Raw genomic sequence first — 144,179 nt, forward strand, 5'->3', positions numbered from 1 at the left:
TGAGGATGGCACAGGACTAGGCAGTGCTTCATTCTGTTGTACATAGGGCCACTGTGTGTTGGAACTGACTTGACGGCATCTAACAACAACAACAAACTTAAGTAGCTATGGGAAGCCTGGTTTTATTACAGAAACATTATTTAAGTAAGCAAATATGGTACTGAACCCTTTAAAAAACAAAGGACATGTATGAATCTAGCCCAGTCAGAGCATTTGTTTTTTCCCATAGGAGCCTGAGAATTATGGCTCAGCTGCTGCTAGGGTCACCTTCTTTAACACAGGGATGCACCTGGACAAGCTCATGGATAGGTACTGTAATGTATCCTTTAGACAGATTCTCTTAAGAAATGAGATTTCTTCCGATTTATTTTTCAAATATATGTAACATCGACTCTTGTAGCAGTCCCTGGATTGTGCGAACCTTTAACATCCTTTGCTGCTAACTGAAAGTTTGGAGGTTTAAGTCTACCCAGAGGCACTTTGGAAGAAAGGCCTGGTGATCTAATTGCAAAAAATCAGCTGTTGAAAACCCTGTGGAGCACAGTTCTACTCTGACACACCCGGAGTCACCATGAGTCAGAGTTGACTTGATGGCAACTGGTTGGTTTTACTCTTGTAACTTAATCAAGCCCTTTGCTGGTTCCAGACTGCAGTATATTTAGATTCCCAGACAGGGACCTTTGGAATCCAAGGCTGAGTGTGAACCAAGGAATGCTGCCCAAGAACACTGAACACAATAATAATAATAAAAAAATCTAACTGACAGGTTGGAATTTGAGGGCAGTAAAATTCTCCCATTTAAAAGATAGTTTAGAATAAAATTTATGTCTACTCTGAAGATGTCAGAGCTGTAGAATTAATCAAGTAAATAATTTGACAAGTGCTCAAACCTACCAATTAGGATACATACTAAATTCTTTAGGTGGCAAGACACCTTTTATGGGTACTTTTACGATGTTAAAAAATTGATTGCAACTACACCAACTACACTTACTGAGACTGAACTGATAAGATCCCTGGAATTCCTAACCCATAGGCCATATGATTAATAATGGTAGGTAATATTTACTGTGGATTTACTAAGTGACAGAAGTATTGCTAAGTGATTTACACAGATAATCTCTCTGTTGTTATATAACATGTTGACTCTTACCTCCCACTCCAGGAGCTGCTGCTCCAGAAATGTGATTTATCTGTCACCAGTTCTGCTCACAAGGACAAGCCATATTTAGTCCTGTATTCCATAAATATTTATTGAATACTTAGTATATGCCAGGCACTGTTCTAAGTGTCAAGGATGAATCAGAGTCCCTACTTACAGGAAAAATGAACAGTTTCATCCAGAATATTCTGCATGCTTATGCCTAACATCTGCAGGACCTGGGACAGGAGTACAAATGGAGGTCCACCCACTGTTGTCTGAAATTTACATATTATAAGTCAAGCTCACCATCTGTTAGATAAAATATCTTCTGATCTCCTACTGTGGCAAATATTCTTTCATAATACCCTGCAAGGAGAGGATTCTAGCTCCATGTATTAGTCTTCTAGAGCTGCTATAACAAAGAACCACAAGTTTGGGGGCTTATCAGAACAGAAATTTTATTATCTCACAGTTCTGGAGGCAAGGAGTCGGAAATCAGGGTATCAGCCGTGTTGATTCCTTCTGAGAATTCTGAAGGAGAATCTGTTCCTTGCTTCTCTCATAGCTTCTAGTGATGGCTGGTAATTCTTGGTGTTCTTAGCTTGTAGGTCATTCCAATCTCTGCTTATGTCTGAGGCTGTCTTCCCCCTATATGTCTCTTCTCTTTTATAAGGACACTACTTATATTGGATTAAACCAAAAAAACCAAACTGGTTGCTGTTGAGTTGACTCAAACTCATGGTGACCCCATGTGTTTCAGCATAGAACTGTACTCCATAGGGTTTTCAATGGCTTTGTTTTTTCAAAAGTAGATTGCCAGAGCTTTCTTCCAAAGTGCCTCTAGGTGGATCCTAATCACTAACGTTTTGATTAGTAGTTGAGTACATCACCATTTGTGTCACCTAGGGAAACCTCATAGTAGATTAAGACCCACCCTATTCCAGTATGACCTCACAGCATGCTGAGTAACTGCTTACATCTTCAAAGACCCTATTTACAAACAAGTTTACATTCACAGGTACTGGAAGTTAGGAATTCAACATATTTTTGAGGGCATACAATTCAATCCATAACACTGGGGTACCCTTCTCTTCCTATCCCTGGTCCCATCCCACATTGAGAGATGACTTACATGCATGCATGTCTAGTCTCTGTCCATCCACTTACACACAGCCATCTTTTGACTATGCCTCAAGCATAAAGGTGATCACACATGTAGTGCAGTTCATCCTTAGGAGCACAGACCCAGGAAGAGGCTCTATGAGCCCTGGGTGCAGGCTTAGGGCCATTTGGGCAGGGAATTTTGGTATCCTAGGTATCTGAGCACGATCTAGAAGGAGAGGTGGTTGGGTTTCAGATGGGCCTGTTCTATTAAAAAAAAGCCCCATAAAATTCTACTCTAGGAGTAGGGAATAGCCAAAGAAGGACCAAAGAAGGGACCTCTGTAGAGTGATGGGGAAAAGAGAGACAGGTGGTGAGGACTCCTGTTATCTGGGTGTACTACATATAAACAGAGCCTTAGTACTTTCCTTCACATTCCATGTTGGCTACCTACCCTTAGCTCACTCCTTGGCGTCACCTATAATGACCTCCTACAAGAACACCGAAGAATAACTGGAATTTTCTGAAGTGTGCAAAAAAGACCCCTCCAGACTCATAGTCTTCAGACCTCTGTTAACTGCTGAGAAAACGCTAGGCTTCCTCTACACAATCTAGCCCTAACCCCCTAACAAAAAAAGACCTAATATTCAAATCCAGAGGAGTTATATCTCTCCTTTATTGTGAGCTAACATTTCTTCCCTCTGTGTCTTAGTTTCCTAAATTCTGTCTTTGTTTCCAAGTATTGCTATAACGGAAGTGCCACTAGTGGGTGGCTTTAAAGAACAGAAATTTATTTTCTCACGTGTCAGGGGGCTAGAAGTATGAATCCAGGCTGTGGCTCTCAGTGGAGGCCCTTCTTGTCTGTTCCAGCTTCCAGTAGCTCGCAATCCTTGGAGTTCTTGGCTTGTAGATTCATCTGCCTCACTCATTGGATAATGCCAGTTTTCCCCATAACTACATGCATGTCTCTGTGTCTATCCTGCTCTTCATATAACTCGGAGGTTATTAGGTTTAGGATTTACCCCACACTGGTATGACTTCAACTGTTTGATTACATCACATTAGATTACATTTCAGAAAGTCTTCATTACATTACAGTACATCCACAGGTATAGGGGTTAGGATTCCAGCACATATTTTGAGGGAATGCAATTCAATTCATAACATCTTATATCATTCAGTCTTCTCCTATTAATTTATTTTTAAATATTCCCAACACTGCTAAAGCAAAAATGTTTTCATATTTTCCAAGATAACTTTCTGAAGTGGCAAAGTTGTTCAGGAAACTGTTCTCAATTGATTCTTGGTACTTAAAATGTTCTGAAGAATAGGGTGTCTCCTAGTCATTACGTGTGACTGTTTTCTCATTCTTCTGTACGCTCTAAAATTTTCTTTTGGCACCATAAATTTTGAATCTAAATTGCAGAGGGAAAACTCAAAAAGCACATGGATATTTACATCTTGAAGACCTTGCTGATTTTCTACATCACTTAACTTCTTTATTTTCGTTAAAAAAAGAATATTGAGAAGTGAAGTTCCATTTTAGAGATGGATTAACTTCTTGTTGTTAGGTGCCGTACAGTTGGTTCTGACTCATAGCAACTCTATGCACAACAGAACGAAACAATGCCCGGTCCTGCGCCATCCTCACAATTGTTGCTATGCTTGAGCTCACTATTGCAGCCACTGTATCATTCCATCTCATTGAAGGTTTTCCTCTTTTTCGATAACCCTCTACTTTACTAAGCATGATGTCCTTCTCCAGGGACTGATCCCTCCTGATAACATGTCCCAAAATATGTGAGACATAGTCTCGCCATCCTTGCTTCTAAAGAACATTCTGGTTGTACTTCTTCCAAGACAGATTTGTTCGTTCGTTTGGAGTCCACGGTATATTCAATATTCTTCACCAACACCACAATTCAAAGGCATCAACTCTTTTTCAGTCTTCCTTATTCATTGTCCAACTTTCACATGCATATGAGGCCATTGAAAACACCATGGCTTGGGTCAAGCACACCTTAGTCCTCAAGCAGATATCTTTGCTTTTCAACACTTTAAAGAGGTCTTTTGCAGCCAATTCACCCCATGAAATGGGTCTTTTGATTTCTTGACTGCTGCTTCCATGGGAGTTGACTGTGGATCCAAGTAAAATGAAATCTTGACAACCTCAATCTTTTCTCCGTTTATCATGATGTTGCTTATTGGTCCAGTTGTGAGGGTTTTTGTTTTCCTTATGTTGAGGTGTTATCCATACTGAAGGCTGTGGTCTTTGAGCTTCATCAATAAGCACTTCAAGTCCCCTTCACTTTCAGCAAGCAAGGTTGTGTCATCTGCATAACACAGATTATAAATGAGTCTTCCTCCAATCCTGAAGCCTCATTCTTCTTATATAGTCAGCTTCTCAGATTATTTGCTCAGCATACAGATTGAATAAGTATGGTAAAAGAATACAACCTGACTCACACCTTTCCTGATTTTAAACCATGGAGTATCCCATTATTCTGTTTGAATGACTGGCTCTTGATCCATGTACAGATTCCTTATGAGCACAACTAAGTGTTCCGGAATTCCATTCTCCACAATGTTATCCATAATTTGTTATGATCCACACAGTTGAATGCCTTAGCACAGTCAATAAAACACAGGTAAACATCTTTCCGGTATTCTGTGCTTTCAGCCAGGAACCATCTGACATAAACAATGATATCCCTGGCTCCACATCCTCTTCTGAATCCAGCTTAAATTTCTGGCAGTTCTCTACCTACCACTATAGTCTGCAGTTGCTTTTGAAAGATCTTCAGGAAAATTTGACTTGTGTGTGATATCAATGATATTGTTTGGTAATTTCCCCATTCGGTTGGATCACCTTTCTTGGGAACAGGCATAAATATGGATTTCTTCATCTCTTCCAGTTAGTTGGCCAGGTAGCTGTCTTCCAAATTTCTTGGCAAAGATGCGTGAGTACTTCCAGCGCTGCATCTGTTTTTTGAAACATCTCAATTGGTATTCCCTTAATTTCTGGAGCCTTGTTTTTCGCCAATGCCTTCAGTGCAGCTTGGACTTCTTCCTTCAGTATCATTGGTTCCTGCTCATATGGTACCTCCTGAAATGGTTGAACATCAATCAATTCTTTTTGGTATAGTGACTCTGTGTATTCCTTCCATCTTCTTTTGATGCTTCTTGCATCGTTTAATATTTTCCCCATAGAACCCTTCAATATTGCAACTTGAAGACTGAATTTTTGTTCAGTCCTTTCAGCTTGAGAAATGCAAAGCATGTTCTTCCTTTTAGTTTTCAATCTCCAGTCTTTGCCCATGTCATTAGAATACTTTGTGTTCTCAAGCTGCCCTTTGAAATTTTGTGTTCAGCTCTTTTCATCATTTTTTCCTTTTGCTTTAGCTACTCAACATTCAAAAGCAAGTTTCACAGTCTCTTCTGACATCCACTTTGGTCTTTTCTTTCTCTCTCATCTTTTTAATGACCTCTTGCTTTCTTCATGTGGACTTTTTCTAATTTCCTTCAGTTTCAACTTGAACTTGCATATGAGTAATTTATGGTCTGATTTGAAGTAGCCCCTGGCCTTGTTCTGACTGATGGTATTGAACTTTTCCATTATCCCTTTCCACAGATGTAGTCGATTTGATTCCTGTGTATTCCACCTGGTGAGGTCTATGTGTATAGTTGCCATTTACTTTGGTGACAAAAAGGTATTTGCAATGAAGAAGTCATTGGTCTTGCAAAATTCAGTCATGTGATCTCCAGCATCATTTCCATCATCAAGGCCAAATTTTCCATCTAGGGATCCTTCTTCTTTGTTCCCAACTTTTACATCCCAATCACCAGTAATTATCAAGATATCCTGATTACACATTTGATCAATTTCGGACTGTGGAACTTGGTAAAAATCTTTAATTTCTTCATCTTTGGCTTTAGTGGTTGGTGCATAAATTTGAATAATAGTAGTATTAACTGGTCTTCCTTGTAGATGTATGGATATTATCCTGTAACAGGTAGCGTTGTACTCCAGGATAGATCTTGAAATATTCTTTTTGACAATGAATGTAAAGCCATTCCTCTTCAAGTTGTCATTCTCAGCATAGTAGATCCTATGATTTCCTATTGAAAATGGCCAGTACCAGTCCATTTCACCTCACTAATGCCTAGGATATCAATCTTTATGCATTCCATTTCATTTTTGACGATTCCCAATTTTCCTAGATTCATACTTCGTACATTCCAGGTTTCAATTATTAATAGATGTTTGCAGCTGTTTCTTCTCATTTTGAGTCATGCCACATCAGCAAACGAAGGTCCCAAAAGCTTGACTCCATCCATGTCATTAAGTCTGACTCTACTTTGAGGAGGCAACTCTTCCCCAGTTGTATTTTGAGTGCCTTCCAACCAGAGGGGCTCATCTTCAGGCACTATATCAGACAATGTTCTGGTTCTATTCATAAGGTTTTCATTGGCTGATTCTTTTCAGAAGTAGACTGCTGGGTCCTTCTTTCTAGATTGTCTTAGTCTGGAAGCTCAGCTAAAACCTGTCTGCCATGGGTGACCCTGCTTGTATTTGAATACTGGTGGCATAGCTTCCAGCATCATAGTAACACATAAGCCCCCACAGTATGACAAATGGACAGATGAGTGTTGGGTCACATCCAATGTAAAGGCAAGGAGCCCTCGTGGTGAAAACAATTAAGTGCTTGGCTGCTAACTGAAAGGTTGGAAGTTGGAAACCACTCAACAGCTCCAGTGAAGAAAGGCCTGGTAATCTGTTTCCCTAAAGATTACAGCCAATAAAACTCTATGGGGGAGTTCTACTCTGTCACGTGGGGTTATGATGAGTAGGAATTGACTTTATAGCACCTAACATCAACAATCTAAAGGCAGGAAAAGTAAAAAAAAAAAAGATCATTTAAATATTGTCCCTTCATCACTATTTCTTCAAAAATTTTATAAAATTAACACCATCTAATTTGTTCACCCTCTCCACCCATCTGTCAGTTTGTTGTACTGTGCCAGCTTGAGTGTTGCTGTGATGCTGAAAGATATGCCACTGGTATTTCAAACACCAGCAGGGTCACCCATGGTGAACAGGTTTCAGCTGAGCTTCCAGATTAAGACAGACTACAAAGAAGGACCTGGTGGGCTACTTCTGAAAAAATTAGCCAGTGAAAGCCATATGAATATTATTATCAAACATTATCATTATTAGTGCATGCAAGCAAAATTTTGCTGAAGATCATTTAAAAGCAGTTGTAGCAGTACATCAACAGGGAACTGTTGTGAATTCAAGCTGTACTCAGAAGAGGATGTGGAATGAGAGATATCATTGCTGATGTCAGATGGATCTTGACTGAGACCAGAGAATACCAGGAAGATCTTTACCTGTGCTTTGTTGACTATACAAACGCATTTGACTGTGTGGATCATAACAAATTATGGGTAACATTACAAAGAATGGGAATTCCAGAACACTTAATTGTGCTCATGAGGAACCTGTACAGTCATTTGAACAGAATGAGGGGATTTAAAATCAGGAAAGGTGTGTATAAGGATTGTATCCTTTTACCATACTTATTTAATCTCTCTGCTTAGCAAATAATCCAAGAAGCTGGACTACATGGAGAAGACCTTGGCATCAAGATTAGAGGATTTGAAGCACTTATTGATGAAGATCAAAGACTACAGCCTTCACTGTGGATTACACCTTAACATAAAGGAAACAAAAACCTTCACATCTAGACCAATAAGTAACATCATGATAAATGGAGAAAAGATTGACGTTGTCAAGGATTTCATTTTACTTGGATCCACAATCAATGCCTATAGAATCAGCAGTCAAGAAATCAAACTACGGATTGCATTTGGCAAACCTGCTGCAAAAGATCTGTTTAAAGTGTTAAAAGGCAAAGATGTCACTTTGAGGGCTAATGTGTACCTGACCCAAGCCATGTGTTTTCAATCGCCTCATGTGCGTTCAAAAGGTGGACAATGAATAAAGACTGAAGAAGAATAGATACCTTTGAATTATGGTGTTGGCAAAGAATATCAAATATAGCATAGATTCCCAGAAGGATGAATAAATCTATCTTGGAAGAAGTATAGCCAGAATGTTCCTTAGAAGCAAGGATGGCAAGACTTTGTCTTACATTCTCTGGGCTTGTTATTAGGAGGAACTGTCCCTAGAGAAGGGCATCATGTTTGGTAAAGTAGAGGGTCAGTGAAAAAGAGGAAAATCTTCAACAAGATGGATTGACACAGTGGCTGCAACAACGAACTCAAGTGTAACAAGGGTTGTGAGGACAGTGCAGGACAGGACCGTGTTTCTTTCTGCTGTTCACAGGGTCGATATGAGGCAGAACCAACTCGATGGCCCCTAATGACAACAACGACATTTAAGCTTCTGAGTTTTGGGTCCTGTCCTTTGCACTGTCTTTTCCTCAGCCTCTTTTAAAATAAGTATGATACAATATTTAAAAGAGAAAGATTATTAACTTCTAATGTGTAAAGGATTCTATGAAAGCTGGGCAAGAACCGACATTTAGGCTACATGAGGCAGAAGAGTTCAGGGATCAGTGGGATAATTTTAGGAGGTGATGCTTTTTTTCTTGGGAAATATTGAAGGGGGCATCATTTCAATAAATGAAATTTCATAAAGGACCCTACCTCAGAGCCACCCCGCTTCCACATTTTTTGTTAGGGGGCCTTGCCTCTGATACCTTAAAAACCAGTTGCTATCAAGTCGATTCCAACTAATGGCTACCCCGTGCACGTCAGGGTAAAACTGTGTTCCAGAAAGATTTAATGGCTAAGTTTTTTGGAGGGGGGGAGGGAGAGGAGTAGATCACCAGGCCTTTCTTCCAAGGTTCCTCTGAGTGGACTTGAACCTCTAACTTTTTGGTGAGCTGCCAAACATGTTAACCATTTGCATCATCCAGGGACTTCTTCTGATACCTTAGAAGAGATATATTGAGTGACCAAATGAAACCCACCGCCATGGAGTTGATTCCAACTGATAGTGACTCCATAGGGTTTCTAAGGCTGTAAATCTCTACGGAAGCAGACTGCCACATCATTCTCCTACAGAGCTGCTGGTGGTTTCGAACCAATGACCTTTCAGTTAGCAGTCAATTGCTTTAACCACTGTGCCATCAGGGCTCCTTATATTGAGTGACAGTGAGAGTTAAATTTGTCAACAGTATTGTAAAAGTCAAGAATCAAAAACGATATGCCCCAACTGAAATGGCATTTTCCTTCAGAATTAGACACAACTAGTCATTCCTGGTGGCACAGTGGTTGAGAGCTTGACTGCTAACCAAAAGATTAGCAATTCAAATCCACCAATTGCTCCTTGGAAATTTTATGAGGAAGTTCTACTCTGTCCTATAGGGTTGTTATGAGTCATAATCGACTCAATGTCAATGAGTTTTCAAGTCATTCCATTCAGCTTCTTAACCTGACTGACTAAGCCAATGCTTAGAATGTGGACCCAGATAGATGATTCAGGAATGGCTTCAAGTTAGTTCACACTGAATAGTGTTTGGAAGTCGTGGTGCCCTTCATGAAATACTGACATACAGTCCATCCTCATTATTTGTGTATTTCCTACTTGTGAAATCTACAAATTTATTTGTGACCAAAAAGTTAATACTTGTGGCACGTTTGTGGCCATTCACAGAAATGCACAGAGTGGAGAAAAATTTGAGTCCCTCAATGCACATGTTCCCAGCCGAAGTCAGACACGGTGACTCTCTGTTCTCATACTGTAAACAAGTGCCCTTTCTCAGTCTATTTGGTGCCACTTTTTTCACATATTTGTGCTTTTCATTGGTAATTTTGCTGTTTAAAATAACCCTCAAGCATAGTGCTGAAGTGCTGTCTAGTGCTCCTAACCTCAAAAAGGCTGTGATGTGTCTTACAGAGAAAACACGTGCATTAGGTAAGCTTCCTTCAGGCAGGAGTTACAGAGCTGTTGAGTGCAAGTTCAATGTTAATGAATCAACAATATGGTACATGCAGAGCAAGGGAGAGGGAATTTGTGAACTTGTATAAGGTTGCTCTGGAAAATGCTAAAGTGGTATCTACAGTGCATGATGAAGCTATGAAAAAGATGAAGAAAATGGCTAAATCTGTGAACTCCTAGGATGATGACTGATAAAAAAGCATAGTGGACAGTGTTGCTGTGAGGCTGAAAGCTAAAGAAATTTATAGCCACATTATCAAGGATCAAGAAAATGTTAAGTCTTTCTTGGCTAATGTTTTATTATTAAAAAAAATTGCATATAATTATTTCTAAGATATATATATTAAAAAGGTGTTTTAAACACAAACACATACCAAACAAGGTTATGTATTGATCGGTAGATGAAAATGTTGGAACCAGTAGCTTGCAGGAACCTAACCTGATATTTCCCCTAAGTGTAATGGCCCAGTATTTGCTTATTCGGCATTCACAATGACTTTATAGGTCATAAGTACTGTGAATAATAAGAATCAACTGTATTTTAATTATATTATGTAAGCTCAGAATAATTTTACAATTAATATTTCATGTAGCCAAATCTCCAGATTGCAAAAAAAATTAAAATGTGTGGAATAATTGCAAGGAAACATAATTTTGAGTAATTTCTATTAACACTCATTTTGGTAACTCATTTAACTCTATTGGTACTTGTTAGCTAACAATGGCAACAAGTGAGCAAGGTTTATGCATAAAATATGAAAGTTTTAAATTGAGGCATTTCTGCTCTTTAAACATTTTCCTGTGTATCAGAAAACAATTGTTATTATTCAACATTGATATGGAATAATAAGTTTCCGTGGGCATACTTTTAAAATAATTAATTTTTTTTTGCAAATTTTTTGTGAGAATTTTATATTGTTGTCATTAGTTGCTGTTGATTTCAACTCATGGCAACCCCGTGAGTGCAGAGTAGAACTACTCCACAGTTTTCAAGGTTGTGACTTTTGGAAGCAAATTGCCAGGACTGTATTCCAAGCAACCTCTGGGTGGGTCCGAACCACCAATATAATATATAATAGACTTATATATGTCTATATATATATACACACATATATACATATATATATAAAGAAACTAGTCTAATATCTGTCAAATCCTAGTAAATGGTTACTATTACTATTTATCAATATTATTTGAACTCTTCAGTGAGACATAATAGAAAACTTCAGTCAGATAAAAATTTCATCCCAATATTCCAATAAACCACAGGCTTTCAAGCTTAAGTAGTAAATAATCTTTTGCACTCATTTTATAATTGACATTAATTCAAAAATAATTCTACTCTTAGATTATGCTTATGCTACTTAATTCTATTCTGCGCCCAGCTTTTGTCCTTGTGGTGCTCCATAAATCAGTCCTTTTGGATCATGAATTAGCAGGCCTCCAAAATAAAGTGACAGGTTAATTAAATTATGTAAGGGAAATGGTTTTCAATTCTATACTCCAACAGAGTAGACAGGGACATGGGAAATTTATGATTACATCAAGTCTACTATGTACTCTCTGCATTTTCTATCTTTGCCTAATAATAACTCCAGGACCAATGACAGAGCAATCATTCTAAACTTTTAAGGATATGAATATCATCAAATTTGACCTGGTTAAGTCATACAAGCTCCATCAATGAAAATGTTACTAGCAAAACTTTCCAATAAAAACTCTAAGGTCAGGGAATATTTGCACAAGAATTTATCTCAATACACAGGTCTTTTTTTTTTTTTTTTAATTTGCACCACACAACATATCCTATGAGGGGAATCTTGGCAATTGAGTAGTCATATATTAACTACCCATTTGAGGCAGGTTCTTTGGGAACAAACTATATTTGTAAATAGTGATTTCTTAGTATTTTCTCCTTTCTCTCTCTTTTGTTGTTAAGAATACCATGTTCTTTGTGGGTAAAACAAAGGTAGTTGAATCATGGCAACAGATGTTATAATCTTCTTATTCGAACATATGGTAGTATGCATTTCAGATTCCTGACAGTATTATTTGAAAATCAAGGCAAAATACAGGAAGGAATAATGTAATTATTTAAATAATGACTGGCTCACAATCCCCAAATCCTAAAGGAACCATTTAATAAAGCAACCCTATTCAATAAAACCCAGGAGTTGATGGCACTGGGTTTTATTGAATAGGGTCGCTATGAGTTGAAACAGACTCAATGGCAGTGGGTTTGGTATTTTTTCATAATGAGAATCAGGGGCCGTGGCGGTTCAGTGATAGAATTCTCACCCTCCATGCGGAAGACCCAAGGTACAATTCCCAACCAATATATATCACGTGCAACCACCACCTTCTGTCAGTGGAGGCTTGGGTGTTGCTTCGATACTAAACAGGTTTTAGTGGAGCCTTCTGACAAAGATGGACTATGACGAAAGGTCTGGTGATTTACTTCTGAAAAACAGCCAATAAAAACTTTGTGAATCACAGAAGTCCAATCTGCAACCGATAATGGGATGGCACAGGACTGGACAGTTTCCTGTCTGTTGTGCATGGGGTTGCCATGAGTTGGGACAACTCAAAGGCAACTAAAAGCAACAAAAGAGAATGCACGTGCTGAGAGAAGGTTTAATGCACTTAGCCTTTTTTTCCTTTTTTTCTTTTTCACATGGGATCTATATTCATGCGATCACTGTGTAATACATTCTTGGGTGAAGTAGTGAATTAGAGCGGCTTTTTCTCAGGCATCTCCAAAACATTTCCTTTCCATGGTATTTCCCCTCCCTTATGAATGCATCCCTTTGTTCCTCCTCACTTTGAGCACATACACAGTGTCTCAGTCTGTTATAAACAAAAGCATTTAATCTTCCAGGCATATTTGCAGACTCTAAATAGTCCATGGGGCAAGCAATGTTTTCACTAAAAGAAAACCTTCATAAATGTAGAATTTCAGACCTTATGGTAAGCAGGTAGGTGAGCAATTCTGGGGGAATGCTGGCTTTCCGGGAGCCAACTTAGGAATTTGAGAGGGAGGGAGCAGCCAAGGCTCAGAGAGGATGTATGAGGTACCAGGCTCATGTCTGCCTTTTCAGTACTGTGCCCCATCAACTTGTACAGCACCTGCACACTCAGTCAAAACTTGCTGTATGAATGAAAATAAGGTGGACAAGTTCATCAATCCAGGAAGTGTTATTGTTCAGGAGTTCCATCCATCTCTGGTTGTGTTCTCCTCAGTCATGGATGCAAAGGTTCAGTACAGAGAAGTAGCCTGTGATTCAAGCCAGGGGCACATTCAGAAAATGTTGGAGTCTTGTTTCCACTGCTGCTGTCTCATTCCCTGACTTCTGAGCTAGTAGCCCATGGGGCACTGGGGTAGGTAAAAGTCATTCCAATAATTCTTTGGCCACCCAAAAATGACCTTTGCTTTACTTTCTTTTCTTCTCCTTTCTCCTGTTCTAGGAAGGAGGGTCCCAATGCTATCTTTCTTAAGTCCTAAGAATGAAAAATACTTCAGTTCCCAAACCGGGCAAAGAAGAGTCAACCTTATAAAATATTGCTTATCTTAATCACTTCTTATTGGTTAACTTATTCATTTTCATTAGTAGCTTGATATATATTTTAAAGATATTTCATTACAGCCACTTTGAAATTATGCTCCAATATAGACTGATAGCCTGTGATGCTTACTCAAGTAATAATCTTTTATTTTTGTATTTCTTTAAATTCATAGTGAAATTCCTTACTGGTAGAAATAGGTGAAAGTTTTTAATGTCTTATTATGGTTGGAGAAGTTTCCAAGTATATTGTTAATGAAAGACTTGTTAACATGTGAACTGCCTCTAGGCTTTTCCTCAGGATAATTAAGTTGATTCTCCCAAAATTTTAGAGCAAATTTCTCACCTTATATGGATACAGTATTCTACAGTAACTTTCTTCAGCCTAAAAAAGAGTCCTGGAACAGTGTTTTTCAGTATAGACTATTTTATAAGTATAGTTGACTTTGGGGAAAAAGAGTAAGTTCTAGAATTATTTCATGTGAATGGGAAGAAAATCTTGGAAGACAGAGAATTGTGCCTAATTCATCTTTGCCTCTTAGTCAAGACCAGTCCAATTCTAGCACACCACAGACTCTCAATATGGAATTAAATTGAATATTTAGAAGCTTACATATTCATATCCATCAGAATGGCTTAAATTTCAAAAGTCCAGTGATACTACATGTTGACAAGAACGTAGGCAACTGGAACTGTTGGTGAAAATGTAAACTGATAGAATCATTTTGAAAAAGTTGTTATCATGAGAAATCATTTTAATTCTCCTGGAATCCAGATTTCTGGGTTTCATGGATTTGGGGTGACCCACTCAGACCATTTTCCCTTAGGTGTCCTTTTGAGCCTTGAGCCTTTAAGAAAATGGTTTTATGAAAGTCACTTTCAAGTCAAACAATAGCCTAGTAAGCAGCTCAACGGAGACATTTTTGCCATAGGCATTGGGCTGTTTTGGAGAATTATCTATGTCCAGTCAGTTTTGAGAAACAGGAACTCCAGAGTCAACTGGAAGCTGCATTTTAGGATATATGGCATGTCCTTAATGACTCTGTTTTTACAACTGACCTATCCTGAAACACTGCATGTGCTCTGGCTATACCTCCTGAGAAACCAATATGAAAGGAATTTACAATGACCTTCAGGATACTATCCTGCCTGGACCTGCCTATAAAACCTGTTTTCACGATCTCCTCTTCCAAGCACCTTCCTGGTAATTTCGACTTGACGCTGCCCGATTCGAATCATATCTACTCACGATAAATATATTCTATTAAACTACTGTCTGGTGTTCCTCTGCTCATTTAGGTTTTAACAATCAGCATACTAATGTTAAACATATCTGTGCTATGAACCAGCAATTCCTTCCACTCTTAAGTGTATACACAACAGATATGAGTACAGGTATGTAATAAAATTTGTGCACAAAAATGACAGTAGCACTAGTCATAACAGCTACCAACTGGAAGCAACCCAGATATTCAGAAAGTGGGCACTATTTACCAAGGAAAATGGACAAAATGCTGCTGTATGCACAACATGGCTGGATCTCAGAAACACATACAAACATACTGTTGAGTGAAGTTCAAATATAAATATAAAGTTCAAAAGCAAGCAAAAATAGCTTATGCTGTTAGAAATCAGTAGAACGGTTGGTTACCTTTGGGGACACATGAGAAGACTTTTCAGATGCTGGTAAAATTCTATTTCCGGGGCTGGATTGAAGGTTGCATGGGTTTGTTCCCTTTGTGATAATTCATCAATCTGCAAATTTATGAATTTTGATTTGTGCACTTGTCTGTATGTGTAATTCAATATCACCTTTTTAAAAAAAAAATCCTCAATATTATTTGAGTACTGTGCAAAGCCTAGTAATTCTAGTTGAATCTAGGAATTCAATCATTTTTATCCTGTACCCAGAAGCAGTTAGCCTTAGTAGAATGACAGGAATGATGATAGAAGACTTAGTTATGGTGCCAGCTTGTAGATAATGTCTTATGCAATTGTGATGCTGAACTGCAGAATATGATCCAAACTTGTTAGCATGATATATAATCCCTTTTGTGACCTGATCTTGGTTTCATCCTATTTTTGGCCATTCCTCATATATACACTATTTTCCAGACATGTTGGATCTCTTGTGGTTTATAACACACGATGCTTTCTCTCACCTCCGTGACTTTGCATACAATGTTTTCTATGATTAATCCAGTGTCCTCCACGTGAACAGATCTTACTTGTATAATAAAGCTTAACTATCATGTATTCTGGCAAGATTTCTTATGACTATATGGGTGTGTGTATGAGTAAATAAAATTGACATATGTATAGAAAAATCTGTAAGGAAACTTTTAGTTCATATTTGAGGCAACTCAACAAGCAAAATAAATTAAATTCTGTCTATAAAGGACACTGTTTTACCTAACTACTGTTAATTTTCAAAATTAAATTTTTACAACTTTTCAAATCATTCAGATTAGTTTATTAGTCTGCCTGACCTAAGTTGACATTTGTGTTACTACTTATATTTTAAAAATTAAGCTGACAGAGTAATTTTGAATGACCTTGATCATCCTGCATTTGGATGAGGTCCAGATGGTTACCCATATTTCATGGAATGTAATATATACAGAAATTCAGTTTTCAGACTAAATAATGAGAAGATTCATCTCAATTATGAAAGTCAGAATCATCTAATATTTCAAATGAAATAACTTTCTTTTACTTTAGGGTATATCAAATAAACTCAAATTATGCTCACTGAAGATTTAATTCCCAAGATCCCATTTAGAAAATATGAGAATAATTAACTGGGCACTGGGTTTTGATCAAATATTTACTTCTATATTAATGGACATGTTTAGGAAACCCTGGTGGCATAGGGATTAAGTGCTATGGCTGCAAACCAAAGGATTGGCAGTTCAGATTCACCAGGTGCTCCTTGGAAACTCTATGGGGCAGATCTACTCTGTCCTATAGGGTCGCTATGAGTTGGAATGCACTCGATGGCACTGGGTTCTGTTTTTTTGTTTTGGACATGTTTAAATTATTGAGAGTACTTAAAAAGTTTAGTTTTAAATATAAATATTTGCCTTCAATTTTGTAACAAGCCAGACTACTTTCCAATTTATGAACCTGTCCAGTGCTTACCAGCTACATGTAATATTGTTCTTTTCTTTCCATTGAGAGTTTATTTACCCCATCCTACCTAATTCCTCAAGTATCAAAAGAAGGTGGAAGGAATACACAGAATCATTATACCAAAAAGAATTGGTCAACGTTCAACCATTTTAGGAGGCAGCATGTGATCAAAAACTGATGGTACTAAAGGAAGAAGTACAGCCTCCGCTGAAGGATTGGCAAAAACAAGGCTCCAGGAATTGACAGAATACCAATTGAGATGTTTCAACAAATGGACACAACACTGGAAGCTCTCACTTACCTATGCTAAGAAATTTGGAAGGCAGCTACCTGGTAAGCTGACTGGAAGAACTTCATATGTGTGCCCATTCCAAAGAAAGGTTATCCAATAGAATGCAGAAATTATCAAACAGTATAACTGATATCAGACACAAGTAAAATTTTGCTGAAGTCCGTTCAAAAATGGTTGAAACAGAACATAGAAGGAAATGGCCATAAATTCCAGCCTGATTCAGAAGAGGACATGGAACCAGGGATATCATTGCTGATGTCAGATGGATCCTGGCTGAAAGCAGAGAATACCAGAAAGATGCTTACCTGTGTTTTATTGACTATGCAAAGGCATTCAGCTGTGTGGATCATAAAAAATTATGGATAACATTGAGAAGAAGGGGAATTCCAAAACACTTAATTGTGCTCATGAGGAACCTGTATATAGATCAAGAGGCAATCTTTTGAATAGAACAAGGGGATGCTGAATGGTTTAAAATCAGAAAAAGTGCAAGTCAGGTTTGTGTCCTTTTACCATACTTATTCAATCTGTATGCTGAGCAAATAATCTGAGACACCAGATTATATAAAGAAGAATGCTGCATCAGGATTTGGAGGGAGACTCATTAACAACCCGCATTATGCAGATGACAAAACCTTCCTTGCTGAAAGTGAAGAGCACTTGAAGCACTTACCGATGAAGACCAAAGACCACAGCCTTCAGTATGGATTATACCTCAACATAAAGAAAACAAAAGTCCTCTCCAGACCAATAAGCAACATAATAAGTGGAGAAAAGACTGATGTTGTCAAGGATATCATTTTACTTGGCTCCACAATCAACACCCATGGAAGCAGCAATAAAAAAATCAAACACCATTTGACATTGGGCATATCTGCTGCAAAAGATCTCTTTAAAGTGTTAAAAAGCAAAGGTGTCACTTTGCAGACTAAGGTGTGCCTGATCCAAGCCATGGTATTTTCAATTGCTTCATAAGCATATGAAAGCTGGACAATGATTAAGGAAGACTGAAGAATTGATGCCTTTAAATTAAAGTGCTAAATATTGAATATACCATGGACTGCCAGAAGAGCAAACAAGTCTGTCTTGGAAGAAGTATAGCCAAAATGCTCCTTAGAAGTGAGGATAGCGAGAGTATGTCTCACAATCTTTGGACATGTTATCAGGAGGGACCAGTCTCTGGAGAAGGACATCATGCTTTCAAAGCAGAGGGTCAGCAAAAAGAGGAAGACCCTAAATGAGATGGAGTGATGCAATGACTGCAACATTGGGCTCAAGCATAGCAACAGTTGTGAGGACTGGGCAGTATTTTGCCCTGTTTTATAGTGTGTTGCTACAAGTTGGAACCAACTTGATTGCACCTAACAACAACAACATCTTTAAATCCTTGCCATCCAGTTTAATGTCCATATAGCAATATGTTGACATTGTAATTGTGTGGTATTCAAGCCACCTTTGTATTAGAAGGGAATCCCTCTTGATATGAATCTTGATGGGAAGCCATGTTCTTCTTCCTATTATGATCCCAGAGTGAGTCAATGGTTTTATCTTGTACTCAGAAACAACTGGCCTTAGAAAAATGAAAGGATGACTGATGACTTACATGCCAGCTTGGAGAAAATGCCTTGTGAGACTGTGGTGCAGAACTGCAAAGTGTGGTAGATGCTCTGAATCAGTGAGCCATATATGAAGTGGTTACTTTCATATGTCAGAATATTCACATTCAGAAAAAATGATCCACTCACAAAATGTTTACTTCCCATAACTGCAACTTTTGGTTTCTGTGGTTTTGAGATTTAGAAGTTAAGATGGTGAGACTTTGGTTTGCTTACTTTTGATGCACAATCAGCAAAGACCAATGCCTAGAAAAGAACATTATGGTTGGTAAAGTAGAGGGTTGGTAAAAATGACAGAAACCCTCCATGAGATAGAACGACACAATAACAACAACCACGGACTCAAACATATCGAAGATCATGAAGATGGTACAGGACTGAAAAAAAAAAACCCAGTGCCGTCGAGTCGACCTTATGTGTAACAGTACTAAACATTGACTAGTACAGGACTAGTCAATGTTTAGTACTGTTACACATAAGATCTCCCTTGGTTGGACCTGACTCGATGGCAACTAATGACAACAACAACAAATCCACCAATGGATACACTGATTATTTCCACAGGAAAACAGACTCTCAGATGAAGATTAGCATGGAGAAGGTTTATTAGGAAATGCTCTTTGGAACTACACCTGTGAAAGAGAAGTGATAGAAGCAGGATGTGACAGAGTGAAGTCAAGCTGTGTTACAGTCTCACAAGAGATCTCAGCTGATGACACAGAGAGTAAAGATAGGTTGGTCCTTTAGAACTGTCTGTCCTAAGTTGGGTGAGGAGACCAGGCCTTTACACCCCTGCACTGATCAGTCATTGAATCTGGGCAACCTCTGAGAGGGGGTGTGGATTTCAGTTAGATGGCTCTCTTTAAGCAGAGGCAACCCCCAAAATGGGATGACAACTGAGAGCTGTTGCTGGCTGCCATCCTAGCAGCAGGAATATTAGATGCTTCATTCCAGAAAGGGGATAGGGTGATGATTCACAATGACCACTAAAGACTGCTGACTGGTCATTATAAAGCCTAATACTACAGGGAAAATAGTAGGAAGCAAAAGTTGTAATATTGACAGGATAAGAAAAAAAATCCTAAATATTAAGGGGGACAAGAACTGCTATTTCACAGAGAAGGGAGTATTGATGGAACTGAGGAAACACCTGGGGTCAATTCCTTGTATTACTATATCCAGTGGTAAAGCTAGTAAAAGACTACTGTTGTTGTTGTTGTTTTTACGTGCCCTCCAGTCAGTTCCGATTCATAGTGACCCCTACGTACAACAGAACAAAAAACCGCCTGGCAGTGTGCCATCCTCACAATCACTATGCTTGAGCCAATTGTTGGAGCCACTGTGTGAATCCATCTTATTGAGGGTTGTCCTCTCCTTCACTGACCCTCTACTTTACCAAGCATGATGTCCTTCTCCAAGTACTGATCCCTCCTGATAATATGTCTAAAGCACGTAAGATGTAGTCTCGCCATCCTTGCTTTTAAGAAGCACTCTGATTGTATTTCTTCCAAGACAGACTTTTTCCTTCTTTTGGCAGTCGGTGGTATGTTCAATATTCTTCACCAACACCACAACTCAAAGGTGTCATTTCTTTTCCAGACTTCTCATTCATATGAGGTGATTGAAAACATGGCTTGGGTCAGGCACACATGAGTCTCCAAGGTGACATCTTTTCTTTTCAACACTTTAAAGAGGTCTTTTGCAGCAGATTTGCCGAGCGCAATTCATCTTTTGATTTCTTGACTGCTGTTTCCATGGGTGTTAATTGTGGTTCCAAGTAAAATGACATTCTTGACAACCTCAGTCTTTTTTCCATTTATCATGATGTTGCTTATTGGTCCAGTTATGAGGACTTTTGTTTTCTTTATGTTGAGGTGTAATCCATACTGAAGGCTGTGGTCTTTGGTCTTCATCAGTAAATGCTTTAAGTTCTCTTCACTTCCAGCAAGCAAGGTTGTGTCATCTGCACAATGCAGGTTAACAAGCCTTCCTCCAATCCTGATGGCCCGATCTTCTCCATTTAGTTCAGCTTCTCGGATTATTTGCTCAGCATACAGATTGAATAAGTATGGTGAAAGGATACAACCCTGGCACACACCTTTCTTAACACAGCATCCTCTTGTTCTGTTCAAACAACTGCCTTGATCTATGTACAGGTTCCTCATGAGCACAATTAAATGTTCTGAAATTCCCATTCTTCTCAATGTTATCCATTATCCATTCTTCTCAATGTTATCCGTATTCTCAATGTTATGATCCACACAGTCGAATGCCTTTGCATAGTCAATAAAACACAGGTAAACAGCTTTCTGGTATTCTCTGCTTTCAGCCAGGATCCATCTGACATCAGCAATGATATCCCTGGTTCCATGTTCTCTTCTGAATCCAGCTTGAATTTATGGCAGTTCCCTGTCAATACACTACTGAAGCCACTTTTGAATGATCTTCAGCAAAATTTTACTTGAGTGTGATATTGATAATATTTATAGATAATTTATGCATTCCCTGGATCACCTTTCTTTGGAATAGGCATAAATATGGATCTCTTCCAGTTGGTTGGACAGGGAGCTGTCTTCCAAATTTCTTAGCATAGACAAGTGAACAATTCCAGTGCTACATCAGTTTGTTGAAACATCTCAATTGGTATTCTGTCAATTCCTGGAGCATTGTTTTTCACCAATACCTTCAGTTAAACTTGGATTTATTATTCAGTACCATTGGTTCTTGATCATATGCTACCTCCTGAAATGGGTGAATGTCTACTAATTCTGTTTGATATAGTGGCTCTGTGTATTCCTTCCATCTTCTTTTGATGCTTTCTGCATTGTTTAATATTTTCCCTATAAAATCCTTCAATATTGCAACTCGAAGATTGAATTTTTTCTTCATTTCTTTCAGATTGAGAAATGCCGAAGGTGTTCTTCCCTTTTGGTTTTCTATCTTCAGGTTTTTGTACATGTCATTATAATACTTTACTTTGTCTTCTCCAGACACCCTTCTTCTGTTAGCTCTTTTACTACATCATTTCTTCCTTTTGCTTTACCTACTTGATGTTCAAGAGCAAGTTTCAGAATCTCTTCTGACATTCATTTTGGTCTTTTCTTTCTTTCCTGTCTTTTTAATGACCTCTTGCTTTCTTCATGCAACTCGTCTGGTCTTCAGTCATTAGTGTTCAAAGCATCAAATCTATCCTTGAGATGGTCTCTAAATTCAGATGGGGTATACTCAAGGTTGTACTTTGGCCCCCATGGGACTTGTTCTAATTTCCTTCAGTTTCAACTTGAACTTGTACAGGAGCAATTGATGCTCTATTCCGCAGTCAGCCCCGGGCCTTGTTTTGACTGAGGACATCGAGCTTTTCCATTGTCTCTTTCCATAGATGTAGTCTATTTGATTTCTGTGTATTCCGTCTGGTGAGGTCTATGTGTACAGTCACCATTTATGCTGAAAAAGGTATTTTGCAATGAGGAAGTCATTGATCTTGCAAAATTCTATCATGCAATCCCCAGCATCATTTCCATCACCAAGGTCATATTTTCCACCTAAGGATCCTTCTTCTTTGTTTCCAACTTTCACATTCTAATCCCTAGTAATTATCAGTGCATCCTGATTGCATATTCGATCAATTTCAGACTGCAGAGATTGGCAAAAATCTTCTAATTCTTCATATTTGGCCTTAGTAGTTGGTTGGTAAATTTGAATAATAGTCGTATTAACTGGTCTTCCTTGTAGGCATATGGACATCATCCTATCACTGGTAGCACTGTACTTCAGGATAGATCTTGAAATATTCTTTTTGATGATAAATGCTGGCCATTCCTCTTCAAGCTGTCATTCCTGGCATAGTAGACTATATGATTGTCTGATTCAAAATGATGAATACCAGTCCATTTTACCTCACTAAATTTTTTTAATGCCTAGGATATCAATGTTTATGTGTTCCATTTCATTTTTGATGATTTCCAATTTTCCTGGATTGATAATTCCTACATTCCAGATTCTGATTATTAATGGATGCTTGCTTGTAAAGCTGTTTTTCTCATTTTGAGTCATCCTACATCAGCAAATGAAGGTTCCTAAAGCTTGACTCCACCCACATCATTAAGGCCAACTCTACTTTGAGGAGGCAACTCTTCCCCAGTCCTATTTTGAGTGTCTTCCAACCTCAGGGGCTCATCTTCTGGAAATATGTCAATGTTCTGCTGCCAATCATAAGGTTTCCACTGGCTAATTCTTTTCAGAAGTAGACTGCTGGTTCCTTCTTTCTAGATTGTCTTAGTGAATCTCAGCTGAAACCTGTTCCCCACAGGTGATCCTGATCATATTTGAATACTGGTGGCATAGCTTCCAACATCACAGTAACATGCAAGCCCCCACAGTGTCACAAACTGACAGACACGTGGAAGACTACTAGATACACAGAACTGTCAGGATGAAAAGTTTCATACCTTCATAAAAGAATTTTGGGTCATCAAAACATGTACAGATCTCTGTGCAGTAGAGGTGCTGGCTCAAAACAAAGGCAATATAAAATATATAGGGTTATCAATGCAAGCTACTGCCTTGTAACCAATTTCAGAAAACAGAACTAAATCTTCTACCTAAATTTCTACCTTGTTGAGTTAGTTATGTATGTACTTGTATATTTAAATTAAGTCATTATATCTTTTCTCTTCTTTCCCCCCACTATTGTGTGTCAACAGGAATTAAGGTTACAGTCCTGCACTTTCCACTAACTAAAAAAAATGTGGCTAATTAAATTTAACAAATTAGAATTAAATAAAATTAAAAATTCAAGTCCTCAGCTATACAAACATGTTCAATAGCCACAATAGCCATTGTATTAGACAACACAGATACAGGTAGTCCCCAACAACGTATTCAAGTTACGAGGAACCACATTTATGACTGTCCCCTTGTTTTTGTACATTGTATCATCAGTAATATGTACTGCATGCAATGTTGCAGCACATAACTGTAAATTTATATGTAATCTTTCCAACCCCCAAAGACAAATAAAGATCAGATGTATAAACCAAAATCTGCTGCCATCAAGTTGATTCCAACTCATAGCAACCCTGTAAGGACAGAGTAGAACCGCCCCATAGGGTTTCCAAGGAGCAGCTGGTGGACTGTAACTGCCGACCTCTTGGTTAGCCGCCTAAGCCACTGTGCCACCAGGGCTCCAGATTTGTAAAGATCCTGGTAATAAAATGCAGTAACAAAACTTTTTTAAAAATGAGGTATTCAACTTCTGTCAGAGCCGGAGTCACTAGAACTGAGGCCCATCGTAATTTGGGGCATACCTACAGGCTATTTTCTGCATCATAGAAAGTTATATAGACCAATGGTCCTCAATTTTGTTAAAATTCAAATTGCTAGGCCTTATTCCCAAAATTTCTGACTCAGTAGGTGTGGGTGAAGGCCCAGCCATCTGTACTTCTAACCAGTTCCCAGGTGATGATAATGCTGCTGGACAAGGGATAACCAGTGGTATAAACTCTAAATTGGAGAATATTGAAGTGGGATTGTGACAGAACTAGAGATAGAAGGAAAATCATCCAGGGATTCAGGACTTGGAGTTGGAACAATCAGTTTTTGACAGTTTAAATAGTAGTTGCATGAGGCAAGTGTTTTTTATTTTTAAATTCAGGTGTGAGAATAAAAGTGTAAGTGAATGTCGAGTAGCCAAAAAGGATGAAGTATACCGAATATTCATCATCTTTACTCCAAGCCTCTTTCCTATTTCAGGGGAATCCCCATTGTGTGAGTGTTAGAAGGTAAGACTTTATCTCAGTATGAAAACCCAAGGAAACTGCTTTTTCTCTGGCCCTGGGACCTGGAAATGCAATGGTATCTTGGCTTGACCAATTCAATGCACCTGCCTGGGACTTTAATTTGTGGAAGTGATTCAAAGGGAACAAGACAGTCGGAATTTGTTTGAAGTGGGGTGGTCTATGAGTGGCTCTGCCAGGCTTGGGTTCAGCCATGGAGACAGGGTCCAGCAGCAATTGGCAAACAGAGAAGTGTTGACAGTGGTGACATCTTGACCAGATTTTTGCTGCTGATTATTCTTAGGCACCACCTTCATTCCTGCCTATGTTTCAGGACAGTTCCTCCATTTCTGAGAGCTCTTTAATGCCCACCTAATAATTACCCATTTTGATTAAGCCAGCCTGAGTTAGATTCTATAGATTGTAACCAAGAGCCTTGATTGTTATAGTCATCCTTGTCCCAAAAGTCTTCTTTAACATGGAGCTAGCCAGTCATTCTCTCAGTTTTCATAGAGATTAATTCCAGCTGGACATATGTCAAAGAGGTATTTCTGAATGAGTTTATAAAACTTTATTAAATTGTCTTGCACTTTTGTTGTATCCTGTTTCTCCTCTTAGATCTTAAATTTCTTGCCGATCAGGACAGTCATGCTCGTCTTTGTATTCTTTCCCATTATACTGCCTAAGTTTTGATTATGTATTACTTCTGGAGAGAAAGTGGCATCTTTCTGTCTTTGCAGAATCAGCATAAATGTCACCTCTTTAGAGAGTTCTTTACTCAACATCTGTTGCCAGCCCCAACCCCAGTCAACTGTGTCATTACCCTGGTTTATTTATTTTCTTTATAACTCTTATCGCTCTATTAAATTATATTGTTTATATAGTTGTTCTTTCTCTTGTTCTCTATCCCCTCTTGAATATAAGCTCAATGAGAGCAGTGACCTACCTCATTTGTCTAACATACTGCTATATTCCCAGAGACTAGAACAATGCCAGGCATTTAGCCAGTGATTTAGAACCATTTTTGAAATCTTAGTTCTTATTCAAATGTGGCTTTTTCTTCTCCTCTCTACGTATTAGAATGTAACCATATTTTAAAATCTACTTCAATTCCCTCTTCTACAGCCTGGCTTGATCCTCCCAGCCTGAGCCATCCCTCTTTTCCTCAAACTCCCTCAGCACTTATGAACCACATTGTTCATTGATAGTCATTTATTTGCTTTGTGATTCCTAGTGTTTCTCTGATTTTAATAATATATTGTACTGTTATTTAGTAATTTGAGTGTTTGTGTAACACTGGGGTCAGCTGATGCCTTTCTAACCCTTAGAAATCTAAGTTGTACTGCCTTGAATTTACTGGGTTCCATGAACCACTAAAATTCAAACTCTTCTGGAAATTTTTGTTAACTCCTTGAGCTTAAAGCCTCCCGGCTATCTCTCCCTCTGGCACCGTATGTGTTAGTTTTGCCTTTGTTTTCCCATTGATCAACCTATACCAAAAAATCAAACATCTCTCTGGTTTGAATTATAGTCTACCCACACAAAGTATTTCGAGTTTGGCTGAAATTATCAAACATATGAGTGTCATAGGGAAATGTCACTTTATTCAAAACATAGCCATCTACATTCTCACTGGCTGCAATCTCTTGTTTTCATTTCCTCTCTTTCCTCTTTCCCAGGAGTATAACAAAGTCCTCTCTTTGTCTAATGTACAACATTAGGAAATCATCATTTGAAGGTTGAGCCAAACTTCAAAATCTCATCCTTCATCTTCATCTATCTATCAAAGTGTTTTTTCGGTAAGAGCAACCCTAAAAGGAATTGAATAAAATTCTCCCTACCTTTTTCATTGCCTAAAATCAGTCTTTACTGTCTAACATCTAGATTGTAAGCTTGTGTGTTACTTCTGTCACAAATCCTGAACTTGTGAAGTCAAAATGTGTGCATATACACACATCTTAGGATTCCCTGAGTGGCACAAATGTTTGTGTTCAGCTACTAACTGCAAGATTGTTAGTTCAAATTCATGCAGAGGCACCTTGGAAGAAAGGTTTAATGATCTACTTCTGAAAGATCACAAGCATTGAAAACTCCGTGGACCACAGTTCTACTCTGAAATACATGGGATCGTCATGAGTTGGAAGTGACTTGATGGGAACTGTTTTTTCTGGTGGTGAACTTTAGGAAGTGATCTTTCTAACTGCTTAGCCTCTCCCCATGTAGACATGTCACTGAGCACATAAGTCTAATCCTGACTGCATCACTGACCAATAAACAAAGCACCAGGAATCTGCAACTTACATTTTCTTGTATATAAATTGTTCATGCATCCAGACTGGCATATGCATAGACTGAAGGGCGATAGATGGCTTTTGTCTTTATTTAATAAAAGGCAACTCACAGTTAAAAAAGAAAAAAAAACTATTAGTTTTAACTCTTTGCAAACAAAAGAACTTATAGTGAGATGTAGGCTTAGCTACTTGTCTTCAGCCATGCCTGCCTTGGGTGACACCCTGATTATGGTCAATAAATCTGACAGACATGATAACTGGAAGATTAGCACAGAGTTAGATAGAAACAGAAAAAATTCTAAAAGACTGCATTTCAACATGGTTGATAAGTTGTCATTTTACAGAACACACAAGTGCCTCCCTCCTTTAGGGGAAGGTATCTGAGACTGTGAGCTTGGTAGTAATTTAGAACCAGAGAGAAGTAAAAATGAAGCAGCTCTGTGGCTAGAGTATAGCAATGCCCTGTCCTCCAGAAATAGAAAGACACATGCCTCACACCATACACAAAAACTAATTCAAAATGGATTAAAAACCTAAATAGAAACCTGAAAACTATAAAGATCATAGAAGAAAAAAAATAGGGTCAATGTTAGAGGCCCTAATACACAGCATAAATAGGATACAAACTATAACTAACAGTACACAAACACCAGAAGATAAGCTAGATACCTGGGACCTTCTAAAAATTAAATACTTATTCTCATCAAAAAACTTCACCGAAAGAATAAAAAGAGAATCAACAGACTGGGAAAAAAAAATTTGGCTATGATGTATCTGACAAAGGTGTCATCTCTAAAATCGATAGGAAAATCCAATGCAAACATGGGCAAAGGATGTGAACAGACACTTCACCAAAGAAGATATTCAGGTGGCTAACAGACACATGCAGAAATGCTCATGATTACTAGCATTAGTGAGATGCAAATCAAAACCACAATGAGATACCATCTCACCCCAACATTACTGGCATGAATCAAGCAACAGAAAATAACAAATGCTGGAGAAGCTGAAGGGAGGTTAGAACTCTTATGTACTGCTAATGGGAATGCAAAATGGTACAACCATTTTGGAAAAGGACGTGGTGCTTTCTCAAAAAGCTAGAAACAGAAATTCCATTTGATCCAACAATCCCACTCCTTGGAATATATCCTAGAGAAATAAGCGCCATGACAGGATTAAACATGTACACTCATGTTCATTGCAGCATTATTCACAATAGCAAAAAGATGGAAACAACTTAAGTGGCCATCAACAAATGAATAGATAAACAAACCATGGTACATACACACAATGGAGTACACAACAATAAGGAACAATGATGAATCTATGAAGCACCTCACGACATGGATGAATCTGGAGGGCATTATGTTGAGTGAAATAAGCCAATCACAAAAGGACAAATACTGTATAGGTCACTATTATAAAAACTCATGAAAACGTTTACCCACAGAAAGAAACAATCTTTGATTGTTACAAGGGAGGGGAGGGGCGGGGGACTGAAAAACACTAACTGGACAATAGATAAGTGGTAACTTTGGTGAAGGGTAAAACAGTACACACCACTGAGGAAGTCAGCACAGCTTGACCAAGGCAAAGTCATAGAAGCTTCATAGACACATCCAGACTCCCTGAGGGAGTGAATACCGGGCTGAGGGCTGGGGACCATGATCTCGGGGGACACCTAGCTCAATTGGCATAACATAATTTATAAAGAAAATGTTCTATGCCTTACTTTGGTGAGTAGCTTCTAGGGTCTTAAAAGCTTGTAAGTGGCCATCTTAGATACTCCACTGGTCCCACCCTGGCTGGAGCAAGGGAGAATGAAGAAAACCAAAGACACAAGGGAAATACTAGTCCAAAGGACTAGTGGACCACACCTAATAGCCTCCACCAGACTGTATCCAACAAAACTAGGTGGTGCCTGGCTACCACCCACTGACAGCTCTGCCAGGAATCACAATAGAGGGTCCCAGACAGAGCTTCAGAAAAATGTAGAACAAAGTTTTAACTCACAAAGAAATAACAGACTTGCTGGTCTGACAGAGACTGGAGAAACCCCAAGAGTATGGCCCCAGGACACCCTTTTAACTCAGTACTGAAGTCATTCCTGAGGTTCACCCTTCAACCAAATATTAGGGAGCCCCATAAAACAAACAATAATACATGTAACTAAACAATGTATACGAGACTAATTGGGCACACCAGCCCAGCGGCAAGTATAAGAAGGCAGGATGGAACAGGAAAGCTGGACGAATAGAAACGAGAAATCTAAGGTCAAGAAGGAAACCCTGCTGGCATAGTGGTTAAGTGGTACGGCTGCTAACCAAAAGCCGGCAGTGCAAATCCACCAGGCATGAGAAGGGGAGAGTGTTGACATGTCACGGGGTTGGCAACCAATGTCACAAAACAATATGTGTATTAATTGTTCAATGAGAAACTAATTTGCTCTGTAAACTTTCACCTAAAGCACAATTTAAAAAGAAAAAAAAAAAAGAATGCATATCTGGCACACCTCATAGCTAGTGGGAAGGCAAGAATGGGAAAGATCAAAGAGGTTGAAGAGATAAACAGATGATAGGTACACAGATAGATAGATAGATAGACAGATAGATGATAGATAGACAGACAGACAGACAGGTAGATGATAGATAAAGTCAATGCTAGGAGTGAAATCAAATTTGTTGTTCTTTTTTACTCCAACTCTCTAACACATTTCTACCGTTCATTCTTGTCTTCTTTTTCAACCATCCGTCAGCCATCTCCCCATCCCTCATTTTAACAAATACTCCCAGCAACTCCTAAAGCTGGTAAATTTTCAATGTCCTTATTAAGATAGGAGCCCTGGGGGCACAGTGGTTAAGAGCTCAGCTGCTAATCAAAAGTCCTGCAGTTTGAATCCACCAGCTCTCCTTGGAAACCCCATGAGGCAGTTCTACTCTGTTCTATAGAGTCGCTATGAGTCAGAATTGACTGGACAGCAGTTTTTTTTTTTTTTTTTTCTTGTTGAAGGGCTGACATCTGACATCACTCCACCTGGATTGAGCTTCCAATATCAGCATGGCGTCCAAGGTATACCTGCCCACGCTCTCTTTCACTGTTAGTTTTAGTCGAACACAAACTCTTACTTTAGATCTTGTTTGCTTACGCCATTTCCAATAAATTCCACCTCTCGCTCCTCTGACCTCCCTTCCTTAACAGACCCACCATCCCACTTCCACCAAAACATCCACACATCCGCCCAAAAAAGCACAGTTAGAAAAGGCAAAGCCTGTTTTATGGACTGTTGACTGAGCAGGAACAGGAATGATGTGAAACACACACACGCATACACACACACTCATATGCATGCACACACACATCACACAGTCATCTGTGTTACATGGCGAGCGTCCATGCTAAGCCTCATGGTGGATGACACATTTATATTACATGCAAACAGAAGTAAAAAGCATTTTATGGTGCACAGACTGAATGAAGAATGTAAATTAGACCTGGATCTGGGCCTAAAGAAGCTTCCAGTCAATTAGCAAGTATTGTGTAAGTAAAAAATTGCCAGGGGCCATTTTGGTGTTTTATTTACATATTGACCTCAGGGGGCACTGGTCCTTTTAAGGACTATCCTGGAGGCACCATCTACTTAAGACTTTCAGTCTTTTATGGAAAGTTTTACAAAAAGGACTTGGCCAAATTTTGTCCTGTAAAAACAGGCAAAACAACAGCCAGGCAGGTGTATAACCCAGTGCCCTCAAGTTGATTCCGAGGTGTGTATATACCTACATAACCCACACCCCATGCACATATACCCCTGCACCTGACATATATGTGCATGCACCACTGAACCCCACACACATGTGCATACACACCTGTACCCCATGCCCATGCACATGCACCCCTGTACTCACACATATGTACACCTGTACCCCACACCCATGCACATGCACCCCTGTACCCACACATACACTCACGTACACCTATACCCTACACCCATACACACGCACCCCAGTAACACGTGCATGTGCATACACACCTACATCCCATGCTCATGCACACGCACCCCTGTAACCACACACATGGGCATACTCATGTGCATCCCACACCCATGCACATGCACCCCTGTACCCACACATATACTCTTGTACACTTGCACCCCACATCCATGCACACGCACCCCAGCACCACACACATGTGCATACACACCTGCACCCCATGCCCATGCACTTGTACCCCTACACATATACTCATGTACATCTGCACCCCACACCCATGCACCTACACCCCTGTATCACACCCATGCATATGTACCCTGTATCCCACATCTAAACACATGTGCCAGTCCAGCACAATAAAAACATCCTCAGAGGATTAAAATTTTACCACATTGGGACTATTGGGTATGATGCCCTAGAAGAAGCAGTACCTGAACAATAGTTAGAGGAAAGCCAGCTCCACCTCAGACCAGCAGAGCTTCACAGAGAAGGACTACAGGAGGGACGCTCAGTTGTGCTTCACAGAACGATCTTCCAGCGTCATGCACTGAGGTGAGATGAAGATCCTCAGCATGTATGTGTGTGGCCTAGTGCTTAAGAAATGAACATTTGAAGTCAAGCGAATCTATCTAGTTCAAAGTCTGGCTTTTCATTTATAGGATGAGTGGCTTTGGTCAATTGACATCATCTCCTTAAGCCTTAGTTTCCTTATCTATCTTAGTTATCTAGTGCTGCTATAACAGAAATACCACAAATGGATGGTTTTAACAAATACAGGTTTATTCTCTCACAGTTTAGGAGGCGAGAAATCTGAATTCAGGGCACCAAACCCAGAGGAGGGCTTCCTCTCTCTGTCAGTTCTGGGGTAAGGTCCTTGTCATCAATCTTCCCCTGCTAGGAGTTTCTCAGCACGGGGACCCCAGGTCCAAAGAGCTTGCTCTCCTCCTGGTTTTTCATTCTTAATGGCATGAGGTCCCTCTTCTCTCAGTTGGATTTCCTCTTTTATGTCTCAAAAGAGATTGACTCAAGGCACCACCTAATCCTGTAGATTGAGTCCTGCCTCATTAACATAACTGCCTTTAATCCTGCCTCATTAATATCATAGAGGTAGGATTTACAACACTTAGAATAATCACATCAGATCACAAATTAGTGTACAACTACACAATACTGGAAATCATGGCCTAGCCAAGTTGACACACATTTTTGGAGGACACAATTCAATCCATAACGTCATCTATAAAATGGAGATAAAAATAATAATAATTCATACCACACGGAGTCATTGTAAGGCTCCAGCAACATGTGACTGAAGCTTCTGGTGCAAAATCAGAGGCAGAGAAAGAATGGCGATGTGAGGACAGTGTGGCCTGTGGTCAAGCAGTGGTCTGCAGTCTGGAGCAGATGTGGGGCAGAAGCAGGACTGAGGGGCAGCTGAGGGAAACAGTCAATGTTGAATTGGGTGTAAAGCTAGAGTGGAGGCAGGCCCAGGTCCAGTGGCAAGTGGAGACAGAAGAAAGCACACAAAAATGATTTGATGGTAAGTTGGATCACTACAGGAGTTTGGAACCATTGCCTAGACTCTGATAGTAAAGAAGAAACTTGAATATATTTTTATTTCCAGTGCTTTATATGCTTGGTGTGAAACTGGAAAAAGTCCCCTAGAAGGATCTAGAAAACTTTCAGGCTGAGTTGATAAAACCTGAGTTGCGATACACATCCTTAATTTCTTGGAGGCAGGAATGGCCAGGAAGCACGGGATTGGTTATACATTAAGAGACTTTAGAAAACAAACAACCTCTTGGGTGAAAGTAACAAGCATCTTGGTTCTTGCCATGGTTTGATAGGACAATTGATGATTCTGTGCTTCATGTTTGCCATGTGGAAAATGGGAATTAATTATGTCTGCATCTGCCAACTCCATGACAAGGAAGTGTAGGTAAAGGTGATACATGAGGAATTTAGCACCTGGAATAAATTGTGCAGTAGAAACTCTAGGTTGCATTTATTAATACATGATTGATTCTACAGAGGATGAGCCCATTTATTTTATTTTTGCTAAAAAGAAAGATGCTATTTTCCCCATTGCTCTCAAAAAGAAAACAGTAACTAAAAAAAACAACCTTTTGATATTGTTTGGAAACTAACAAAGAAAACTAAAGAGCGAATTTTTATTCAGACTTGTTATTCCTGCGGACATTGGTCAGTCTAGAAATCAAGGTCTGATTACACTAGTGTTAATGGTGGGAGAGGGACCATTTCACTTAGATCTTCAAAAGCGATTAATACACTGTTTCTTTTTTTTTTAAGACTCTCAAAACCATGTTTCATTACATAACTATGCAAACATCATTTCTTGGACCAAAAGATTAAAAGAAACAGCATCAAGGTTACTAAATAATTCACAATAAAGATATAGATTGCCTTCAGGAAAAGAGCATGAAACCTAGAATATATAAATCTTACACAAAATAAACCCCTGAGAATGTTTCAGCATCGAGTAGCAAGGCAAGAAGAATCAGAATCACACTGCAGGATAGTGATTAAAGGAAGACAACATTTTTCATATCCATACACTCTGTGTTTATTTTTAATGTAGCTATAGATTTTTTAATCTTAAAATTTCATTTCTGATCAATTCCAAATCATTGTAAATCATCCCATTATTCTAACAAATATGGTTATTTTAGACATGGAATTTATGGTTGACAAACTGGATTGAATATTTTTAATTGGCAGAATTCTGAAAAGTCTTCTCCCACTAAAAAAAAGTAAATAACTAGAAAAGGGTATAATAAAGTTTTTGGTATGTTTTGGCTTCTTAAAAAATAAAGGGAATTTTTTGAGCATTTCCTCCCTCTCCCTGAAAAAAAAAAGTGAGCTGAATCTAGAGCTCTAAACAGTGACATGGAAAAATTGGGAAGACTGAGTTATTCTCAGACAAATGGTGATAACATCACTGTGATTCAGGAACACTAATGTATCTTAAGTAGAATGAACCAAAAGAAATTTCTGCCAAGACACATCATATTGAAATTTTAGCATACCAAAGATAAAGAGGAGATATCAAAAGGCAGCCAAAGTGAAAACTGAAATAACCTACGAAGGATCTGAACAGATTTCTTGACCGAAATAAAGGAAGCTTAAAGAAAATGTAATCATATTTTTTCTTTGATCACCTTGAATCCCACAGCAAAGTTTGCTGGCTCCAATACACTGATAAACTCATACTGACTAGATCTTATTAGTTGTCCTGTTAAGACACACTGGCAGCTGTGGGCAGGCAAATCAGATCATCAGGGGTAGTTTCTAGGTCTTTTTGAGGAGTATCTGTTGTGGAAAAACAACTGAGATTATACTTGCTAAATGGAGATAACTCAGAACATTAGTAGTGATGTCCCTTTGGGATTTCACCTGGGAATCACTTTGATGAGGAAGGCAGCTGGAATCATTGAATGAGTCTTCCTTGTGATTCAGTACTTCTATATTTCCTTAATCTCCTGACATTTGTCTCCCCCATCCTTCCAATGGTTGCGTGAACCTCTAATACTCTAAGTCTTTCTATAATGGAAATGCCTAGAGTGGCTTTTATTTTTTCTGATCAAACTATGACTGACACAATCACCTATTAAAAAGATTTTCAGGTTGGAGGAAAAAAAGAAACCTCAACTCTATGCTCCTAATAAGAAACACATGAGATAAAGAAGTTCAGAAGTATACAAAATTAAAAAATAAGATAATGCTGAAGAATATTAATAGCAGAAAAGATGATATTTAGGCCAAAAAGCATTAAATTCAACAAAAAAGGGGGCATAATGATATTAACATTTCAGTTCCAAATAAAGAGCTAACACTTTTAAATACCTATACATAGTAAAGTAACAGCAAGATCCATAAATAAAAATGCCAGGAGATAGAAGGAGAAATAGTTAGGAAAGTCTAATTGTATTAAACTTTAATTGACCTCGCTTGGTTTATGATTAATCAAGTGAACTAAATAACAAGGAGTAGAAGGCCAATAATGTATTTAATAAGTCATATCAGATTAGTAAATACTGAACTGTAAACCCAGAAAATTGGGAATATATGCATCTATTTAAGTGCCCATGAAACAATCACAAAATTTCATAGTGTAATAGACCACACAGGAAGCCTTGATAAATTCTAAAAAGTAAAAATAGACAGATATCATTCTCTGTCTAGAACTTAATAACAAAACTAAGAAATAAAACGCTATACCAATTGGTATTCAAAAAGATTTTTTTAAACAATCTTTTGAGTCAAAGAGGAAGCACCAAGCAATATCACAGTTTTATTAAGCCTTAAAAACTGAAGTCCGTTACCTATGTATTACAGCTAAAGCAGCTCTCCAGGGGAAAATTAATAATTTTAAATAAATGTCCACATTCAAAAATAATTAAAAATTTAATAAAACAAAATAAGAATCTTAATAAAATTAAGGCTAAAACAAATTGAAAAGAAAATAAAGACAAAAGCAGAAATTAATTAATCATAAAAGGGAAAAACAAAACAAATAAATTAAAAGCTTTTTGAAAAGCTAATAAAATAATCCTCAGAATAAGCTAACCGAGAATAAAAAGAGAGCCTGGACAACAACAGAAAGACAAATAATTTAATTAAAAAATGTGCAAAAGATATGGACAGACACTTCACCAAAGAAGACATTCAGGTGGCTAACAGACACATGAGGAAATGCTCGAAATCATTAGCCATTAGATAAATGCAAATCAAAGCTACAGTGACATTACTGCCATTAATCAAAGAAACAGATAATAAGTGTGGGAGAAGTTATGGGAAGATTGGAACTCTTATGCTCGTGGGAATGTAAAATGGTACAACCTCTATGGAAAACAACATAGCGCCTCCTTAAAAAGCTAGAAATAGAAATACCATACTATCCAGCTATCCTACTCCTAGAAATATATCCTAGAGAAATAAGAGCTGTCTCACAAATAGGCATATGCACACTCGTATTCATTGCAGCATTATTCACAACAGCAAAAAGTTGGAGACAACCTAGGTGACCATCAACGATGAATGGATAGGCAAATCATGGTACACAACAGATAAAGAATAATGATGAATCTTTGAAACATCTCACAACACGGATGAATCTGGAGGGCATTATGCTGAGTGAAATAAGTCAATTACAAGGGACAAGTATTGTATGAGACCACCACTATAAAAACCCAAGACGAGAGTTACACACATGCACACACAAAAAGCAATCTTTGAAGGTTATGAGGGAGGGGAAGGGAAATCACTAACCAGACAGTAGACAAGCTAACTTTAGTGAAGGGAAAGACAACAGCCAGTATAGAGGAAGACAACAGAACTTGACCAAGACAAAGTCACAGAAGCTTCCTAGACACATCCAAACAACTTGAGGAACCAAGTTACTGGGACTGAGGCCTGGGGATCGTGGTCGCAAGGGACATCTAGGTCAATTGGCATAACATAGCTCCTGAAGAAAATGTTCTAAATCCTACTTTGGCCAACAGTGTCTGGGGTCATAAAAGCTTGACGTTCAGAGCAGAGGAGAATCAAGAAAACCAAAGACACAGGGGAAATATTAGTCCAAAGGACTAAAAGGACCACATGAACCATAGCCTCCACTAGCCTCAGCCCAGAAGAACTCGGTGGTGCCCAGCTACCACGACTGACTGCTCTGACAAGGATCACAACAGAGAGTACCAGACAGAGCTGAAGAAAAATGTAGAATAAAATTCAAATTCACAAAAAAAGACCAGACTTACTGGTCTGACAGAGACTAGAGTAATACCCAAGACTATGGTCCCTGGACACCCTCCTAACTCAGAACTGAAGGCACCCCTGAAGTCCACCTTTCAGCCAAAGATTAGACGGGCCTATAAAACAAACAATAACAGACATGAAGAATGTGCTTTTCAGTTCAGTCAAGTCTATGGGACCAAATGGGCGACACCTGCCCAAAAGCAAAGACAAGAAGGCAGGAAAGGACAGGAAAACTGGATGAACAGACACAGAGAACTCAGGTGGAAAGGGAAAGGAAAAGACTGTTAACACATTGTGGGGATTATACCCAATGTCACAGAACAATTTATGCATAAGTTTTCAATGAAAAAAAAAACTTTATGGGCTATGTGAAAGTATGCAAAAAGATTTTCTTTCCCTCATTCTTTTAAACTCAAAATAAACTTGCCTTAAAATAAAAAAAAAGAATGAAAGGAGAGGTGGAGAAAATACAAATATGAAAATATAAGAAAAGAAGAACCATAGAAATAAAGGATAATAAGAGAATGTTAAAAGGACTTCTTTGCTCAATTCTATAAAAATCATTTTAAAAACCATTATTAGAGGTTTTTAAAATACAGTTTAACAACACGGATGAAAAAGTAGAAAATCCAACAAACAAATTTCCAGAGGATCAATATAAAAACTGATAAAATAAATGTTGCCAGGAAAAAGAGGCTAGCCCAAATGATTTTGCAGGGAAGCTTTAATGAATATATGTTGTTGTTAGGTGCCATCGAGTCAGTTCCAACTCATGGTGACCCCATGTACAGTAGAACAAAACACTGCCTGGTCCTGCACCATCCTCATGATTGTTGTTATCTTTGAACGCTTTGTTGCAGCCACTATGTCAGCCTGTCTCATTGAGGGAGAAGGGCATTGACGTCCTTCTCCAGGCACTGGTCCCTCCTGATAACATGTCCAAAGTATGCAAGACGAAATCTTGCCATCCTTGCTTCTAAGGAGCATTCTGGCTATACTTCTTTCGAGACAGATTTGTTTGCTCTTTTGGCAGTCCATGGTATATTCAATATTTTTCGACACCACAGTTCAAAGACGTCAACTCTTCTTTGGGCTTCCTTATTCATTGTCCAGCTTTTGCAAGCATATGAGGTGACTGAAAACACATGGCTTGAGTCAGGTGCACCTTAGTTCTCAAAGTGACACCTTTGTTTTTTAACACTTTGAAGAGGTCTTTTGCAGTAGATTTGCCCAATGCAATGCATCGTTTGATTTCTTAACTGCTGCTTCCATGGGCTTTGATAGTGAGTCCAAGTAAAATGAAATCCTTGACAACTTCAATCTTTTCTCCATTTATCATGATATTGCTTATTGGTTCAATCGTGAAGATTTTTGTTTTCTTTACGTTGAGGCGTAATCCATACTGAAGGCTGTGGTCTTTGATCTTCATCAGTAAGTGCTTCAAGTCCTCTTCACTTTCAGCAAGCAAAGTTGTGTCATCTGCATAATGCAGGTTGTTAATGAGTCTTCCTCCAATCCTGATAAGTTTTTCTTCATACAGTCCAGCTTCTCCGATTATTTTCTCAATATACAGACTGGATAAATACGGTGAAAGAATACTACCCAGGCACACGCATTTCCTGACTTTAAACCATGCCGTATCCCCTTGTTCTGTCTGAACAACTGTCTCTTGATCTATGTACAGGTTCCTCACGAGCACAATGAAGTGTTCTGGAATTCCCATTCTTCCCAATGTTATCCATAATTTGTTATGATTCTTGCGCTTAGCATAGTCAATGAAACACTGGTAAACATCTATCTAGCGCTCTCTGCTTTTAGCCAGTATCCATCTGTCATCAGCAATGACATCCCTCATTCCACATCCTCTTCTGAATTTGGCTTGAATTCCTGGCAGTTCTCTTGTCAATGTACTGCTGCAACTATTTTTGAATGATCTCCAGCAAAATATATAGTTGATATTTACAAAGCTTTTATTTACATCTGAACATGTACTAGAGGAGAAAAATTCCAACTGCTTTAAATAATGTGATTATAATATTGAATTCAAAACCTGAAAATATACCAACAGAGAAGTACGAATATAGATATAAAAATCCAAAATAAGATATTAGCAAACAGATTTATCATGATATTGAGAGAATATAATAGGAAGGCAAGGATGGTTCAACATCAGTAAATTTATTAATACAAATTATAAACATTAATACAAATTTATCATATCAATGATTCTAAGAAAAAAGAACCTTGTAATCTTTTCTATAGATACTGAAATATTATTTTACAAACTTCTTCAATTCTTAATAAGAATATCAATAAAAGAAAAGATTGACGCTTTCTCAACATAATGAAGCATATCTGATTCCACAAGTCATCGTTTTCATTGTGGAAACATAAGACCCACTCAAGTCAGAAACAAAATAAGGATGCCTACTTTTATTACTATTAAAAACCCATTGCCGTTGAGTCAGTTCTGACTCATAGCCATTGCAATCAGATATAAAAGAAGAAATTAAATGTACGAAAAATTGGAAAGTAGAAGACAAAAATCGTTACTATTATGTTAGTTGTAAACACCGAAGAAATCAATGAGGAAAACTCATACAAATAAGAAAATCCAGTAAGATTGCAAGGTAAAAAATAATATATTGAAATTAATAGTTTTGTTACGTCCCCCAAAATATATATACAATGGGAAAAAGACCCTACTTACAATAACCAAAAACACCTCTAAATCATAGAGGTCCTATAGGACAGAGTAGAACTGCCCTGTAGGGTTTCCAAAGACCGGCTGGTGGATTTGAAGTACCAATCTTTTGGTTAGCAGCCATAGCAAAAAAAAAAAAAAAAAAAAATCCCAGAAATAAGCTTAACGAGAAATATACAATTTCCATACAAGGAAAACTTTACACAACTCCTGAAAGACACCAATGATGTCTTGAACAAATAGAAAAACTTACTGTGTTCTTAGCAGCAAAACTAAGCATTATAAACATGTCACTTCTCCCTGAGTTATTAATTTAGTATTATCTTCCAATATTTTAGCATATTGGGGAGTGCTTTAGGAATACATAGTTGACCCTAATGTTTATATAGAAAGAGATCCATATACACATAACCAGAAAAATAATAATGTAAAATCAATGAAGGGAGACAGATGGATACACATACTACATATTATAATGCCTCAGTAATTAAACAGTGTGACCTTGCTGCATGAAACACAAATTCATAGTACAGAATATAAAGTTCAGAAACAGACCTAAACACCTGTAAGAATTTAGTATGTGATAAAAGCCTCATTTCAAAATATTGGGGAAATTAGGAATCTTTCAATTTCTGATGTTGAAACAACTTTATAGTCATCTAAGAATAATATAATAAATATCTATTCATACATCATGCTGCTTACCAGAAAAAATATCCAAATAGTTTGAAGATGTGTGTGTGTGTGTGTGTGTGTGTGTGTGTAGAGCCCCTGGGTGGTACAAACAGTTCATGTGCTCCACTGCTGACCAAAAGGTTGATGATTTGAGTCCACCAGAGGCACCTCAGAAGAAAGGCCTGGTGATCCACTTCTGAAACATCAGTCATTGAAAACCCCATGGAGCACAGTCCTGCTCTGACACACATGGAGTCGCCATGAGTTGGAACCGACTCTGTGACAATTTATATAATATATAATTTATACATATATATAAAGCCATAAAAGTACTAAAAGAAAAAGAGAGAATTCCTCTACAAACTTAGAATGAATTATGATTCAAAATATAAAAATTATTTTTTTAAGTTGATATATTTGACCACATGAAATAAAAAATTTCTGCATGGCAAAAAAAAAACCAAAAAACATAGAAACAGTGTCAAAATAAATGACACATTGGGAAGAACTATTTGCAACTCCTAGATAAAAAAGCTGATCTCTCTAACATAAATTACTTTTTATTTGTATTGCACTGAACAACTCTGCTGCAAAAGATCTCTTTCAAGTGTTAAAAAGCAAAGGTGTCATTTTGAGGACAAAGGTGCGCCTGACCCAAGCCACCTATTTTCAGTCACCTCATATGTATGTGAAAGCTGGGCAATGAATAGGTAAGGCTGAGTAAGAATTGATGCTTTTGAATTATGGTGTTGGTGAAGAATATTGAATATACCATGGACTGCCAGAATAAGGAACAAATCTGTCTTGGAAGAAGTACAGCCAGAATGCTCCTTAGAAGGGAGGATGGCGAGGCATACTTTGGGCATGTTGTCAGGAGGGATCTGTCCCTGCAGAAAGACGTGGTGCTTAGTAAAGTAGAGGGTCAGAGAAAAAAAGTAAGACCCTCACTGAGATGGAGTGACACAGTGCCTACAACAATGGTTTCAAACACAGCAATTATTGTGAGGATTTTGCAGGACCTGGCAGTGTTTTGTTTTGTTATGCATGGTATCATTATGAGTCAGAACCGACTCAATATCACCTAACAACAACAAAATTAAACCGTTGCTGTTAAGTAGATTCTGACTCATGCCAACCCTATATATATTAAAGTAGAAGTATACTCCATAGGATTTTCAATGGCTCAATTTTTTGAGCCAAATTGCCAAACCTTTCTTCTGAGGCATCTCTGGGTGGACTTGAACCACCAACCTTTAGTTAGCAGCTGAGTGCATTAACCATTTGTGCCACCCAGGGACTCCAGAATTAGGCACACAGTATCTGAGCTCTGTGAGTTCTGCTGCCTCCATCAAGCTACTTACCTTTCCTGAGTCTGTTTCCTCATCTCTAAATGAGACTGATCGTAGGGATGGTGTCTTGGTCATCTAGTGGTGCTATAACAGAAATACCACAAGTGGATGGCCGTAACAAAGACAAATTTATTTTCTCACAGTCTAGTAGGTTACAAGTCCAAATTCAGGACGTCAGCTCCAGGGGAAGGCTTTTTCTCTCTGTTGGCTCTGGAGAAAGGTTCTTGTTCTCAATCTTCCCCTGGTCAAGGAGCTTCTCAGGCGCAGGGACCCTGTGTCCAAAGGATGCGCTCTGCTCATGTGCTGCTTTCTTGGTGGTATGAGGTCCCCCACTCTTTGCTTGCTTCCCTTTCCTTTTATCTCTTGAGAGATAAAAGGTGGTGCAGACCACACCCCAGGGAAACTCCCTTTACCTTGGATCAGGGAGGTGACCTGAGTAAGGGCGGTGTTACAATCCCACCCTAATCCTCTTAACATAAAATTACAATCACAAAATGGAGGACAACCACACATGGCCTAACCAAGTTGACACATATTTTTGGGGGGAACACAGTTCAATCTATGACAGGTGGGATGCTAAAATGCAAGTGAAGTTCTTAGCAGCATGCATATTAAATATTAGCTATTAATATTTGGGAAGTATTTTAAGCATAAGGAAGTGTTGAGTATTGCTAAGAGGTCCGATGGGGTTAAGCCTAAAGGTTTCCAAAGAAATTAACATGAAAGTCGCAGTAATCTCTGGAAGAACAATTTAGGCTCAGTGATAGGAAGAAAATCCAGAATTTATTCTCAGCTCTGTTCTACATAAATTTAGATCTCCAGAAAACTACAAAATTGGGCTGAGTAACTTTACTGTCTGGTAGAAAGCCCTTCATATAACTTTAACTTGATGTTAGGTCCTCATTTTCATTAAGAACTAAAAAAATGAAATATAGGATCAACAAAAAAGAGGAAGACCCTCAACGAGATGGATTGACACAGTGGCTGCAACAATGGGCTCAAGCATGACAATAATTGTGGGCGTGGCGCAGGACCGGGCAGTGTTTCGCTCTGTTGTACATGGGGTCACTGTGAGTCGGAACTGACTCGATGGCACCTAACAACAGCAACAATAAAATAAATGACTACAAAAAGGGCATTTAACATTGTGCCCTCAGTTTTCAACAAGGACCATTTTTTTTTTTTTAATGGTTAAATGTGTAAGACCTGAGCATTTTTTTTTGTAAAGCTTTTTCTATTAAAACATCATTATCAGGCTGTATAATGACTCCTTACTTTTTTTTTCTTTCTTAGAGCTCAGAGCCAGGACGTTTTCTCTTACAAAATACCATACCAAGAGCTGGGAGTCTGTAAAGGCCAATGTAGACATTAGCTTTTTGTTGTTGTTTTAAAAAACATAGATAACACAATTTCCAATTCAACATTTTCACCTGTACAAATTCTGCAACGCCAATTACATCAATCACGTTTTGCAACCATCGTTAGCATTTCATCTCAACCCTTCAAACAGACCACCAAGCCTGCTCCCTGTCTCCTCCTTCTTCTTCCCTTTTAGCAGATCCTGGGTTTAGGTTTCATTCTTCCTCCTGCTCTTTTCTTCAGAGTTGCCATTTGTGATTTCCTCTGGCTTCTGAGGCCACTGAGGCAAGGACATGGGCGTCAGTTCCCTTTGCACCCTATCCATTCTGGGCATCTGACATACCCAACCCTCTTGTTTCTCCCAGACTGCAACATTGATCAAGCCAAGAAACATGCTAGAGATAGCCATTTACCAAGGTGCAGATGACTGACAAAAAGGAAATAACTAAAAACGAAGCAAAACAAAAGCAAAAACCTAGTTTTGACACATTGAAAAGACATTTAAAATGGCAAGTGCTTCTGATACATACAAATATGTGTATGTAGCAGTATTATATGAAAAGCGACTCAATTTAACACATAAACACTGATTATTAATACATAGAATGGAGTTTACATACATTGATAAAATAGGAAGGTAATTTTGAAAGACATAACAGTTAGAGCTTGATTTTTGTCAGACTTTCTTACTCTGCAAAAATGGCCTAAGTGAAAAGAAATCGGGCTGGAAAGTGCTTCTCTGGTTTATGTTAAAATAATGGTCCTAATGCTGTCTTACAAATGAAAGCAATTTATCCAACAAATCTTTCCCCAAAAGTTCAATTTCTTTTTAAAGTATGCAATAAATAATCATTAGTTTTATCTCTTAAATCAGTTTCCCACTTCCAAATACATGGCATTTTTTTATTTCTGCTGTTCGTTAATCATAGTCAGGAAAATCAAACCTCCTCAGGTCGAAAGTAAACTTTTATTCGGGAATTCAAAGCGAGGTCCTCCATCTCAGTGAAACACAAGAGCTGACTACCGTATAAAATTAGACATTTGCCTTGGAAAATAAATTTTATAGGAATTTCCTGAAAACCACTTTGCATTTGCTATGGATGCTTATACACAATAAAAAGGCAAATAAATGGATCTTAATTATCATTTTCTATTGATCTAAAAATTAACATAATGACTTGCCTTGAAAATTCAAACGCATAGTCAGTTGAACTCGCTCTTAAAAACCATAATGCTCTAATAGTATTTGCTATGCACAAATGAATCCAAACCAACTGGTCGGCCTTGGTACTTGCATCTCACCTGTTAGTGTGATCGTGGGCATTACTGCTCACACCCTGTACAAGAAGCCAGACTTGATGTATAAGCTCCTTGAAGTCTGGCTATAGTTTTACACTCTATACTCATTCCAGAACACGCTCACTCTATCTTCTGAGGTTATGACAGACCTTTACCCAGACACCTAGTTTTTGCCCTTTGCCTGTGCCCTTTGAATTGGATGAGTCTTTTGGACTGCTTACTCAGTTCCTTATCCCTGCTATGTCCCTGGATGGTGTGTTTCGTCTTCTCTGTGCTCTTTCCTGGGAACCAAAGGCTAGCCTCACCACCCTCCTGTGCCTGCCATCAAGTCTGGGCATTAGAATGCACAGAATGTAAAGCCGTCTGCTCACCCAGGTGGGGAATTTGGTATATAGCAAAAATATCCTAGAATAGCACGTTCTAGAAATCCAGCTTCCTTTCCAATACTTATCCACCCACCTTCCCCACTAACACTTGATTTCTAACACTTAAACCTTTAGGCTCTTACTCCATCAATTAGTTTTTCTCTCGTCTATTTTCAATATTTTCTCCCTTACAGCCTCGTTTTTCAATTACCACTACCATATTATTGTCACTAGTACCACCTATGTGATGTAAATCTTTTTTCTTTTAATTTTTATTGTGCTTTAAGTGAAAGTTCACAAATCAAGTTAGTCTCTCATACAAAAATTTGTATACACCTCGCTATATACTCGTGCGGAAACCCTGGTGGCATAGTGGTTAAGTGCTACGGATGCTAACCAAAAGGTCGGCAGTTCAAATCCGCCAGGTGCTCCTTGGAAACTCTATGAGGCAGTTCTACCCTGTCCTATAGGGTCGCTACGAGTCGGAATTGACTTGATGGCAGTGGGTTTATATACTCGTAGTTGCTCTCCCCTTAATGAGACAGCACACTCCTTCTCTCTACCCTCTATTATCGTGTCCATTCAGCCAGCTTCTGACCCCCTCTGCCTTCTCATCTCCCCTGAAACAGGAGCTGCACACATAGTTTCATGTGCCTACTTGATCCAAGAAAGTCACTCCTCACCAGCATCATTTTCTATCCTACAGTCCAGTCCAATCCCTGTCTGAAGAGTTGGCTTTAGGAATGGTTCCTGTCATGGGCTAACAGAAGGTCTGGGGACCATGAGCTCCAGGGTCCTTCTAGTCTCAGTCAGACTATTTAGTCTGGTCTTTTTACGAGAATTTGGGGTCTGCATCCCATTGCTCTCCTGCTCCCTCAGGGGTTCTTTTTTGTGTTCCCTGTCAGGGCAGTCATTGGTTGTAGCCGGGCACCATCTAGCTCTTCTGGTCTCAGGATGATGTAGTCTCTGGTTCATGTGGCTGTTTCTGTCTCTTGGGCTCATAATTACCTTGTGTCTTTGGTATTCTTCATTCTCCTTTGCTCCAGGTGGGTGGAGACCAATTGATGCATCTTAGATGGCCGCTTGATAGCGTTTAAGACCCAGACGCCACTCTCCAAAGTGGGATGCAGAATGTTTTCTTAATAGATTTATTGTGCCAATTGACTTAGATATCCCCTGAAATCATGGTCCCCAAGCCCCCGCCCTTGCTACTCTGGCCTTTGAAGCATTCAGTTTATTCAGGAAACTTCTTTGCTTTTGGTTTAGTCCAGTTGTGCTGACTTCTCCTGTATTGTGTGTTGTCTTTCCCTTCATCTAAAATAGTTCTTATCTACTACCTAATTAGTGAATACCCCTCTCTCTCCCTCCCTTCCCCCTCTTGTAACCATCAAAGAATATTTTCTTCTCTGTTTAAACTATTTCTTGATCTCTTATAATAGTGGTCTCATACAATATTTGTCCTTCTGCAACTACTGATTTCACTCAGCATAATGCCTTCCAGATTCCTCCATGTTATGAAATGTTTCACAAATTCATCATTGTTCTTTAGTGGTGGGTAGTATTCCATTGTGTGAATATACCATAATTTATTTATCCATTCATCTTTTGATGTGCACCTTGGCTGCTTCCATCTTTTTGCTATTGTAAACAGTGCTGCAATGAACATGGGTGTGCATATATCTGTTCGTGTAAAGCTCATATTTCTCTAGGATATATTCCAAGGATTGGGATTGCTGGATTGTATGGTAGTTCTATTTCTAGCTTTTTAAGGAAGTGCCAAATTGATCTCCAAAGTAGCTGTACCATTTTACATTCCCACCAGCAGTGTATAAGTGTTCCAGTCTCTCCACAACCTCACCAACATTTATTAATGCCAGCCTTGTTGGACTGAGATGGAATCTTATTGTAGTTTTGATTTGCATTTCTCTAATGGCTAATGACCATGAGCATTTCCTCATGTATCTGTTAGCTACCTGAATGTCATCTTTAGTGAAGTGTCTGTTCATATCCTTCGCCATTTTTTTATTGGGTTATTTTTTTGTTGCTGAGGTTTTGCAGTATCATGTAGATTTTAGAGATCAGATGCTGATCAGAAATGCCACAGCTAAAAACTTTTTCCCAGTTTGTAGGTAATCTTTTTACTCTTTTGGTGAAGTCTTTGGATGAGCATAGGTGTTTGATTTTTAGGAGCTCCCAGTTATCCAGTTTCTCTTCTGGCGTTTGTGCGTTGTTAGTAATGTTTTGTATGCTGTTTATGCCATGTATTAGGTCTCCTAGCATTGTCCCTATTTTTTCTTCCATGATCTTTATCATTTTAGAGTTTATATTTAGGTCTTTGATCCATTTTGAGTTCGTTTTTGTGCATGGTGTGAGGTATGGGTCTTGTTTCTTTTTTTGCATATGGATATCCAGTTATGCCAGCACCATTTGTTAAAGAGGCTGTCTTTTTCCCATTTAACTGCCTTTGAGCCTTTGACAAATATCAGCTGCTCATACGTGAGTGGATTTATGTCTAGGTTCTCAATTCTTTTCCATTGGTCTATGTGTGTTGTTGTACCAGTACCAGGCTGTTTTGACTACTGTGGTAGTATAATAGGTTCTAAAATCAGGTAGTGTGAGGCCTCCTATTTTGTTCTTCTTTTTCCGTAATCCTTTACTTATCTGGGGCCTCTTTTCCTTCCATATGAAGTTGGTGATTTGTTTCTCAATCTCATTAAAAAATGTCGGAATTGCATTGTATCTATAGATCACTTTTGGTAGAATAGACATTTTTACAATGTTAAGCCTTCCTATCCATGAGTAAGGAATTTTTTTTTTTCTACTTATGTAGGTCTCTTTTGGTTTCTTGCAGTAGTGTCTTGTAGTTTTCTTCGTATAGGTCTTTTACATCTCTGGTAAGATTTATTCCTAAATATTTATCTTCTTGGGGACTACTGTAAATGGTATACCTGATCTGAATCTTAATATCATCTTTAATTTCTCCCTCTCAGGTCATTCCTTACACCTGATTAGTTGCAAATTCAAGACAATGGGATAGATTCATAGGGAATTGTCTCCCAAAAGATGGAGGCTGGGGTTGGCCAACTAGATCAGTAGGTCTGTTTCATTCAGGAAGTTAAGTATTAAGAAGACCCTGTGGCCATGCTTCATAGCTACATTTTTAGTTGTATCAGAAGTTACCACGTATCTGTCAGTTTGTCACGTTGCGATCACTTACATGTTGCTATGATGCTGGAAATTATGTCATCAGTATTTCAAATACCAACAGGGTCAACCATGGGGGTCAGGTTTCAGCACAGCTTAAAGACTAAAATAGATTAGGAGGAAAAGCCTGGTGATACATTTCTAAAAAGTTGTCAGTTAGAAGTCTATGGATCACAGCAGAATAATATCCAATATACTGCTTGAAGAAGAGTACCCTATGTTGGAATGCACTCAAAATACGCATTGGGCACAACGATGGACTCAAGTCAAACAATGATCACAAAGATGGTGCACGATCAAGCAATATTTTGTACTGTTATGCATGGATTAGTCATGAGTTGGAACCAGTTCAACAGCAGCTAACAACAACAACAAGCTGATAAAAAAAATGGCTGTCATTTATTGACCAGAAAAGAAAAAAATTTTTTTTTTTCTTTTATGTCTATACCTCCATTGTTTCTGAGCTTAGTAGATTTTAGAGGGCTGGGTACTACCTGTTGACATTTTCTAAAACTCTAAAACGTATTTATAACACTGTATGGAGTGCCTCTTATGCCCATAGTCCCTTTGGAGGAAAGATGACTATGTGAATTTAGCACTCTGGCCGTAGCTGTTTAGATCAGGAATTGGTCCATTGTTTGTCTCAATGGCAGCCAGTCAACAGGCTGACGAAGGTCTTATGTGACGAACTATTGTGAAAATTCTCTCCACAGGGATACCTCCACTACAGGGCGACTAGCTAAATCAATCAGATGTTTTACATTATGAAGTTTGCAAGATACATATAAACATGAAAGCAGCTGGCAATAGGTGTAGAAACTTAAAGACACATTAAAGAGAAAGCAGTAAATAAAAGCCACGTACAAGCAAAAATAATGAGATCATATGGGGATAGAAAGAAGTTTGTAGCAGCAGAAGTAGTAGAAGAAGAGAATAAGACAGTGAATGAGAAAGAGTATAAGGATAGTCTGTAAAATATGAAGCAACGGATACATACGCCAATGTGTCAATGACCAAAGTTCTTGTTGAGTCTCTTCTAAGAGCTTCTGAAAGGCTGTTGGAGCTACTGCTGGGTCCTTAACAATGTTGTAGGTACTGTCTAAGGAGGCCTGGTGGTACAATGGTTAAGCACTTGGCTGCTAACCGTAAAGATTGGTGGTTTGAACACATCCAGTGGCTCTTCTGTAGAAAGACCTGGTGATCTGCTTTAGTAAAGATTTAAAAAAAAAAAAAAAAAACCATTGCTGTCGAGGCGATTCCAACTTATAGTAACCCTGTAAGAGTAGAACTGCCCCATAAGGTTTCCAAGGAGCACCTAGTGGATTCGAACTGCCAACCTTTTTGTTAGCAGCCATGGCTCTTAACCACTGCCCCACCAGGGCTCACAGCCAAGAAAACCTTACGGGGCCGTTCTATTCTGTCACATGGGGTGACTATGAATTGGAATTGACTCCATGGCACTCAACAACAACAGTTACTGTCTGTATGTTTGTTTCTACAATTGCATAGGGCCTAGCCCAGAGGCTATTCTTATTTTTCTTATTTCTCCCTGATACTTCCAATAAACCCCTATCACGTGAGGTAATTTGAGCACCCCTTTCACCTTGCAATTTCAAATAATATAATACAACCACCAACATGATTTATTGTTCTTTGTATGCACCAGTCTTTCCTGTCCATTTCAGTCAACTTCTTAGCATCATCAATGCTTCAATTTAACAGGTCTTTTTTCCATGAACCTAAAATACCATTTCCTGGGGAAAAAAAAAATCTGTGAAATCAATTAGTCAAACTAGAAATTTTCTGTTTTTTTTGTTTAACACATTCAAAACGGGTGTTCCTTTGAAGTATTGTGAAAGCACAGCTTAACTCTATAAAGGTCCAAGTACAGCACAAATTACAAAACTATGAGCACTCGCTGACTCAAAAACCAAAAAACCAAACCCATTTGCCATCGAGTCGAGAACTGCCCCACAGGGTTTCCAAAGACCAGATGGTGGATTCAAGGGGCTTCCCTTTTGGTTAGCAGCCATAGCTTTTAAGCACTGAGCAACCAGAGCCCCACTCACTGACTCAGTAGCAAAAAATTAGTCTTCATCAGAGTGTCCCCAGGTATTTCTAAGAATTTCCCAGAATCCTATTTTGTGCACGCTCAAACAAATAGCTTGATTTCTCCCTTCACTCTCTCGCCTTGTTATCACTTTGCTAGCAATATAGTTGGTGATCTTGGTGAGATGGCTACTCTGCTGAACACAGCTGGCCCTTAGACAGACACTGCAACAGGGGAATGCACCACTCTCCATTATTCTCCTTCACCCCCTGTTTAGACTGACTTAGGAGTTAAAATTGGAACCATTTTTCCCTGTGCTTGAGAAAAAAGAATGTGACCCAGCTGGAGCAATAAGGGCTCACAAAGACACATCACCTGGGCCCTGAGGTATAAAAACAATAGCTAGGACGATCTTGGAAAACATGTTTTAGGAAACTTATTAGATAAGCAAATATTTAGAGCACAGAAGACCCACATGTTTTCCACTCTTATCTGTTTCTATTAGCATTTAGACTGTTGTAAAAAAAAAAATTTTTTTTTTTTTACTGAAATTTTTACCAAAGATTACTAAGAAAGACAATACAAAATGTAAAATCATGGTGATTTAGCGGTTTTTAGCCAATCTGTCCCCGAAGTGTCTGTCAGTTTGTCATACTGTGGGGGCTTGCGTGTTGCTGTGATGCTGGAAACTATGCCACTGGTGTTCAAATACCAGAAGAGTCATCCATGGCAGGCAGGTTTCAGCTGAGCTTCCAGACTAAGACAGACCAGGAAGAAGGACCCGGCGGTCTACTTCTGAAAAGCATTAGCCAGTGAAACCCTTGTGAATAGCAGCAGAACATTGATATAGTGCTGGAAAATGAGCCCCTCCAGTTGGAAGGCACTCAAAATGAGACTGGGGAAGAGCTGCCTCCTCAAAGTAGAGTCGACCTTAATGATGTGGACAGAGTCAAGCTTTCAGGAACTTCATTTGCTGATGTGGCAAGACTCAAAATGAGAAGAAACAGCTGCAAACATCCATTAATAATCAGAACGTAGAATTTACGAAGTATGAATCTAGGAAAATTGGAAGTTCTCAAAAATAAAATGGAACACATAAACATTGGTATCCAAGGCATTAGTGAGCTGAAATAGACTGGTATTGGCCATTTTAAATCAGACAAACATATGGTCTACTATGTCAAGAATGATAACTCGAAGAGAAATAGCATTTCATTCCTCCTCAGAAAGAACATTTCAAGATCTATCATGAAGTACAACACTGTACCAGGAAGACCAGTTAATATGACAATTATTCAAATTTACACACAAACTACTAAGGCCAAAGATGAAGAATTTGAAGATTTTTACCAAATTTTGCAGTCTGAAATTGATTGAAACATGCAATTGAGATGCATTGATAATTACTGGTGATTGAAATGTGAAAGTCGGAAACAAAGAAGGATTGGTAGTTGGAAAATATGGCCTTGGTGATAGAAACAGTGCTGGAGATAGCATGATAGAATTTTGGAGGACCAACATCCTCATAATTGCAAATACCTTTTTTCAACAACGTAAACAATGACTACACAAGTGAACCTCACCAGATGGAATACACAAGAATTAAATCTACTATATCTGTGGAAAGAGACAATGGAAAAGCTCAATATCATCAGTCAGAAAAAGGCCAGGGGCCAATTGCAGAACAGACCATCAATTGCTCATATTAAAGTTCAAGTCGAAGCTGAAGAAAATTAGACCAAGTTCACAAGAGACAAAGTATGACCTTGAGTACATCTCACCTGAATTCGAAAGCCATCTCAAGAATAGATTTGATGCATTGAACACTAATGACTGAAGATCAGAAAAGTTGTGAAATGACATTAAAGACATCATACATGAAAAAAGCAAGAGGACATTAAAAAGACAGGAAAGAAAGAAAAGAACAAAATGAATGTCAGAAGAGACTCTGAATCTTGCTCTTGAATGTTGAGTAGCTAAGACAAAAGGAAGAAAAGATGTAGTAAAAGAGCTGAACAGAAGATTTCAAAGGGAAGCTAGAGAAGACAAAGTAAGGTATTATAACGACATGTGCAAAAACCCAGAGATAGAAAACCAAAAGAGAAGAACACACTTGGCATTTCTCAAGCTGAAAGAAATGAAGAAAAAATTCAAGCCTCAAGTTGCAATATTGAAGAATTCTATGGGGAAAATATTAAACAATGTGGGAAGCATCAAAAGAAGATACAAAGAATACATAGAATCAATACTGAAAAGAACTGGTGGATGTTCAGCCATTTCGGAAACAATGGTACTGATGTCCAAGCTGTACTCAAGGCATTCGTGAAAAACAAGGCTCCAGGAATTGGCAGAATATCAATTTAGATGTTTCAACAAACAAATGCAACACTGGAAGTGCTCACTTCTCTATGCCAAGAAATTTGGAAGACAGTTACCTGGCCAACCAACTGGAAAAGATCCATATTCATACCTATTCCCAAGAAAGGTTATCCAAAAGAATGCAGAAATTCTCAAACAATATCATTAATATCACACACAAGTAAAATTTTGCTGGAGATCATTCAAAAGTGGCTATAGAAGTATATCAAGAAGGAACTTCCAGAAATTCAAGCCAGATTCAGAAGAAAATGTGGAACCAGGGATATCATAGCTGATGTCAAATGGATCCTGGCTGAAAGCAGAGAATACCAGAAAGATGTTTACCTTCACTTTATTGACTATGCAAAGGCATTGGACTGTGTGGATCATAACAGATTATGGATAACATTTCAAAAAATGCAAATTCCAGAACACTTAATTGTACTCATGAGGAACGTGTACCTAGGTCAAGAGGCAGTCCTTCAAACAGAACAAGGGGACACTGTGTGATTTAAAGTCAGGAAAGGTGTGCATCAGGGTTGCATCCTTTCACTACACTTTTGCAATCTGTATGCTAAGCAAATAATCTGAGAAACTGGACTGTATGAAGAAGAATGGGGCATCAGGATTGGAAGACTTATTAACAACCTGCATTATGCAGATGACACAACCTTGCTTGCTGAAAGTGAAGAGGATTTGAAACATTTACTGATGAAGATCAAAGATCACAGCCTTCAGTATGGATTACACCTCAACATAAAGAAAACAAAAATCCTCACAACTGGACCAATAAGCAACATCATGATAAATGAAGAAAAGGTTGAAGTTGTTGATTTCATTTTACTTGGATCCACAATCAATACCCATGGAAGCAGCAGTCCAGAAATCAAAAGATGCCATGGGAATACAGAGTGGAGAGAAATAGTGGGCTGTCTCATTAGGGGAAGAGCAGCTAGGAGTACATAGCAAGGTGTATGTAAGTTTTTATATGAGAGACTGACTTGATTTATAAACTTTCACTTAAAGCACAATAAACAAAAATGTAAAAGTTGGAAGTCAGGACAACTGGACCAAAACAAAAGCAAAGAAGTTTCCTAGACACATCCAAACACTTTGAGGGACAAAGCTGGGGGCTGGGGCCTGGGGACCATAATTTCAGGGGACATGTAGGTCAATTGGCATAACATAGTTTATAAAGAGAATGTCCTATAGCCCACTTTGATGAGTAGCATCTAGGGTCTTAAAAGCCTGCGAGCAGCCATCTAAAATACATCTATCGGTCCCACTCCACTTGGAGCAAAGGAGAATGAAGACAACAAAAGACACAAGGAAAATACTAGCCCAAAGGAATAAAGGACCAAATGAACCACAGACTCCACCAGCCAGGGACCAGAAGAACTAGTTGGTGCCCCACTATCACCAACGATCACCCTGACAGGAAACACAACAGAGAGTCCGGGTCAGAGCAGGAGAAAAACGTAGAACAGAATATAAATTCACATAGAAAGACAAAGACCAGACTTAATGATCTGACAGAGACTGGAGAAACTCCCAAAACTATGGCCTCTGGATGCTCTGTTAACCTAGAACTGAAACCATTCCTGAAGCCCATTCTTCAAAGATTAAACAGGACTATAAAACAAAAAATAATACAGGTGAGGAATGTGCTTCTTAGTTCAATCAAATATATAAGAGCAAATAGGCAACTCTTGTCCAGAAACAGGATGAGAAGGCAGGAAAGGACAAGAACTGGTCGAATGAAAAAAATAAAAATAAAGTATAAAATTTGGTGATTCAACATATGTACACACCCATGAAATTATCACCACACTCAAGATAATGAATATATCCACTATCTCCAAAAGTTCCCTTGTATCCCTTTGTAGCCCCTCCCTATTATTTCAATCCCTGCTTTACCCTCTTCCCTTAAAGGCCGCTGATTGGCTTTGTGTCATTATAGATTACTTCCACTTTTTAGAATTTTAAAAGAGATGAATCATATTGCAAAAGAAAAAAAAATTCAAAAGATGAATTGCATTGGGCAAATCTGCTGCTGCTGCAAGAAAGACCTCTTTAAAGTGTCGAAAAGCAAGGATGTCACCTTGAGGACTAAAGTGTTCCTGACACAAGCTATGGTGTTTTCAATCGTTTCATATGCATGTGAAAGCTGGACGATGAATAAGGAGGACCGAAAGAAGAATTGATGCCTTTGAATAAGGAGGACCGAAAGAAGAATTGATGCCTTTGAATTGTGGTGTTGGTGAAGAATATTGAATATACCATGGACTGCCAAAAGAACAAATACATCTGTCTTGGAAGAAATACAGCCAGAATGCTCCTTAGAAGCAAGGATGGTGAGACATATTTGGGTATGTTATCAGGAGTGATCAGTCCCTGGAAAATGCTTGGTAAATTAAAGGATAATAGAAGAAGAGGAAGACCCTCTATGGGATGGACTGATGCAGTGGCTGCAACAATGGGCTCAAGTATGAGGACAGTTGTGAGGATAGTACAGCACTGGGCGGTGTTTCGTTCTGTTGTACACAGAGTTGCTATGAGTTGAAACTGATTCAAGGCAGCTAACAACAACAAAGGCAATCTGTGAAAAGCTGACACTTTTAATGATTTTACCCATTTATAAAGTCAGTGTATACTGATGATTCTGTAACATTCCTCAGACTTGAGCAGACATGAGTCTGGCAAATTCTTGTCCATTTCTCATTTTTGCCTCTTTGAACATATGCCAAGTAAAATCTTTCTTCTTGCTTTACAATAGCTTTGTGTGGTTTTACCCTAGGACAAGGCCCAAGCCCTTTCTTTTGTGAAGGAGCTTTTAAAATATCTAGGTGGTTGGCGTAAAGAAAGGCTTCTGTCAAAACTACAGGTTGGACTCCACTTTGTTGTTTATCACTTATTCTGAGCTAACTTTCAAAAGTCAACTAGCTAGAATGGCTCAGGAAGCCTGCAGGTTCCCCTCCTCCCTTCCTCTCACAACATGCTCCCAAAAGAACATTCACTCAGGCTGGAAATATCCATAGATTAAGTTGTTAAATGACTCAGACTTTATGATTAGCAAAACGTTTACGGGATCATGCAAGTGTCTTGTGTCTGTTAAAGTATGATTTGTAAATGTCAACCAATCAGAATTTTTCCTTGTAAATTCCTGGATTTTCTCTATTTAAAAAAAAAAAAAAAAACTAAACTCGGTGAAAAACTCCTCTTGCTGGAGCACTTTGGTGAATCCTCACAAAGTGCTGCCCTCTCTGGATCTCTTTGTTTCTTCAATAAACTCTTAGCTTTCATTTTAACAGAAGGTCCAGTTTGCCTTTTGACACTTTTTCCTTCTGCAGAGCTGAGATGAGGCTGTGACTTTTGTGAGGCTTCAGTGAGAGGTCAGAATAATGGGAACAGGGTCTTTTCACCCACTGGTCACTCTGGGAGGAGCACAGTGCTTTAAGGACCACTGGGCATCTTTTTAAGGTGTGAAAACTACAGTAATATCTGACTCTACGATCACAAGACAATCTAAAAATATTTCCTAACACTGATTACTTGACCATAGCCAAGCTCACCCAGTTTTTTTTGTTTGCTTAATTTTAAATCTTCTTAGTGTCACTGAATACACCAGACTTCTTCTAGGGACTACTGTTTCAGCACTCAGACAGACAGAAGGCCTATTGTCATCAAGCTGCTTTCTAAAGAGAGGTCAAAGATGATACACAACTAAACAACCTTATCAATGGAGTGGGAAAAACCCCACAAACTTTGTGAGCACAGTGTAAAGCCATACTTAGGCAGAGAAATGGAGGTGTTAAAGAGAGAAGCTGAGAATCAGAGAAATTGGTAGATGCCTCTGCGTGCATAGGACAACTCACATAGCTCAATGGCTGTTGTGGGATATACTCAAAACAGACAAAAAGAAATAATGTGAAAACACAATGAGCATGAAGTCACATAGATTCCCCTTTGTGACAAAGACGTCTGTTAAATGTAACTAGCTCAGAGTTTATCTTATGCAAAGAATTTAGGTAATTGCCCTTGATTGCTGAGAGCTAATTCTGTTGTTGTTAGGTGCCATCCAGTTGGTTCCAACTCATAGCCACCCCATGTACAACAGAACGAAACACTGCCTGGTTCTGCACCATCCTCAAAATTGTTGAGCTATGTTTGAGCCCGTTGTTGCAGCCACTGTGTCAATCCATCTTGTTCAGGGTCTCCCTCTTTTTCACTGACCCTCTACTTTACCAAGCATGATGGCCTTCTCCAGGGACTGGTCTCTCCAGATAACACGTCTAAAGTATATAAAACGAACTCTCCTTATCCTTGCTTCTAAGGAGCATTCTGGCTGTACTACTTCTAAGACAGATTTGTTTGTTCTTTTGGCAGTCCACGGTATATTCGATATTCTTCACCAATACCACAACTCAAAGGCATCAACTCTGCTTCGGTTGTCCATATTCCAGTTTTCCCATGCATATGAGGGAACTGAAAATACCATGACTTGGACCAAGTGCACCTTAGTCCTTAAAGTGACCTGTTTACTTTTTAACACTTTAAAGAGGTCTTTTAAAGCAGATTTGCCCAATGCAATGACTGCTGCTTCCATGAGTGTTGATTGTGGATCCAAATAAAATGAAATCCTTAACAATGTCAATCTTTTCTCCATTTATCATGATGTGGCTTATTGGTCCAGTTATGAGGACTTTTGTTTTCTTCATGTTGAGGTGTAATCCATACTGAAGGCTGTGGTCTTTGATCTTCATCGGTAAGTGCTTCTTGTCCTCTTCACTTCCAGCAACCAAAGTTGTATCATCTGCTTAATGCAGGTTGTTAAGGAGTCTTCCTGCAATTCTGATGCCTCCTTCTTCATATAGTCCAGTTTCTCAGATTATTTTCTCAAAATACAGATTGAATAAATATGGTGAAAGGATACAACCCTGATGCACACCTTTCCTGACATTAAACCACACAGTACCCCCTTGTTCTGTTCAAACCACTGCCTCTTGATCTAGAACTAATTTTAGAACTTTAGAATTTCTTGAGTAGTTGAGGTGCCTTTATTATTTTAAAACCTCCAGGCTACACCTGGGGATTTGTACAAATAAAAGGGGGTCTAACCAGACCAGAGAGACCCCCTGGTAATCTGATCTCAGCTGGTCTCAGGAAGGGAGCATGATTGAATTTGTAACTGAACACGGGGTCTTGTCCTGTCCTATTAGCCGATCGAAATAAGATGACACCACACCAGGGGAAACACAAAGTGGCAATTTACTGTTTGTGAAAACAAGGAGCACTGTGGGAAGTAGCAGCAGAAAGACCTTGCACTTCCCCTCTGAGGAGGCTGGGGAGCTTTTTATCTCCAGTGGCATCTGGCAGGTTGGGTTTGGTCCCGGAACTCTCCGTTCTTAGCCCTCCCACGTTCACATTTGGAGGTCTGGATGTTAAACCATGTCAGTGATCTTCAGGTCCAAGGACAGACTGAGGACACAGCTCTTCAGGTCTGGCGCATGTGCCAAAATTCTGGTTCCTGCATGGCGGGGATTCTGGCACCAAATTCATACTGAGATTAGGGCCGCTCCCTGGATAGGCCAAATGGAAGTTAGAAGCTGCGTCTTGGAGGGCTGCAAGGGGTGACGGACAGAAAAGTGGAGGGAGCGTCCGAAGAAGCTTAACAATAAATCATGTTAAGATTAGCCAATGGTTAATTTTCTACTCTATTTCCTCCTTAAAAACTCATTGTAACCGGCCGAAGATGAACCTTCCTGTTTTTCTGAACAGAAAGGTCTCCCTGTCTTCTTGCAGATTAACTGCCCAAATAAACCCTATATGCTTTAATTCTTTCTGTGGTTCCATTATTGTAACAGAGGTTCTATTTCTACTTTTACAGACATGATCTAAAAGAGAGAGTGCTACATTAACCCTTTGAAAGTTGGAAGCTGATTCACATTTAAAGGGTCATTAGATCGTAGGGTTTTGTTTTTTATCACTGTAGGAAAGGCTTTAGAATTTTCCAAGGGGAAAAAGTCCACTAACATTGTTATCACATTAATTAAAAAAAAAAAAAAAAAACTCTCAAACGAAAGCCTTTAGCAATTCCCTTCACTAATGCCCTTACCCGATGAACATGTAACATTACATTTCATTACTGTTGTGCCCATAGGCCTGTCTAAGGGAAACATCAAAAAATTCAGCGCTGTTATATTGCCTCCCAGACTCTTGTACTTAGTTAATGAAGGATAAGAATGACTCATGTGATTTTTAGCATTAGAACAACTCAGGAAGTTGGACTAATCTCTCCCAGTGTTGCTAGTAATTTCCACACATTATTTAATGAAAACTGCCTTAAAGAATGACCCACATGAACATCCCGAGGCAGTTTTCTTTTGTCAAGTCCTGAAGTTTTTATAGAAATGGAGATTCAGACCAAACTGCATGAGGTCAGATGTATACTGTAGGGGTTCCTCAATAGAGCAGGCCTGAGCCTTTCCAGAGAGAAAAATAACAGGATCAGGAAATGCCGAAGGAAAAATACTACCTTGTCAAGCCTCATTGACACCACAGGAAGGAGTCACATTTTTAGAGTTTGCCTCTATAATTGAAGCCCTTGTCTTTCAAATAAAGATGAGATATTTCAGGTTATGGTAATTCTAACAGTCTGTAGAACAGCCTTTTTACTCTAAAATAAGTGTCTTTCAACTCTTACCAAGTACTTCCATTGCAAAGTTTGATTTGGATACTAGGGATTGAAAAATTGGTATTTTAATATAGCTATACAGAAAGTCAAAGCCACACTGTAACCCTCTCCCTAATATTTTTCTTTTCCTAAAACTGTTATTATTTCATTAACTGTTTTATATATTCATTCCAGAAAACAATAATGATTAGAAACAAGGGAAAAACAACAACAAAAAAAAACACATATAGAAACACTACCCTGTTATAATGGCTAATATTTTCATTATAATATTTTGCTGTATAACATATTAGTACAAAAAACTCTAATCCTTGTTTATATATCGTTGTTGTTGTTGTTAGGTGCCATCGAGTTGGTTCTGACTCATACCAATTCTATATACAACAGAATGAAACACTGTCCAGGCCCACACCATCAACACAATCGCTGTTATGCTTGAGCTCATTGTTGCAGACACTGTGTCAATCCATCTCATTGAGGGTCTTCTTCTCTTTTGCTGAGCCTCTACTTTACCAATCATGAGGTCCTTCTCCAGAGACTAGTCCCTCCTGATAATGTGTCCAAAGTATGTAAAACGGAGTCTCACCATCCTTGCCTCTAAGGAGCATTCTGGCTGTACTTCTTCCAAGACAGATTTGTTGATTCTCTTGGCAGCACATCATATATTCAATATTCTTTGCCAAGGCCACAATTCAAAGGCATCAATTCTTCTTTGGTCTTCCTCATTCATTGTCCAGCTTTTACATACATAGGAGGCGATTGAAAACACCATGGTTTAGGTCAGGCACAACTTAGCCCTTAGAGTAACATCTTTGTTTTGAACACTTTAAAGAGGTCTTTTGCAGCAGATTTGTACAATGCAGAGCATTGCTTGTGGATGCAAGTAAAATGAAATCTTTGACAACTTCAGTCTTTTCTCCATTTATCATGATGTTCCTTACTGGTCCACTTGTGAGGATTTTTATTTTCTTTATGTTGAGGTGTAATCCATACTGAAGGCTGTAGTCCTTGATCTTCATCAGTAAGTGCTTCGAGTCCTCTTCACATTCACCAAGCACGCTTGTGTCATCTGTACAACGCAGGTCATTAATAAGTCTTCCTCTAATCCTGAAGCCCCTTCTTCTTCACATAGTCCAGTTTCTCGGGTTATTTGATCAGCATATAGATTAAATACCCCCACCTACCTATCAGTTTGTCGTCCTGTCGGGGCTTGCGTGTTGCTGTGATGCTGGAAGCTATGCCACCGGTATTCAGATACCAGCAGGGCCATCCATGGAGGACAGGTTTCAGCTGAGCTTCCAGACTAAGACTATGAAGAAGGACCCCACAGTCTACTTCTGAAAAGCATTAGTCAGTGAAAACCTTATGAATAGAAGCAGAATATTGTCTGATATAGTGCCGGAAGATGAGCCCCCCAGGTTGGAAGGCACTCAAAAGATGACTGGGGAAGAGATGCCTCCTCAAAGTAGAGTCGAGCTTAATGACGTGGATGGAGTAAAGCTTTTGAGACCTTCATTTGCTGATGTGGCACAACTCAAAATGAGAAGAAACAGCTGCAAACATCCATTAACAATTGGAACCCGAAATGTACGAAGTATGAATCTAGGAAAATTGGAAAGTGTCAAAAATGAAATGGAACTCATGAACATCGTTATCCTAGGCATTAGTGAGCTGAAATGGACCGGTATCAGCCATCTGGAATCAGACAATCATATAGTCTACTATGCTGGAAGTGACAACTTGAAGAGGAATGGTGTTGCATTCATTGTCAAAAAGAACATTTCAAGATCTATCCTAAAGTACAATGCTGTCAGTGATAGGATAATATCCATACGTCTACAAGGAAGACCAGTTAATACGATTATTATCCAAATACATGCACCAAACTCTAGGGCCAAAGATGAAGAAATAGATTTTTATCAGCTGCTGCAGTCTGAAATTGATTAAATATGCAACCAAGATGCATTGATAATTACTGGTGATTGGAATGTGAAAGTTGGAAACAAAGAAGAAGAATCAGTAGCCGGAAAATATGGCCTTGGAAACAATGCTGGAGATCGAATGATAGAATTTTGCAAGAACAATGACTTCTTCATTGCAAATACCTTCTTTCACCAATATAAACGGCAACTATACACATGGACCTTGCCAGATGGAACACACAGAAATCAAATTGACTACATCCGTGGAAAGAGACAATGGAAAAGCTCAATATCATTAGTCAGAATAAGGCCAGGGGCTGACTGTGGGACAGACCATCAATTGCTTATATGCATGTTCAGGTTGAAAATGAAGAAAATCAGAGCAGGTCCACGAAAGCCAAAATATGACCTTGAGTATATCCCACCTGAATTTAGAGACCATCTCAAGAATAGATTTGATGCATAGAACACTGGTGACTGAAGACCAGACGAGTTGTGGAATGACATCAAGGACATCATCCATGAAGAAAGCAAGAGGTCATTAAAAAGACAAGAAAGGAAAAGACCAAGATGGATGTCAGAGGAGACTGAAACTTGCTCTCGAACATTGAGCAGCTAAAGCAAAAGGAAGAATTGATGAAGTAAAAGAACTGAACAGAAGATTTCAAAGGGCGCCTCAAGAAGGCAAAGAAAAGTGTTAAAATGACATGTGCAAAGAGCTGGAGATGGAAAACCAAAAGGGAAGAACATGCTTGGCATTTCTCAAGCTGAAAGAACTGAAGAAAAAACTCAAGCCTCGAGTTGCAATAGTGAAGGATTCTATGGGAAAAATATTAAATGACACAGGAAGCATCAAAAGAAGATGGAAGGAATACACAGAGTCATTATACCAAAAAGAATTAGTCGATGTTCAACCATTTCAAGAGGTAGCATAGGATCAGGAACCGATGGTACTGAAGGAAGAAGTCCAAGCTGCTCTGAAGGCATTCGCAAAAAACAAAGCTTCAGGAATTGATGGAGTATCAATTGAGATGTTTCAACAAACAGATGCATCGCTGGAGGTGCTCACTCATCTATGCCAAGAAATATGGAAGACAGCTTCCTGGCCAACTGACTGGAAGAGATACATATTTATGCCTATTCCCAAGAAAGGTGATCCAACTGAATGTGGAAATTATAAAACAATATCATTAACATCACCTGAAAGCAAAATTTTGCTGATGATCTCAAAAACGGCTACAGCAGTATATCAACAGGGAACGGCCAGAAATTCAGGCCGGTTTCAGAAGCGGACATGGGACCAGGGATATCATTGCTGATGTCAGATGGATCCTAGCTGAAAGCAGAGAATACCCGAAGGATGTTTACCTGTGTTTTATTGACTATGCAAAGGCATTTGACTTTGTGGATCATAACGAATTATGGATAACATTGCAAAGAATGGGAATTCCAGAACACTTAATTGTGCTCATGAGGAATCTTTACATAGATCAAGAAGCAGTTGTTTGGACAGAACAAGGGGATACTGATTGATTTAAAGTCAGGAAAGGTGTGTGCCAGGGTTGTATTCTTTCACCACACCTATTTAATCTATATGCTGAGCAAATAATTCGAGAAACTGGACTATATGAAGAAGAACAGGGCATCAGGATTGGAGGAAGACTCATTAACAACCTGCGTGACGCAAATGACACAACATTGCTTGCTGAAAGTGAAGAGGACTTGAAGCACTTACTAGTGAAGATCAAAGACCACAGCCTTCAGTATGGATTGCACCTCAACATAAAGAAACAAAAATCCTCACAACTGGACCAATGAGCAACATCATGATAAATGGAGAAAAGACTGAAGTTGTCAAGGATTTCATTTTACTTGGATCCACAATCAACAGCCATGGAAGCAGCAGTCAAGAAATCAAAAGACTCATTGCATTGGGTAATCTGCTGCAAAGGACCTCTTTAAAATGTTGAAGAGCAAAGATGTCACCTTGAAGACTAAGGTGCGCCTGACCTAAGCCATGGTATTTTCAATCCTATCATATGCATATGAAAGCTGGACAATGAATAACGAAGACAGAAGAATTGACGCCTTTGAATTGTGGTGTTGGTGAAGAATATTGAATATACCATGGACTGCCAAAAGAATGAACAAATCTGTCTCAGAAGAAGTACAACCAGAATACTCCTTAGAAGCAAGGATGGCAAGACTGTGTCTTACATACTTTGGACACGCTGTCAAGAGCGATCAGTCCCTGGAGAAGGACATCATGCTTGGCAGAGTACAGGGTCAGCGGAAAAGAGGAAGACCCTCAGCGAGGTGGATTGACACAGTGGCTGCAACAATGAGTTCAAGCATAATAACGATTGTAAGGATGGCACAAGACCAGGCAGCGTTTCTTTCTGTTGTGCATAGGGTTGCTGTGAGTGGGAACTGACTCAACGGCACCTAACAACAAGAACAACATAGATTAAATAAGTATGGTGAAAGGATACAACCCTGAGGCACACCTTTCCTGACTTTAAACCATGCAGTACCCCCTTGTTCTGTCTGAATGACTGCCTCTTTGTCTGAGTACAGGTTCCTCGTAAACACAATTAAGTGTTCTGGAATTCCCATTCTTCTCAATGTTATCCTTAATTTGTTACAATCCATACAATCAAATGCCTTCACAGAGTTAATGAAACACACATAAACATCTTTCTGGTATTCTCTGCTTTCAGCCAGGACCCGTCTGACATCAGCAATGATATCCCTGGTTCCACATACTCTTCTGAATCTGGTTTGAATTCTGGCAGTTCCCTGTCAATATGCTGCTGCAGCAGCTTGTGAATGATCTTCAGCAACATTTTACTTGCATTTTATATTAATGATATTGTTTCATAATTTCTGTGTTTTGTTGGATCACCTTTCTTGGGAATAGGCATAAATATAGATCTCTTCCTGTTGGTTGACCAGGTAGTTGTCTTCCAAATTTCTTAGCATAGACGAGTGAGCATTTCCAGCCCTGCATTTGTTTGTTGAAACATCTCAGTTGGTATTCCATCAATTCCTGGAGCCTTGTTTCTCCCCAAGGCCTTCAGTGAAGCTCGGGCTTTTTCCTTCAGTACCATTGGTTCTTGATCATGTGCTACCTTCTGAAATGGTTGAACATCGGCCAATTCTTTTTGGTATAGTGACTGTGTATTCCTTCTTTCTTCCTTTGGTGCTTCCTGTGTCGTTGCGTATTTTGCTCATAGAATCCTTCAATATTGCAACTTGGGGCTTAAATTTTTTCTTCAGTTTTTCAGCTTGAGTAATGCTGAGTGTGTTCTTCTTGATTTTCTAACTCTAGGTCTCTGCACATGTCATTATAATACTTTGTCTTCTTGAGCCGCCCTTTGAAATCTTTCGATCAGCTCTTTTACTTCATCATTTCTTCTGTTCGGTTTAGCTACTCGACACTCAAGAGCGAGTTTCAGAGTCTCTTCTGACATATATGGATCTAAATTTGCATTATTTTAATATAAGACTATATGTATATGCATGTGTGTATAACAACTACAACAAAAAAAAAAAACCCATTGTCATCGAGTCAATTCCAACCCATAAGCAACCCTGTTGGACATAGTAGAATTGCCCCACAGGGTTTGCAAGGAAGGATTGGTGGATTCAAACTGTCAACGTTTTGGTTAGCAGCCATAGCTCACCGTAGCTCTTAACCACTGTGTCACCAGGGCTATCTGTCTATATATGTATATATATGTGTGTGTATGTGGAGCCCTGGTGGCAAAGTGTTAAGAGCTTAGTCTGCTAACCAAAAGGTCAGCAATTCGAATCCTCCAGCTGCTCCTTGAAAACCCTGTGGGGCAGTTCTACTCTGTCCTGTAGGATCACTGTGAGTTGGAATGAGTATTTGATATATGAATATATATATACACACACATTCTTAGAGAGAGCGGTAGCAAGTGAGCCAGTGAGCCCTGGTATCACAATGGTGAAATACCAAAAGATTGGCAGTTCAAAGGCACCCAGTATCTCTGTGGGAGAAAGACGTGGTGATTTGCTTACATAAAGATTAACCAAAAACCAAGCCAAACCCATTGCTGTCAAGTTGATTCCACCTCATATTGACCCTATAGGACAGAGAGCTGCCACATAGGGTTTCCAATGCTGCAAACTTTTCAGAAGCATACTACCACATCTTTCTCCTGTGGAACGACTGGCAGATTGGAACTGCCAAGCTGTGGTTAATCATCCAAGTGCTTAACCACAGCTCCATCAGGGCTTACAGCCAAGAAAACCCTGTAAGGGCAGTTCTACTGTCTCTGTTATCTTGGGGTTGCTATGAATGGGAATAGACTTGACAGCACACACCAACAACATATGTATGTATATATAAATATAAGCCCCCCAAAAAAACAGTCATTGATTCTGACTCACAGCAATCCCATGGGGCTTCCAAGGCTGTAAATCTCTAGGGAGACAGGCTGCCACATCTTTCCTGAGATGCTGCTAGTGGTTTCAAACCTCAGACCTCGCTGTTAGCACTCAAGCCCTTTAACCACTGCACCACCAAGGCTTAACCTTTACAAGGAGCCCTGGTGGCACAGTGGTTAAGTGCTTAGCTGACAACCAAAATGTTGGCAGTTCGAACCCATCAGTGGCTCCAGGGGAGACAGGTGTGGCAATTGGCTTCCATAAAGATGGCAGCCTTGGAAACCCTATGGGGCGGTTCTATTCTGTCCTATCAGGTCCCTGTGAGTCAGAATCGACTTGACAACACACAACAACAATCTTTATGGAAGCAGTCTTGTCACATTTTTCTCCCACTGAACAACGGGTGGGTTTGAACCACAGACCTTTCAGTTAGCAGTTGAGGGCTTAACCACTATACCACCAGGACTTCTCCTCCTATCTCTAGTTCCTGTTAAAATTCTTTTCCCAATAAAATTAGATTCCCTCCTTGTTCCTACTATTTTAGAAATTATTAGCACTAGAGAAAATTACTTAATTCATAAATCACAGCCTGGGCTTTGTTTCATGAGTATTAAATCAGCTCTCAAACTCTTGGTGCATAATTTCCAACTTTTTTACTGCATTCAATTATAGCAATAAAAATACTCTTCCTTTAAGGTTTTAAATTCAGTGTATTTTCCTTCCTCTTGAAAAATTCTATTTTCAGAGGCAGAACTATAAAAAATTAATAATATTTATTAAAAAGCCTTAAATTAATCTACTTTAGTCTGAAAGATGTTATGTTTACTTAAATAGCTAAACTTATAACTTCATATATATATATATATTTTTTTTTTCCTTTTTTTCTGAGCATTCCAAGACAGCTGACTTCTGTTTGTTGAGTTTATTAAGACTTTTTGGTCTTCTCTTCTGTCCTAAGTAAATTTGTATAGATAATTTTAATTTTTTTTTCATGTGCTATGAAATGTTTTTACTTTTTATCTTCAAATTTTCCCAAGCAGAATTTTAGGAATTTTTACTCATATTGTTAAGTCTCTATCTTCCATAAAGATTGTTGTTGTGTGTTGTCAAGTCGATTCTGACTCACAGAATCTAAAGGAAAATTTATATAGGAAAGTTAAAATTTGGGCCTTTCTCCCCATTCATATTTTTAAATATATTCATTTCTAAAAATTTTAATTATGTATCTGTGTGTGTGTAAAGGATGGCGCAGGACTGGGCAGTGTTTCGTTCTGTTGTACATAAGGTCGCTATGAGTTGGGACTGACTCGGTGGCACCTAACAACAACATGTGTGTATATATATGTATACATATATGTAATTTATTTTTATTGATTATAAATAATAAGTATGGGCTCATTAAAGAAAATTTGTAGAGTACAAAAATATTTTAAAAGGAAAGAACAAAAATATTAGCCATAACACTGTTACATAAAAATGCAATTAAAATTTGGCATACATTTTCTAGTAATTTGTTTGATAAAACTTGTTTTAATTTACTTGAGAGCACACCATTGATACACAGGTTGTATTATTCATTCTTCAGTTACAGTTATTTTCCCTTATTATAAAAAAATTTATAAATATTACTTTAATTGTTGTTAGGTTGTTAAGTGCCGTCAAGTAGGTTTCAACTCATAATGACCCTATGTACAACAGAACGAAACACTGTCCAGTCCTGTGCCATCCTCATAATGGTTGTTATGCTTGAATCCAATTATTTTAGTGGTAGTATAATATTCCATTATATGGCTTCAACATTTTAAATTTCACTAATATTGGGTACTTAGGGTATTTTTAGATTTAAACTATTTAAGTATTTTTCTTAAAATTAATACGTTTATTCATATATCTTTGGACATCTTTTTGATTTCTTGTGAAAGAGACTTAAATATGTTAATCAGAGAGCATTTTTAAAGCTCCTGATGTTTATCTACAAATTGTTTTCAAAAAAGATTACACTAATAGATGTAGGAGAGTACTTATTTCACTCTACTGGGATAGCAATGAATACTTTTTGTTATATTATGCAAATGAGTGGGCAAACAATGAAATAAATGGTTTAAATTTTGCATTTATTTGATTACTAATGAGATTACTCAATTGTCATATTCTTTAAGAAATTGTATTTAATCTTTTGTGAATTATTACTATATCCTTTGCTCATTAGCAATGGAACACTAAGATCCTAGTGTTTTCCTTTTAGTTTTGTGTGAGTGCTTTACATCTGAATAATGCTAATCATGTGTCATAACTGTGACAACTATATTTTCCTAGATCGTCAATTTTTTTTATTTTTAAAAAACTTTTCTTATAATAAAATATGTACAAAAAAGTTTGCCATTTTAACCATTTAAAAATGTAGGATTCAGTGACATTAATTACATTCACCATGTTGTGCTTCCATCACCACTTTTCATTTCTGAAAGTTTTACATCACCCCAAACAGAAACTCAGTACCCCCCTGAGCAATAACTCCCATCTCCTTCTCCCCCAACCTGTGGTAACCACTAGTAAACTTTTGTCTCTATGCACTTGCCTATACTAGATATTTAATTTAAGTGAGATCATACATTATTTGTCCTTTCCTGTCTGACTTATTTCACCTAGCACAATATTTTCAAGAATTGTCCATATTGTACCGTGTATCAGAGCTTCATTTCCTTTTGTGGCTGAATAATATTCTTTTGTATGGATACAGTATGTTTTGTTTACCCATTCATCTGTTGATGGACACTTGGGCTGTTTCCAACTTTTGACTATTGTGGATAATGCTGCAATGAACATTGGTGTATACATGTATCTGTTTGAGCTCCTACTTTCAATTCTTAGGGTATATACCTAGGAGTGAAATTGTTGGGTCAAGGTAATTTTATGTTTAACTCTTTGAGGATCTACCAGACTGTGTTCCATAGTGGCAGCACCATTATACATTCTCACCAGCAATGGATGAGGGTTCTAATATCTCTACATCCTCCTCAACACCTATCATCTTCTGTTTTATTTATCACAGCCATTCCAGTGACAATGAAGTGGTATCTCCACAGGTCCTATAGATATTAAAAGGATACTAAGAGAATAATGCAGCAGTCAAGAAATCAAATGATGTATTTCATTGGGAAAATCTGCTGCAGAAGACCTCTTTCAAGTGTTAAAAAGCAAAGATGTCACTTTGAGAACTAAGGTGCACCTGACCAAAGCCATGGTATTTTCAATCACTTCATATGCGTGCAAAAGCTGGACAATGAATAAGGAAGACCAAAGAAGAATTGATGCCTTCGAATTATGATGCTGGTGAAGGATACTGAATATACCATGGATGGCCAGAAGAACCAACAAATCTTTCTTGGAGGAAGTACAGCCAGAATGCTCCTTAGAAGCAAGGATGGGGAGACTTCTTGTCACAAACTTTGGACATGTTATCAGGAGGGACCAGTCCCTGGAGAAGGACATTGTGCTTGGTAAAATAGAGGGTCAGCGAAAAAGAGGAAGACCCTCAACAAGATGGCTGCAACAATAGGCTGAGACCTAACAACAATTGTGAGGATGGTTCAGGACCAGGCAGTGTTTTGTTCTGTTGTACATAGGGTCACTGTGAGTCGGAACAAACTTGACAGCACCTAACAATAACAATGGGAAGAGAATAATGTAAACCTTACGATAATCCAACAAAATAGATGAAATGGAAAAATTCCTTGAAAAACACAAATTTCTAACACAGATAAAGGAAGATATAGAAGTATGAAAATGCCCAGATGATTTTAAATTCTATCAAACTTTTAAGGAAGCCATAATATCAACACCGCATAAACTCTTTCGGAAAACAAAGGAAAAGAGAATATTTTAATTTAATTAATATTTAAATTAATTTAATATTAATTAATATTTTAATTTATTTACCAAGGCCATGATACCAAAACTTGTCTAAGAGATTACAAGAAAAGAAAATCCTTCATGAACATGGGGTTAACAAATATTAGTCAACCAAATCCAGCAGTATTTAAAAGGGTAATGAACCATGACCAAGTGGGGTTTATGCCAAGATTGCAAGGTTGGGTTCACATTTGAAAATCAGTTGATGTTTATCAGAATAAAGGAGAAAAAAAGATATTATCATCTTTATAGATGCAAAAAAGTGATTTAGGCAAAAACCAACACCTATTTCAATACTCATGTCATGTTAAAAAAGAAGAAAAAAAAAAAAAAAAAAACCTCCCAGACAGCAAGGCAAAGAAGGGAGCTTCTCCAACCTGATAAACGGCATAAACAAAAAAACTGAAGCTAACAGCATACTTTTGGTAAAAACATTAGATCTTTTTTCCTAAGGCTGTAGTTAAGAAAAGAATGTCCACACTCACCACTTGTATGCAACATTTACCAGAATTAAGGGTCATATATCTAACTGTAAAATCAAGAAGCGTATACCTCAATGTAAAATAAAGAAACTGGGAGAAAATCTTTGGATTCTTTGGAGAGCCGTATTTCTTGAACAGAGCACAAAAGGCAGTAATTATAAAAGAAAAAAATAAATAAATGGGACTTAACCAAAACTTCTGCTCAATAAAAGATATCATTGAGAAAAATGAATGGTAAGCATTAGACTGAGAAAAAGAATTTGTATCCATTACATATATATGTAGATATATATAAACAACATTTTCAAATCTAGACAAGAAAAACAGTAAAAAAAAAAAAAATGGGCAGACTAATGGACAAAAGAAGATATATGAAAGGCTAATAAATACATGAAAACATGTTCAACATAATTATTCACCAAGAAAATGAAAATTAAAACCAGAATGGGTACCATTTTACACACATTACAACGGCTAATAATATGTTTCTCAAGCTGAAAGAACTGAAGAAAAAATTCAAGCCCCGAGTTGCAATAGTGAAGGATTCTATGGGGAAAATATTAAATGACGCAGGACGCATCAAAAGAAGATGGAAGGAATACACAGAGTCATTATACCAAAAAGAATTAGTCAATATCCAGCCATTTCAAGAGGTGGCATATGATCAGGAACCAATGGTATTGAAGGAAGAAGTCCAAGCGGCTCTGAAGGCATTGGCGAAAAACAAAGCTCCATGAATTGATGAAATATCAATTGAGATGTTTCGACAAACAGATGCATCGCTGGAGTGCTCACTCATCTATGCCAAGAAATATGGAAGACAGCTTTCTGGACAACTGACTGGAGGAGATCCATATTTATGCCTATTCCCACGAAAGGTGATCCAACTGAATGTGAAAATTACAGAATATCATTAATATCACCTGAAAGCAAAATTTTGCTGATGATCTCAAAAACGGCTGCAGCAGTATATCGATAGGGAATGGCCAGAAATTCAGGCTGGTTTCAGAAGAGAACATGGAACCAGGGATATCATTGCTGATGTCAGATGGATCCTGGCTGAAAGCAGCGAATACCAGAAAGCTGTTTACCTGTGTTTTATTGACTATGCAAAAGCATTCGACTTTGTGGATCATAACAAACTATGGGTAACATTGCAAAGAATGGGAATTCCATGACACTTAATTGTGCTCATGAGGAATCTTTACATAGATCAAGAGGCAGTTGTTTGGACAGAACAAGGGGATGCTGATTGGTTTAAAGTCAGGAAAGGTGTGTGTCAGGGTTGTATTCTTTCACCACACCTATTTAATCTGTATGCTGAGCAAATAATCCAAGAAGCTGGACTATATGAAAAAGAATGGGGCATCAGGATTAGAGGAAGACTCATTAACAACCTGCGTTATGCAGATGACACAACCTTGCTTGCTGAAAGTAAAAAGGCCTTGAAGCACTTACCAATGAAGATCAAAGACCACAGCCTTCAGTATGGATTGCACCTCAACATAAAGAAAAGAAAAATCCTCACAACTCGACCAATGAACAACATCATGATAAACGGAGAAAAGATTGAAGTTGTCAAGGATTTAATTTTACTTGGATCCACAATCAACAGCCATGGAAGCAGCAGTCAAGAAATCAAAAGACTCATTGCATTGGGTAAATCTGCTGCAAAGGAACTCAAAGTGTTGAAGAGCAAAGATGTCACCTTGAAGACTAAGGTGCACCTGACCCAAGCCATGGTATTTTCAATCGCGTCATATGCATGTGAAAGCTGGACAATGAATAAGGAAAACCGAAGAAGAACTGACGCCTTTGAATTGTGGTGTTGGCGAAGAATATTGAATATACCACGGACTGCCAAAAGAATGAACAAATCTGTCTTCGAAGAAGTGCAGCCAGGATGCTCCTTAGAGGCAAGGATGGCGAGACTGCATCTTACAGACTTTGGACATGTTGTCAGGATGGATCAGTCCCTGGAGAAGGACATCATGCTTGGCAGAGTACAGGGTCGGTAGAAAAGAGGAAGACCCTCAACGAGGTGGATTGACACAGTGGCTGCAACAATGAGCTCAAGCATAACAACGATTGTAAGGATGGCGCAGGACTGGGCCGTGTTTCTTTCTGTTGTGCACAGGATTGCTATGAGTCGGAACTGACTCGATAGCACATAACAACAACAAAAACGGCTAAAATAAAAAGATTGACAGTACCAAATGTTGATAAGGATATGGAACAAATGAGACTATTGCACATTGTTGGTAAATATAATGTAAAGTAATGTAACTTATTTAGAGAACTTTTTGGGAGTTTCTTAAAAATTTAAACATACATCTACTTGATGGCTCTACAATTCCACTTCCAGGTGCTTACCAAGAGAAATAAAAAGCATATGTCCACAAAAAGACTTGTACATGAATGTTCACACTAGGTTTATTCACAACAGCCAAAAACACTCAAGTCCATTCTAACTCATGGCAGAAATGGCATAAATAAATTGTGGTACATTCATACAATGCAATACTACTCAACATGAAAGGAATGAACTACTGTTATACACAGCAACATGGATGAATCTCAAAAATATTATTTTGAGCAAAAAAGGCAGACACGGAGGTGGAGCCAACATGACACCACAGACAGACATACCATGTTGTCCTTCTGCAGCAAAGACGTGAAAAACGAAGTAAAACAAATACAAATGTCAGTCCTGGAGCCCCAAACATCAAATAGAAGGATAAAGAACTATATCAAACACCAAATGGAGGAAAAAACTGAAGGAAAACAGTGAACAAGGAAAGATATCGAGTGGGGGGGGCGTCTGCTGCCAACAAACACAGCACAACATCGTCATCTTGGAGCATAGCCAGCAACAACCCTGGACAGGGTGTACAGGAAGGCAACTTCACAGAACTCCCAACAGGAGACAGAGCATCCAGTAACCAGAGAAACACACTTTCCCACTCCACATCCTTCTGCCGCATATGCCACCCCCATACCTTCCCACCAGACCACACCATGCCACATTGGCTAGGGTGCCACAGGCTTGCCACCAGCCCAGATCTGCCCTGCCCGAACCCACCAGCTCCTGCTGCCCAATTTTTTTCTCTTGACTTTCTTTTTTTCTCCCTCCCCTCTGGCCCCATATGCCACCTCCAGCCCTTTCTGCCAGGCCATGCTGCACCACCTTGGCTAGAGTGCCCTTACCCATTTGCTCCCACGTTGGCTCTGGCCTCACCATTTTGTTTTTTCCTTTTCTTTTTTTCCCCTTTCTTCCTTTCACTCTCCCACTTAGCCTCAAATGATATCGTTCTTCCTTCCCATCAGGCCACTTTGCACCACCGTGGATAAAGAGCCACTGGCCTACCACCACCCTGGGTCCATACCACCCCTACCCGCCAGCTCCTGCTGTGCCACTTTTTTCCCTTTCTTCCTGTTCTTTCTCTCTTCCACCTAGCACTGTATGCCGTCTCTCTCCCTTACCACCAGGCATGCCAAATCACCTCAGCTAGAGAACAACTGACCCGCCATTACCACAGATCCACCCCATCCCCACCTGCCAGCTCCCACCACACCATTTTTTAATGTATCTTTTTACCTTTTTCCCTTTCTTCTTCTTCTTTCTCCCTCTAACCTAGCCCTGTACATTACCTACATGCCTTCCCACCAGCCCCCACAGCACTGCTGTGTTTAGAGAGCCCCTGGTCAGCCACTGAACAAATTCTGCCCTGCCCACAACTGCCATCTCCTACCATGCAGCCATTTTTCTTTCTTTTCTTTCTTCCTCCCACCTATCCCTATACACCACCTCCCCAGCTTCCTGCTAGACCCTGCCATGCTGTTGTGGCTAGAGAGCCACCAGCAAGCACTTCAGCCTACCACTGCCCCAGGTCGGCTCCACCCCACTGACATTTCTTTCTCCTTCTCCCTCTCACCTATTCCAGTATGTCATGTCACCTCCCTTTCCACCAGCCCTGGGTACAGGCCACCCTCACTCTCTGGCCCCAGATGTGCCATTTTTTTTCTTTTTTCCTTTCTTACTTTTCTTTCTCCCTCTCACCTACCCCATATGTCACCTCCCCTGACTTCCCATCAGCCCCAGCCATGACACTGTGTATAGAGTGCCATTGGCACATCAGGCTGCCATCAACTACTGGCCCTCAATGCACTGCCATTTATTTTATCTATTTTTTTCTACTTCCCACCTAGCCCCATGCACCATCTCCCCCCACTTCCTGCTAGGCCCCGTCTCATCTCCACCTGTTGGTTATGCTTTTTTTTCCTTCTCACTTTCGTTTCTCCCCTCCCCCAGCTACCCTCTGCACACTAATCCCCCTTCCCACCAGCCCTCACCATGCTGCCACAGCTAGAGCATTCCTGGTACTCAGGCACACTGCTGCACCAGGTCTACATTGCCCCTCCCCCCACCACTCAACCAGCTGCTGAATGGAGGAAAGTGAGCCAGCCACTCCCCATTCAACACCCACGCCTTTCTGACAAGGGGCTGTGAATGCTCCCACACTGCTGAACCAACAAGAGGAAGACAGCTCCCACCAAATCTGCCCTCAGTCACCTCACCAAACCAGTGTAGAATGAAATGGGCTCACCCTACCTGTTGGTGCCCTGCCCACCCAGGCAAGGTGGTGAGAGCTATCAAGTCCACAGATGAGCAAGCAGTAAAGCACACCTGGCCCACCTGCCCTGACATATCAATACAAAAAAAGAAGCAGGATGAAACAAACAAAATATGGTCAATAAGTAAAATTATACTTCAATGTCTTGGAGACAGAAGACAATATCAAAATACATAAAAAATCAGGACAAGATAGCTCCAGCAAGTGATCAAAATAATCAGATGACTTTCCAGTGGAAGAAAAGGAAGTGGAACTACCTGATGTGGAATTCAAAAGACTAATATTTAGGGCTCTCCAAGAGATTAGGAAAAAGATAAATGAAAACACAGTCAAAACCAAGGAAAAAATAGACAAAATCAAGGCAAACACGGAAAAAAACTGACAAAAACATAGCCAAAATCAAGGAAAACACAGACAAAGCAATAGTAGAATTCAGGAAAATAATACAACTAAAAAAAGCCAACATAGATGAACAAGCAGAAATTATACAAAAACAGCAACTAGAAAGTCAAAAGACAAACAACAAAACTTCAGAAATGGACAACTCAATAAAAGGTTTTAGAAGCAAATTTGAAACAATGGAAGACAGAATCAGTGAGATTGAAGAAAAATCCATGTGCCACTTTGAGGAAAAATCAAAGAAAAGAATGAAGAAAATCTAAGAATTATGTGGGACGCAATCGAGAGCAAAAATTTGCGTGTGATTGAAGTCACAGAACACGGGGAGAAAATGGAAAATATAGAGAAGCTTGTTGAATATTTGCTGGCAGAAACCTTAAATATCATGAAAGATGAAAAGCTTGAAAAATCCCATATAAAATAGATGCCCCCCAAAAAGTCACCGAGACTTATCATAATCACACTTGTCAAAACCAAAGACAAAGAAAGAATCCTGATAGCAACTTGAGAAAAATGAAAAGTTACTTACAAAGGGGAACCAATAAGACTAAGCTCTGATTATTAGGCATAAACTATTCAGACAAGAAGGCAATGGGATGACATACATAAAACCTTGAAAGAAAAAAAATACAGCCAGTCAAGAATGATATATACTGCCAAGCTCTCTCTCAAAAAGGGATAAAGAGATCAGGATATTTCCAGATAATCAGAAATTATGGAAATTCATAAAAACCAAGCCAAACTTACAAGAAATATTAAAGGGAGTCCTTTGTTTAGAGAATTGACAACATCAGACAACAACCTGAGTCTAGGGTGCAGGACAGCATCAGCCAGATAACAACCTAGGTAAAGAGCTCTCAATAATAAAACAAAGCTTAAAGACTTAAAACAGGGGAACAGGCATCAATCTGTAAATGATGGCAATGTCAAAACAATAAATGAGGGAAAAAAATGGCATAGCTATAGAACTTTCAAATAAGAGAAAGTCAATGGGATATCAAGCAGTAAAAGAATGGTTCAAATTTAGGAAGATAAGGGTAAACCTCAAGGTAACCAAAAGGAAAGTTAGCAAACCTACTTATCAAAATAAAAAAGAAGAAAAATATAAAGTCTCGGTACACACAGAATGTACAATAATGAAAGAAAAGAAAATCCACAAGCAAAGGAACTCATCACAGGAATGTAAGAGGAACTAAGAAATCATCAATACCAGAAAAAAAAAAAAAAAAGAAGCACAGCAATAAACTTATACCTACTGATAATCACACTGAATGTAAATGACTTAAATGTACCTGTAAAGAGACAGAGAGTGACAGAGTGGATAAAAAGCACAACTCATCAATATGCTGTCTACAAGAGACATACACTAGACACAAAAACATAAATATATTAAAAATCAAGGGATAAAAAATATATCTAGCAAACAGTAACCAAAAAAGGACAGAATTGGCAATACTAATCTCAGATAAAATAAGCTTTAAGGCAAAATTAACCATAAAAGACAAGGAAAGACATTATATAATAATTGAAGGGACAATTCACCAAGAAGACATAACCATAATAAGTATCCATGCACCCAACGACAGGGCTCCAAAATACATAAAAGAAACTCTAACAACACTGAAAAGAGAAATAAACAGTTCACAACAATAGTAAACTTCAACACACTACTCTTGGTAAAGGACAGAACATCTAGAAAGAAACGCAGAAGATTTAAATACCCAAATCAACCAACTTGACCACATAAACATATATAGAACGAACCACCACCCAAAAGCAGCAAAGTATACATTCTTTTCCAATGCACGTGGAACATTCTCTGAATAGACGATATCTTAGGCCACAAAGCAACCCTCAATAAAATCCAAAACACTGAAATAATACAAAGCATTTCTACTGATCACAATGCCATAAAAGTAGAAATAAATAACAGAAAAAGCAAGGGAAAAAAATTATGAAAACTGAATAACATCTTGCTTTAAAACTACTGGGTAATTAGAACAAATCAAAAAGGGAATAAAAAAAAATTTAGAATCAAATGATAATGAAAACACATCATACCAAAACCTTTGGCATGCAGCAAAGGGAGTATTCAGAGGTCAATTTATAGCAATTAACACACACATCAAAAAAGAGGAATGGGCCAAAATCAAAACGTTAGCCCTACGACTGAGCAAACAGAAAGTGAACAGCAAAAGAAGCCCACCACCACCAGAAGAAAGGAAATAATAAACAGTAGAGCAGAAATAAATGAAATAGAGAACAGAAAAATGATAGAATCAATAAGACCAAAAGATGGTTCTTTGAAAAGATAACTAACCACTGGCCAAACTGTCAAAAGAAAAACAGGAGAGGAAGCAAATAACCCAAATAAGAAATGAGATGGGGGGACAATATGACAGAACCAACTGAAATAAAAAGGATCATAACAGAATACCATGAAAAGTTTCACTCCAACAAATTTGAGAACCTAGAGGAAATGGGCAAATTCCTAGAAACACACTACCTCTCTAAACTAACACAAGCTGAAATAAAAAATCTGATCAGATCCATAACAAGAGAAGAGATTGAAGAGGTAAAAAAAAAAAAAAAAACAAAGCCCTGGCCTGGACAGCTTCACTGGAGAATTCTATGAAATATTCAGTGACGAGCTCACACCTGTACTACTCAAACTATTTCAGAGCATAGAAAAGGAAGGAATATTCCCAAATTCATTCTATGAAGCCGACATAACCCTGATACCAAAGCCAGGCAATGATACCACAAAAAAAAAAAAATTATAGACCCAAAAATTCTCAACAAAATTCTAGCAATTAGAATTCAGCATCATACCAAAATAAATAAATAATACACCAAGACAAAGTGGGATTCATACCAGGTATGCAAGAATGGTTCAACGTTTGAAAATCAATGAACATAGCCTACCACATAAATAGAACAGAAGAATTACATGATCATCTCAATACAGAAAAGGCATTTGATAAAGTACAACACCAGTTCCTGATAAAAACATCTCAATAAGAAGGAAAAACAAGAGGTATTTATACAAAACCATCAGCCAACATCATTCTCAATGGAGAGAGGCTGAAAACATTCTCTCTGAAATCTTGAACAAGACAAGGATGCCCTTTATCACCACTCCTATTTAACATTGTGCTGGAAGTCCTAGCCCAGAGCAATAAGGAAAGAAAAAGAAAGAGAATCCAAATTGGGGTGGGCAGGGGGAACCATTAGTGTTGAGTCAATTCTAACTCATAGTGAATACTATGAGTAGAAATGCCCCAAAGGGTTTCCAAGGAGCTACTGGTGAGTTTGAACTGCCAGCCTTTTGGTTAGCAGTCGTAGCTCTGAACCACCGTGCCACCAGGGCTCCCCAAATTGGAAAGGAGGAAGTAAAATTATCCCTATTCGCAGATGATATGGTCCTGTACATAGAGAATCTTAAAGATTCCACAAGAGAACTACTAAAACTAGCAGAAAAATTCAGCAGAGTAGCAGGATATAAGATCAACATGCGAAAATCAGTTGGATTCATATACACCAAAGAAGAGAACTTCAGAAAAGAAATTGGGAGTCCTCATGCTGTCTAATCTCAGAACCTACTATACAGCTATGGTAGTCAAAACAGCCTGGTGCTGGTATAACGACAGACACATAGACCAATGGAACAGAATGTAAATTAAATCCATCCATCTGTGGTCAACTGATCTTTGACAAAGGACCAAGTCCATTAAATGGGTAAAAAGATAGTCTTTTTAACCAGTGGTGCTGGCAAAACTGGATGTTCACCTGTAAAACAATGAAATAGGACCCATATCTCCTACCATACACCAACAACTATCTCAAAATGGATTAAAGACCTAAATATAAAACCTAAAATGATAAACATCATGGAAGAAAAAATAGGGAGATTGCTAGGGGCCCTGTTGTTGTTACTGTTAGGTGCCGTTGAGTCAGTTCTGACTCATAGAGACGCTATAGGACAGATGAGAACTGCCCCACAGTGTTTCTAAAGAGTGGCTGGTGGATTTGAACTGCCAACTTTTTGGTTAGCATCTGAGCTTTTAACCACTGCACAACCAGGGCTCCAGGGGCCTTAATACATGGCATAAAGACAATACAAACCATAACTAACAATGCACAAACTCCAGAAGATAAACTAGATAACTGGGAACTCCTAAAAATTAAACACTTACGCTCATCAAAGTCTTCACCAAAAGAGTAAAAAAAAGAACCTTCAGACTGGGAAAAAAACTTTTGGCTATGACGTATTCAACAAGGGTCTAATCTCTAAATCTACAGAATACTTCAATATAACAAATAACAAAAATAAAATAATCCAATTGAAAAATGGACAAAGGATATGAATAAACACTTCACCAAAGAAGACATTGAAGTGGCTAACAGACATGTTAAGAAATTCTCATGATCATTAGTCATTAGAGAAATGCAAATCAGAACTACAATGAGATACCATCTCACCCCAATATTACTGGCTCTAATCAAAAAATAAAAATAACAAATGTTGGAGAGGATGAGGGGATATTGGAACTCTTACGCACTGCTGGTAAGAATGTAAAATGGTACAACCACTATGGAAAATGATATGTTGCTGTTGTTGTTAGGTGCTGACTCACAGCGACCTTATCCACAACAAAACAAAACACCGCCTGATCCTGTGCCGTTCTCACAACTTTTGTTATGCTTGAGTCCATTGTTGAAGCCACTGTGTCAATCCATTTCGTAGAGGGTCTTCCTCTTTTTCACCGACCCTCTACTTTATCAAGCATGATGTCGTTCTGCAGAAACTGGTCCCTCTGGATAATACGCCCAACGTGTGTGAGATGTAGTCTCACCATCTCTGCTTCTAAACAGCATTCTGGCTGTACTCTTCCAAGACAGATCTGTTCATTCCTTTCGCAGTCACTGTGTCAGTCCATTTCATTGAGGGAGAAGGATATGGATGTCCTTCTCCAGGGACTGGTACCTCCTGATAACATGTCCAAAGCGTGTGAGAGGAAGTCTCTCCACCCTTGCTTCTAAGGAGAATTCTGGCTGTACTTCTCCAAGACAGATTTGTTCCTTCTTTTGGCAGTCCATGGTATATTCAATATTCTTTGCCATCACCACAATCAAAGTCATCATTTCTTTGGTTTTCCTTGTTCATTGTCCAGCTTTCACATACATATGAGGCAATTGAAAACACCATAGCTTTGGATTAGGTTCACTTTGTCTTGAGGTGGCATCTTTGCTTTTTAATACTTTAAAGAGGTCTTTTGCAGCAGATTTGCCCAATGCAATGCATCTTTTGATTCCTTGACTGCTGCTTTCATGGGTGTTGATTGCGGATACGAGTAAAATGAAATTCTTGACAATTTCAATCTTTTCTCCATGTATCATGGTGTTTCTTACTGGTCCAGTTGTGAGGATTTTTGTTTTTTTACATTGAGGTGTAATAGATACTGAAGGCTGTAGTTTGATCTTCACCAGTAAGTGCTTCAAGTCCTCTTCACTTTCAGCAAGCAAGGTTGTGGCATCTGCATTTTGCTGGCCTTTAATGAGTCTTCCTGCAATCCTGATGCCTCATTCTTCTTCACATAATCCAGCTTCTCAGATTATTTACTCAGCTTACAGAATAAATGCAATGCCATTCTTCTTCCAGTTGCCATTCCAACATAGTAGACCATATGATCGTCTGATTCAAAACGGCCAATACCAGTCCATTTCAGCTCATTAATGCCTACGATATCAGTGTTTATGCATTCCATTTCATTTTTGACAATTTCCAATTTTCCTAGATTCAGACTTCTTACATTCCGTGTTCCAATTACTAATGGATGTTTGCAGCTGTTTCTTCTTATTTTGATCTTGCCACATCAACAAATGAAGGTTTCAAAAGCTTGACTCCATCCACGTCGTTAAGATTGACTCTACATTGAGGCAGCTCTTCCCCAGTGGTATTTTGAGTGCCTTGCAATCTGAGGGGCTTGTCTTCCAGCACTGTATCAGACAATGTTCCACTGTTATTCAGAAGGTTTGCACTGGCCAGTTTTTTTAGATGTAGATAGCCAGGTCCTTCTTCCTAGTCTTTCTTAGTCTGGAAGCTCCACTGAAACCTGTCCACCATGGGCGATCCTGCTAGTATTTGAAATACCGGTGTCATGGCTTCCAGCATCACAGCAATATGCAAGCCACCACAATACAACAAACTGCCAGACAAGTGGTGATCTGATTACACTGGTACATACAATTGCCAGTATTCATTGAACTGAACACTTAAGATACTTAAGACCAAATGAAAAGAGATTCCAAATCTATTATTCAAAGAGAAATTTTTTTGTATACATTGAATTCATCTGTAAATATCTACATTTATTAGACTTTCCTCAATACTCTGTGTTTCATTTTGTCGTGTTCATTGGAATTGTGCTAAAAGAAATAGCAGCCAGTTGGTTCAGCAGGCTACATCATGGTAGAATAGTATGCTGACAATAAGTTCATGTATTTGGATGCAAAAAAATATTACAGTACATTTTCTTTCATTTACAAAATAGTTATAAATATACTGACAAACTGCTCTACTTGATGGTTTTCATCTCACCTGGAGAGATATTACCCATGCACATCATATCTGTAGTTTTGGGGAGTTTTTTTCCATTATAAAATATTTCTTCCTGGATGAGAAATACTTTCATCAAATTGGATAAAAATACCACACAGATATTTTTGGTAAGAATGAGACTCATTCCTAGAAAATAGTCCACCAGAGTAGTTTTTCTCATAAAAGTGTTTTAAGATAAGTAAAACACAATGTGATGGTCTTGGACAAAATTACATAGCCATTATATACTACAAAAAAAAAAAAGTCTTGCATTTAGCCTGCCCCTGCTACTGGGGTTTTCTGTGATTAGATGTTCTGGAATAAGAGTTGCTTAAGTTTGAACCTAAGTAAGGGTAAAAACTCCAAAAAATACAAGTCTCTTATGAGATTTTTTAAAATCTAATTTAGGAGGTCACATTTTCTAGACAATGATTCACCCAAAAGGCTACATTTTTCTAGTGTGAATATTTGACTAGCTTGAATTTGAAGGCTGTCTACCAAGAGGTCTAGTTTTCTTTGGTAAGGAGAATATCTTACAATTCTTCTCAGAGGAGAGCCATTGGGATATAGATACACATGTGTGAGAGTTTCACAAGTATGGTTAAAAACTGCTGTCTCCAGGCATTCCAGCTTGCAAAATATTTCTACAAGCCATTGGTTATAATAATAGGAGAAAAACAGAATTGGAGGTTCGTAATGGGCAAGATAATATGCAAGTGTTCTTCCATTGTTGTCTTGAAAGTAATAAAGGAAGTTGAAGTAAAGCAAACCTTAGAACCTCATTCCTGATTCTTCTGTGGAGTTAAAAGCAAGAACAAATGAAGACAGGTACAGAGTGTCCTGCTTTATTCTGATGGAATCTGGCATACAATCTTAGCAGAAATACAGCAATATGACAATAGGTGCTGCATCAGAAACAGAGTTATATAAACTTACCTCTGAGCGTGACGAGAATGTACAACTGAGGAATTCTTTCTTAACTGCTTTAAATATATAAACGTGTCTTCGGCTGGGTTCTCTAGAGAGTCAAAACCAATAAAGTGTATAAATATATATATAGAGAGATTTACAACAAGGAAATGGTTCACGCAGTTATAGAGGCTGGAACGTCCCTGTCTTAGTCATCTAGTGCTGCTATAACAGAAATTCCACAAGTGGATAGCTTTAACACAGTCCAGTAGGCTAGAAGTCCAAATTCAGGGCATCGGCTACAGGGAAAGGCTTTCTCACTCTGTCAGCTTTGGAGGAAGGTCCTTGTCATGAGTCTTCCCTTGGTCTGGGAGCATCTCAGCTCAGGAACCTCAGATCTAAAGGATGTGCTCTGCTCCTAGCACTGCTTTCTTGGTGGTATGAAGTTCCCCTGTCTGTCTGCTCACTTCTCTCCTTTATATCTCAAAGAGATTGGCTTAAGACATTATCTAATCTTGTATATCTCATCAATGTAACTGGCACTAATCCATCTCATTTCATCATAGTGATAGGATTTACAACACATAGGGAAATCACATAAAATGGTGGATAATTACACAATACTGGGACTCATGGCTCAACTAAGTTGACAGATATTTGGGGGGGACACAATTCAATCCATGACAGTCCCAAATCCATGGGTCAGGAAAGAGGCTTCTCCTGATTCATATAGCAGCAGGGGCTGTCAAATCCAAGATTGGCAGGTCAGAAAGCAGGGCTCTTGCTCACAGGCAGAAAGATCTAGGAAACCCAAGATCAGCAGGCAAGACGGCAGGTAAACTGCTAGCTCAAGTCCCAGGAACTGGAGGTCAGACGAACAGGAGCCAGCTGCAGGATCCAGAGTGAGCAAAAGCCCATGAGCCTTGTCAGAATGTCCACCTAAATATTCGATGCAGGCCAAATGCCCAAGGAAACTCCTTTTCAACTGACTGGCTACTCACAACAGATCCCATCATGGAAGTGATCACATTATATCACATCTCATCATGGAGGTGATCACAACATTATACTGCTGCCAAACTACTGAGATTCATGGCCCAGCCAAGTTGACCCACAACCTTAACCATCACAACATGTAAAATAAATGATACTGCATGATATTTATTCTTTCTTTTAAAATGTTTCTCTAATATTTTAAATGACAAAGCAATACAGATTTATTCTAATTAATGAAACAGTGCAAAAATGTGTAAATAATAATAAATGATACACTTCCTTCCCCCCTCTGAGTTAACTACGGTCAACATAGTGTCTTAGGTTCTGGGAGACCAGAAGCCAACCTGGAGACAAAAATTCAAGTGAAAGTGATTCACTAAGGACCTTCTCCCAGCAGAAACCAGTGAGTGAGTGGAGAAATGGGATAGAAAAGGGGAAGGAGCCATGCAAGGGTGTAATTTCAGGGGACGTCCCAGACTCAGTCTTCTTCCTCAGAAAGCTCTGGAGTACAGATTATATCTTGGCAGTTTGTCTGCCCAGAGGCAAGGGGGCTGGGCTTTGTACTCCGCCCAGTACCAAAGCTCATGGAGGATAGATAACTCCCAACTATTTTCAGCTCTCTTAAGTGTAAGCTAGCTCTTGTGCCCTAAGCAAGCGTTTCGAGGTCACCAGTGAGTGTCAGCAGCAAAAGGTGCAGCAGCTGGGGATGGGTGCACAGAGCTAACAGAAGGATCCCAGGCTCCTGGGTGAGGAACCAACATTGTCTGCTTCACCTGGGATGATATAGTCTTCACACATTTCTGCATGCTCATACAAATATATGTATGTGTGTGTGTATATATGTATTTGTGTTATTGTTTGTAATTAAGAAATGGAATCATACATTATTCACTATTCCTCAATCAGCTTTTCTCACTTGGTGATTCATCACAAACAGATGTATTTGCCCAAATCAACAGATACAGCTCTAATTCCTTATTTTTAATAGCTGTATGATATTCTGCAATTTGGATGAACTGTAATAGATCTAACCATTTCCCGACTAATGGGCATTCAGTTTTGTTGTTTATATTACCAATAGAGAAATAAGATATTTTTTTTTTTAAAAAAAACTTATTTCCAAAGGATACTGTCTCAAAAGTGGGATTGTTGAATTAAAGGTATGTAGGTGCCTGCCTTTAAAATTTCCATAGACAACTGCCAGATTTCTTTTTCAAATATTCAGAGCAATTGACTTACCAACCAGAATTGAAAGAGAATACCTGTTTCCCTGCATCCTCACCAGCAGCAGACGGTGTCACTCTTATGTTTGCCCATACAAAAGAGGAGAATGGTAGCTCGCTGTTGCTTTGGTTTTCATTCCCAGGACTACTAGTGAGGTTGAGCATATTTCCCCATGCTTAACCGGCTGCAGTAGTTTCCTAGGGTACAAAGTACCATAAACCGGGTGGCTTAAAACAGCAGCAATTTACCATCTCAGAGTTTTTGAGAGTCTGAAATGAAGGTGTCTCAGGGGCATGCTCTCTCTGAAGCCTCTAGGGGAAGATCGAGGCTCTAGGAGAAGATCATTCCTTTCCTTTTCCTAACTTCCGATGGTTCCTGGCAATCCTTGGCGTTCCTTGGCTTGTAGATGCATCACTCCAATCTCTGCCTCCATCTTCACACGGCCATCTGTCCCTGTCTGTCTCTCTGTGTCCGTGTCCCTTCTCTCCTTTTTATAAGGACACAACTCATAGTGGATTAGGATCCACTCTATGGCAGTATGACCTCATGTTAACGTAATGTCTTCAAAGATTCTATTCTCAAACGAGGTCAAGTTCACAGGTACTGGAAGTTAAAAAAAACTTCAGTATATCTTTTTGGGGGACTCAATTTAATGTATAACACCGGCCATTTGGACTCCTTTCTTGAACTACCTATTCATATACTTTGTTCAGAGCCCTGGTAGTACAGTGGTTAAGAAGCTCAGCCTCTAACCAAAAGGTCAGCAGTTCAAACCCACCAGCCACTCCTTGGAAATTCTAAGGGGCAGTTCTACCCTGTTCTATAAGGTTGCTGGGGGTTGGAATCAACTCAACAACAATGGGCTTTTTTTTTTTTTTTATGCTTTATTCATTTGTCTATTAGGATTCATTTTCTGATAAATACATAGGTGCTTTTGTAAATTAGGACCATGAAGCTCTTCTCTTTAATGTGTCTTATAAATAATTACTTCAGTCTATGATTTTGGAATTTTGTTTAGTCCAAAATGTCTTTTTTTATAATACCTGGGATTTTTCCTAACTCCAAAGTTATAAAAATATTCTATTTTTAAAAAGATATATATTTATTATTTAATTTTTTGTACTTAAAATCTCTGAGAGTATCTTTTTGGAAAAAGTATAGAATTTATTTTCTACCGTGTTTATTTTCTACCAGAAAGACGACAAATTATTCTAGCACCAACATTTTTAATACTTTCCATTAAGATAAAATGCAACCTTGTCATTTATTAAGGAACCAAGTATTCATGATGTTTTTTGGTCTTTCTCATACCTTACACTTATTTATTTTTGCATCAATAGCACACTGATTTGATTTTGTAGTAAGTTTTAATACCCTATAAAGCAAATACACAATGACTTTTTTTTTTAATTTTCATCATTTCATGATTTATTTTTATAGGATCTTTAAAAGTATTAACATTGTCACCAAAATTCAAATACTGATTGCAATTTTATTAAATATTTGTACTAATTTGAAAATTTGCATTTTTATGTTTTTATCATAGTAGGCTTCCTATTTAAAAACATTCTTTTTTTTTTTTTTTGAAGTTGCAATTCATTTACTATACTAAGGTTCTATGGTTTTCTTATATAGGTCTGATACAGTTCCTATTAAATTTATGTTAAAATATTTTACAGTCACTGTGAATGTGATTTTTTTTTTCAGTTTCCATTTATAAGTGAATAGTGACCACATTCTTGAGTCTAGTAATTAGATACTCTAGGTTTAGAAGACTATCATCTATAATTAAAGATAATTTAGTTCATTCTTTCTACTACTAATTTGGGCCTTTAAAATTTTCTTGTGTTAATAAAAATCACTGTAAAAACAATGCTGATAAGGGATATTCCTGTCTTGTTCCTGATTTTAATACAAAAATTCTCAACGATTTAGTTACTATGATGTCTACTATTGGTCTTTGATAAGTTTTACTATATTTAAGTAGTTCACTTCTACCCTTACTTAGAATTTTGTACTAGGAATCCTAGATTTCTGTAAATGCCTTTTGGTTGCTATTGATTTCACCTAATTTTTTTTCTCCTTTAATTTCATAATTTAATAAATTATGTTGATAGACTGTCAATATTGAAACATCTTTTGTAATCCTAGGAGAAGCTTTCTTATGTCATAGTATATTTTTCTTTTAGTATACTAGATTTATTAATATTTTATTTAGTTTTTTTTGAGAAATATATTTTTCTAAAGTATATTTATAAGCAGAGGAATTGTCCACATTTTTTTTTCTACATTCTAGGAGAGTTTAAGTAGCTCTTGCTATCCTCATTGCATGTCTGTAGTTGCCCATCGGTTTCTGACTCCTATTAGAAGTGTTATGTAGACTGTATGAAATGTTAGGTAGTCAATAATGACTTAACAGTCAACTTCATAAGGGAAAACTACATGTCCTAAATTTTTCTTCTTTCAGTCAAGCGAGGCTTCCAAAAATGTAAGAGATGGGAACAAGGGGACGTAAAATATCAAGATATATTGATATCAAGAAAGGATAGACTCTAGAAAGATTACTATTGTCGGTTAGATTCCCAGAGAAGTAGTCCCCGAGATGGAAATTAGTTTGCTATTACAGAGTAATCATGGAAGAACATCTGTGGGAAAGAAGTAGGATTGAACAGGGTGTAAATTTCGTCTAGAATTCTGTGTCAATAAAGGCCTGAACTGACTTCACAGGAAAATCTGAAGCTGAGTTGGCCTGGAGCATTGTTTTCTGTTGAGACAAGGAGTCTGGGCTTTCTACCTACTGACTTATCATCGGCTGTGGGCTGCCTCATGAAGTGGGAGAGAAAAGAGTTGGAGGAAGTAGCTCTCTTCAGGGCTAGCAATCCCTGGAGAGTGCTATCAGCTAATAGCACTCCCAGCAACTGGGGAATAAGTCTTTCAGTCCTGAAGGGAGAACCTCCTGAATGGAATATCATACCTCCATCATGAGTAACAGAGGCCAAAAAAATAGGTAGCTGTAACTACTACTTCACTTCCACCTTTATTTTTTAGAAGAAAGATCTTCATGCTGGAAAGTTCAGAGTGAACTTCTTAAAGAAAAAGATGAAGAGATAAGGAAACAACTAATCGACTGAAGTCTCCATAGAAAGGCGAATCTTATCTGGAGGAATTTAGAATACACAGATAGGAATAGAAACCACTGTCAATAACTTTTTACATATCAAGGAATATATAAATGGTATCTTATTAGTGAATATTTTTCAAATTTTTAAATAAAATGAAAAAAATGGATTTAGAAACCTACAAAATATAACAGTTTTTCTCTTAACAAAACTCATAATTGATTTAAAATCTCTTATAACCATTTAGAAAATAATGTGGTGATCATAAAGAACTAGTGTATGACCTCAAGAATCCATGATGTCATTTTTTTAGGAAGTTGATAGGGATTTAGAGATCCTTGCCCTTAAATAGCTTCTTGTCTCTAATAAAATGACCAATTTTTGGATGGAATTAACTAGGACCATGTGTTCTTTGGGATCTTATAAGTTAGTCCTCCCTTAAAAATAAAGTTCCTTTGTAAAGACAAAAACTTTTAAGTAATCTGGTAATTACATATTAAACTCAGACTTTTCGTTGGGCTTTTGTTTCATACATGTATCACCTGCTATGGCACTTAAAAATAAATATCATCGACAATCAACTTTTTTCCAACCATAGTAAACCCTCCATCTTACAAAAGTCGTGATTGATTTTGTTTTTATGTTACATTGTAAATACTACCAAACTCTGAAAAAAAAGGGCAGTTTATTCATATGACAATGTATGGAGTGATTTCATATTTCAAAACATTTTTCAGCCAAGAATTGAGCCTAATAAAAAATATCAGACTGATTGAGTCATTGTACCCAGGCCATCAAGTCTCTAAACCTTCACACTGTCTAGGACAGTGAATAGTTTGAATTTTCCCGTTCCACACCTTTAAAAACTATCATTTATTTAATAACCTAGGGCTTGCTATCTATGAATCTGCCTCTTTTAGTCTACTGTTTATGATTCCGTGTCATACAAGGTTCCTCATCCATCAATTTTTCTCACCAAGTAGTGCTTTTTCATATTCTCCTCTCAGTCTCCTTTTAGCTTGGAATCAAGGAATTTAAAATTCAGCGTATAGTTCAGACTCTTGTACACAGAACTACACCCTGGGGAAACTTCGTTCAGATTTCTAATGTGCTCCAATTTCCAGTATTTTCTTGGCTCCTAAATTAATGAACAAAATGGCCTAAGAGCTGTACCTTAGTACCACTGTCAATAGCATTCCTTGTAAATACAAAAAAAGATTTTAGGGAAAGGTATAATTTATGACAAACTATATTCAAACACTGAATAGCATAAAATCCAAGGTAGTTATAATTATCTCAATAAAATCATAATGCCTAGCTTAGCATTTTGCACAGAGGGCACTCAGAAGCTACGTTGAACAAATAAATGAACTCATTAAAGCAGTTCCTGCTAGTACTTCTACATTTATGAACACTACTGAATTTTAGTCTGTGCTACTTTGTAATGAAAACTGTGTTTAATGGGCGGAGCCAAGATGGCGGACTAGGCAGACGCTACCTCGGATCCCTCTTACAACAAAGACACGGAAAAACAAGTGAATCGATCACATACATAACAATCTACGAACCCTGAACAACAAACACAGATTTAGAGAAGGAGAACGAACTAATACGGGGAAGCAGTGATTGTTTCCAGAGCCTGGAGCCAGTGTACCAGTCAGGTACGGCACAAGCACAGAGAGCTGCTCCACCCCCCTGAACTAACCCCGGGAGGGAGACCAGCCAGTTCCGCGGGCGGCATGGGACGCAGCCGGTAGGAGAAGTCCCCGGGAGGCAGTGACTGGTCTTGGAGCAGGAAGAGCAGCGTCCCAGCCGGGGAACCGTCTCGCCGGGATTTGGACTGGACTCAGGTACGGCATAAACACGGAGAGCTGCTCCACCCCCCTGAACTAACCCCGGGAAGGGACCCAGCCGGGTCACGCGGGCGGCGTGGGACGCAGCTGATAGGAGAAGTCCCCGGGAGGCAGCGACTGGTATTGGAGCGGGGAGAACAGCGTCCCAGCCGGGACACTCAGTCACGGCACAAGCACGGGGAGCTGCTCTACCCATCTGAACTAACCCCGGGAGGGGGCCTACCTGGTTCGTGAGGGCGGCACGGCCACGCGGCTGGAGGGACGAGAAGTCCCCGGGAGGCAGCGACTGATTTTGGAGTCGAGAGTGCACTGTCCCAGTAGGGGAGCCTTGACGCTGGGCGTGGGGCTGGAAGCGGAGGATCTGACCGTGACTCCAGCGGGCCAGACCCCCCGGGGGCAATCTCCACACAGACAGCACACATAGGCGACGCGCCCGCGGGAATCTCAGATATAATAGTCATTCCAAGCAAGACAAGCAACTCTGGCTATATTCTGAGGTGCTACTCTCATATCTCTCTGTTCCCTCCCCCACCCTCCCCAGGCGGCTTCATTAACATCCGAATAGCCTGAGCCAGAGGGAGAACTCTGATAGGGGTCTGACTGCATTTTTTTTTTAGCGGATTTTCTGGAAAAACTAGTTTCCCAGTGATGGCTCGGAGACAACAATCCATATCAAACCACTTAAAGAAGCAGACCATGACAGCTTCTCCAATCCCCCAAACAAAAGAATCAAAATCTTTCCCAAATGAAGATACAATCCTGGAATTATCAGATACAGAATATAAAAAATTAATCTACAGAATGCTTAAAGATATCACAAATGAAATTAGGATAACTGCAGAAAAAGCCAAGGAACACACCAATAAAACTGTTGAAGAACTCAAAAAGATTATTCAAGAACATAGTGGAAAAATTAATAAGTTGCAAGAATCCATAGAGAGACAACATGTAGAAATCCAAAAGATTAACAATAAAATTACAGAATTAGACAACGCAATAGGAAGTCAGAGGAGCAGACTCGAGCAATTAGAATGCAGACTGGGACATCTGGAGGACCAGGGAATCAACACCAACATAGCTGAAAAAAAATCAGATAAAAGAATTAAAAAAAATGAAGAAACCCTAAGAATTATGTGGGACTCTATCAAGAAGGATAACCTGCGGGTGATTGGAGTCCCAGAACAGGGAGGGGGGACAGAAAACACAGAGAAAATAGTTGAAGAACTCCTGACACAAAACTTCCCTGACATCATGAAAGACGAAAGGATATCTATCCAAGATGCTCATCGAACCCCATTTAAGATTGATCCAAAAAGAAAAACACCAAGACATATTATCATCAAACTCACCAAAACCAAAGATAAACAGAAAATTTTAAAAGCAGCCAGGGAGAAAAGAAAGGTTTCCTTCAAGGGAGAATCAATAAGAATAAGTTCAGACTACTCAGCAGAAACCATGCAGGCAAGAAGGGAATGGGACGACATACACAGAACACTGAAGGAGAAAAACTGCCAGCCAAGGATCATATATCCAGCAAAACTCTCTCTGAAATATGAAGGCGAAATTAAGATATTTACAGACAAACACAAGTTTAGAGAATTTGCAAAAACCAAACCAAAGCTACAAGAAATACTAAAGGATATTGTTTGGTCAGAAAACCAATAATATCAGATATCAGCACAACACAAGGTCACAAAACAGAACGTCCTGATATCAACTCAAATAGGGAAATCACAAAAACAAACAAATTAAGATTAATTAAAAAAAAAAATACACATAACAGGGAATCATGGAAGTCAATAGGTAAAAGATCACAATAATCAAAAAGAGGGACTAAATACAGGAGGCATTGAACTGCCATATGGAGAGTGATACAAGGTGATATAGAACAATACAAGTTAGGTTTTTACTTAGAAAAATAGGGGTAAATAATAAGGTAACCACAAAAAGGTATAACAACTCTATAACTCAAGATAAAAACCAAGAAAAACGTAACGACTCAACTAACATAAAGTCAAACACTATGAAAATGAGGATCTCACAATTTACTAAGAAAAATGCCTCAGCACAAAAAAGTATGTGGAAAAATGAAATTGTCAACAACACACATAAAAAGTCATCAAAATGACAGCACTAAAAACTTACTTATCTATAATTACCCTGAATGTAAATGGACTAAATGCACCAATAAAGAGACAAAGAGTCACAGACTGGATAAAGAAACACGATCCATCTATATGCTGCCTAAAAGAGACACACCTTAGACTTAGAGACACAAACAAACTAAAACTCAAAGGATGGAAAAAAGTATATCAAGCAAACAACAAGCAAAAAAGAAGAGGAGTAGCAATATTAATTTCTGACAAAATAGACTTTAAACTTAAATCCGCCACAAAGGATAAAGAAGGACACTATATAATGATAAAAGGGACAATTGATCAGGAAGACATAACCATATTAAATATTTATGCACCCAATGACAGGGCTGCAAGATACATAAATCAAATTTCAACAGAATTGAAAAGTGAGATAGATACCTCCACAATTATAGTAGGAGACTTCAACACACCACTTTCGGAGAAGGACAGGACATCCAGTAAGAAGCTCAATAGAGACACGGAAGATCCAATTACAACAATCAACCAACTTGACCTCATTGACTTATACAGAACTCTCCACCCAACTGCTGCAAAATATACTTTTTTTTCTAGCGCACATGGAACATTCTCTAGAATAGACCACATATTAGGTCATAAAACAAACCTTTGCAGAGTCCAAAACATCGAAATATTACAAAGCATCTTCTCAGACCACAAGGCAATAAAACTAGAAATCAATAACAGAAAAACTAGGGAAAAGAAATCAAATACTTGGAAAATGAACAATACCCTCCTGAAAAAAGACTGGGTTATAGAAGACATCAAGGAGGGAATAAGGAAATTCATAGAAAGCAACGAGAATGAAAATACTTCCTATCAAAACCTCTGGGACACAGCAAAAGCAGTGCTCAGAGGCCAATTCATATCGATAAATGCACACATACAAAAAGAAGAAAGAGCCAAAATCAGAGAACTGTCCCTACAACTTGAACAAATAGAAAGTGAGCAACAAAAGAATCCATCAGGCACCAGAAGAAAACAAATAATAAAAATTAGAGCTGAACTAAATGAATTAGAGAACAGAAAAACAATTGAAAGAATTAACAAAGCCAAAAGCTGGTTCTTTGAAAAAATTAACAAAATTGATAAACCATTGGCTAGACTGACTAAAGAAATACAGGAAAGGAAACAAATAACCCGAATAAGAAACGAGAAGGACCACATCACAACAGAACCAAATGAAATTAAAAGAATCATTTCAGATTATTATGAAAAATTGTACTCTAACAAATTTGAAAACCTAGAAGAAATGGATGAATTCCTGGAAAAACACTACCTACCTAAACTAACACATTCAGAAGTAGAACAACTAAATAGACCCATAACAAAAAAAGAGATTGAAACGGTAATCAAAAAACTCCCAACAAAAAAAAGCCCTGGCCCGGACGGCTTCACTGCAGAGTTCTACCAAACTTTCAGAGAAGAGTTAACACCACTACTTCTGAAGGTGTTCCAAAGCATAGAAAATGACGGAATACTACCCAACTCATTCTATGAAGCCACCATCTCCCTGATACCAAAACCAGGTAAAGACATTACAAAAAAAGAAAATTATAGACCTATATCCCTCATGAACATTGATGCAAAAATCCTCAACAAAATTCTAGCCAATAGAATCCAACAACACATCAAAAAAATAATTCACCCTGATCAAGTGGGATTTATACCAGGTATGCAAGGCTGGTTTAATATCAGAAAAACCATTAATGTAATCCATCACATAAATAAAACAAAAGACAAAAACCACATGATCTTATCAATAGATGCAGAAAAGGCATTTGACAAAGTCCAACACCCATTTATGATAAAAACTCTTACCAAAATAGGAATTGAAGGAAAATTCCTCAACATAATAAAGGGCATCTATGCAAAGCCAACAGCCAATATCACTCTAAATGGAGAGAACCTGAAAGCATTTCCCTTGAGAACGGGAAGCAGACAAGGATGCCCTTTATCACCGCTCTTATTCAACATCGTGCTAGAAGTCCTAGCCAGGGCAATTAGGCTAGACAAAGAAATAAAAGGTATCCAGATTGGCAAGGAAGAAGTAAAGTTATCACTATTTGCAGATGACATGATTATATACACAGAAAACCCTAAGGAATCCTCCAGAAAACTACTGAAACTAATAGAAGAGTTTGGCAGAGTCTCAGGTTATAAAATAAACATACAAAAATCACTTGGATTCCTCTACATCAACAAAAAGAACACCGAAGAGGAAATAACCAAATCAATACCATTCACAGTAGCCCCCAAGAAGATAAGATACTTAGGAATAAATGTTACCAAGGATGTAAAAGACCTATACAAAGAAAACTACAAAGCTCTACTACAAGACATTCAAAAGGACATACTTAAGTGGAAAAACATACCTTGCTCATGGATAGGAAGACTTAACATAGTAAAAATGTCGATTCTACCAAAAGCCATCTATACATTTAACGCACTTCCGATCCAAATTCCAATGTCATATTTTAAGGGGAGAGAGAAACAAATCACCAATTTCATATGGAAGGGAAAAAAGCCCCGGATAAGCAAAGCACTACTGAAAAAGAAGAAGAAAGTGGGAGGCCTCACCTTACCTGACTTCAGAACCTATTATACAGCCACAGTAGTCAAAACAGCCTGGTAGTGGTACAAAAACAGGCACATAGACCAATGGAACAGAATTGAGAACCCAGACATAGATCCATCCACGTATGAGCAGCTGATACTTGACAAAGGACCAGTGTCAATTAATTGGGGAAAAGATAGTCTTTTTAACAAATGGTGCTGGCATAACTGGATATCCATTTGCAAAAAAATGAAACAGGACCCATACCTCACACCATGCACAAAAACTAACTCCAAGTGGATCAAAGACCTAAACATAAAGACTAAAACAATAAGGATCATGGAAGAAAAAATTGGGACAACCCTAGGAGCCCTAATACAAGGTATAAACAGAATACAAAACATTACCAAAAATGATGAAGAGAAACCCGATAACTGGGAGCTCCTAAAAATCAAACACCTATGCTCATCTAAAGACTTCTCCAAAAGAGTAAAAAGACCACCTACAGATTGGGAAAGAATTTTCAGCTATGACATCTCAGACCAGCGCCTGATCTCTAAAATCTACATGGTTCTGTCAAAACTCAACCACAAAAAGATAAACAACCCAATCAAGAAGTGGGCAAAGGATATGAACACACATTTCACTAAAGAAGATATTCAGGCAGCCAACAGATACATGAGAAAATGCTCTCGATCATTAGCCATTAGAGAAATGCAAATTAAAACTACGATGAGATTCCATCTCACACCAGCAAGGCTGGCATTAATCCAAAAAACACAAAATAATAAATGTTGGAGAGGCTGCGGAGAGATTGGAACTCTCATACACTGCTGGTGGGAATGTAAAATGGTAGAACCACTTTGGAAATCTATCTGGCGTTATCTTAAACAGTTAGAAATAGAACTACCATACAACCCAGAAATCCCACTCCTGGGAATATACCCTAGAGATACAAGAGCCTTCATACAAACAGATATATGCACACCCATGTTTATTGCAGCTCTGTTTACAATAGCAAAAAGTTGGAAGCAACCAAGGTGTCCTTCAACAGATGAATGGGTAAATAAATTGTGGTATATTCACACAATGGAATACTACGCATTGATAAAGAACAGTGACGAATCTCTGAAACATTTCATAACATGGGGGAACCTGGAAGGCATTATGCTGAGCGAAATGAGTCAGAGGCAAAAGGACAAATATTGTATAAGACCACTATTATAAGATCTTGAGAAATAGTAAACCTGAGAAGAACACATACTTTTGTGGTTACGAGGTGGGGAGGGAGGGAGGGTGGGAGAGGGTTTTTTATTGATTAATCAGTAGATAAGAACTGCTTTAGGTGAAGGGAAAGACAACACTCAATACATGGAAGGTCAGCTCAATTGGACTGGACCAAAAGCAAAGAAGTTTCCAGGATAAAATGAATGCTTCAAAGGTCAGCGGAGCAAGCGCGGGGGTCTGGGGAACATGGTTTGCGGGGACTTCTAAGTCAATTGGCAAAATAATTCTATTATGAAATCATTCTGCATCCCACTTTGAAATGTGGCGTCTGGGGTCTTAAATGCTAACAAGCGGCCATCTAAGATGTATCAATTGGTCTCAACCCACCTGGAGCAAAGGAAAATGAAGAACACCAAGGCCACATGACAACTAAGAGCCCAAGAGACAGAAAGGGCCACATGAACCAGAGACCTACATCATCCTGAGACCAGAAGAACTAGTTGGTGCCTGGCCACAATCGATGACTGCCCTGACAGGGAGCACAGCAGAGGACCCCTGAGGGAGCAGGAGATCAGTGGGATACAGACCCCAAATTCTCATAAAAAGACCAAACTTGATGGTCTGACTGAGACTAGAGGAATCCCGGCGGCCATGCTCCCCAGACCTTCTGTTGGCACAGGACAGGAACCATCCCCGAAGACAACTCATCAGACATGAAAGGGACTGGTCAGCAGGTGGGACAGTGACACTGATGAAGAGTGAGCTAATTATATCAGGTGGACACTTGAGATTGTGTTGGCAACTCTTGTCTGGAGAGGGGATGGGAGGATAGAGAGAGAGGGAAGCCGGCAAAATTGTCAAGAAAGGAGAGACTGAAAGGGCTGACTCAAGAGGGGGAGAGCAAGTGGGAGTAGGGAGTGAGATGTATGTAAACTTATATGTGACAGACTGATTGGATTTGTAAACGTTCACTTGAAGCTTAATAAAAGTTATTTAAAAAAACAACAAAAAAACAACAAAAAAAACCTGTGTTTAAAAGAAGCAAAAAAGCTTTCTGTATAACGCAAAAGGTTGTTCTAAGTCATCTGAGTTATTAAAGTTGTCTTAGCAATCATTTTTAATAGTTCTAAAAGCTTTGAAACTCAGAGGTTCAAACATGTAATGGAGACTTCACAAGATAGACCACTGTGACTGTGGCCCTATTAAAATTGTACTGATGAGCCCTTAGTGTCAATAGTGTCAAGATTGAGAAACTGAGTTAAATAAAAGTTTTATAAAGCAGTTATCTTTCCCTACAATCAATTTCACTGATATTATATCTAGCTATTTCAGATTAATTTAAGTTTATTTTAAAATCTAAGAACTTAATGAACTTCTAGCACTTTAATAAGTACCAAAAAAAATTTTTTTTTTACTGAGTGTTCAGAATAAATACCCTATTAAGCTATTTTCACAATAAGATGGCATGTTTTCTATAAAAGTGTATATTTTGATCGTGTTCTCTTCTTAACCAGTGCCATTGTTTCTTTATTTACATAGAAATATTGTGACTTTGTCACAGGGCATAAGTGACATTGTGTTTTTCTATATATATACTCCTATTTTTGAAACAACTGCATTAGCAGTTATAATCTCTGTCTCAGAATTGCTCAAGTCAAATGACCTTCTGGACCAGCAGATTTTGGAATAGATTGTTTCTTGTTTATCTTTATGTCTTCTATGTTGCCTAGCACAGATCCTTGTATATAGAAAACTCTGAACAAATATATGTTGGATTAAAATGAAAAAATTAAAATAAATTGTATTTATGTAGTAAGAAGAAAATCAGGAGGTTGGGTGAAGTTTGAAAGTCCTCTACGTTCGATAATCCAGTCTGGGGTGCTAAATCTTTTTTTTTTTTTTCTTTCTGCCATACTCCACTAGTTATATAAGAAGAATCTACATACAGGAGACTTAAGTGTCAGGGGTGAGGGGCTCATGGGATATCATTACAAGGAGGGGCACAGCTGAGAGAAGCCTCTCTGCTGTTTGGTACCTGGAGAGAAGTGTCCAGGGTAGGGGAGGAGCTGGGATCCCAGGCTGAGTAGGCTCCTTCCAGTCCACTACTCAATTCCTTCTTGCTTGTCCTTGATGGCCACCTGGAAGCCCTCTTCCAGCAGGGAGAGCTCGCTGACGAGGTCTATGATGGCATTGGTGAAGGCTTCCTGAGGGCTCTAGTTGGCTGTGTTCTGCACTCAGATAAAGAGCTTGTGCTCCAAAGGGTGAGGAACTTTGTAGCCAGTTAACAGTAACTGTGAGTCCTTCAACAGCTGTGATTTAATAATATTTCCTAGTGTGTGGTCACTAAGTAAGTCTTAACTGCAGCCTCTTGTCTATTGTAAATGTTGGTGCTGAACAAATAGGAAATAAAAGACCACATCCAGATGTGTGATGTCAGCTTCAGGTCAGATGATGGCACTTTAAGTAGTTTGGTGTAGGGACAGGAGGTAAGATGAAAATTTGAAGCCAGAAGAATGAGTCGGATGTGGTGCAGGCAATCTTCTCTTTAATCAAATATTGTCATCCGTAATCATCAGTGATTTTTCTTTGTGTCAGTTAGGATCCTTAGGCTGCCAGTAACAAAAATCTACTTAAAGTAGCCTAAGTTTAAAAAAAGAGAGAGAGAAAAAGGAGAATTTCTTAGACTACTGAAATACCTTAGGAGATCCAAGGGCAGGTAGTGCCCTTGAGCCTCACAAAGGACTAGAACCAGGAACTGAATAACTATCAGGTACCTATTTGTAGGAGTTCCTGAGTGGTGCACAGGTTTAATGTGCTTGGCCACTAACTGAAATGTTGGTGGCTCAGTTCCACCCAGAGACACCTCAGAAGAAAAGCCAGGCGATCTACATTCAAAAAATTTGTAGGGGTATTCTTGGCCAAAACCCAGCAGTAACATCCCTCTTTTAGCTAGACTTACTACTTTCTTTTATAAGGTAGAGATTTTGCCATTCAAAATTACAAGCAATAGGCAATTGTCTCAGAAGTTTTTTAACAGAGATCTCTTTATTATCTTCTCAGGATTATATTGTATAATAAATAGTACTATCACTTGTCCACTGGGATTAAGATCTTCTGTTCCAAAACCTTCTACATCCAATCATGGGGACAAGTGACTTCTGCACAATGGGAGTAACATTCAGCTTCCCAGACATGCTCAGTTGGGACCAGAGAGGTGTTCACACATGGGAACTAATGCCACTTTTCTCCAGACTACCTTGTCTCCCACAAAGATCAAGAGGGAGCTCCTGACATCACCCCTCCTCAGGCCCCAACAATCTCTGTCTGTCTTCCGGGACAGTCTCCTAACTGTTTATCCTGTTTCTATCATGCACCAGACAGGAATATCCTGGGGCTTAGCCTTCTGCCTTTTGTCTCCCTTCTATCTACTCCCACTGTCTGGGTGACCTTGTCCGATCAGGGGTTTTCACATCTGCTTAGAATGTAGGACGAGGAGAGTGATTGTGGCTCCCATCTACCAATACATGTAGCAAGAGTAACATAGTTAGAAAATTACCCCTTGGCAGTCATCAGAAAAATAATTGATTTAAACAGGAATCATCAATGGATACTAAAACTAGTACATTAAAGTTTGAAGAGTAATAGGATATTTACATAGTGTCCAGGTATCTCCTCCCAAATAACTTCTTAATTACAAACAGAAAGATAGTAACTTGTGAGTGGTGTGATAAAAATAAATGACACTATAATGGGACTAAACTACATCCTGTGCCTCCTGATAGATGCACTGAAGACATAGCCTCACTGCTGTGGTGTTCCTGCCAAAAACACAGAAGATGAATGTAATCATGAGAGAACATCAGATAAGTCCAAATTAAGGAAAATGCCACAAAATAACTGGCCCATATCCTTCCAAAATGTCAAACACCAGGAAAGCAGAGATAAACTTGAGGAAATCTTCTAGGTTAAAGAAAACTGAAGAGACATGACATCAGGATGCAATGTACGATCTGGCATTTTCTTTTATTAATTACAATTATGATTAGGACAATAGATGATTGAAACAGGAGCTTTATTTTTTTTTTTAAAAAAAAGGCAAGTCTAAATTATAAGATCCCAAAGAATACATGGTTTTAGATAATATAACCTGGTGATAATATGGTATTAGTATTAATTTCCTGATTTTGTTAAGTATACTCTGGCTAAGTGAGAAAATGTTCTTGTTTTTTTAAGAAATACCCACTGACCTATCTAAAGTGTGAAGGAGCATCAAGTTTACAACCTATTCTCAAATGGTTCAGAAAATAATTTACTATAGATAGAGAGCAAGCAAGAAGGTGGGAAAATGAACTAACATTTGGGATATCTCGGTGAATACTTTGTACTATTTTTGAAGCATTTTTGTAGGTTTAAAATTATGTCAAAATAGAAAATTGGAAGACAAAAAGAGAGAAAGAGAACATTTCTTACAGAGTTAAATCTATTTTGTACCCATTATACATGTCTGGGTTTTTTTTTTTTTTCCTGTAAATCTAGAAGAGATATTTCTATTCAAAGGATATGCATGTTTTCAATTTTAATGCCAAATGACTCCAGAGTTGTCACAGCAGTTTACATTACCAGTAGTGTAAAAAGTTACCGATCTTCTATAAAACTTTCCCGAAATCTGATGTTATTACACTTAAATGTTTGTTGCTACTCTGATAATTATGAAATGATATTTTGATTTTCACTTTTCTGATTATTCTGATGTTTAACCATATTTTCATACATTTTTAGACACTCAAATTTTCTCTTCTGTGGATTGCCTGTTCATATCTTGTGTCCATTTTTAATGTTTTTCCTTTTCTTATTGATGTATAGACCTTTATATAATAATCTTTATCTATTATACATGTAAAGAAATTTTTTTAATGTGTAGGTATAATTGCCTAAAAAATTTTACCTTTTGAAGATCAGAATAAGGTTGCATAGGAGCACACCCACCATCAGATACAAGTTTGGTGGTGGAAATTTCTAAACGCGTGATTGTAGGTGCTCCTCATGTACTAATAGAGACAAAAGAGCACACAAGGGGCATAGTCAGGGAAACCTCTTAGACATCACTAAATACCTCAAGTGATGAAGTTCCCAGACTTGAAGGCAAAGGACCACAGACTCAGGGACATCTATGTCAATTGGCACAGCACAGTTCTTAAAGACAATGTCCTACATCCTACCACGGTGAGTAGCATCTGCGGTCTTAAAATTTTGAGACCAGCCATCTAAGATACAACTATTGGTCTCTTCTAGTCTGGAGAAAAGGAGAGTGTAAAAACTAAAGACACAAGGGAGCAATTAGTCCAAAGGACTAATGGACCACAGGAACCACAACCTATATGACCTTGAGACCAAAGAACTAGATTGGTATTACAACAGAGGGTCCTAGAGAGAGAAGGAGAAAAATGTAGAACAAAAGATCAAATCAACAAAAAAGACTAAACTTACTGGTCTGTCAGAGACAAGAAGAGCCCCCAGTTCTAGGACCCCCAGACATCCTTCTAATTCAGAATTGAAGCAACTCCTGAAGTTTGCCTTTCAGTCAAAGATTGTTGGTGTTGTTGTAATGTGCTGTAGACTCAGTTTCAACTCACAGTGATCCTACAGGACAGAATAGAGCTGCCCCCCAGGGTTTCCAAGGAGTGGCTGGTGGATTCAAACTGCCGAGCTCTTAACCACTGTGCCACCAGGGAGCCAACCAAAGAAAATGCAGGCCTATAAAACAAACAATAACACACTTGAGGAACATGCTTCTTGGATCAATCAAGTATACAAGATCAAATGGGCAACACATGCCAATAACAAAGACAAAAAGGCGGGAAGTGACAGGCAAACTAGACGAGTGGAACCGGGGAACCCAGGGTGGAAAATGAAAGGAGGAGAAATCTGACACAGTGTGGAATTGCAACCAGAGTCCTGAAACAATTCGTATATATAAATCTTTGAGTGAGAAACTAACTTGCTCCGTAAACTTTCATCTAAAGCATAATTATAAAAAAAAAAAAAAAGAATAAGGGTATACAGCCTGAAAAAATCAATTGAAATTCACCATTCAGTCACTTGCTAAGTTTTGATGCTTAGAGGAAGCCTGAAGTATTGGCATGGCTACTTCGCATCTCATTTTAATGGTAGCCCTCTTCAGTGGCTTTTTTTTAATTGTCATCGGATCTTCCTGTTCCCTGATTCTAGATTGTATGGTAAAATAAGTTTGACAACAATGTCAACACTGAAAATGCAATAGAATAATTGTGTTCTAATTCTGTCACTTTAATAACTAAGGTGCACCTGGCCCAAGCCAGGGTCTCTTCAATCACCTCACATGCATGTGAAAACTTGACAATGAAAAAAGAAGGCAGAAGAAGAATTGATGCATTCAAATTGTGGCATTGGTTAAGAATCTTAAATATACCGTGAACTGCCAGAACAATGAACACATTAGTCTTAGAAGAAATAAAACTGAAATCTCCTTGAAGCTAGGATGACGAGACTTTGGCTTGCTTACCTTGGACAGGTTGTCAGGAAAGACTAATTCTAGAAAAGGACAACATGTTTGGCAAAGCAGAGGGTCAGCAAAAAAGAAGGAACCCTCCAATGAGATGGATTGACACAATAACTGCAACAATGGGCTGAAACATATCAAAGACCATGAAAATTGTGCAGTACTGGACAACTTCTCATTCTGTTATATGTGACTCACCCCACATGTCTTGTCAGTTTGTTATACTGTGTGGGCTTCATGTTGCTATGATGCTGGAAGCTATGCCACCAGTATTCAGATAACAGCAGGGTCACCCGTGGAGGACAGGTGTCAGCTGAGCTTCCAGACTAAGGCAGACTAGGAAGAAGGACCTGGCAGTCTACTTTTGAAAAGAATTAGCCAATGAAAACATTATGAATAGCAGCAGAACATTGTCTGATATAGTACTGGAAGATGAGCCCCCCAGGCTGGAAGGCACTCAAAAGATGACTGGGGGAAAGCTGCCTCCTCAAAGTAGAGTCGACTTTAATGACATGAACGAAGTAAAGCTTTTGGGACCTTCATTTATTGATGTGGCACGACTCAAAATGAGAAGAAACAGCTGCAAAATTCCATTAATAGTCAGAACCTGGAATGTACGAAGTATATGAATCTAGGAAAATAGGAAATAGTCATAAATGAAATGGAACACATAAATATCGATATCCTAGACATTAGTGAGCTCAAATGGACTGGTATTGGCCATTTTGAATTGGACAATCATGTAGTCTACTACGCTGGGAATGATAACTCAAAGAGGAATGCTGTTGCATTCATCATCAAAAAGAACATTTCAAGGTCTATCCTGAAGTACAATGCTGCCAGTGATAGGATAATACCCATACACCTACAAGGAAGACCAGTTAATACCACTATTATTCAAATTTACGCACCAAACAGTAGGGCCAAAGATGAAGAAATAGAAGATTTTTATCAGCTGCTGCAGTCTGAAATTGATCGAACGTACAATCAGGATGCATTGATAATTACTGATGACTGGAATGCAAAAGCTGGAAACAAAGAAGAAGGATCGGTAGTTGGAAAATATGGTCTTGGTAATAGAAACAACACCAGAGATAGAATGATAGAGTTTTGCAAGACCAACAACTTCTTCATTGCAAATACCTTTTTTCACCAACATAAATGACGACTATACACATGGACATTGCCAGATGGAATACACAGGAATCAAATCAACTACATCTGTGGAAAGAGATGATGGAAAAGCTCAAAATCATCAGTCAGAACAAGGCCAGGGGCCGACTGTGGAACAGACTATCAATTGCTCATATGCAAGTTCAACGTGAAACTGAAGAAAATCAGAGCAAGTCCACAAGAGCCAAAATACCACCTTGAGTATATCACACGTGAGTTTAGAGATCATCTCAGGAATAGATTTGACGCATTGAATACTAACGGCCAAAGACAAGAAGAGCTGTGGAATGACATCAAGGACATCGTACATGAAGAAAGCAAGAGGTCATTGAAAATACAGGAAAGAAAGAAAGACCAAGATGGATGTCAGAAAAGACTCTGAAAGTTGCTCTTGAACATAGAGTAGCTAAAGCAAAAGAAAGAAATAATGAAGTAAAAGAACTGAACAGAAGATTTCAAAGGGCTACTTGAGAAGACAAAGTAAAGTATTATAATGACATGTGCAAAATGCTGGAGATAGAAAGCCAAAAGTGAAGAACACACTCAGTGTTTCTCAAGCTGAAAGAGCTGAAGAAAAAATTCAAGCCTCAAGTTGCAATACTGAAGGATTCTACAGGGAAAATATTAAAAAATGCGGAAGCATCAAAAGAAGATGGAAGGAATATACAGAGACAGTATACCAAAAAGAATTAGTCAAGGTTCAACCATTTCAAGAGGTAGCATATGAGCAGGAACTGATGGGACTGAAGGAAGAAGTCCAAGCTGTTCTGAAGGCATTGGTGAAAAACAAGGCTCCAGGAATTGATGGAATATCAATTGAGAAGTTTCAACAAACAGATGCAGTGCTGGAGGTGCTCACTCATCTATGCCAAGAAATATGGAAGGCAGGTTCCTGACCAACCAACTGGAAGAGATGCATATTTATGCCTATTCCCCAGAAATGTGATCCAACCAAATGTGGAAATTATCAAACAATACCATTAATATCACATGCAAGCAAAATTTTGCTGAAGATCATTCAAAAGCAGCTGTAGCAGTATATGGAAAGGAACTGTCAGAAATTCAGGCCAGATTCAGAAGAGGACATGCAACCAGGGATATCGTTGCTGATGTCAGGTGGATCCTGGCTGGAAGCAGAGAATACCAGAAGGATGTTTACCTGTGTTTTATTGACTATGCAAAAGCATTCGACTGTGTGGATCATTACAAATTATGGATAACATTGAGAAGCATGGGAATTCCAGAATACTCAATTATGCTCATGAAGAAACTTTACATAGATCAAGAGGCAGTAGTTTGGACAAAACAAGGGGATACTGATTGGTATAAAGTCAGGAAAGGTGTGCGTCAGGATTGTATTCTTTCACCATACCTATTCAATCTGTATGCTGAGCAAATAATCCAAGAAGCTGGACTATATGAAGAAGAACGGGGCATCAGGATTGGAGGAAGACTCATTAACAACCTGTGTTATGCAGATGACACAACCTTGCTTGCTGAAAGTGAAGAGGACTTGAAGCACTTATTGATGAAGCTCGAAGACCACAGTCTTCAGTATAGATTATACCTCAATATAAAGAAAACAAAAATCCTCACAACGGGACCAATGGGCAACATCATGATAAATGGAGAAAAGATTGAAGTTGTCAAGGATTTCATTTTACTTGGATCCACAATCAACACCCATGGGAGCAGCAGTCGAGAAATCAAAAGATGCATTGCATTGGGTAAATCTGTTGCAAAGGACCTCTTTAAAGTGTTGAAGAGCAAAGATGTCACCTTGAAGACTAAGGTGCACCTGACCCAAGCCATGGTATTTTCAATCACATCATATGCATGTGAAAGCTTGACAATGCATAAGGAAGACTGAAGAAGAAATGGCACCTTCAAACCGTGGTGCTGGTGAAGAATATGGAATATACTATGGACTTCCAAAAGAACGAACAAATCTATCTTGGGAAAAGTACAGCCAGAATGTTCCTTAGATGCAAGGACGGCGAGACTGCGTCTTACATACTTTGGGCATGTTATCAGGAGGGATCAGACCCTGGAGAAGGACATCGTGCTTGGTAAAGTAGAGGATCAGCAGAAAAAAGAAAGACTCTCAACAAGATGGATTGACACAGTGGCTGCAACAATGAGCTCAAGTATAACAATTTTAAGGATGGCGCAGGACCGGGTAGTGTTTCTTTCTGTTGTGCATAGGGTCGCTATAAGTCAGAACCGACTCGGCGGCGTCTAACAACAGCAACAACATACCTGACTCAAGGGTACCTACAACAACTACAGCAACAATTCTGCCAATTGCCCCCTGGCAGACATGTTAAATAGGACTCCTAAAATAAAAAAAAATAAATTGCTGTTGAGTTGATAGCAACCCTACAGGACAGAGTACAACTGCCCCATAGGGTTTCCAAGGAGCAGCTGGTAGATTCAAACTGCCAACCTTTTGGTGAGCAGCTGGGCTCCAGTAAGACTTCTAGCAGGTTGCAATTTGCTTTGGGATTTCATTCTAAAGCACAGGTCCCTCCTCCTCACATCTTCATATATAAAACAACAACAAAAAAACCTAACCCACTGCCATCAAGTCGATTCCAACTCATAGTGACACTATAGGACAGAGTAGAACTGCCCCATAGATTTTCCAAGGAGCGCCTGATGGATTCGAACTGCTGAACTTTTGGTTAGCAGCTGTAGCTCTTAACCATTATGCCACCAGGGTTTCATATATAACTGCTTCAAAAAACTGATTAAACGGTGTAACTTGATTGCTACAGGTTTAAAGGAACAAAAGGAACCTAGTAGAGTGATTTTGGAGTATAAACATATTGAGTTTTATCTTTCCTAAAAGATATAAATATAATTTATAAAACTTGTTGCTCACAAGCTTAATAGAGATTTGTAGAGGACAGTAACGAACATCTTCAACACTGTACTTCTAAATTAAATATGACATTAATGGAACCATTTAATGCAGTTCAGCTCTGCTCTGATGGCCATTTTAATTGGCTTGCTGCTGCTGTGAATAGGAAAGCTGCTGACAATGTTAGAAAAAGCAGGCTTACACTAAAGTGCCACCTAAGAAGATATTGGATTTGAATTTGCATGTATAATCAGTCAAGTTTGCTCATCAAATTCCTCTTGCAGAAGTGCAATTTGATTCAGTGGTTGGACAAACATACAGTGGCTCATTGTCAGTTCTAAGGCCTATATTCTGATGACAAGAGTCTTTTTCCTAAGCTGAACTCCATGTCTGCTTGCCTGCTTAGCTTCTGGTTTTATCAGGTAATCACCAGTCTTTTTATCCTGAGGCAAGGCTTCCTATTGGTGACCATGAGTATTTGAGTGAGACCCTGAAGTTACATATAAAACTGAAAAAGGAGGAAGTTCATGTCAGAAGCAGAAAAGACTGATTTTGTTCCCCTGATAAAATACTGTTCAATGCCAACTATTTTTTCAAAGTCAGTCTTGAACTCTGCTTTTCTAAATCTTAAAAAAATAAGCCACAAGGAATATGCAAAAATATTTCTTTAATTACAAAAACCAGGAATCAGGATATTATTTAGATTATCTCTGAAAGAAATTATTGAATGTAATGATAATTTATAAACTTGGGATTGTAACTAAATGGAAGAACTACTAGATTAGAGAGTACCCAAGTCAGAAATAGTCATTCTGCTGAGTTGTTGAAAACCTATTTTCCAATATACCAACATTTTTAAGATTATTTTATTATACACTGCATGAGTGGTGATTCCCAGTTTAAAAATTTCCCTCAATCTAATTACTCCTTCAATATCATTTGGAATTGATTATTCATGAATATTAATTGCTTGCTAAAAACTCTCTAGGGGAAAATATTTAATAATGGAGGCTTCCCTGCACACATACACATCATTTTATATTATTTAAATTCTAACTACATTTATATCTCTTTAACATCGTACAAATATGCAAATACTTTTTTCATTTTTTCAGATTATTAAATACAGTCCTTTTTACTGTTAAAATGACATTCATAGCCAGCAGCTAAAGGCTGTTCCTGTCACAGGTGGCTGCTTTTTGTACAACCAAAGGATTTTCTAAAAATCTGATTAGTTTTAAAATGAATTAAACTCACTGTTTCTCATCTTGTTCCACAACGGGGAGGTAGTCATGACAAGGTGAGCATGTAAGTTCTTAAATTATTTAGCATAATATACAGGAAGCCTTAAATAACCATTTTCTTTAAAAAAAAAAAAAATTTTTTTTTTCACATAAAAAAATGTTAATACAATGCTAGGTCTATAGTTCTGATGGCAGTGCTTCAGAATAAGGCCACTGCTCCTGAAATTGCATCATCCATTGTCATTTAATTTCCACTCTTAAGGAAGCAACCATTACATGTGAAAGTGGCAGCAAAAATGATGCCTGGTGCAATGCTCTATCATATGTATACAACATGCATAAGAATTGCTTTTCATTTGACTGGAATTTCTTCCTCTAATGGCAGCTTCCAAGTTGCCAGATAAGATTTAACAGCCAGGTAGGAGGTAGGAATACAGTGAAAATAAATACAAGATAGTGAATATCCTAGGGAAATAGAATGTCTCAACTATGAAGGATGGCAATTGTCTTAGCTGGTATTGGCTTAGGGCTAAAAATCTTCCCAGGGACGAGTGAGAGCAGATGGTTCCCAAAGTGTGGGCCCTGGATCAGCAGCATCAGCATCAATGCGAGGAACTATTAGCAATGCAAATTATTGGGCCACGGCTTAGTGTCCTAATGTTGTGGTAACACAAATACCACAAGTGGGTGGCTTTAAAAAACAGAAATTTATTTTCTCACAGTTCTAGTGGCTAAAAGTCCAAATCAGGACCTCACCCTTGTCTATTCCTTCCTTGTTGGTAGCCCTGCACATTCTTTGATTCCTTGGCAATTTTTACATGGTATCTGTCTTCCCCCGTATGTGTGTCTTTGTGTCTAATCTGTTCTTTTATAACTCAGAAGTGATTAGGTTTAGGATTCATCCACCACTGGTATGACCTCAAATGAGTGATTGACTGCATAACATTAGATTGCATTATGGTAATTGTTTGCATCACATTACATTCACAGGTATAGGGGTTAAGATTTCAACACATATTTTAGGGGGACAAAATTCGATTCATAAAAAGCCACATACCTAACTTACTGAATCAGAAACTCTGGGAGTATATGTGTTTTAACAAGGCCCTCTGCTGATTCTGTTGCTTGCTCAAGTTTGCGAACCTTCAGTTTAAAAGAAAGCAATCATTTGCAAAGGGTAGGCATAGACACTTGACTGTAAGCCCAATTGGAAAGGAGTTGGTTAAGTGCTGGGAAAAGCCAGATCCAGTGGTTACACAAGCGTGCAAATAACATCAAGGTAATTTGTGTCTGAACTCAGGATTATATTTCAACAGACTGTGGCTTTCAAACACTAAAGTTTTCCAAATCTGGAAAAGGAAAACTGCTGTAGCTGGTGTAGATGATAATGAACATTTGAGATTTGGTTCTGATGAAGGTATATTCATAAGTTTGGCCATAGTTACCTCGTTGTTGTTAGGTGCTGTCGAGTTAGTTCTGACTTACAGTGACCCTACGTACAACAGAATGAAACAATGCTCAGTCCCACACCATCCTCACTATCACTATGTTTGAGCCCATTGTTGCAGCCACTGTGTAAATCCATCTCTTTGAAGGTCTCCCTCTTTTTTGATGAACCTCTACTTCACCAAGCATGATGTCATTCACCAGGGACTGGTCCCTGCTGATAACATGTCCAAATTACGTAAGTTGAAAACTCGCCATCCTCAATTCTAAGGAGCATTCTGGCTGTACTTCCTGCAAGACAGACTTGTTTGTTCTGGGAGTCCATTGCGTATTCAATGTTCTTCAGTGACGCCATAATTCAAAGGCATCAATCGTTTTTTAGTCTTCTTTATTCACTGTCTAGCATCCATATGAGGCGATTGAAAATACCGTGGCTTGGGTCAGATGCACCTTAGTCCTCAGAGTGACAGTTTTGCTTTAGAGCATTTGAAAGAGGTCTTTTTCAGCAGATTTGCCCAGTGCAATCACTCCTTTGATTTCTTGACTGCTGTTCCCATGGGCATTGATTATATATCCAAGTAAAATGAAATCCTTGACACTTTCAATCTGTTCTCCATTTATCATGATGCTGCTTATTGGTCCAGTTGTGAGGATTTTTCTTTTCTTTATATTAAGGTATATTTATGTTAAGGTCCATGGTTAATTAGTCTTCCTATAATCCTGATGCTTTGTTCTTCTTTTTATAGTCCAGCTTCTTGGATTATTTGTTCAGCATATAGATTGAATCAGTACGGTAAAACGATACAACTCTGATGCACAACTTACCTGATTTTAAACCACACAGTGTCCCCTTGTTCTGTTCGAACAACTGTCTTTTGGTCTATGTACAGCTTCTCCATGAGCACAATTAAACGTTCTGGAATTCCCATTCTTTGCAATGTTATCCATAATTTGTTATGATTCACACAGTTGAATGCTTTTGTATAGTCAATAAAACACAGGTAAACATCTTTCTGGTATTCTCCACTTTCAGCCAGGATCCATTTGACATCAGCAATGATATGCCGGGATCCACGTCCTCTTCTGAATCTGGCTTGAGTTTCTGGCAGTTCCCTATTGGTGTATGCTGCAACCATTTTTGAATGATCTTCAGCATTATTTTACTTGCATATGATATTGATGATATTGTTCATTAATTTCCATATTCTATGGTGTGAGTATATTGTTGCCATGGTACATTGAGACAATTTACATGCACTAAATATTATTTAATACTTTTCTGTCAATTAGAGCAATCTGAGGCATTTACACTAAATTAGGCAAAGTATCTGTCTTAAGCAAAATGTGATCTCTGGACAAGCAACTAAGTGACTCCTGTCAGGGCCTATGTAATCCTGGGAGAGTCTCTAATGGTAGCCACATAATTTAGGAATATTTTATTGGGTTATCATGTCACATTGACATAATGAGAGCAAATCAAAAAAAGCACTACAACATAAATGCATATTTACTACACTTCTGCACACCTTTGCAAAATATGAGAAAATTATTAGCTTTCATATAATTGCAGGGAATTATCAGAATTTAAAATCTGGCAAAACTAAACCAAAATGCCATTTAGCAGATTTTTCCAAGTTATGAATCTAAAAATTATCTCCCTGTACTAGCATTAAATAAATTTTATTGTGTAAATAGAAAAGAGGTTTTTAGAGTCGCATTGGTTATTAAAATGTGAACTTCTATTCATATCAGACATGGGCTAAAGCTACTAAAATTATTCTTTAAAATACTGTCATCAAGTCAAGAAGTTATAAATGGATACAGAAAGAATACTGTCAGTTTGACTGAAGCTTGTTTCTAGGGTGATCCCTGGCTAAATAGCTATGGAGTTTTATTTTACCAGTTTAAATGACAATGACTTAAGTTAGTTGTGCATTTAATATTCCCTTTGGAATATAGAGCACTATTGCATGATTAAAAAAGATAAAACTTGCTTCCTCACCCTCGTGCCATCTGAGGGCATAATCACCTATTATCCTCCTCTCTTGAATCTGAGACCCTGCTTGATATAAGCCCCAGTGCCCTGCTGCCTCTTGGAAAATATTTCTGGTTTCTGTATCCACTGTACACTGTTGTGGTTATTTTGTCATGATATAAATAATTGCTACATTTTGTGCTGAATATTTTCCACTATCTCCCTGTCTTAGCTACCTAATACTACCTTAACACAAATACCACAAGTGGGTGGCTTCGAAGAAGAGAAATTTATTTTTTCACAGTTCTGGTGGCTAGAAGTCCACACTCAGGGAGTGGCTCTAGGGGAAAGTCCTTCGTTGTCTATTTCAGCTTCTAGCAGCTGCCAAAAATCCTTGTAGATGCATCTGTGTCTGTCATCTATCTTCCTATTCTCCTTGTGTTTTCTCTGTTTCCATTCTGCTCCTTTTGTAAGTCAGAAGTGATTAGATTTAGAACTCACCCTAATCTGTTAAGACCTAATTAACATACCATAGAAAACCCTATTTCCAAACAGGATCATATTTACAGGTACAGAGATTAAGATTTCGATACGTGTATTTGAGGAACACAATTCAATCCATAACACCTCCCTACCCCCAATTAATGAGACCTTCCTGGTTCAGTGGTAGAATTATTGGCTTCTATGCAGTAGACCCAGGTTCAATCCCAGCCAACACACCTCATGTGTAGCTACCCCCTATCTGTCAGTGGAGGCTTGTGTGTTGGTAGGATATTAAACAAGTTTCATTGGAGCTTCCAGACTAAGGCAGGCTAGGAAGAAAGACCTGGCAATCTACTTCTGAAAATCAGCCAATGAAAACTCTATGGACCACAGCAGTCCAATTCACAACCCATTATGGGGATGGTGCATGGGGTTGCCATGAGTCAGGGGTCAACCTGATGGCAATCAACAACCACCACCCCTGTTTTATTCTCTACTCTTTTCCATCCTGCTCTGTGCACCAGGAAGCTTACTAGTATGAAATGCAACACAGGCTTCCTTACTCTCTTTCTTTGATTTGCACTAGGCCAGTGAGAGGGCTGGACAGGAAAGGAAAAAAGCAAGGAGGATGAAGTCCAAGATTTCATTCCTGTTGGTTCCTCCCTGCCATGTGGAGACCAGTTGGCTGCATTCTCTACCAAATGCCACAGTTCCTGTTGGTCCTTCTCCTGCAGTGATGTTACTCTCTCTGGGTTCCATGAACTGCTTTCTCCACTTTCCTCACCTGTTTCTCTTTACCTTGTTAAACCTAGCTCACTCACCCATTTGAGTGGGCCAGCTCTTCCCTTCAGAGATCCTGACAGAAACCATTTTTAACAGACAGTTGTTGGACATGTACAGCAAAAGAGGCAATGCTATACCAAAGCCACAAAATGTCTTTCTTTTGCCCTTTACCTGATATTTGGGAAATCGGAGGTGTTTCTGTCACAGTGGCATGTATAATTCCAGTCATGAAAAGCAGAGGAAGTATTAGAGTAGAAATATTAATTCTCTTTTAAGATACTCAATAAAAATGAAAATTGATGCAAATCATAATGATGCCTTATATCTGTAGAGTGCTTTGTAATTTGTTAAATACTCTCACACACATCACCTCACTTAAAATACCAAGTCTGTGAAACGATGGTAAAAGAAAGAAAAAAAAAATTGACTTCATAACTTTGCAGCTTGGGTACAAGTGTTTTATGTACTTAGAGAACATCTTGTACTATATCTGAGAACGTACCCGTTTAGATGTATATAAAGTTCATGCATATGTAAAGCACCTTAGTAGGCATTCAGTACAGTTAGTACCTTTCTCTAATTCCAAATGCAATGTCTAATTTTGGTGTTGAATAGTATCCAAATGATCGTCAGGATTTTAAGATTTCAAACAAGTGTTCTATGCTCAAGAAGTTTGCAATGTAGTTGGGAAAGCAAGTTCTACATGGTGTTATTTTCCCAGTGCTGCTTAAAGCATCACCCCAAAACTCAGTGGCTTAAAAGAATAATAATTATTTGTTAACTTTCTCAGTTTCTGTGAGTTAGGGATTTGGAGCAGCTTGGTTGCTCATCTTGGCTTGACTGGGTGTGGGGGATCCATTTCTAAGGTGTCTCACTCACATACTGGGCAAATTGATGCTGCTAAATTGGTATCTCTCCACTTGGACTTATCCATAGGGTGGTTGAGTGTCCTTATGACATGTTTCCCGGAGTAAGTGACACAAGAGAGCAACGTTGAAGCAGAAATGGCTTTTATAATCTAGTCTAAGAATCACACACCTACCATATTCTATTGTTCACAAAGGCCAGCCCTCTGATTCAATGTGGACATTGACTACCCAAAGTTTGGATATTGGTCACCATCTTGGATGTTGGCTACTACATACATTTAGGAAATAAGCAACAATATGCTTAGATATTCAAATGAGAGCTACAGAGAGACAAGGCTGCAGAGATTCTAAAAGGGGAGAGAAGGACCAGAGAATGAGATAGTGACAAATTTGGAAGTTGAAGGTTGGTAGGACTTGTACATATGGGAAGCAAAGGAGTATCACAACAAAAATGTTTCTGGAAAATGTAACAAAAGCAAGCATGACCAAGTATGCTGCAACTGATGATTAATGAGAATAACATTTCTAAAGATAAGTATTGGGATGTTGTTGTTGTTTTTAGGTGTCGTCAAGTCAGCTCCAACTCATAGCAACCCTATGCACAACAGAACGAAACACTGCCTGGTCCTGAGCTATCCTTACAATCTTTGTTATGCTTGAGTCCATTGTTGCAGCCACTGTGTCAATCCACCTTGTTGAGGGTCTTCCTCTTTTCCGCTGACCCTGTACTTTGCCAAGCATGATGGCCTTCTCCAGAGACTGACCCCTCCTGACAACAACTCCAGAGTATGTAAGACCCAGTCTCGCCATCCTTGCTTCTAAGGAACATTCTCATTGTACTTCTTCCAAGACAGATTTATTCGTTCTTCTGGCAGTCCATGGTATATTCAACATTCTTGACCAACACCACAATTCAAAGGAATCAATTCTTCAGTCTGCCTTATTCATTGTCCAGCTTTCACATGCATATGATGTGATTGAAAATACCATGGCTTGGGTCAGGCACACCTTAGTCTTCAAGGTGACATCTTTGCTCTTCATCAATTTAAAGAGGTCTTTTGCAGCTTTTTTTTTTTTTTTTTGCAGCACATTTACCCAATGCGTCTTTTGATTTCTTGACTGCTGCTTCCATGGCTGTTGCTTGTGGATCCAAGTAAAATGAAATCCTTGACAACTTCAACCTTTTCGCCATTTATCATGATGTTGCTCATTGGTCCAGTTGTGAGGTTTTTTTTTTTCTTTATGTTGAGGTGTAATCCATACTGAAGGTTGTGGTCTTCATTAGTAAGTGCTTCAAGTCCTCCTCACTTTTAGCAAGCAAGGTTGTGTCATTTGCATAATGTAGGTTGTTAATGAGTCTTCCTCCAATCCATATACCCCATTCTTCTTCATATAGTCCAGCTTCTAAGATTATTTGCTCAGCATACAGATTGAATAGGTATGGTGAAAGAATACAATCCTGACGCACACCTTTCCTGACTTTATACCAATCAGTATCTCCTTGTTCTGTTTGAACAACTGCTTCTTGATCTATGTAAAGGTTCCTCATGAGCACAATTAAGTGTTCTGGAATTCCCATTCTTCACAATGTTACGCATAGTTTGTTATGATCCACACAGTTGAATGCCTTCGCATAGTCAATAAAACACAGGAAAACATCCTTCTGGTATTCTCTGCTTTCAGCCAGGAGCCATCTGACATCAGCAATGATATCCCTGGTTCCACATCCTCTTCTGAAACCAGCCTGAGTTTCTGGCAGTTCCCTGTCGGTATACTGCCACAGCCGTTTTTGAATGATCTTCAGCAAAATTTTGCTTGCAAGTGATATTAATGATATTGTTCTATAATTTCCATATTTGGTTGGATCACCTTTCTTGGGAATAGGTATAAATACGGATCTCTTCCAGTCAGTTGTCAGGAAGCTGTCTTCCATATTTCTTGGCATAGGCAAGTGAGCACCTCCAGTGCTGCATCTGTTTGTTGAAACATCTCAATTGATATTCCATCAATTCCTGGAGCCTTGTTTTTCACCAATGCCTTCAGAGCAGCTTGGACTTCTTCCTTCAGTACCATCAGTTCCTGATCATATGCCACCTCTTGAAATGGTTGAACATCGACTAATTCTTTTTGGAATAATGACTCTGTGTATTCCTTCTATCTTCTTTTGATGCTTCCTGCATCATTTAATATTTTTCCCATAGAATCCTTCACTATTGCAACTCGAGGCTTGAATTTTTGCTTCAGTTCTTTCAGCTTGAGAGACAACAAGTGTGTTCGTCCCTTTTGGTTTTCCATTTCCAGCTCTTTGCACGTGTCGTTATAATACTTTGTCTTCTGGAGGCGCCCTTTGAAATCTTCTGTTCAGTTCTTTTACTTCACCAATTCTTCCTTTTGCTTTAGGTGTTCGATGTTCGAGAGCAAGTTTCAGAGTCTCCTCTGACATCCATCTTGGTCTTTGCTTTCTTTCCTGTCTTTTCAATGACCTCTTGCTTTCTTCATGGATGATGTCCTTGATATCATTCCACAACTCGTCCAGTCTTCGGTCACCAGTGTTCAATGCGTCAAATCTATTCTTCAGATGGTCTCTAAATTCAGGTGGGATATACTCAAGGTCATAGTTTGGCTCTCGTGGACTTGCTCTGATTTTCTTGTTTCAGCTTGAACTTGCATATGAGCAACTGATGTTCTCTTCCACAGTTGGCTCCCGGCCTTGTTCTGACTGATGATATTGAGCTTTTCTATCACCTCTTTCCACAGATGCAGTCTATTTGATTTCTGTGTGCTCCATCTGGCTAGGTCAATGTGTATAGTCACTATTTATGTTGGTGAAAGAAGGTATTTGCAATGAAGAAGTTGTTGGTCTTGCAAAATTCTATCATTCAGTCTCCAGCATAGTTTCTATCGCCAAGGCCATATTTTCCATCTACTGATCCTTCTTCTTTGTTTCCAACTTTCTCATTAAAATCACCAGTAATTATCAATGCATCTTGATTGCATGTTCAATCAATTTGAGACTGTAACAGCTGATAAAAATCTACTATTTCTTCACCTTTGGCCCTAGTGGTTGGTGCGTATATTTGAATAATAGTCATATTAACTGGTCTTGGTCTTCCTTGTAGGCGTATGGATATTATTCTATCACTGACAGCGTTGTACTTCAGGACAGATCTTGAAATGTTCTTATTGAAAATTAATGCAACACCATTCCTCTTCAAGTTGTCATTCCCAGCATAGTAGACCATATAATTGTCTGATTCAAAATGGCCAATACCAGTCCATTTCAGTTGACTGATGCCTAGAATATCGATGTTTATGTGTTCCATTTCATTTACGATGATTTCCAATTTTCCTAGATTCATACTTCATACATTCTAGGTTCAGATTATTAACGGATGTTTGCAGCTGTTTCTTCTCATTTTGAGTCATGCCACATCAGCAAATGGAGGTCCCGAAAGCTTTACTCCATCCACTTCATTAAGGTCGACTCTACTTTGAGGAGGCAGCTCTTCCCCAGTCATCTTTTGAGTGACTTCCAACCTGGGGGGCAAATCTTCCGGCACTATATCAGACAATATTCCGCTGCTATTCATAAGGTTTTCACTGGCTAATGCTTTTCAGAAGTAGACCGCCAGGTCCTTCTTTCTAGTCTGTCTTAGTCTGGAAGCTCGGCTGAAACCTGTCCTCCATAGGTGACCCTACTGGTATCTGAATATGGGTGGCATAGCTTCCAGCAACACAGCGACATGCAAGCCCCCACAGTACGACAAACTGACAGACACGTGAGGGAGTATTGGGATATATGAGATTAAATAGGAGCCAAAATGAGACTTGACATTTAATCCTTGGGGAAAACAGAAAAGCATGTGACTGACTTAATGAAATTAATAGTGTAAAAAAAAATTAAATCGACAGTATAGAGCTTATTAGAACACGAAAGAGGAATCCATTGGATTTATTTAAATTTAAAGTGATAAAGTCAGGGACATGTTGGAAGAAGAATTAACAAAGGGCTAGTTGTAAACAATGCCTGAGAAGGTAGAGCCAACAATGACCTCATGTTTTCAAACCCGAGTAACCTAGAAAACAAGGGTGCCATTGATGAGAATCAGAGAATCTAGTCTTTTGGGTTCGGGACAGGTGGTGAGACGATAAACTACACTTGGACAAGTTAAATCTAGGCGGAACAAACAAGTAGATAAAGAAGACATGAGAAGACTTGCAGCACCTGCTATTATTTGTGACTCTCCCCAGTTATGCTCCTAATTTTTTAGGAAAATGTTGGCCCACTAAAAATAATTCTTGTTATGGATATTGTATTTCACACAGCTTCAGCAGACAACGTAACCAATTCTTTCTAATGACTTCACCATTTAAACTCAATAGCCACATAAGATGAAAGCCTGGAAAACAAACAAGAAATATAAGATAAAGGATGCTAGCAAGGAGGAGAAATGGGGAATTGTTAACCAATTTATGAAATAGTGAGACTCTTGTAATTATGTTTCTTCTATGAACATGTCATCTATAGAATCATGGAAGTGGACCCCAGGGATCATCAGTCCTGAAAATGAAGCCAAAAAGGTGAACTTGGCCAGTGTTACTTATAGTTAGTGATCAGTACTCAAGTGTCATGGGTATGAAAGATCTGGTTGTTTCTATGGTAACAATATACATTTCTTAATAAGTATGTTCTTGAACTGATATTGAAAAGTGCAAAAACAAACATTTTCCTTGGTACTGTTCCTTGCATAATGACTGGATTGATTTAAAGATGGAAACAATCACCATCAAAACATTTTTTCTAAGTATCTAATTATACAAAGAGTCAAGCCATAAATATTTGAAACCGTTCAAATGCATTCATACCCAAAATCTGATCAATTTTATAATATTGGTATAGACAGTAAGTGCTACAGAAATTATAAAATTAAATCAATCGAGTTTGGAAGGAGAAAGAGATGAGGTCTAATGGTGCTAAAAATGTATTAGAGCGTATAATACAGCAAGTGCCAGAAAATTTTTAAATATTTCATAATGGAAACTTGAAACATAAATAATAAATAGTACAATGAAACCCTAGGTACCATCACCCAGCTACAACAATCATTGGCATACATATGCCAAACATTTTATATATATTTCTTTATAATGATACTCAAAGAAGATAAGGACGTTGCCCAAGCATATACAACTAGTAGGTAGTGAATTTGGGGTTTGAAATCATGTCTGGGTAACTTCAAAATCCTGACTCTTTCTACTACGTTTGAAGTAGAGCAAGGGAAGGGAATAATCTCCAAAGACACATTCACATATATAGTTTTAACTTAATAGATTCTTTACCCTCACCTTGGTAATGCTGGCATAAGTATGTTTAGATTATACATAGAATAAACATAATTTTAAACCAACACATAGTTGGAAATCAAAGTATACATAATTTACACACCTTCCTGAAAATTATCTTTAATAGGTCAATCTGAAAAGAACAGAGAGCAGGTAAATCATATGTTTGGCCATGTCAGTTGACTCTGTAGATGAAAACTGAATTAATTGTTCCCATTTACAGAGCTTCTTTCTTCATGTATAATGTCCTTGATGTCATTCCACAACTCATCTGGTCTTCGGTCATTAGTGTTCAACATGTCATATCTGTTCTTGAAATGGTCTCTAAATTCAGGTGGAATATACTCAAGATCGTACTTTGGTTCTGGTGGACTTGTTCTAATTTTCTTCAGCTTCAGCTTACAGATAAGCAACTGATGGTCTGTTCTACACTCGGCCCTGGCCTTGTTCTAACTGGTGATATTGAGCGTCTCCATTGTCTTTTTCCATCGATGTACTCAATGTGATTCCTGTGTATTCCATCTGGCGAAGTCCACATGTACAGTCACCATTTCTGCTGTTGAAAAAGGGTGTTTGCAATGATGAAGTCGCTGGTCTTGCAAAATTCTGTCATGCAATCTCTACCATCATTTCTATCACTAAGGCCATATTTTCCAACTACCAGTCCTTTTTGTTTCCAATTTTTGCATTCTAATCACCAGTAATTATCAAAGCATCTTGATTGCATGTTTGATCAATTTCAGACTGTAGGAGTTGGTAAAAATTTTCAATTTCTTCATCTTTGGCCTTAGTGGTTGCTACATATATTTGAATAAGAGTCATATTAACTGGTCTGCCTTGTAGGCGTATGAATAATATCCTATCCCTAACAGCATTATACATGAAGAAAGAAACAAAGGACCAAAATAGATGTCAGAAGACTCTTAAAGTTGCTCTTGAACACAGAGTAGCTAAAGCAAAAGGAAGATGTGATGAAGTAAGAGCTGAACTGAAGATTTCAAAGGGTGACTTCAAAAGACAAAGTAAAATATTATAATGAAACGTGCGAAGACCTGGAGATAGAAAATTAAAAGAGAACAATCTTGGCATTTCTCAGCTGAAAGAACTGGAGATAAAAATTCAGGGCTCAAGTTGCAATATTGAAGGATTCTCCAGAGAAAATATTAAACAACACAGTAAGCATGAAAAGAAGATGGAAGGAATACATAGAGTCACTGTACCAAAAAAAAAAATTGGTCAACGTTCAACCATTTCAGGAATGATCAATGGTACTGAAGGAAGAGGTCCAATATGCACTGAAGGCATCGGTGAAAAAGAAGTCTCCAGGAATTGACAGAATAGCAATTGAGATGTTTCAACAAACAGATGCAGCCCTGGAGGTGCTCACTCATCTATGCCAAGAAATTTGGAAGACAGTTACCTGACCAACGGATTGGAAGATGTCCATAACTGTACCCATTCCAAAGACAGATGATTCAATTGAATTCAGAAATTATCGAACAATATCAATATCACATGCAAGTAAAATTTTGCTGAAGATCATTCAAAAGCGGCTGCAGCAGTATATCAACAGGGAACTGCCAGAAATCCAAGCAGGGTTCAGAAAAGGGCTTGTAACTAGGGATATCATTGCTGATGTCAGATGGATTCTGGCTGAAAGCAGAGAATATCAGAAAGATGTTTACCTGTGTTTTATTGACTATGCAAAGGCATTCGACTTTGTGGATCATAACAAATTATGGATAATATTGCAATGAATGGGAATTCCAAAACACTTAATTGTGCTCATGAGGAACCTGTACAACAGGCAGTTGTTCAAACAGAACTAGGGGATGCTGCATGATTTAAAGTCAGGAAAGGTGTGCATCAGGGTTGTACCCTTTCACCATACTTATTCAATCTGTATGCTGAGCAAATAATCCAAGAAGCTGGATATATGGATATACATGAAGAAGAACAGGGCATCAGGATTGGAGGAGACTCATTAACAATCTTCGTTATGACAAAAATTTGCTTGTTGAAACTGAAGAGGACTTGAAGTACTTACTGATGAAGATCAAAGACCAAAGCCTTCAGTATGGATTATACCACAACATAAAGAAAACAAAAATCCTACAACTGGACCAACGAGCAACTTCATGATAAACGGGGAAAAGTTTGAAATTGTCAAGGATTTCATTTCACTTGGATCCTCAAACAACACCCATGGAAGCAGCCATCAAAAAAATCAAAAGATGCATTGCATTGAGCAAATCTGTTGCAAAAGACCTCTTTAAAGTGTTGAAAAGCAAAGATGTCACCTTGAAGACTAAGGTGCACCTGACCCAAGCTATGGTGTTTTCAATCGCCTCATATCCATTTGAAAGCTGGATGATGAATAAGGAAGACTGAAGAAGAATGGACACCTTTGAATTGTGATGTTGGAGGAGAATATTGAATATATCATGGACTAACAAAAGAATGAACAAATCTGTCTTAAAAGAAGTACAAGCATGACACTCCTTAGAAGCAAGGATGGAGAGACTACATCTCACATACTTTGGACATATTATCAGGAGGAACCAGTCCCTGGAGAAGGGTCAGTGAAAAAGAGGAAGATCCTCAATAAGGTGGATTGACATAGCGGCTACAGCAATGAGCTCAAGCATAATAACAATTGTGAGGGTGGTGTAGGACTGGGTAGTGTTTCATTCTGTTGTACATAGGGTCACTATGAGTGGCAGCTGACTCAATGACATCTAATAACAATTACAGCATTAAAATAGGTGTGTGTGGAGGGTGAGGGGACTTCGACAAGAGGCCTGGATGCCCTACCAAGCACACCAAACTGTGGTTGGAATATGTTTTACATTTTTATAAAATAATAACTAAGAATCAGAAAAGGTTGAAGGTAACTATTTTTTCTTGTCCTACCAATAGAACAAAAGGCAAGAAAAAAATAGAGCCCAGAACTGTGCACAGGACATAATCAAAACTCAGACTGTATTTGCTGAGGGATACAGTAAGTTGATTGAAGCTTGGGTTGCTATTCATCTCTTATCCACTCCATTGCCTCTATCAATAGAAGCATATAGCTTCTATCAGAATTTTCATGTTAAATAAATTAGCATCCTATTGTGCTTGTCATAATTATAGGATGCAAGGAAATGTGTTTTCACAATAGGACTGGAGATTGTAGGCTTTGCCTGTGGCTGTTGCTAAGGCAACAGAAGAGAGGAAGGCATGTGGGGATCTGGCGTCCTCTGGTGCCTGGCTACCTGGTGTGGCTCTTTTTTTGTTTTGTTTGTTTGTTTTGTTTTGCTTTTTGTTTTGAGTCCAACATCAGTTCTCCAGCTGTTTCCACCTCAAGAGCGATAATGGATTCTATGGTAATTTAAATACTATGACAAATGCCAAGTTTGCTCTTTCTGTCTTATCAATGTTCTGTTTACAAAGGTTGGTGATATCAACAGTTATGGTGAAGAAGTAATAGCATGAAAACAATGCAGTGCACTGGGGGAAAACCATTCTCATTTCGCAGGTCACTCCAGTGGTTGTGTCTAAATGAAATGACGCTGCTAAATACAGAAGCCGTCTGGAGAGAGACCTGGAAGTCAAGGAGAAAACCTTGTAAAAAACTTGGCCTCCTGGCTGTATTTCAGTGTGTGATTCCCAATTAAGAGCACAGAGCAGGCCAAATTATTTTCAAAAGCATTTATGGGAGCCATTAAAGGTTTATGGCAATTTTACATAATGAAGATTTAAATTTCTACTATGAAGTTTGAAATGATGGTCATGTATAGTGAAATTCTGCACTTGAAGGAGGGCTGGAATTAAGTCCTATGAATCGTACATGTAGAATGTAATAGTAGGCAAATCATATAGACCTCAAATACATGTAGTCCAACTTCCATCCATGCTTAAATCATCTCTACGTTACCTCCGCCGATAGCCCCTTTTACACTGGGTGTGATCATGGAACCACTCTGGCAAAAATGTGATGCTAAGGAACCTCTCATGAGGTAAGATTCAGTGAATTTTGACGCATATTTTGACATTTCTTTAAGAATGTCCTTACTTATACTGAGACAAAATATTACATATCCACTGGTCATAGTTACAAGGCCTTTGGAACACACACACAAAAAAGTGTATTTTCAGATGAAAATTCCTCGCTACTAGGCTCCAGACTTCAACTTTTTCAATGCTGGTTTCAAGATCTTGCATCAGTCTGGTCATTTTTTTCTCTGACTACATGGTTAAGAGCTTGGCCCCTAATCAAAAGGTCAGCAGTTCAAATCCACTACCTGTTCCTTGGAAACACTATCAGTTTTACTCTGTCCTATGGGGTCCCTATGAGTCAGAATTTACTCGATGGCAACAGGTTTGGTTTGGTTTTTGGTATACTTCAATTTACTGTCTTCTATTTAAGACACCAATACCATAAAACATGAAATTGTCTAGTTAGCCCTCCCTCCTTTTTTCTAAACAGTATACATTTATTCGTACAGCATAAGATTACATCAATATCTTTGATGGATTTCCCATACTTTATCTGTGTATTGTGCTTACAACTAATTAAAACAGCTTTTTCCATATGCTACATTTATGCAATGTTTTCCTTTTAACCTTACTTATATTTTTATGTATAAGAATAATGCTTTCTATTTGTTTATATTAAATGTTGCCTTGTTAAATTTGATCCATCATTCCTAGAAGCTTCTCCCCTTTCAGACACAGATTGTGACTTCTGTGAATTTACTAACACCTTCTTAAGTAAAAAGATTTCTGAAAAGTAATAAAAGAATTACTGCATTTATTGCTTTTGCTAAGAGCTATCGTTATGATATATGAGTGCTGAACTGTACCTTTTTTTTTTCATGTATTGGGATGATTATGTGATTTTGGGGAGAGGCAGTATAGTTAAGAATACATACTGGCAGCTTAGGTTTGTATTAATTTGTGATGGTTTCTTAACCTTGCCATGCCTGTTTCCTCCTCTGCAAAGTAAGGATAATAGTACCTGAATCATGGGGTGGTTGTGAAGAGTAAATGAGCCAATACGTGCAAAGTGATTAGAACAGTGCCTGGCACACAGTAAGCACTCTATAACTTTATTATTTTTATCATCATCATTATTATTATTGTTATTTATTATTTTTTTGTTATTTTTCTTTAAGCTAATTAATAGATACTCCGGGGTTGGACTATCCTAGTCTTCTTGAGAAAACTAACTGTTGTGATGCAGCATTGTATATATATATGTTTACGTCCTACTGGTTTCAACGTACTAGTAGAATATTCAAGGAGCCCTCACGGCTCAGAGGTTACACGCTCAGTTGATAACCAGAAAGTTGGTAATTTAAACCCACCCAGAGGCTGCACCTGAGAAAGACCAGGCAATCTGCTCCCATGAAGATTTCAGCCTAGAAAACGCTATGGGGCATTTCTACTTTGTCACGTGGAGTTACTATCTTCAGTATCTAGTGCTGCTATAACAGAAATACCACATGTGGATGGCTTTAACAAACAGAAGCTTATTCTCTCACAGTTTAGGAGGCCAGAAGTCCAAATTTGAGGCGCCAGCTTGACGGAAAGACTTTCTCTCTCTGCCGGCTCTAGGGGATGGTCCTTGTTATCAATCTTCCCCTGGTCTAGGAGATCATCAGCTCCAAAAAAACAGTCTGATTTCTTTGTGCCTCCAAATTCCAAAATTTCCAAGGATTTTGTTGTTGTTGCTATCATCTCTAAATCTTAAATAAAGGATCTATTATATTTTGAAATATCAAGAGGAGTGCTTGATATTAGTTGCTGTCGGGTTGATTCTAACTCATGATGGCCCCATGTGTGCAGAGTACAACTGCTTCATGTGGTTTTCAAGGCTGTTACCTTTCAGAAGCAGATCACTAGACCTGTCTTCTGAGGCACTCTGGGTGGATTCAAACTGCCAACCTTTCAGCTAGTAGTTGAGCACTTAACCATTTGCACTACCCAGGGACTCGAAGGGGCTGAACTTAGAGTCTCTGTTTTGCCTTTCTTCTTTGGGGTTTCAGCCAAAACTTAGACAGAGAGTCGTCTTATCCTATTACTCAAATATCATTGTTTATTCTCTTACTCTTCTCTATCCTTTGATCTACAACTCCAGATTATATGCCCAGTTGTTCTGGGCAGCACTCTCCTCTATCCCCACTCCCTCCTGTAATTTCTCTTTGCTGGACTTCCTACTTTCCCTCCATCTACTCAATTGCTACCATCACAGCAAGTTTTTCTTTAGTTTCTCATACTAGAAAGTTCTATGCTGGCTTTCCATAGTTGCAGGAAAGGTTGTTTTTGGTTGTTATTGTAGCTGTCATTTTAACTGTTTCCCTCTCCCCAAAGGCTTCATTTGGTTCCCCCTCCCTCATTTTTTTCTCCCTGCATCTTAATTTGTCTCTTGTTTCTCACTCACTCCACTTGGTCTCTGTGGAGAGCAGGTTAGCTGAAAACAAATGTAGAAGCAAACAACGCATGAAGAAAGGAGATAAAGAAGGTGATACAACCTAGAGGAGAAAAACAACCTTATCGACAGAGGACACCAGGACCTACTAAGTCACAAACAAGGACTTATCCATACCAACCAAATGGGCTCAAAGAGTTCCAACTAAGTCGTAAACAAGGACTTATCAACACCAACCAAATGGGCTCAAAGATCTCCACTGTGTATAAAAGAAGGGACACTAAGACTCAACTTTGCTCAGAGCCATAACCAAAGCCAACTCAGTCATACGTTGTGAACTGGGAAGCAGTGGGCTGCGGAAGCTCACCCAGGCTTACTCCCAAGTCCTAGAGACGTTGCCCATCTTGGTTATACATTGAGGACTAGAGCCCAGGAGGTCAGGAAGCAGTGGGCTGTGGCAGTTCACCCGGGCTTACTCTAGACCTTCCTCCTAGTCTAACACACGTTTCTTATTGCTCTGCTATCTCAGTCATACGTTGAGGGTGGAGACTCAGTGAGCTAGGTAGCAGTGGGCTGTGGCAGCTCACCTGGGCTTATTCTTAGTTCACTCCCAACCCAATACACGTTGCTTTGGTCATACGTTGAGAGCTAAGGGATAATAAGCCCTTGTGCTCAAGAGATGTGACAGAAATCCATGAGAGATTTTCAGGTATTGAGGCTGATTTGACATCCGAGCCATCTACGATGGTGTGGTCAAGAGCTGGCCTACAGCAGAAAACAATACCCAAACACCATCCTCATTTGCTGTAAAGCTTGCTTGCTCTCCCTCTCCTTTCTCCTGGTGAATTGAGATCTCTGGCGTCTGGGGTAGCCAAGAACCTGTGCGCCTAATAACTAATGAAGACATTGTGGAAAGACACAAATCATCTGGAGTAATCGTTGCAACCCCCTCCTCACGACAGTCTCTCTTCTTTGTCAAAGTTGGGTTACACTCTGACCACACAGGTCGCTTCAGCCATAGTCAACTACTGAGTATTTAACACTCTTCTGGGCACCTTGTAAGATCAAGGAAATTTACAATTGAACCTAAGGGAGTTTTGCCTTCATTGGTCAAGAGAGAACACAGCAAAAGAAATGTAGAGCAATCAATATGCTATAAAATGTGGCTTGACAATGTGCTGATTTTTATCTAGACCTTATAGTTGGCTTTCTTAAAATTCACAGAGATTCCGAAATCTGTGAAGTCTTTCCACATTGTTCAAAGATGGACTGCCTGTTTTACCCTGACAAGTTTAGACACGTGCTCATAGATGTACCTACCTTTCACCAGTATTATGAATTTTCCCTAAACTTGTACGTGAGATACGCAATCTGTCATTTGATTTCTTGACTGCTGCTTTCATGGCTTTGATTGTAGATCCAAGTAAAATGAAATCCTTGACAACTTCAATCTTTTCTCCTTTTATCATGATGTTGCTTATTGGTCCACTTGTGAGGATTTTGTTTTCTTTATGTTGAGATATAATCCATACTGAAAGTGGTGGTCTTTGATTTTCATCAGTAAGTGCTCAAGTCCTCTTCAGTTTCAACAAGCAAGTTTTTGTCATTGTTAATGAGTCTTCCTCCAATCCTGATGTCCTGTTCTTCTTCATACAGTGCACCTTCTCAGATTATTTTCTCAGCATACAGACTGAATAAGTACGGCGAAAGGATATAACCCCGATGCACACCTTTCCTGATTTTAAATCACGCAGCATCCCCTTGGTCTGTTCAAACGACTGCGTCTTGATCTGTGTACAGATTCCTTATGAGCACAATTATATGTTCTGGAATTCTCATTCTTCTCGATGTTATCCATAATTTGTTATGAACCACACAGTCGAATGCCTTTGCATAGTCAATAAAACACAGGTAAACATCTTTCTGGTATTCTCTGCTTTCAGCCAGAATCCATCTGACATCAGCAATGCTATCCCTGGTTCCAAGTCCTCCTCTGAATACAGCTTGAATTTCTGGTAGTTGCCTGTCAATGTACTGTTGCTCTGCTTTTGAATGATCTTCAGCAAAATTTCCACTTGCATGTGTTATTAATGATATTACTCAATAATTTCTGTTTTCTGTTGAATTACCTTTCTTTGGAATGGTTATAAATATGGATCTCTTCCAGTCGGTTAAACAGGTAGTCATCTTCTTAGCATAGACAAATGTGTACTTCCAGTGCTGCATCCATTTTTTGAAACATCTTGATTGGGAATCCATCAATTCCTGGAGGCTTATGTTTTCCCAATGCCTTCAGTGCAGTTTGGACTTCTTCCTTCAGTACCATCGGCTCTTGACCATATGCCACCTCCTGAAATGACTAAAGTTGATCAATTTTTTTTGGTACAGTGGCTCTGTGTACTCCTTCCTTCTTCTTTTGATGCTTTCTGCATCATTCAGTGTTTTGCCTACAGAATCCTTCAATATTGCAAACAGAGGCTTGAATTTTTTTCTTCAGGTCTCCCAGATTGAGAAATGCCAAGTATGTTCTTCCCTTTTGGTTTCCTAACTCCAGGTCTTTGCCTATGTCATTATAATACTTTACCCTTTGAAATCTTCTGTTCAGCTCTTTTACTTCATCATTCCTTCCATTCCCTTTAGCTACTCAACATTCAAGAGCAAGTTTCGGAGTCACTTCTGACATCCATTTTGGTCTTTTCTTTCTTTCCTGTCTTTTTAATGACCTCAGTGATGTCCTTGATGTCTTTCCACAACTCATCTGATCTTTGGTGATTAGTGTTCAAGGCTTCACATCTATTCTTTAGGTGGTCTCTAAATTCAGGTGAACTATACTCAAGGTCATACTTTGGCTCTTATAGACTTGTTCTAATTTTCTTCAGCTTCAACTTTGATCTTGCATAGAAACAATTGATGGTCTGTTCCACAGTCTGCCCATGGCCTCCTTCTGACTGATGATATCGAGCTTTTCTATCTCCTCTTTCCACAGATGTAGTCAATTTGATTCCTGTGTATTCCATCTGACAAGGCCCATGTGTATAATTGCTGTTTATGTTGCTGAAAAAAGATATTTGCTATGAAGTCATTGGTCTTGCAAAATTCTATCCTGTGATCTCCAGCATTGTTTCCATAACCAAAGCCACATTTTCATCTACTGTTCCTTCTTCTTTGTTTCCAACTTCCACATTCTAATCACCAGTAATTATCAATGCATCTTGATTGCATGTTTGATCAATTTCAGACTGCAGTAGTTGGTAAAAATCTTCAATTTCTTCGTCTTGGCCTTAGCGGCTGGTGGGTAAATTTGAATAATAGTCATATTAACTCATCTTCCTTGTAGGCATATGGTTATTATCCTATCACTGACAGTGTTGTGTTTCAGGATAGATCTTGTAATGTTCTTTTTTGATGCTGAATGTAATGCCATTCCTCTTCAAGTTGTCATTCCCAGCATAGTAGACCATGTGATTGTCTGATTCAAAATAACCAATACCAGTCCATTTCAGCTCACCAACGTGTATGCGTTCCATTTAATTTTTGAAGATTTCCAGTTTCCCTAGATTCATACTTCCTACATTCCATGTTCTGACTATTAATGAATGTTTGCAGCTGTTTCTTCTCATTTTGAGTTGTGCAAATGAAGGTTCTAAATGCTTACCTCCATCCATGTCATTAAGGTCAACTCTACTTTGAGGAGGCAGCTCTTCCCCAGTCGTATTTTCAGTGCCTTCCAACCTGAGGGGCTCATCTTCCGGCACTATATCAGACAGTGTTCCACTGCTCTTCATAAGGTTTTCACTGGCTAACTGTTTTCAGAAGTAGACCGCTGAGTCCTTCTTCCTAGTCTGTCTTAGTCTGGAAGTTCAACTGAAATCTGTTAGCCATGGGTGACTCTGCTGGTATTTGAATACTAGTGGTATAGCTCTAGTATCACAGCAACACACAAGGCCCCACAGTACAACAAACTGACAGACGCATAGGATTGCACGTGTTAGTTACTTCATTTTATTCCCAGTTTTATCTGTGTCTGATTTATAACATCTAAATTGTTGGATAAAAAAAAATCACGTTCATATTTCTCTTTGTACCTTTCCCAGCACATAGACCTATTAGATATTCAGGGCTTTGTGTTAATGATAATGAGATAATAATACCTCACATCAGTGCTATACTTTATAAAGTACTGTAGTATACATTATCTTATTTGATTCGAAAAATGCACCTGCAATAATTATGATTACTTTTTTCACGACTGAACCTCTCAGAGCCCGTAACAGTTCCCCTGCTACCCACGAGCTCAGCTGCAGGCACTACAAGGAGAGCTAAATGCCAGAGTTTTGTTGCTGGGTAACTCTGCAGTCTCCCAAGGCCATTTGCTCATCCTTTTCTGAAACCAGTTGCAAAGCATTTGACTTGGTTTCCATTCTTGCTCCCCACCTCTCCCTTAGTCTTGACACATCCCTTGCTCCTTGAGTCTGCCTTACTCCTGAACACTGATTTTTTTCCCCCTTTTGCTCTGGGCCCTTCAGCTGAGCACCAACACTACCCAGTCCCAGCTACAAATCTTGAAACCACAGTCTTGACCCTGCTCACTTAGGGAAGGGAAGCCATCAGTTTGACTGCCAGCAATAAGAATCATCTAAAATCTTCACTTTAGAGATCCTAAATGAGCTACCATTTTCCCCCAGGAAAGCATGACTCTGGAGCTTGAAAGAGAATACTATATCCATAGTGAACTCAACACATCATTCTGAAAGGCAGTTTGTTTTTTAAAAAATATTGTAGCTTTGGTGTTAGCAAAGAATGGCTTTAATTTTCCAACATCTGTGATGACATTAAAGTATGACCATGGGGCTCTGTTAGATGATGCGCAATGCCACAATTATTCAATGCTTTTTCTTACAATAACTTGGCCACCAATACTACAGCTTTTGTTTCATAAAGGATTATAAAAAGCAGCTCCAGTTTTCTTGAATTCTTGCTATTGCTCAGAAGTAGAACATATTGGATAACGAGAGTGCCAATGACTTGCAGGAATCATAAACCGAGCACATAAATACAGGGACGAAGAAAAGCCTGAAGAATGAGGATAATTTTGGGAGATCACAGATAGCTATCTGAGTGTTGCCTCTATAGGAACAGTTTACATATGGCATGCTTTTACCTAGACAAAAGTATTTATATTTTAGAGGAAGCCATCCCATGTTTCCTGAGGGAAAATTGTTTTGAATGCTTTTTCTTACAAGTTCAGAGCATTACAAGATAAGCTTTTATTCTTATGTGATTAAAATATAGGTGATTTGTTACCAAGCAGGCAAACCAGCAACATTAGGAACGTGGTTTATTTTTAGGGGTGGTAGGGAATATAAATTTATTTCTTCCTGTTTTTTCATTGTCAATATATTTCCAGAATAGATGCATTTTGTAAAAATAAAAGTAAAACAATTTTTTTTTAAGTCTGTAAAAAGTGTCCTTACAGAATGTGTAAGAGAAGAGAAAACTCTCCTCTGCTGACGAATTGAACCTCTTCCCTAGTGGCTGAAATCACTCTCATGGTTAAGCAAGCTGAATGTTGGTATTTCTGATGAAGCTGAGGAAACTTGTCAGAGTGGTTGTGCAGCTTGGAGTTTAGATAAGATTTCTCAGAGGTTTTAGTTGCTCTTCACTTGTTTCAATTTGGCTTTCTCCTTAGCTGGTTCATACTTAGCATTTGAAGCTTATGTTGCTGCTCTGGTTTTCAGCAACACCAAATCCTAAAGTAGCCTATAAAACTGCCTTGCTATGCTTTACATAAAGAAAAAAAATTTTTTTTAAATCTCATGGCATAGAAGATGGCTCTAAAAATTGGCAGTCTTACAAATGCCTTCACCCTCTAGCATCTTAGGCAGATGGTCTGTCACTTTCCTCTGATTTTATAGCTTTAAAAAATGGAGTACTGAGTTAGTCAGGCTTGGGGACTAAAATTCTCTCCAGTAAAGTATTTTTTTGTAGTATAATGCATTCACACACGCAGGTAAAGAAATAACCCACCCAGAGAAGAACTGTAAGGTAGGTTTTCTACCTGGGGCTTCTATATAATGTGACTCTAAGCGCACCTCATGGCAAAAAATTATCAATTCTCATCACTCAATTTTACATTCATATTTTTTGATGTTTTCTTAAAATTGAGTGGGTGATATTTTTTCTCAGTTTAGACTTTGCTCCTGTCCTTCTACCATCTTTACATTCACTCTGCCTGACCCAGACACGTGAGTCAGCTGCACAGAGAATGCCATATATGAGTCTTGGATTCTAAAAGTCGCTTCTGTGGTCACAAGCTCCTGTGCGTACCCATGTCTACATCCCCACATGCTACGAAAGCAGCTCTTTGACATGGCAGCTTACAGTCCTGAGTCTTTGCTGTTTCCCAGGCTGTCTGCTCCTTCTACCCCATGGTCAAAATTTAAACTACATTCTCACCACAGCTTCCCATCCCCTCACTGCCCTGATATTTCTCTACTCTTGTTAGTTCCACACCACTCCAAATCAATTCCAGTTTCATGGGCAGATGAACAGTGCTAGGAAAATTGTCTAACCATGAGGACCAGCCATTGTGCATTTCTGATTTCCATCTGGGCGCAATATGCTGCTAAGCAACATTCAATTCACGCCTAATTGCTGTACGTGGACTCCTCCTACTTTCCTACATTGTCTCCTCAGTAAATGTTCTTAGAAAATGGAAAACAGCAAGCATGAATTCCCACAAATTCTTTCCCTTCAATGCTAATCTTTTTCTAAGTTTTTGCCCGCTCTAATTTTGATTTATGTAATGCTTCTTTCCAGGAACACCTCCTCCACTTGTGTGCTGTATCCCATCTGTTGGGTGGAGGCCAAGGAGAAGGACAATTCATGAGCAGAGGAGGAGAATCTCTGCTTGTGACAACTGCACAGGCATCCACGATTATGGCAGGACAGACCTTCACTGAGACTCCTTCCAAGAAGGGGCCTTAAGGGGACAGGCTTTGTCCTGGCTGCCACTACCAATTCTTCCTTGCTTGGATAACCAGTTAGAAATAGTTGCCACAGATTCAGACTCATAGTGACTCCACGTGTTTCAACATGTTTCAGAGTAAAACTATACTTCATAGGGTTCTCATGGCTGTAACTTTCAGAAGATCACCAGGCCTGTCTTCGAGGCATTTCTGGGTGGGTTCAAACAGCAACCTTTTGGTTAGTAGTTGAGTGCTTAACCATTTGTACCAGCCAGGGATCCTTGGCTGGGTAGTAACATTCTAATTTTTCTTTGGGAAACCAGTCCTTCCCCAGCCTTGGAGGAACTCCTGATCTAGGTGCCCCACCCCACTCCTGCCAAAGGATGAACAAATGACCCCAGCTTGGCTGAATATGATTCCATAGCAGTGACATATGGGCTGAGCACTGTGGATATGACTCATATTGGCAGTGCTCTAAAAAGAATGTCTATTTGTTCCTGGAAGCTAGTGCCCTAGAGGTGCTCTGAAGAGTGGTTCTTTCATTTTCCCTTCAGTTGGTGAACTATTCCCTGTACTCTAAGTAATTCCTTTTTGAGTTAAATTACTCAATGTCAGTTTCTATTGTTTGCAAACAAAGAAATCTAAATTATATATGGCTTACATAAGTGGAGGCAAAGTGGTATTGAAGAAAGGGCTCTGGGCTAGGCATCAGGAAACCTTGGTTATAGTTCTAGTTCTGCTACAAGGCAGCCACGTGACTCTGTATAATTCAATTGTTTCTACGTTGTTTATGTCAAAAGAGAAGCTTGTACTATCAGGTCACTGATTCTCGACTTAGGGGGATATCTGAATCACTCGGAGAACTTTTTAAAACCATACATACTTACTCTCAATGGAAATTCTGTTACATCTCTCCCACCACACCACCTTGTCCCTGCCCCACCCAAGGCCTTTCCATTGAAAGTTACCATCTACTGTGCCACCTTTACTAATAGAAGTGTGTTATATTCCTGAGATGTGTTGGGCAGAAAAAATGTTCTGTAGGACTAGATTTCCAGAGGTCCTTCCAGATCAAATATCCTTTGAGTTGATGAGCTACGGTTAAAGAAACACAGCTATTTTAGACAGGTTATAAAAAAAATTTAAAAGCACAGGCAGATGGAGGTCTAGGAATAGAAACTGGAATCACATCTCAAAAATTGGAAGGACAGTTGCTAAAGATTTTGATGTGAGTTGCCTTAAGTGTAATGATAAAACTTGTAGAAAATATATCGGTTAGGAATCAAGAGACAACCCATGTTTTAATCTTCCACATGTGGGGGTTCAAATGTTTGAGAAGACTATGAAATTTGAAGATAATCTGACATTTCTTTAACCTACCCTGTGTTTAGCAAATTTCCATTGTGGTAAATAGTAAGACCATCAGTGTGGTCATAGAAAACAAACATTAAACATCTAAGAGAAAAAAGTTTTGAGATGTTGCATGGAAAGCTACTTATCTAAAAGAATTTGCTATCAAACCCTTCTGAATAAATTATCATTCATTAATGAAATATATAACAAATGTGAACAATAAAAAAAGAAAAATGGTTGAAGTAAATCAAATATCCCCTAATAAGCTAAAATGAAACATGAATTAAACATGGAATAGTTAAGACTAAAGAAATAACTAATTCAAAATTTAAAATATATTTTAATAGTAGTTATCAATTCTGTTCTGCTTTACTGTCTTCCTCCCATGGAAAAAGTTATAAAAGTTAAGAATACTGAAGTCAAAACCTCAGTCCCTAACTACTAGTCAGTTTTGACATGATTATCTTCTGAGAGTCCAATTAAATATTGATAATGAATATGCTTTATTTTAATTAAATCATAAAAAAAATCATGTTACTTTTATATTCTCTTTCTCTTTTATACATTCACATACACTTATATGCCACTACCACCACCACAGAATTCAGGCCAATAATATTTAAAATTGGTCTATTTTGACACCTATAGAGCACACCATTTGATATGATATTCTTTGCCCTTAAGATTGCTTCAGGTCCTATGAATTAGACCCATATGCTTCTAATGGTCTGCACTTTCTGCAAACTGTTCTCCATCTGGCACTACTAGAACTTTTAAAGATGTATTTTAGCCAGGCTGCATCAATAATTTTGGAGGCTCATGCATGCAATTATGGGTATAACTTCATCCTTTTCATATATCTTTTATAAGTTCTTTTTATATAGCAGGTAGGAAACATTTGTTCAAAGAAATGAGGTAATTAAAATTTAATAGCTAATCATGAATCTAACTAGTTCCTTACTTTGGCAGTGAACATCCACTTAGGAAACTTCTAATTATTTCAACAATAATTACATTTGCAGGAGGACAAAGGAGTATATAATTTATGATAATAATTATGCTGTCTAAATGTCCGTATCTTATCTAAGCAAATTCTTAGTGAGAACCAATGCTTCAGCAATATTCTGGCTTCACAATGGTATTGCTCTGCCTGTTTTGCAAGTTTCATCCACTAATTAATCAAAAGGAGATAAAACACAGTATACAATATGTTGCAAATGGGAAGTGAAGAAGCATGACAATTTGTAAGAACGCTATATTACCTAATTTCATTCATGAGGTATTGTATTTTTTATAAAAATAACGCACTCCTTCTATGTTTGTTTGTCAAGCCCTCCCCACTGCAAGGTATTTTCATAAGCATGTTATGCTAATTTATTTTTACAATATGTAAAAAATAATTGACCTAGTGGTGCTTATGAAAATACCTCACCGGCGAGGGCAGAGTTGGAAAACAAATGTAGAAGGCACACATTATTTACATAAAAATATGGTGCTCAATTTTGGGTCTTATTTTTTGCTTAGTATTGAATAACAATCATGTTTTTGTGTTATTACATAATTTTTGTGAAGAAGTGATTTTTCTATCATCATGCTTATGGATTCATATGCCTTTTAGAGGAATCTAGGGGAAAAGAGCATGACAGACAAGTTTTCATTTCTTTAGGAGACTATATTGTATTTAGATTAAAAATAAAACAGACACGTGCTATTCACAAGACAAAATAATTGAAAAAGAGACAACTGATAAATACTAAGCAGAAGAACCTTACTATCAGATGAAACAGAATTTAAGGAAAAGAGCACTAAGCAAGATAAAAGGAGATTCTACATTATGATGAAAAAAAATTCAACCATACCCTCAAAATATATATATCGAAAACTGATAGAATTACAAAGTGAAAATCTACCAAAGTATAGATTTTAACTGTTAGACAATACCAGAATAAGTAGGCTCAAATTACATAAAATTATATATATATGTGATTCGGAAACCCTGGTGGTGTAGTGGTTAAGCGCTATGGCTGAACCAAAAGGTTGGCAGTTTGGATCCACCAGGCATTCCTTGAAAATTCTATGGGCAGTTCTACCCTGTCCTATAGGGTTACTATGAGCTGGAATCGACTCAGCGGCAATGGGCGACAATGTATGTCATTAGATATTAGTTTAATTCAAAATGCCTGAAAGCACTAGTTTTGTACTTTTCATAATTGGAATGTTATTTTTTAATTCTCTTCTTTATAATTCAAAGATTTTTCTCCTCACAAATATGTTATATAATTCTGTCATCTTTTATAGCTCAAATTATAAAAATACCTAGAGAAGAATCTGAAAAATCAGCTATCCTTGTATCACTGATAACAAGAACTATACTCCATGTCACTTAAACTTGGGCCAATTCATCTTCCTCAGGAAGCTACTGACTATGAGGAAAAATGGTGACACCTGGAAAGGGCTTATTTTGCCATCACCCCCACATCTATTACCACCATTCTTTGGTTTGTGTGATTGACTTTTTCTCAGTTTTATGTGAAGTACAATAACAACACAATTTTATTACCTCCCCCTACTTTCTCCCTGACCATACTCCCTGCCTCCAAAACATGACCACATTTCTTTTTATTTCTTCTATTTATTTTAATATGAATCAACTCAACTGCAGTGGGTTGGGTTATTTATTTATCTCTTCTTTGCTTTTTCCACACCCCATAATTATTTCAGTAAATAATTATTTTTTAACCATTTGATATGTTGTTGTTGTTAGGTGCCATCAAGTCATTTCAAACTCATAGCAACACTGTGTACAACAGAATGAAACATTGCCTGGTCCTGTGCCATCCCCACAATCGTTACTATGTTTGAGGCCATTGGTACAGCCATTGTGTCAATCCTTCTCATCAAGGGTCTTCCTCTTTTTCACTGACTCTCTAACTTAACAAGCATAATGTCCTTCTCCAGGGACTGGTCGCTCCTGATAACAAGTCCAAAGTACATGAGATGAAGTCTCACCATCCTCGCTTCCAAGGAGAACTCTGGCTGTACTTCTTCCAAGACAGAATTGTTCATTTTTCTGGTATTCCACAGTATATTCAGTAATCTTCACCAACGCCATAACTCAAAAGCATCAATTCTTCCTTCTTCATTGCCCAGTTTTTTCATTCATATCAGGCAACTGAAAGTATAGCTTAGGTCAGGTGCATCTTAGTTCTCAAAGCGACATCTTTGCTTGTCAACACTGTAAAAAAGGTCTTTTGAGGCAGGTTTGCCCAAGGCAATATATCGTTTGATTTCTTGACTGTTGCTTCCATGGGTGTTGGTTGATTATGGACCCAAATAAAACGAAATTCTTGACAGCTTTAATCTTTCTTTTCTCCATTTGTCATGCTTATTGGTCCATTTGTGAGGCTTTTTTTTTTTTATTTAATGTTGAAGTGTAATCCATACTGAAGGCTGTAGGCTTTGATCTTCTTCAGTAAATGTTTCAAGTTATCTTCACTTTCAGCAAGCAAAGTTGTGTCATCTGCATATAGCAGGTTGTTAATGAGGCTTCCTCCAATCCTGATGCCCCATTCTTCTTCATACAGTCCAGCTTCTAGGATTATTTTTGCTCAGCATACAGCTTGAATGCATATGGTGAAAGGATACAACCCTGACACACACTTTTCCTGATTTTAAACTATGCAGTATCCCCTTGTTCCTTTCAAATGACTGCCTCTTGGTCTATAGACAGGTTCCACATAAGCACAATTAAGTGTTCTGGAATTCCATTCTTCTCAATGTTACCCATAAATTGTTATGATCCACAGAGTCAAATGACTTTTCATAGTCAGTACAATACAAATAAGTATCTTTCTAGTATTCTCTGCTTTCAGCCAAGAGCTATCTGACATCAGCAATGACATCCCCTGTTCCACATTCTCTTTTGAATTCAACTTGAATTTCTAGCAGTTCCCTGTCCATGTACTGCTGCAACCATTTTTGAATTATCTTCTGCAAATTTTACTTTCATAGATACTAATTTTTTTTTCTATAATATCCGCATTCTGTTGAGTCACCTTTCTTTGGAATGGGTACAAATATGAATCTCCTCCAGTCTATTGGCCAGATAGCTTAGAGGAATTCAATTTAAAAAAAATAATAATAGAGTGAATATTTTAAATAAAATTTGTAGCATATAAAGCAATATTTAAATAAATACTACAAGCTACCCCCAGGAATTCCCGTTGAATTCATCTACGATATTCTAGGCCTCAGGCAGCAATTCTCACCACTTCAAGAAAAAATCAATACAGTATTGGCTGAAGTTCACAGCAGCCCGAGATAGAGACAACTTAGGACATATCATTTTTGCCTCCTTGTTGCACTCTGTCTTTCCCATTAGAATCAAGGCAGTCTTCATACTGTCCCTTTTACACGAATAGCCTCACACTATGAGTCAAATCTTGAAATTTATTCCAGTGGGTTACATACAACTCTCTCGTTTGACAATATGATCTCTTAAAAGGAGATTCATTTAGAAATGTCTTAAATTTCCACAGTTAGCACTGTAGCACTGTATTATTCTAAATACCTGAATCGATTAATTTCATTTCCAGAGACAGGATAGTAGAGTGAAGGGCCGAATATACAGAGGTAATATTCAAAATAGACAAATAACTACTATGTATTCTAGAAATTACCGGAAAAGGAAGGAGACATACTGTGTACACAGGTTTTTCTCAGTTTTTTTGCAAGCATGCCATATAAAAGTTGAACATCAAGTTCTTTTTTCCTGGAGTTACTTAAGCATAAAATTGCAAAAGTTAGAAGAGGCAAAAATTGAAATGGAATTTAATTTAAAAAAAAAAATCTTTTAAATATTTTACATATGATATTTCAAATTTTAGTACACATTTGTGTATCCTTGCTTTCATCCATTTCCTTAATTGACTTCAAATAGACTGTATTTTTGTTCAGTATCTGTTCATATCTTCCAAAAATTCTTGAATCATCTTCAAAGTGCAGTAAGATGACCTTACTCATCAAAAAGAATTCTTTTTCTTCTTCAGTTCAAGTGCATAGATATGTATTTCATTCCGAATAATAGCAGGATTTGAAAAGAGAAAAAACTTGTTCCTTTACAGTTGGTGGCAATTCTTACTTTGTATAGTCATTGATGGAGTTCAAAGAAATTTTCTTTGACAAAGCACGGAAGTATCCCTGACATAGTACAGTTCAACAAATTTCGTCCTGTGCTGGCTCTGTGAACCTTAAATAAGTCCACATCCCTTGCTTGCTCTCCCTTATCTAAAATAATATTTTACAGGGATGTTGTTGTTTTTAGTAGTGTTTGCATCGTCTTTTCAATAGAATGATGCTGCCTCGTCCTGAACCATTTTAATGACTGTTGGTGTGCCTTGACTTCATCGTTGAGGCCACTGTGTATTTTCAGTGCCTTCCAACTTAGGGAATTCATCTTCCAGCACTGTATCAGACAATATCACGTGTGATTTATAGGGTTTTCACTGACTTATTTCCAGAAGTAGATTGCCAGGCCTTTCTTCCTAGTCTGACTTAGTCTGGAAGCTCTATTGAAACCTGTCCACCCATACTAGATGACCCTTCCAGTATTTGAAATACCAGTAGCATAACTTTCAGCATCATAGCAACACACAAGCCATGGCAGTATGACAAACTGACAGACAGGTGGTGCTTTAAAATCAACAAAACACTCATTGCACCCACGAATGAGAGATAAGGTAAAGGGAATGAGCAGTGTGGAGTTGGGGGTTGAAGGAAGAAATTTTAAATAGGGCATAAAATCATAAAGAAAGTTCCATGGATTTGTGGAGACAGACTGTCCCAGGCAGAATCTGTCCACCCTGACCTTCACAAGCTCACATATATAATTTTGATGTGTCTCTCTCGGGCTCTGCTACACTAAACACTAGTGCAACGGCCCTGGCTTGGAAGGTGCAGGCATGTCCGAGGAACAGCAAGGAGATCACTGGGCTGGAACAGAGTGAGCAGGCAGGGTGAGTGGTAGGAGACAAGATCATCAAAGAGGTAATGGGGGTGGAGATGCTGGGGGTCAAAACCTCTTAGAGTCTTGGAATTTCTTGTAAAGAATTAGCTTCTGCTTTTAGGAAGTTGAGAGCCAAAAGAGGGTTAGTCGTTGTTAGTTGCCGTCTAGTCAATTCCGACTCATGAAGCATAGTAACCCCATGTGTGTCACAGTACAACTATGCTCCATAGGGTTTTCAAGGCTATGACCTTTCGGAACCAGATCGCAAGGCCTGTCTTCTGAGGTATCTCTGGGTGGGTTCAAACTGCCAACCTACCCTCTAGTAGTCAAGCATCTAACCATTTGCACGAGGCAGGGACTTCTAGAGGGTTAGTAGAAGTACAAGATTATAAAATCTAAGTTTTTATTGAGAGTATGATATAGAGATGCAAGGGTGGAAACAGGGAGGCCATTTAGGAGACTACTGAAGTAATGTAGGCAAAAAATGATTATGGCCCCTACTACTTCAGTCTTCTCAGCAGATCGTACTTTTTCAATGAAAATATTCTTTGTCCTCTTTATTCAAAGCCTTGGCTTTGAATTTTGTTGTATTCAGTTATATTATATGGCACCATCTTCTTTTTTATTTTGTTAGTATTTGCCTGAAATTTCTTTGTCAAGTGCTTTATTTTCAAATGTAAATGGCATTTTGCTTTAAGTGTGTCTCCTCAGTACAGGAAAATAGGTCAATTTTTAGTTTTCCCAACATGAGAGTCTCTTAACAGAGAAATTTATCCCATTTACATTTTTTAATTGTGAATTTTTAAATTTATTTTGCCATTTTATCTTATGTTTTCTATTTATTATGTTATCTTGTTTGTTTTTTTCTTCTTTTTTTCCCTTGACTTTTAATGTTGGTAATTTTGTTATTGTTCCATTCCATTTCTTTTAGAGGTTTGAGAGTTATCCATCTTAATCACATTGCTCTAGTGAGTAGCCCTCAAAGTTAAAATACACATATTTAAACTGGTATTTCATCCAATATCTAAAAATAATCAGTATTTATATTATTATCTATGTCCTCTTCCTTTTATATCATTCTTTCTCTAATTTTCAAGTAACTTCCATGTGATTTTGAATCTGTCCACCCTGTCCTTGATAGCATGTTCGATCAATTTCAGATTGCAGCAGCTGATAAAAATCTTCTATTTCTTTATCTTTGGCCCTAGTGGTTGGTGCATAAATTTGAATAATAGTCCTATTAACTGGTCTTCCTTGTAGGCATGTGGATATTATCGTATCACTGACAGCATTGTATTTCAGGATAGATCTTGAAATGTTCTTATTGATAATTAATGCAACACCATTCCTCTTCAAGTTGTCATTCCCAGCACAGGAGACTATATGATTGTCCAATTCAAAATGGCCAATACCAGTCTATTTCAGCTCACTAATGCCTAGGATATTGATACTTGTGTGTTCCATTTCATATTTGACGATTTTCAATTTTCCTACATTCATGCCTCATACATTCCAGGTTCCGATTACTAATGGATGTTTGCAGCTGTTTCTTCTCATTTTAAGTAGTGCCACATCAGCATATGAAGGTCCCGAAAGCTTTACTCCGTCCACATCATTAAGATTGACTCTACTTTGAGGAAGCAGCTCTTCCCCAGTCATCTTTTGAGTGCCTTCCAACCTGGGGGCTCATCGTCCAGCACTATATCAGACAATTTTGCACTGCTATTCATAAGGTTTTCACTGGATAATGCTTTTCAGAAGTAGACTGCCAGGTCCTTATCAGCTACTGCAGTCTGAAATTGATCAAACATGCAATCAAGATGCATTGATAATTACTGGTGATTGGAATGCAGAAGTTGGAAACAAAGAAGAAGGATCAGTAGTTGGAAAATATAGCCTTGGTGATAGAAACAGTGCCAGAGATCAAATGATAGAATTTTGCAAGACCAGTGACTTCTTCACTGCAAATAACTTCTTTCACCAACATAAACGGCAACTATACACATGGACCTTGCCAGATGGAACATACAGAAATCAAACTGACTACATCTGTGGAAAGAGATGATGGAAAAGCTCAATATCATCAGTCAGAACAAGACCAGGGGCTGACTGTGGAACAGGCCATCAATTGCTCATATGCAAGTTACAACTGAAACTGGAGAAAACCAGAGCAAGTCCACGAGAGCCAAAATATGATCTTGAGTACATCCCACCTGAATTTAGAGACCATCTGAAGAATAGATTTGATGCATTGAACACTAGTGACCGAAGACCAGACGAGTTGTGCAAGGACATCATACATGAAGAAAGCGAGAGGTCACTGAAAAGACAGGAAAGAAAGAAAAGACCAAGATGGATGTCAAAGGAGACCCTGAAACTTGCTCTTGAACGTCAAGCAGCTAAAGCAAAAGGAAGAATTGATAAAGTAAAAGAACTGAACAGAAGATTTCAAAGGGTGGCTCGAGAAGACAAAGTAAAGTATTATAATGACATGTGCAAAGAGCTGGAAATGGAAAACCAAAAGGGAAGAACATGCTTGGCATTTCTCAAGCTGAAAGAACTGAAGAAAAACTTCAAGCCTCAAGTTGCAATAGTGAAGGATTCTATGGGGAAAATATTAAACGATGCAGGAAGCATCAAAAGAAGATGGAAGGAATACACAGAATCATTATTCCAAAAAGAATTAGTCAATGTTCAACCATTTCAAGAGGTGGCATATGATCAGGAACCGATGGTACTGAAGGAAGAAGTCCAAGCTGCTCTGAAGGCATTGGTGAGAAACAAGACTCCAGGAATTGATAAAATATCAGTTGAGATGTTTCAACAAACAGATGCAGCACTGGAGGTGCTCACTCACCTATGCCAAGGAATATGGAAGACAGCTTCCTGGCCAGCTGACTGGAAGAGATCCATATTTGTGCCTATTCCCAAAAAAGGTGATCCAACCGAATGTGGAAATTATAGAACAATATCATTAATATCACATGCAAGCAAAATTTTGCTGAAGATCATTCAAAAACGGCTGCAGCAGTATATTGACAGGGAACTGCCAGAAATTCAGACCGGTTTCAGAAGAGGACGTGGAATCAGGGATATCATTGCTGATGTCAGATGGATTCTGGCTGAAAGCAGAGAATACCAGAAGGATGTTTACTGTGTTTTATTGACTATGCAAAGGCATTTGACTGTGTGGATCATAACAAATTATGGATAACGTTCCGAAGAATGGGAATTCCAGAACACTTAATTGTGCTCATGAGGAGCCTTTACATAGATCAAGATGCAGTTGTTCGAACAGAACAAGGGGTTGCTGATTGGTTTAAAGTCAGGAAAGGTGTGTCCCAGGGTTGTATTCTTTCACCACACCTATTCAATCTGTATGCTGAACAAACAATACGAGAATCTGGACTATGAAGAAGAACAGGGCATCAGGATTGGAAGAAGGCTCATTAACAACGTGTGTTTATGCAGCTGACACAACCTTGCTTGCTGAAAGTGAAAAGGACTTGAAGCACTTACTCATGAAGATCAAGGACCACAGCCTTCAGTATGGATTACACCTCAATATACCTCAACACAATTTTTTTTTATACCTCAATATAAAGAAAACAAAAATCATCACAACTGGACCAATGAACAACATCATGATAAACGGAGAAAAGATTGAAGTTGTCAAGGATTTCATTTTCCTTGGATCCACAATCAACAGCCATGGAAGCAGCAGTCAAGAAATCAAAAGACGCATTGTATTGGGTAAATCTGCTGCAAAGGACCTCTTCAAAGTGTTGAAGAGCAAAGATGTCACCTTGAAGACTAAGGTGTGCCTGAACCAAACCATGGTATTTTCAATTGCATCACATGCATGTGAAAGCTAGACAGTGAATAAGGAAGACAGAAGAATTGACGCCTTTGAATTGTAGGGGTGGAGAATATTGAGTATATCATGGACTGCCAAAAGAACGAACAAATCTGTCTTAGAAGTTCAACCAGAATGCTCCTTAGAAGCAAGGATGGGGAGACTACATCTTATATGCTTTGGACATGTTGTCAGGAGGGATCAGTCCCTGGAGAAGAACATCATGCTTGGTAAAGCACTGGGTCAGCAGGTAAGAGGAAGACCCTCAACAAGGTGTATTGACACAGTGGCTGCAACAATGAGCTCAAGCATAACAACAATTGAAAGGATGGTGCAGGACTGGGCAGTGTTTCGTTCTGTTGTGCATAGGGTTGCTATGAGTCGGAACTGACTCGAGGGCACCTAACAACAACCTTGACCTTCGTAAGCTTACATATATAATTTTTATTTGTCTCTGCTACATTAAACGCTTCTTATACATATACATCTCATTCTTTGCATTACTGATTCCTTGCTTCTCACTAAGCACATAATCTATTGTTTTGAATAATGTCGAACACTCAGATCAATTGCTCTCTCTTTTCAAAGGTGTCTGAATCAGCTAACAAAATGTTTGTCTGTCCCTCTATTAAACCTGGACAGATGGGTGGACCAAATTTACTGATATATATCAAGTGTCTAAAAAAGGAAAAAGCCTGTTTTTTGGAAACAGTGAACAAAGAAATGGAATTCATTTATTCCTGGCCATGCTTTTCCAGCCCTGTCCAAAGGCAAATAGGTGTCTTAAAGTGGGTCCTCTAGAAAAGCAAAACCAGTGAAGCATGTTTATGTATAGAGAGAGAATGAGATTTATACTACCGAATAGCTCACACAGTTGTAGAGGCTGTAAAGTCCCAAGTCCATGGGTCAGGCTGCAGGCTTCTCCTGACTCATGTAGCTGCAGGGGCTGGCAAAGCCAAGATCAGCAGGGCAGACAGCAGGCCTCTGGCTCACAGGCTGCAGAAGCTGACGCACCCCAAGATTGGCAGGTAAGCTGCTAGCTCAAGTCCCAAGAACCAGAGGTCAAATGAACAGGAGCCAGCTGCAGGATCCAGAGCAAGCAAAAGCCAGCAAGGTTTTCCAGAAAGTCCACATATATTGTATGCAGGCTGCACCACCAAGGAAACTCCCTTTCAACTGATTGGATGCTCACAGCAGATGTCATCACAGAGGTGATTATATCAGATCTTATTGCAGAGGTGATTACAACATTACATAGCTGCCAGACTACATTATAACTGTCAAAACACTGAGAATCGTGGCCCAGGCAAGTTGACAGACAACCTTAGCTATCACATCAGGATTCTCTCTTCCTCTAAGATTTCCCTCTCAGGGATGAACTTGCTAGTGAAAGTTGACTTCTCTTATGTGATGACCACTGAGGCCCCAATTTTTATTTTCTTTTTTCTTTAGAGAAAAGAAACAGATTTGACTTCCTAACTCCTGGTTATCCTAACAGTGCCACCTTCCCATTGGTCAGCCGCCCCAAGGCTGGAACTTTAGAAGGTGGGGCTGACATCCTCCAAATACAGGCTAGATGGAGGAAGACAATTGTTGATTTAATTATATTATTTTCGGGTTACAGATGGAATATAACTAAGATATTCAAACATTCTTCTGGCCAGGCCATCTGTCCAGTTATGTCTGATTTACTGTGTATTCCAAATCAAAACATTCCATATCTATCCTAAAGTCTATTAAGTATGTTTCTCACTCAAAGAGA

This window comes from Elephas maximus, chromosome 1 (genome assembly GCF_024166365.1).
Source record: "Elephas maximus indicus isolate mEleMax1 chromosome 1, mEleMax1 primary haplotype, whole genome shotgun sequence".
In the NCBI taxonomy this organism is placed as follows: Eukaryota; Metazoa; Chordata; class Mammalia; order Proboscidea; family Elephantidae; genus Elephas; species Elephas maximus.